This window comes from Pyrus communis, chromosome 9, assembly GCF_963583255.1.
Source record: "Pyrus communis chromosome 9, drPyrComm1.1, whole genome shotgun sequence".
Classification (NCBI taxonomy): Eukaryota; Viridiplantae; Streptophyta; class Magnoliopsida; order Rosales; family Rosaceae; genus Pyrus; species Pyrus communis.
Genome location: NC_084811.1, coordinates 9884278 through 10027531, shown reverse-complemented (window position 1 = coordinate 10027531; position 143254 = coordinate 9884278). Strand labels below are relative to the sequence as shown.

At 38.5% G+C, this 143254-nt stretch overlaps 11 protein-coding genes and 1 pseudogene across 28 annotated transcripts; 3 read left to right on the top strand and 9 right to left on the bottom strand.

Annotated features, from left to right (window-relative positions):
* The first annotated feature begins 31093 nt into the window (after nucleotides 1-31093).
* Nucleotides 31094-33607, top strand: LOC137745808 (L-type lectin-domain containing receptor kinase VIII.1-like). Its single transcript, XM_068485819.1, has one exon. It carries the CDS (start codon nucleotides 31357-31359, stop codon nucleotides 33487-33489), a length of 2133 nt encoding a protein of 710 aa, XP_068341920.1. The 5' UTR covers nucleotides 31094-31356; the 3' UTR covers nucleotides 33490-33607.
* A 5824-nt stretch (nucleotides 33608-39431) lies between these two features.
* LOC137745043 (mitochondrial Rho GTPase 1-like) lies at nucleotides 39432-48430 on the bottom strand. 18 transcript variants are annotated; one of them, XR_011069650.1, is made up of 18 exons: nucleotides 48199-48430; nucleotides 48011-48077; nucleotides 47629-47808; nucleotides 47414-47499; nucleotides 47155-47344; nucleotides 46959-47040; nucleotides 46579-46787; nucleotides 46142-46211; nucleotides 45527-45622; nucleotides 45344-45411; nucleotides 44651-44731; nucleotides 44441-44550; nucleotides 43552-43631; nucleotides 42772-42937; nucleotides 42447-42497; nucleotides 41100-41786; nucleotides 40576-40640; nucleotides 39432-39881 (listed from the first exon to the last, which is right to left on the bottom strand). XR_011069650.1 is itself a non-coding variant. In XM_068484900.1 (15 exons), exons 5-15 carry the CDS (start codon nucleotides 47202-47204, stop codon nucleotides 39860-39862), a joined length of 933 nt encoding a protein of 310 aa, XP_068341001.1. In that variant the 5' UTR covers nucleotides 47205-47344; nucleotides 47414-47499; nucleotides 47629-47808; nucleotides 48011-48077; nucleotides 48199-48430; the 3' UTR covers nucleotides 39432-39859. The 18 variants fall into 18 exon arrangements, 2 of the variants coding, with proteins under 2 accessions (XP_068341001.1, XP_068341002.1); XR_011069644.1 differs by lacking the exon at nucleotides 41100-41786 and having other exon boundaries at nucleotides 47618-47808; XR_011069652.1 differs by lacking the exon at nucleotides 41100-41786 and having other exon boundaries at nucleotides 47155-47293; nucleotides 47618-47808.
* A 384-nt stretch (nucleotides 48431-48814) lies between these two features.
* On the top strand, nucleotides 48815-51577 carry LOC137745041 (DNA-binding protein S1FA-like). The gene is made up of 2 exons (XM_068484897.1): nucleotides 48815-48982; nucleotides 51069-51577. The coding sequence occupies exons 1-2, from the start codon at nucleotides 48947-48949 to the stop codon at nucleotides 51261-51263; spliced, it is 231 nt and encodes a 76-aa protein (XP_068340998.1). The 5' UTR covers nucleotides 48815-48946; the 3' UTR covers nucleotides 51264-51577.
* A 1096-nt stretch (nucleotides 51578-52673) lies between these two features.
* Nucleotides 52674-55105, bottom strand: LOC137745000 (cell number regulator 8-like). Its single transcript, XM_068484843.1, has 3 exons — nucleotides 54653-55105; nucleotides 53479-53681; nucleotides 52674-53194 (listed from the first exon to the last, which is right to left on the bottom strand). Exons 1-3 carry the CDS (start codon nucleotides 54963-54965, stop codon nucleotides 52955-52957), a joined length of 756 nt encoding a protein of 251 aa, XP_068340944.1. The 5' UTR covers nucleotides 54966-55105; the 3' UTR covers nucleotides 52674-52954.
* A 32244-nt stretch (nucleotides 55106-87349) lies between these two features.
* LOC137744364 (leucine-rich repeat receptor-like protein kinase TDR) lies at nucleotides 87350-92725 on the bottom strand. Its single transcript, XM_068484194.1, has 3 exons — nucleotides 92504-92725; nucleotides 90950-92195; nucleotides 87350-87408 (listed from the first exon to the last, which is right to left on the bottom strand). The coding sequence occupies exons 1-3, from the start codon at nucleotides 92723-92725 to the stop codon at nucleotides 87350-87352; spliced, it is 1527 nt and encodes a 508-aa protein (XP_068340295.1).
* Nucleotides 92726-95320: 2595 nt separating this feature from the next.
* Nucleotides 95321-100518, bottom strand: LOC137744363 (L-type lectin-domain containing receptor kinase S.1-like; annotated as a pseudogene).
* Nucleotides 100519-101784: 1266 nt separating this feature from the next.
* LOC137746127 (uncharacterized) lies at nucleotides 101785-103525 on the bottom strand. The gene has a single exon (XM_068486199.1). It carries the CDS (start codon nucleotides 102856-102858, stop codon nucleotides 101887-101889), a length of 972 nt encoding a protein of 323 aa, XP_068342300.1. The 5' UTR covers nucleotides 102859-103525; the 3' UTR covers nucleotides 101785-101886.
* A 2038-nt stretch (nucleotides 103526-105563) lies between these two features.
* On the bottom strand, nucleotides 105564-108190 carry LOC137744362 (protein POLAR-like 1). Its single transcript, XM_068484193.1, has 4 exons — nucleotides 108016-108190; nucleotides 107239-107298; nucleotides 106405-106868; nucleotides 105564-105842 (listed from the first exon to the last, which is right to left on the bottom strand). The coding sequence occupies exons 1-4, from the start codon at nucleotides 108188-108190 to the stop codon at nucleotides 105564-105566; spliced, it is 978 nt and encodes a 325-aa protein (XP_068340294.1).
* A 10807-nt stretch (nucleotides 108191-118997) lies between these two features.
* LOC137744359 (anamorsin homolog 2-like) lies at nucleotides 118998-120503 on the bottom strand. Its single transcript, XM_068484192.1, has 7 exons — nucleotides 120477-120503; nucleotides 119785-119875; nucleotides 119577-119662; nucleotides 119439-119513; nucleotides 119307-119360; nucleotides 119122-119196; nucleotides 118998-119036 (listed from the first exon to the last, which is right to left on the bottom strand). Exons 1-7 carry the CDS (start codon nucleotides 120501-120503, stop codon nucleotides 118998-119000), a joined length of 447 nt encoding a protein of 148 aa, XP_068340293.1.
* A 2830-nt stretch (nucleotides 120504-123333) lies between these two features.
* LOC137745021 (NADPH-dependent diflavin oxidoreductase 1-like) lies at nucleotides 123334-125808 on the bottom strand. Its single transcript, XM_068484873.1, has one exon. It carries the CDS (start codon nucleotides 125266-125268, stop codon nucleotides 123334-123336), a length of 1935 nt encoding a protein of 644 aa, XP_068340974.1. The 5' UTR covers nucleotides 125269-125808.
* A 120-nt stretch (nucleotides 125809-125928) lies between these two features.
* LOC137745022 (lipid phosphate phosphatase gamma-like) lies at nucleotides 125929-127968 on the bottom strand. Its single transcript, XM_068484874.1, has 2 exons — nucleotides 126978-127968; nucleotides 125929-126196 (listed from the first exon to the last, which is right to left on the bottom strand). Exon 1 carries the CDS (start codon nucleotides 127663-127665, stop codon nucleotides 126997-126999), a length of 669 nt encoding a protein of 222 aa, XP_068340975.1. The 5' UTR covers nucleotides 127666-127968; the 3' UTR covers nucleotides 125929-126196; nucleotides 126978-126996.
* A 1038-nt stretch (nucleotides 127969-129006) lies between these two features.
* LOC137744358 (uncharacterized) lies at nucleotides 129007-130100 on the top strand. Its single transcript, XM_068484191.1, has 3 exons — nucleotides 129007-129226; nucleotides 129303-129445; nucleotides 129828-130100. The coding sequence occupies exons 1-3, from the start codon at nucleotides 129007-129009 to the stop codon at nucleotides 130098-130100; spliced, it is 636 nt and encodes a 211-aa protein (XP_068340292.1).
* Nucleotides 130101-143254: the final 13154 nt, after the last annotated feature.

Below are 143254 nucleotides of genomic sequence, written 5' to 3'. Positions count from 1 at the left end.
ATAGTATTGATGTTCAATATTTTATGAATCTCTTCTCCAGGAAACGACAGGTTTGTTTTGAGGATATACTTCCTTCTGTGCCATGTAAGGTAGGAGAGATAGATAATTGTTTGAGTTAAGTACAAAAAATTACCTCAACTATGAGTCAAATGACACTTTTATACCTCATCTTTTAAAATTGACAATGTCATACCTCATCTTACGAATTTGTGTCAATGTTATACCTTCCGTTAGCTTGGCCGTTTATTTCTCAGTTAAATGCTGACGTGGCTTGATCCGGGACCATTTTTATTAAAAAATTATTAAAAACAAAAAAAATCATTTAATATTATTTAAATATTAAAATAATAATAAAAAAGTACATAAAAAAATAAAAAACATTAGCCATCATCTTCCCTTTCCTTTCGTGCATCTCCCCCCTCTCTCTTCCCCATCATCTTCCTGCAACCCAGAAAAGAAGAAGGAGAAAGAAGAAGAAGAAGAGAAAAAACAAAAAAAAAAAAAAAAAAAAAAACCCAAACCAAACCAAACCTAGTTCATCCCCCCTCCCCCCACCACAAACCCAACCCCCTGCAACCTAGAAAAGAGGAGGAAGAAGAAGGAAACAAAAAAAAAAAAAAAAAAAAAAAAAAAAACAACAGCAAACCCGTCCCCTCCCACCCAACCCCACCCCCCCCCCCCCCCACCTAACCCGCAGAAGAAGAAGAAGAAGAAGAGAGAAGGAAAAAAAAAAAAAAAAAAAAACAGCAGCAAACCCATCCCCTTCACCCACCCAACCTGCAGAAGAAGAAGAAGAAGAGGGAAGCAGAAGAAGAGGGAAGCAGAAGAAGAGAGAAGAAAAAAAAAAAAAAAAAACAACGGGAAACCCTTCACCCACCCACCCAACCTGCAGAAGAAGAAGAAGAGAGAAGAAAAAAAAAATACCCAGTTCGTCCGCCCCCCTCGCACCCACCTTCTCCCCTCCACACCCATTCCCCCACCCCACCCCCCTGGCGCCCCCGCCGCCCATTTTCTCCTCGCCCAGGAGAATGGGTTTTTTTTTTGGGTTTTTTTTTTTTTTTTTGGGGTTGTAGGTAGTGGGTGCGAGGTTGGGTGCAGAGGGTGAGGTGCGAAGGTGGGGAGGTTGGGTGCGTGGGTGTGGGGAGAAGAGGGGGTGAGGAGCAGGGAAAACAAATTGGTTTTTTTTTTTTTTTTTTTCTCTTCTGTTTTTCTGGGTTGTAGTTGCAGAAAGGGGAAGAAGATGAAGATGGGGAGAAGGGAGAGAGGGGGGGGGGGAAGGGAGGAATTGACGTTAGTTTTTTTTTTTTTTTTTTAAATAACTTTTCTTTATTATTTTAATATTTAAATAATATTAAATGATTTTTTTTGTTTTTAATAATTTTTTAATAAAAATGGGTCCCGGATCAAGCCACGTCAGCATTTAACTGAGAAATAAACGGCCAAGCTAACGGAAGGTATAACATTGACACAAATTCGTAAGATGAGGTATGACATTGTCAATTTTAAAAGATGAGGTATGAAAGTGTCATTTGACCTATAGTTGAGGTAGTTTTTTGTACTTATTGATTGCACCGGTGCATGATGTTGAAATTAAGCAAGCTTTTTATCAAATGCATCCCACAAAATCACGTGGTCTGGATGGTTTTACTGCGAGATTCTTTCAGCACCATTGGGAAACGGTTGATGAAGTGGTGATGGGTAAGGTTAAAAAAAAATTCCAATCGAAACGAATGCTTAAGGAATTGAACCATACCAATATAGCTCTAATTCCTAAGGTGGATACCCCTACGAAGATGTCCCAATATCGACCTATTGCATTATGTAATGTAGTGTATAAGGTGATATCAAAGGTCTTAACGAATCGGTTGAAGAAAGTTCTTCCAAAGGTGATTAGTCCCAATCAGTCAATTTTTGTGGTAGGGCGATAGATATCGGACAATATTTTGGTGGTTTATGAGTTGGCTTCATTCTATGAATCAAGGGAGTGATGAAGGTATAAACTATATGGTTCTAAAGTTGGATATGGCGAAAGCCTATGATCGTGTTGAATGGTCTTTTCTTAATGCTATGTTGCATAAATTGGGATTTGATGACTTATTTTGCCAATGGGTGATGGAATGTGTGCAAACTGTCTCTTATACTGTGGTAGTTAATGGGGAGACCACGGGTTCTATTACACCACGTAGGGGCCTTCGACAAGGTGACCCGCTATCGCCCTTCTTATTCCTACTTTATGCTGAGGGGTTCTCATCGCTGATACATAATGAGGAGAGACTAAGACGGTTTCAGGGGATAAAGGTGAAGCCACATGCAGATTCTCTATCCCATGTTTTCTTTGCGGATGATTTGATCCTATTTTGCCAAGCTACAGAGTTTGAGGCGGAATGTATTAATAATATGCTTCAATAGTATGCGGAGGGTTTGGGGTAGTTTATCAATTTGGAGAAGAGTTCAGTCCACTTTAGTTCGGGTTGTCTGCAATCTTTAAAAACCCAAATATCGAAGCTTTTGGGGGTCAAGCATGTGGAGGGGTTTGGGAGATATCTGGGCATTCAAGCAGATTTGGAGGGTCTAAAAAGAAATTTTTTGAGGTGGTCAGGAATAAATTGGATGAACAAATTAATGGGTGGGTGGAGCAGTTCTTATCGATGGCTGAGAATGAGGTATTAATTAAAAGTATGGCTTCGGCTCTCCTTAATTACACAATGTCATTTTTTCAATTGCCTATTCAGTTAGCAAAAGAGAATGAACAGGTGATTGCGAGGTTTTGGTGGCGAGACCAAAAGACAAAGAAAGGGGTGCATTGGTTAGCCTGGAACAAAGTGTCGAAAAGGAAGTCAGTTGGTGGTCTTGGTTTTAAGGAAATCATTTTCTTTAACTTAGCTATGTTGGCAAAGGTTGGTTGGCGTCTTATTTGTAATCCGGACTCCCTCCTTGCTTGAGTCCTACGTGCTAAGTATATTCCTACTTCGTCGTTCATCGACGCTCCGGTGGGGCGAGGTACTTCATGGGGATGGAAAATAATCATGTAGGGGAGGAAAGTGTTGAAAGCGGGCATTAGGTGGAGGATGGGGGATGAGCGGAGTATTAGAGTTATGAATGATCCTTGGCTTACAACTCCTCATACTTTTCTCCCTATATCTCGGCATGAGGAGATGCCAGGAAGGGTAGAGGATCTAATTGCGCCTAGAGGTAAGTGGAAAAAAATGTTATTGAAAGGTGCTTTGATGTGGAGGAATCTGGTATTATATTGGGTATGCCATTTAGTAAATTTGGAAGTGGTGATAAGCTTATTTGGCATTACACGAGGAATGGGCTATATACAGTCAAATCGGGATACTTAGTGGCTCAGGAGATGAATCGAAATGGTGAGCTTGGTTGTAAGGGAGTGGGGCAATCTAGTAGTGATCAGATGAAGGATCCGGTGTGGTCCGCTATTTGGCAATTAAAGGTTCCCTCAAAGTTGCAACATTTCATATGGAAGGGGTGCAAAAAATATTCTGGCAGTTCGTATGAATTTACAGCGGTGTGGTGTTCGGTTAGAGACAAAATGCCCACATTGTGATGATGCTTTCGAAACCCAGGTACATTTATTTTTTCAATGTCCTTTTGCTCATATGTTTTGGTTTGGATCACCCATTCAGCTAGATATTGCTCGTGTAAAGGGGAGGGATTTTTTGGATTGTTGGAAATGGCTTTGTAAAAAATCTAGTGATTTTATGGAGCAGGAAAGATTTTTAAGATGGGTGGTGTGTGGCCTTTGGCCAATTTAGAAGTGTCGAAATAGGGTGGTTTTTGATAAGATTGCAGTGGATCCGAGGGAGGCGGTGGAACTTTTAAGACAACATTGGAGTGATATTGAATTGGTTGCGGGGGAGGGAGGACAAAAGGCATGTCTTCAGGATCTGCAAGTTAGAGGCGTTGGGGTAGCTGGTCTAAACCACCATTTAAGATGATCAAAGTTAATTGTGATGGTGCCTGGTGTTCTCGAACAGGAAATGGGGGTTTTGGATGGGTAGCAAGAGATTTTGCTGGGATTTTTAAAGTTGCTGGAGGGGTGGGTAGTGTACCGTGCCAGTCAAGTGTAGTGGCAGAGGCTGAGGCAATGAGGGAGGTGTTGTTGGCATGTGTGGAGAGGGGGTTTGAAATGGTCCAAGTGGAATCTGATTCAAAAAACTTGGTGGATATATTGAATGGTGCATTACAAAATGAGGCCATCATTGACGGTATTGTGTGGGATATTCTATAGTTAAAGCTACAACTACGGTCGATTGAATTTCTTTTCACTTCTCGTGTCTGTAATGGGGCTGCACATCAGGTGGCAGCTTTTGTCACGCGTGTAGGGTGTGTACATGTATGAGATTGTTATGAGCCATAATGGTTGTTTAATGTTCTGACATCTTATGTAAACATTTCAATTCAAATTTAATGATACCTACTCTTTGACAAAATATATATATATATATAGCAAAAAATTAACCCTTAATTTCAAAAATGTCACTTTTTATAAAATACTTCAAATATATCCAAAATTGCACCTAAATAGATACAAAAATCCTCAAATTTAACAATCAAATAAATTAAAGGCTTTTTAGCCAAAATGATTCGTGACATTGACATAACTCCTTAATCTGGTCCTTAACAATTAATGATAATCAATAGTAGTGTCCTTGAATTTGTCTATCGCAAATCATTTTAGTCTTTCTTTGAATTTGTCCATTGTGATCATTTTAGTTTTTTTGTGAAAAATCTGTCAATTGCTCTGTTAGTGTGATGATGTGGCACCACGTAGGTCTCACAAATACAATCATATAACGACATGTGGATTAACTTCAAAAACTATTTTTATATTTAAAACTAAAAATGATATTAGTAAGAAAAAAGACGTTGAAGCATGATTAAAATTCTGCTGCTCCCACTTACGATAACTGCGGCAGCGCTCAATGTCAATGATGAGGGGGGCAAAGGGGATAGGGTTGTGGTGGTGGAGTGTAGAAGGGAATGTGAGCTTGAGGCGACAAAAGCTAAAAAAATTTTAATTTATTTAATTGTTAAATTTGAGGGTATTTATGTCTATTTAAGTGAAATTTTGAATATATTTGAAAGTTTTTATAAAAAATAATATTTTTTAAATTAAAAGTTAATTTTTGACTATATTTGATAAATACTTCATGTCATATACGTTACCTATGTTCCCAGCTGTTTGTATCTTGTAATACAACTTGGGTGTTTAATTTTGTCATATCTGCAGTTTGACATATTATATTCATCACACCTATCAATCAGATATTTAAAATCACTTGATCCTTCGATAACACACACACACACACACACATATATATATATATATATATATATATATTATCCATATTTGAGAGGTGGCTTAAGTAAATATAAATATTTATTAGTCGACATTTCTCGGATCTATCCATGATCATTCTTATTATATAAAGTACTTGGTGTGACTGGTGTCCGGGTTCATGAAACTTACAATTCTTTATATTAGTAACAAAGCCAGACTAGCGATGTATGACATCGTAATTTGGAGTATATAACTTCTTTTTAAAAGGGGATTAGCTGCTTCGTCATGCCATTCCATATTTTTGAAGATCGGGAAGATTCATAAAAGCATTTCAGTTCTTTTTTGGCTATCATCGTGTAATTTATCAGCGCCCAATATTAATCTTGGAGAGATTTTTCAGTGTGCCCAGAACACTGGCATATACACCATACGTCATTATACAAGTGAAGAAACACTTTAAAAAAAAATTCCTTATACTTATAACATAACATATAACGCATTGTCCCATATTTTAAGCACATTAAAAAATCTCTTTCTATTTCTGAATGTGATCTTTCTTATTGCTATATAATCTTATATAAACAATAACAAACACTTTCATGTATTGAGCATCTAAAGTTATTTTAACAAAATTTTATGAGCATGCAAGAATGATTATCTGTTTGACTTAATTATTAGAAATGAAGGAAAAATATGATGTTGCGTAAATGCCATTAATTAAGACTGAGTGAGTAGCAACCAATAACATAATTGCTACATGTCATAATGCGATATTATGAAGATTAATGTCAATAGTTAGAATCGACAGTATGATATAATTAATGTGGTAATTATACTTCTACAGATGATACAAATTAGCTTACTTTGAGAGAGGTATAATTGCTCCCGGAAATTTCTTGAGTTATGCATGCACATGCACATGAGCACGTGTGTGAACTCGGGAACTAGAGCAATCGTTAAAAAAGGGAGAAATTAAGAGAACAAGTTGTATAACACAAGTATACTGCTACAATGATATCTCATGTTAATGATATAAGAAAATACAGAGAAAAACAAGCACATTTTTAAAGTGTTTCGGAACGTCAATCGGTCGATAAATTCGTATTATACAATTACTAAAAAAACTAGGGTTAAAATGTAAAAGGCACTCAAAATCTCTGAAACTGAAGCTGCCAAAGCATCAATGGTCTCCTCCACTGTTTATTATCACGTAGAAGTCTTAGACGATCGACCTAGCTTTCCTTTCCAATGTAGCTACCCAGATCAGTCCATAGACTCTTAAGTTTCTTTTAATAATAATTTTCGGCAGTCAACAATTTATCCATCATTATTTATTTGAGAATTTCTATAGGAAGAATGTTTGGTGAAAAATGATTTCTCTGTTTCATCTCAATGCTAGTATTACATCTTTATACACGATAGGGATCCTAGATTATCTCCTATAATTACGTCTGCTATACATACAGAAAAGGAAGGAAACTGATGTCAATCAATTTACAATATTCCTCACCTTATTTCTTGGAATTATCTTCAACACTCCCCTTCAAGTCGAAGTGTATATTGATGACACCCATCTTGGCAAGTGAAGCTCCAAACTGTGGTGAATTCGGTGCTTTCGTGAACAAATATGTAGTTTGATTTGTGGTTCGAATATGAGTTGTTCATATCAGGCCTTCATGGATTTTTTCTCATACCAAATGGCAGTCAATCTCAATGTGCTTCATACGTTCATGAAAGACTGGGTTTTCTTGCCCTTGCAAAGAGTTGTTTCTCGTTGTTCTTCTTCTCTGTGCCACAACAAGGTAAGAAAATTTTGATTTTTCTTCTTCTTGAATTTTTGGAAGTCTTGGGACTTAAAAAATTGGCTCGACGGGGGCAGAGGTGGTATGAGTGAGACATGACATAGAAGTCGTGGGCTGCTGTGTGTGAATGGGTAGCACAGTGGTGCGGCATAGGGGTTAGTTCGCACATGCCAAGTGGCACGGTGCGCTGGGGCGCAGGGAGACCAGCCTAGGCCGGGTCTTCATGGCTACAGGGTTGGAGCTTGGGCTAGTGGGAAAAAAAAAAAAAAAAAAACAAGAGGATAGGAAAGTGGCGTGGGCCTCTCCCCGTATTGGGTCGAAAAGGCTTGGGCCGTGGGGTGCCAAGCGCGAGAGAGAGTGAGGGCCGTGAGGCCTGGCGCGTGGGCGTTTGGCTTACGGTCCTATTTCTTTTTTTTTTTTTTTTTTTTAATTCTCTTTTCGCAAGCTGCCCTCTAAATATTTTTCTTCGTACTTTTTGCAGACATTTTGAGATGTCTTCCTCTAACCTCAAAAGTGACGAGTATCCTCCACCTTTGTACAGTCAAGATGGTTCTTCCGACAAGGTGGGTTACTTCAAAGCTGCACATGTCAAGATCAACTTCGACAAACTGTTTCGGGATTTTCTTAAGGCGTACAAGCACGCGATTCCGTCAGGGATTCGCGTCAAGCGGGTGAAAGATGATAACGGCCATGAACCATGCAATGAGTGTGCATCTGCTAGGAAGAGAGCTATCAAATTCCACTTGTACTATTTTGTGTTGGGATTCACTTTTCCCATGCCTCGTCTTTTCCAGGAAGTGTTCTGCTCCATGAAGTGTGCGCCTGCTCATTGCTCCCCAAATGCAGTTCGTGCGATGGTAGGGTTCTCGAACTTGAGCAGGTTATTTGATCTTGGATTGACCATAAATGAGTTCTAGTACTTCTTTGAGATTGGGCACAAGGAATGTGTAAGGCAGCTGAGGTCTTGCCATAGGCTGGTCGATGCTATTAGCAAAGGTGATCATGAGTGGGTGAGAAACTCCTTGGAGGTGAGTAGAGAGTGAGAGTCTGACTCTTCTCCTGAGCTGCGTGTCCCGACTACCTTTATCAGTGGTAAGTGAACTGCTTCATTCTTGTCCTGCTTGATTTTTTGTTGAGCTACTCCATGACTTCAATTTATTGATTGTCTTTCTTGCTTTGCGTAGATTCAGAGTTTGGCTCAACTCCCAGGACTTCGACAGATATGCAAAAAGTACATGTCACATTGGGCATTCCTGCTAAGTACCATAAGTGGCGCTGGCTGCTCAGTCTTCTTCGTCGGGAGAAAGGCGGGCTACCTCCGAAGGAAGAGATAAAGCGGATAAAGGATGAGGCATTGACTCGTCCAATCGTTGCTGTAGAGCCTGCTGCCAATTAGGGTGGAAAAAAAATATCTTTCTCACCTACCTGTGAGTCTTTGGTCGAGAAGAAATTGATGACTCCTTCTGCTGCTCGTGGGAACTCGTCTGCTGCCGAAAAGTTCATCATTGATCTAACTTTCCCCAATAGGACGAAGATGATCCTTGAGCCTGAGCCTTTGAAACCTACTACTCTAAAGGTAACCGCATCCATTGCTGAGAGACTTACCCAGCAGAAAAGTTCGGTAGTGTCTCCAATGTCCAGGTTTGTATTGAGGCATCAGTCAGGAGCTAAGTCTGGCTTCGCTTCTAAGAGGCTCGCCGCTATGAAGAGCGGGAAAGTGGATTATGCTGCTAAGGTGGTGTCTAGGCCTGCTCCTTCTTCTGCTGTGACTGACTCGTCTGCTGAAAAGGGGAAATCTGCTCGCATGGGCAGTTGTGAGAAATCCACTAAGTCTGAGGTTGGAGAGTTTCCCGAAGTTTGTGCGCTGCTGAAAGTTGACCTGCTTGAAGACGTTAATGCATGCGCCAAGTTTGTTGACAGTGTTGGGAAAGTTGTTGTCCGTTCAGACTCTTTTGCGAAGCGTCCTGCCTCAAAGAGGTTGCCAGTAAGCTTGAGTCCAAGGAGATGGCAAAGTGTGTTGTCTGCTAGCGAGAACCTGAGAAAAGAATTAGATAAGTTACAGGGTGCTCACATTAGGCTTGTTGATGAGAATGTGCAGCTAAAGAATGAGAAAGTTAGTCATGAAGTAGCGCTTGCTTCTTATCAGGCCAATTTCTGCAAGCTTGGCTATGTACACCATCTTTAGGGCAGGCCGTCGGATTATAAGTTTTCCGAGAAAGACTTCGAGACTTTTTCCATTTCTCCAGTTGATCTGCTTAATTTCTCATTTGAGGCTGCCTTTGGTGGAGCAGCTGAGGGTTAGGTAGTCCAAGCAGAGGCGGCTGAGGATGAGCTAATGGAAGCTTTAGTTGCTGAGAATGGCACAGCTGCTGAAGGCGTAGCAGTTGAGGAACCAATGGTTGAGCAAGCAACTAAAGAGTGATCATTTTGCTTAGACTTAGGAGTTTTTTCTTTTTCCTTTTCGTTCCACCTTGCTTAAACTTTGTTGGCCTTCGAGCGGGTTTATCAATTTGCTAGAAATTTAATAAACAGCTTTCCTTGTTTTTGCTTCATCCTTGTATTTTGCCATGTCTTTTGTGAAACTTTACCGTAGGATGGGCAGCTGGGTGAGCTGCTTCAAAGAAGCAGTTGATCCCATGTCGTCACTTAGGTATTAGTTTTGTCTTTGGGGCTTCAAGAGCCTTACCTGCTAGAGGCGACTTGCAAAACTGCGTAGTAGAACGGGCAGTTGAGTTGGCTACTTCGATAGGGCAGTTGACTTAGTTGAGCAGCTAAGGGTCAGGCAGTCCAAGCAGAGACAGCTGAGGATAAACTGATATAAGCTTTAGTTTCTAGGAATGGCACAGTTATTGAAGGCGTGGCAGTCAAACAGCTAAGGAGTGGTCTTTTTGCTTAGACTTAGGAGTTTTTTCTTTTTCCTTTTTGTTCCACCTTGCTTGAACTTTGTTGGCCTTCGAGTGGATTTATCAATTTGCCAGAAATTTAATAAACAAGTTTCCTTGTTTTTGCTTCATCCTTCTATTTTGCCATGTCTTTTGCAAAACTTTACCATAAGACGGGCAGCTGGTGAGCTGCTTCAAAGAAGCAGTTGATCCCACGTCGTCACTTAGGTATTAGTTTCAGCTTCGGGGCTTCAAGAGCCTTGCCTGCTGAAGGCGACTTGCAAAACTTCGTCGTAGGACGGGCAATTGAGTTGGCTACTTCGATAGGGCAGTTGACTTGCGTGGTCACTTTAGGCTTCTATTTTGGCTTTGATGCTCATAGAGCTTTTCTTGCAAGAGGAAAAATGCGAGATTTCTAACTATAGAGCCGGCGGCCGAACTCATGCTCCCGTAGGGAGCAGATGAGTTCGCGTAGCTACTATAGTTGTGAATCTCAGCTTCGAATGGCTTCATGAACCTTTAGCCCTCATGGGGCGTATTTGCAAAATGTTTAACCTATAGGGCAGGTGGCTGGACACGTGCTTCTTGTGGGAAACAGAGGAGTTCGCGTAGCCTATATGGTTGTATTTCAGCTTTCAAGTGGCTTCTAGAACCTTGGCCCTCCTGGGGCATGTTGCAAAGTGTTTAACTTATAGAGTTTTCGGCCGAACTCATACTTCTCGTAGGAAGTAGAGGAGGTCCGTGTATCCACTATAGTCGCACCTCAGCTTTAGAGTGGCTTCTTGAGCCTTAGCCTTCCAGGGGTGTGTTGCGAAGTGTTTAGCTTATAGAGTCGTCAATGAAACTCATGCTTCTCGTAGAATGCAGAGGAGGTCTACATATCCACTATAGTCGTACCTCCGCTTTGGAGTGGCTTCTTAAACCCTGGCCCTCCCGGGGCATGTTGCGAAGTGTTTAACTTATAGAGTCATCGGCCAGACTCATGCGTCCCGTAGGAAGCAGAAGAGGTCCGCGTATCCACTATAATCGTACATCGACTTTGTTCCAACAAAACTTTAATCATAGATCGTCGACCGAAAACGCTGCTTGTAAGTAAAAAGGTGAGTCCATGTAGTTATAGCAGGTGTAAGTCTCGACTTACAGATTGCATTAGGCTTTTAGCCATTGGGTCATCGACCAGGCGCCTTACTTACAGAAGCAAACGACCCACGTAACCACTTTAGGCATTATCCCTAGCATTTCGAAGGCGTTTTAGGCACTTCATGAAGATTAACGTCTCTTCCGATTAAAGACGCTAATCTTCTAGATTAGCGTTTTAGGCACTTCATGAAGATTAGCATCTCTTCCGGTTAAAGACCCGGGATCCCGCAGAATTGAATCCTTCAATTGGCTAAATCTATCATTAGGGAAAGATTATCGTGGCCAATTCTGGGAGTCGTCCGGCCCAGGTAGTAGTTGCATTCAGGGGGAATTGAGCAGTCGTATAACCCATCCACGTCTGGATATTTTGGAGTAGTTTACCCTCTCGCATTGGAAAGTAAACCCTAGATGGGTGTCAGGGAATTAGTTTACCCTCTCGCGTTGGAGTACTTACACTATGTCTACGTGGTAGTAGGCATCTTCTGCTTGTCACAAGGTTGGTCAGTTTGTCTATGCATTTGGCCTAGGCTTGTGAATAATTTCTTCAATCTTCATTGAAAATATAGGCTTTTATTAACTTTGCTCGTAGGCAGTAATGGCATAGCAACTGATAATTCTCGGCATGCGAGGTTTTGTTCGTCGAGCTGCTTGAGTCTTCAAACTTTTTGTCTTGAATAGGGTCCAAGAAATGATAGGAGGTCACACATAGTACTTCCTTAGGTTGTAGGCATTCCACTGTTTGTTGATTTCTTTGTCGCTCATAGTGGTGAGGGTGTAGCTGCCCCTTCCGCTTACTTAGCTAATTTTGTACGAACCTTCCCAAATGGGAGCCATCTTTTTGTAGCCTTCTCGTTGGACGGTGATGAAGGATTTTCTGAGGACTAAGTTTCCTGGCTGGAACTGCCGAATTTTTTCCCTCTTGTTATAGCTGGAGATGAGCTACTGCTGATATGCCGCAATACGGGTGATAACTTTCTCGCGCTCTTCCTTTGCCAGGTCTAAGTTGGTGGCCATCTCCTTTTCGTTCTACTCGAGGTTCGACAGTACAGTGCTGATGCTTAGCATTACGACATTAGGAGGAATGATCGCCTCAAAACCATATGCTAGGGAGAATGGAGTTTCACCGATTCCTCGTCTTTTGGTGGTGTGATATACCCATAGAACACTAGGGAGCTCGTTTGGCCACTTACCCTTATTGTCAAAGAGGGTCTTCTTAAGACAGTCAATGATGGTCTTGTTGGACACATCAGTCTACCCGTTGCCTTACGAATACCAGGGCATGAACATGTGCTGCTTAATGCCATATTTTTCGAATAACTTCGTCAAATCTTTGCCCATGAAGTACGGACCATTGTCAGTGACGATGGAGTGTGGGATGCCGAAGCAGCAAATGATGTTCTTCCATATGAAGCGTTCTATGTTCATCTGGGTAGTTGTAGTGATGGGTTCAGCTTCGACCCATTTTGTGAAGTAGTCCATTGCTACGATCATCATGCATCTACCCCCAGTGGCAGAAGGCATTGATCTTACCAATTCAATCGCCCACTACATGAATGGCCAATGCCTTATTTGCGGGTAGAGTTCATTGGTAGGTAATGCGGGCACGGGCTTAAAACGCTGACAATTATCACATCTTTGTACATACACTTTAGCATCTTGATGCATGTTTGGCCAATAATAGCCAGCATTGAGAACTTTTTTCGCCAAGGAGCGGCCTCCAGAATGGTTTCCACATACGCCTTCGTGGATTGAGCTAAGAATCTTTAGGTCGTCAAGAAACGATAGGCAATGAAGATAAGGTCATGAAAAGGATCTTTAAACGAGGATGTATTTCCACATGTAGTGGCACGCTGCCTTCATCTGGAGCTTTCTGGACTCCAGTCAATCTGCAGGGAGTGTTTCATTGACTATGTAGTTGATAATGGGACCTTGCCAACTCAAGGTTATGTTGATCTGCGCCACCTCGACTGCTGGTTCTTCATCTATGCTTGGTTTTTCCAAGCACTCGACTAGGATGGAGTGCCTGAGCTAATGGTCTAGCACGAAGCCTAGGCTTGCTAGTGTGTCTGCATGGGCATTTTCTGCTCGTGGAACTTGAGTGAGTGTGTATGCTTAGAATGTCGCTAGCTATTCTCGTACCTTATCGAGGTATCGGGTCATCCTTGGATGCTTTGCTGCATACTTCCCTGAGGTTTAGTTGGTGATCAGCTGGGAATCAAAATAAATCGCGAGCTTCTTCACCGCTAGGTCTTTTGCCAATCAGAGACTTGCTAGTAGGGCTTCATACTCCGCTTCATTGTTTGATGTTTTGAAGCTTAGAGTGATCCGTCTACTTGAGCATCGAACCATCCGAAGTAGTAAGAACTAGACCTGCCCCTAATCCTTAGTAGTTGAATGATATGTTGACGTGCAAGCGTCAGAAATCTCCTGTAGGTGGGGCTAATGTGGCTACAGTGTGCTCAGCTGCCTCTGGAGTGTTTCTAGGCTAAGTTGCTGTTTTCATCTGAATGTTAGTCATTTTTCGAGCCTTTAATGTCATGCATTTGAATTGTGCGGAATATCACGTCATGATGATGATTGTGTATGTTTGAAGGTACATCTTGGGGTTGCAACAACTGGCGCCAAAACCAAAGTTTTGATTTTCAAGTATCTGGTTTCTGCATCGAGGAGAGTTTTTGAACTATGAAATACAGGTGGTCGGGCCCCCAACTCTTCTCGTATGAGGGTAGAGCTCATTGCTGCTCAAATACCACCACATAGATGCATAGATCCTCAGCTGCTTCCGGCTCAGGTTGCTCGGTAGGTCGTAAGAAGAATCGGCTGAGTGCAGCTGCTCGTCAGGTCTGACCTTGGATCTCCTTTAGAGTAGTAGGGGACTTCATATCCGGGATCGCTCAAATCTTCTTTGGATGTGTGTTCAGCATAGTTTGATCATTGCATAAGGTCAAGAAAGATGTGTTCGGCGTCTTCTCTGAGTTTCCATCCTGATTCATCTGCCAGGGCATTGTTGACCTTAACACCATCTTCTTAACTTGCCTACTATGATTGTTATTGGGTGGAGGTAAAGTCGTCTTTTTGCACTTCAGGTGCTACTTCTGAGGCGAAAGACTTATTCGTCGACTCCTTGAGAACTTGGTGTATGTCTTAGGCGCTGTGCCTCCTTTTGTTGGGGACCGGTCTCTGCGTCTGTCCCCTGGCTTGCTTTTGATGTTTAGCGGTTTATCGCTTGCTTTCTTCTAAGTCGGTTCCTCTACTCTGCATGGCTGCCCAGGAAGCTTCTGGGAGCACTTTTCTTCATCCCAGAAGGAGTGCTTTTCTGCCAAAGCATAAGAGTTTGCCAATGACAAGTTCTCGCCCATAATCAATTCTTTGAAAAACGAGTGATCTGTTGGGAACCTCTTTCGGAAAGCTGAGCATGCGATGTTATCATCGCATCCGACAATCTTGGCTTTCTCCACCTTGAATCTCTTGACGTAAATGCGGAATGATTCCTTTGGGTCCTTCTTCATGCTGAAAAGGTGGTCAGACTTTTTCTTAATCGAGCGGTATGACGAATATTCCTTAGTGAAAACCAAGGAAAGTTCGCTGAAGTTCCGGATTAAACGTGGAGGCAGGGTGTGGAACTAGTCTTGCGCCTTGCCTTAGAGCGTCATGATAAAGATCTTGCACATGAGAGTGTCATTGTTGGCTGATAGGAGCATATTCATGCGACTTAAATGGCTTGTTCTCGTGCATTTACGTGATGTTTCTTTAGTTATTTTAGTACTTTAAGCTATTTTTGTGTGTTTGTAGGTCCAAAGGGCTAAAGGAGCAAAAAGATGCATTTTGGAGACTTTTGGAGCACTTTTGGGCTAAGGATGGATAGCTTATGCTTGGAGCCAAAGTGTTGGACGAAATTGAAGACCTAATTGAAGACCAAAGTGTTGGAACCTTGTTCCCTTTAGTTTTAGGACATTTAAACCTTTCCTAATCCCAATCATGCCATGCATTCACACCATTCTCTCCTAAAACTGTGCATCTCCACAATCCCATTCATCAACACATGCATCCACATGCATTCACCCTTTAAACCATTAAATCCACATGCTTTCCTATTCAATTAAATCAGCCACATGCATTCATCATCATAACCTAGCTGTCATTCCACTTCATTGCACATGCATCTTCAAATAAATCAGATTTCCATCATATTCACATGCATTCCATCCTTTAAAACATTGCACATGCACTCCCTTTAATTAATTAAGCCACATGCACTCCCATCCATTTCATCATTGCAGCCAACACATGCTTTCACATGCATTTTCAGATTGTCTCCTTGCACATGCAGCCACATATTCATTGCACATGCAATTCCAACCCACATGCATCCTTTAATAATTCAAACATGCAGCCACATTCCCTCCTAGCTGTCATGTTCCCCCCATTTCACCTATAAATAAGCATCCATTGCATTCACACTCATTCATACACATTTCAGTCACAACACTCTTCCATTTTCAGAATGTAGACATCAAACCACAACACCTTGCCGTGCTCTCCCATACAATCCAAACACCATCCTTCCATTTCCACCACTCCTCTTCCATTCATCCACCACTCCCCAAACCATTCACACCATCAAACTATCCTTAGACCTTGTGCTACAACGAAGAGGAAGATAAGAGGGCCTAAACGTTCATACAATTCAAGTTTGAGTTGTTGGAATGTTTAGGTGTTTCTTTGATTTCAATGTTTAATTTCAATACTCTTTGTTTTGTACGAATGAGGAATGGAAAAGAAGAGTGCCTAAACGTTCATACAATTCAAGTTTGAGTTGTTGGAATGTTTAGGTGTTTCTTTAATTCTCTTTATTTTGTACCATGAGGAACTAAAACCCCCCTTGGCAAGGGGGGGATTCGAAATAAATGTTTATGCATGCATTTTGATTTGATTACTTCTAATTGCGTTTCATAAGTTGTGGATTCAATTTGTTTAACCGTTTGATTGATAACTTATTTATGTATGTTTATTGAGAGTGCACGCTTAATTTTCATGCATGAATATGACGCTAGAATATAAGTGAGTTTCACCTAATCGTTATGAACTTATATTCACAAGTAGTGGAGGTTGCTTATAAACAATCGCGTTAAATGAATTCTTGGCATGAGTTTCATGCTCATCATAGTAACGAATGCCTCGTCAACACTTATAGTTTTCATAATGCTTAATGATCTTTGATTGTATCTTTATTGTGCTGTTCATGTAAAGGACTTTTGGAGAATGTAGTGAATTGCGTTGCGCTAACCCATCCAATTCATTAACTTAAGGAAAACTTGACGGTTAATTTAAGCGGACCTAATTGACCCGGGGTGATGAGTTTCATAATTTATTGAAATGCAATTGGAAATCGTTTTATTATGCAAGTGTAACATATGTGGAGATGAACCCCTTAGCTAGCCTTCATTCCATTCAATTCTATCACACATTCACATTTACATTTTGCTTTAATTTACAATCTGTACATTTAGTTTAAATTCGTCAAAACCTAAATCCCCCTTTACTTTATTGTCCAATTTAGTTAGAAAGTGTCTTAGTTTGTGTTTCTAAGTGTTTTGAATCAATTTATTTCCCAATTTCGTCCAAAGTAGTCAAAGTGCTCAAAACTGCCCAGATTGTGTTTTTAAGGCAGTTTTGAGTGTTTTGGTGCAGTTTTGAGTGTTTTGGTGCTGTTTTGAATCTTTTAGTTTGTTTGAGTGTTTTAAAGTTTAGTTTTGCATTCTTTGAGTCTAGTATAGTGTTTTATATTGTGTTTTTACGTTTTTGAGTCAAATCCAAGTGATTAACAATCCCTCCTAATCCCCGGTCCAGAACGATCCCTACTTATACTTATACTACAATTGTCAAAAAGAGGGTTTAATTTGTGTGCGTATAAATCCCGCATCAAATTTTGGCGCCGTTGCCGGGGATTAGAAAATTTGCTAATCCCTTGGATTGTTTTATTTTCGTTTGTTTTTATTTTATTCCAGATTCTTATGTTATTTTGTTTCTTGTTCTAGGTACCAGTTTATGACTCGGAGTTCTCATCCGATTCGTGAACATATCCTGGAGTGATTGGGTTTTTCGTCCGGCTGCAAGACGTAATAGAAAGCGCTACTTGGGAGGCAACCCAATGCATGTTCATAAAAAAAGAAATAAAAAAATAAAAAAATCATATATTAAATAAAATAAAAAAAGAAGATACTAAACATGGAGAAAGATGGAGCCTTCACAGAGGTTGTTTGCGTGAAGCCACACTACGAGGCATCGGAGCAAAAGGCATAGAAGCGGAAGGCATCGGAGCGGAAGGCATCGGAGCGGAAGACATCGGAGCTAGAGCATTCCAGGCCTCAATACTTGGCCAAGCGCTGGATGACCCAAGAAAAAGGTGCCTCTGGAGATAAGCAGCAAGCTTTTGACGGTCACTTTGAATCCGACCTTCAGATTCTTGCAGCTCATCAAGCTTCCTCTTCATGCCCGCCGAATAGTTATTTGCAAGCACATGCAAACTTCTATTCTCGTACTTAAGCTGTTTGATCTCCTGCTTAAGACTTTCCACCTCTCCCATCAACGATTCCACTTGGCGGGACCGAGCAAGCAAACGTTGGCCCATGTTGGACACAGAGCTCGCACACTGAACACTAAGTGCGAGGGACTCTTGAACGGCCAACTCATCGGACCGTCCTGACAGCAGCCTACTATCTTTTGGAGTGAGGAGGTTCCTAGCTACTATTGTAGCTGTTGTGGCGTCCTGCATCACAGAGTCTTCACCTGAAAGAGGACCGTTAGAAGATAAGAAAGAAGGGCGCCATACGTTACCTTGACGCGGCGCGCCCGTATCACTGCTGAGACTCAATTCTAAGCTAAGGTTCGATGGGTTTGCCATTTTTCAAAAGTGTTCAAAGAGATGGGGTGGATGGAGTTAATTCTCAAAGGGCCGGAGTCGATTTTCAAGAATGGGAAATCTTCAGTGTGTGTTTGTTGTGGTGATCGATAGCTCTATAAAAAGCCAAGGCGACGCGTCCACCGATTCAAAAAGCCGGAATTTCCGGCGTAATTTAGGCGACGCTTTCTCAGCTTTTCAGAAGACGTGTTCAACTTTGTCAAAAGATTTCTTCTTTTCAGAAAACACGTGGAGGCCATCATCGCAACTACACATCTTTAGCCGACAAGCGCAAAGTCCGGCGACGCTTTCTCTGCTTTTCAGAAAACGCGTGCAGCTTTGTCAAAAGGAGCCGCATCCGCACTACTACGTGTCGTTCAGAAAGCAAAGGGGCGCCTGCTCAGAAATCAAAGGGGCGTCGTTCAGAAATCGAAGAGGCGCCACTATTTCAAAAAGCCGAATTTGCGGGATCAAAACGTTTGTTGACAAGGGTAAAAGAACAATACCACCACTTGATATTATCTCTATATATGTCGACCTTCGTCTTTTATGGCAAGGCAAACCTGAAGAAAATGCCCAACTCTTCCTCACCTCTGAGGGCGCACTCCCAGCAAAGCCTCTTGAAATACTCAATTTTTTCTCCCCCAAAGATGATACCAGATGCCTGGAGTACAGATGACCCAGGAGGAAACGGCACAACAAATACATGTGCTGATTCATTCACCGCTTCTTCAAAGGCAAAGGTATCTCATATCATCAAGGTCAAAAGCAAAAGTATCTCATATCATGTTCTTTCCCTGTCTTTTTCTTTGTCCTTGTTCTTACTTGCATGGCAAAGTAAAAGAAGCAATCAGCCGGCACTTGGAGTCAGTCTTCCGATCTGGAGCCGACTGCCTGGAATCTATTCCTGATTGCTTACCTTGCGTTGCTCTCGAGTAGTCATCTTCAACGGTTGATACACTTCCAGAGAAGGGACCACTTCTGCAAAGATTGAACAAAGAAACAGAGAGAAAAGGAGGAAGCTCAGACCTTCGGGGGAGACCAAAAGAAATCCTGCTGCTCAGTTCAAGGGTAGCACAAAGGAAAATCAACGATGGGAGGAAACCAGTTCAAGAGTAAGCCTATGGAATCACAAAGATCAAAGCCTCAATGCAATCACCAAGGAGAAGAGGGAATTTACACTCCATAACCAGATTTGCGTCCCTAAACTCTTCTCTTTGTTAATTACATTCTACCATGTTTAGTATGTTTAAGTGCTTTTTGTGTGTTTACTTATGTTTTGTGTGAATCTATGCTTAAAACATTGAGGACAATGTTTGATTTAAGTGTGGGGGGGTAACTAAGTATATTTAATGCAAATTCGTTGGATTTTATCACCCATTACTTCAAATGTTGTTCCTTGCTGTTTTAAGGTGTTTTTAAGATGTTTTAGAGTGTTTTTAGTGTGTTTTGTTTTATAACTCCGAAAATCACATAAAAATTTGAAAAAAATGTTTTGAAAAGCCTAAAAAGAGTGTTTTGAGTCATTTTTGTGTGTTTGTGTCTTAGGGTACCTTCCAACACAATGATAAGGATTTGGTTTGTAATTGCATGACGGTTAAAAAGAGTTATAAACATAGAGAAAAGTTTGATTTACTCTTGGTATATGCTTGGTTATGGTTATAATGTATGACTTCACATGCAATCATAAAAGAAAAATTCATTTTTGTAACATGCTTGAAGGAAGGAACTCAAACAAACGCTACAACCTTGTGAGACTCGAGCCATTACCTTCGTTGGAGAGTTATTTTCTGTGATTCTTTGTTTTCTAAAGTTGTTGCATGATCTCATTATTCCTTGCTTGGTTGCTACATAGAATGCAATTGTTTCATGATAGAACTAAATGCTAGAACTTATATCCGTTTCATTCAAAGCATGACATTGAATTGCATAACATATATCAAGATGAAGTTGTGTAGTTGCCACCATAACCAAATAGCCTTACTTCCCATATTTCGTATTTGTTATTAGTTTTAACCCCGTTGAGCCTTGTTTAGCCTATTTTCTTTGCTAACCACATCACCCCTTACCTAGCCTAGATTAGGACCATCCGTACCCTTGTTCTTAAAGCATAGTAAGCATGACGGATAATGAATTCCTTTTGATTAATATGTTGCAGAAAATAAGTGTGGGGGAAGGGATTTTTGTGTGTATGTATGTGCCTAAGTCTTAAAGGAGGCACGGGAAAAAGAAAAAAAAATGTGAGAAAAAGAAGAAGAAAAGAAAGAAAAAAAAAAAGTGAAAATAAGTGAGAATGGACTCACAAGTGTGATTGTTGAAGAAAGGGCCCAAAAAGTTTGAACATGGCCCTAAGTTTTGTGACTTCCCCTTGGGTGTTCAAAGTTGACTTCTGCGTTCTAAAGGGAATTCTAAGTGCCTAATTCAATACTTTGCTCACTATTGCTTTAAGAATGTTTGTTTATCCTTCACCTTTCATTGTTAGCCAATACCCTAGCCCTATTACAACCATTTGACTTCTAACTTGATTGTTATGTGTTTCAATTTGTGGAGTTTGAACTTGGTATGAGCTTATGGTGTCACTGGTTCTCGATTCTAATTAGTAGCATTCCATTCATGAGATCATACCTAAAGATGCTTATTAACTCCAGAAATTGCTCTCTTTATGATACATATATGTGAGTGTTCATTTTCATGTTTACATCAATCTTCTCACATATAACTAAGTTAGGGTGTGGAGTTAGAAAATCTGTGTGAAAATTGAGTGCATATCTTGTAAGGATTTGAGGGAATTCTCTAAGGCCTGTTACTACATTCAAATCATGGTTTTAAATGCTTAATTGTGAACTGGTGACTATGAGTAAGAATGTACTTAAGTGTAAAGATGGCTAAAATCTGTGGGAATAATGATTTTTAACTTGTCATGTGCATTGGAAATCCCTGAGACGATTGTTGGAAGGTGTAGGTTGTGTTTTGTTCGTTTTGTCTAGTTTCGTGTTCTTTTGTTGTTTTTGTTTTGCTCGAGGACTAGCAAAAGATAAGTGTGGGGGTATTTGATAGGAGCATATTCATGCGACTTAAATGGCTTGTTCTCGTGCATTTACGTTATGTTTCTTTAGTTATTTTAGTACTTTAAGCTATTTTCGTGTGTTTGTAGGTCCAAAGGGCTAAAGGAGCAAAAAGATGCATTTTGGAGACTTTTGGAGCACTTTTGGGCTAAGGATGGATAGCTTATGCTTGGAGCCAAAGTGTTGGACGAAATTGAAGACCTAATTGAAGACCAAAGTGTTGGAACCTTGTTCCCTTTAGTTTTAGGACATTTAAACCTTTCCTAATCCCAATCATGCCATGCATTCACACCATTCTCTCCCAAAACCGTGCATCTCCACAATCCCATTCATCAACACATGCATTCACCCTTTAAACCATTAAATCCACATGCTTTCCTATTCAATTAAATCAGCCACATGCATTCATCATCATAACCTAGCTGTCATTCCACTTCATTGCACATGCATCTTCAAATAAATCAGATTTCCATCATATTCACATGCATTCCATCCTTTAAAACATTGCACATGCACTCCCTTTAATTAATTAAGCCACATGCACTCCCATCCATTTCATCATTGCAGCCAACACATGCTTTCACATGCATTTTCAGATTGTCCCCTTGCACATGCAGCCACATATTCATTGCACATGCAATTCCAACCCACATGCATCCTTTAATCATTCAAACATGCAGCCACATTCCCTCCTAGCTGTCCTGTTCCCCCCATTTCACCTATAAATAAGCATCCATTGCATTCACACTCATTCATACACATTTCAGTCACAACACTCTTCCATTTTCAGAATGTAGACATCAAACCACAACACCTTGCCGTGCTCTCCCATACAATCCAAACACCATCCTTCCATTTCCACCACTCCTCTTCCATTCATCCACCACTCCCCAAACCATTCACACCATCAAACTATCCTTAGACCATGTGCTACAACGAAGAGGAAGATAAGAGGGCCTAAACGTTCATACAATTCAAGTTTGAGTTGTTGGAATGTTTAGGTGTTTCTTTGATTTCAATGTTTAATTTCAATACTCTTTGTTTTGTACGAATGAGGAATGGAAGAGAAGAGTGCCTAAACGTTCATACAATTCAAGTTTGAGTTGTTGGAATGTTTAGGTGTTTCTTTGATTCTCTTTATTTTGTACCATGAGGAACTAAAACCCCCCTTGGCTAGGGGGGATTCGAAATAAATGTTTATGCTTGCATTTTGATTTGATTACTTCTAATTGCGTTTCATAAGTTGTGGATTCAATTTGTTTACCCGTTTGATTGATAACTTATTTATGTATGTTTATTGAGAGTGCACGCTTAATTTTCATGCATGAATATGCCGCTAGAATATAAGTGAGTTTCACCTAATCGTTATGAACTTATATTCACAAGTAGTGGAGGTTGCTTATAAACAATCGCGTTAAATGAATTCTTGGCATGAGTTTCATGCTCATCATAGTAACGAATGCCTCGTCAACACTTATAGTTTTCATAATGCTTAATGATCTTTGATTGTATCTTTATTGTGCTGTTCACGTAAAGGACTTTTGGAGAATGTAGTGAATTGCGTTGCGCTAACCCATCCAATTCATTAACTTAAGGAAAACTTGACGGTTAATTTAAGCGGACCTAATTGACCCGGGGTGATGAGTTTCATAATTTATTGAAATGCAATTGGAAATCGTTTTATTATGCAAGTGTAACATATGTGGAGATGAACCCCTTAGCTAGCCTTCATTCCATTCAATTCTATCACACATTCACATTTACATTTTGCTTTAATTTACAATCTGTACATTTAGTTTAAATTCGTCAAAACCTAAATCCCCCTTTACTTTATTGTCCAATTTAGTTAGAAAGTGTCTTAATTTGTGTTTCTAAGTGTTTTGAATCAATTTATTTCCCAATTTCGTCCAAAGTAGTCAAAGTGCTCAAAACTGCCCAGATTGTGTTTTTAAGGCAGTTTTGAGTGTTTTGGTGCTGTTTTGAATCTTTTAGTTTGTTTGAGTGTTTTAAAGTTTAGTTTTGCATTCTTTGAGTCTAGTATAGTGTTTTATATTGTGTTTTTACGTTTTTGAGTCAAATCCAAGTGATTAACAATCCCTCCTAATCCCCGGTCCAGAACGATCCCTACTTATACTTATACTACAATTGTCAAAAAGAGGGTTTAATTTGTGTGCGTATAAATCCCGCATCATTGGCATAAAATGTCATGGCAGTTCGGTAGTGCATCAAGTGCCTGTCCGAATCTTCATCTCCTTTGGATAATGTGAAATGTGGCAGGCTGAACTTCCGCAGTGGCTATGACTGCTCGATTTCGTTTGTAAAGGGTGACCTGCTGAAATTGGCCACATCTTTACGAATGGCATCGTCGGTAGTGTTAATGTGCTGGAATCTGTGCAGCTGCTCTACTACGAGTCTTTGTGCTTCCTTCTGGATTTGCTCCTGGTGAGGTAGTAGAACCTCCAACTACCCCCGGTGTTGATTTACTGATCTATGTTGCTCTTTGGCATATCCTGCTCATCTGTGTCACAGTTACTGTGCACGTGGTTCATGTTGTACTGCTTGCCGTCGCTCTTGACGGGGGCTGCTAGTGGAACTTGAGCTGGACTACTCACGTGCTCTTCTCTAGGCGTCAGGTGGTTGCCTACTCTGTTGCCTCGTAGGAGGATCTCCTTGTAGGCCTAGCCTCTAGTGGACACTTCGCCTAGAATGTCCTAAGTGCTCGTCAGAGTGTGGACCCAACCTCGAATGTACACTGACTCATGAGTCAAGTCAGAAATGAACGTTTCTCTGCGTATTTAGGTGGGAGAAAATGTTTCCCCGAGGGCCAAAACAAGAGTGCACACTACCCGAACACACAGTTTATGGCGGGCTGAGCGGCTCTTTGCCCGGATGTCGTTGAAATGAGTCACATTCTTCCACCCTTGTCCTGCTTCAGGACACCTCGTCTGAGCCACGTTGCATCTCGATGAGCTCGAGAAGTTAGTTCACCAGGATGGTCTGCTGCGCGAGGGCGTTCGTCAAATTGGCGACCTGTTGGGGCAAGTAGTGCTCGCCATTTGGATTAGAAGAGCTTGGATGATGGGCATCTCCATGTGTGGTGGAAGTATAGTGGACTGTAGGTATAAAGCTTGAGCCCAAAGCAGGCATTCCTGCAAAAAAAATAGGGTGAAAGTAACCCTGAATCGATCGTGGGACCTGTGGTCAGAGAGGTGGCTCGGAATGGATTAGGCCATGGGTCAGGTCGTCGGAGCAGGTCGCAGGACACGTTGGACCAGCACCTGCTCTCATTGAGCCTACATGGCCATGAACTCTCCTGACCGTTGGGCTGCCACATCATGGCCTGCTGGTTTAGTGGCTTAAGCCTGGGCCTGTTGAGCTGCCTGGCTGGCAGCAGCTGCCGCATTCTGGGCTCGAGTTTGAGCCTGACGGGGAACAAAGCCTGCTACTACAGTGGGCTGGGCCTCCTGCCCAAGGCTTGCTGTGGCAGCTACCAAGGTTTGGGCCTCTTGCTCATGGGCTTGGAAATGGACCTAGGCCTCCTGCCTAAGGTTTGGTACCCTAGGGTTTGGTAGGGTGCAGCACTGCAAAGGTGGAAATGATGCCATGGCCTGGTGGGTCACGGTGATGGCGGTAGCGGTGGGGCTTCTCCTACCGTCGTGTAAAGCCTTGAGGACCTTCGACGTGGGGCTATGTCCTCGTCTCCACTTTCCGGTCCAAATCCTTGAACATACGGGGTTCCGTTCGTTGTAGTTTCTGAATTTCCTACCATTGTATCCTTTCTCCAGGGATTGATCAAGAAACTTTTCTAGGAAAAATTAATTGATACGACGTGTGAGAAATTCAACGTAATAGAAAATTCAAGAAACAAATGCGAGAAGCTTCTTTGAGTGTTTTGAATCAGCTCTCAATGAAAGCACCATTTTGTCGATGCAAATTTCCGCCGTCTTCAGTCTTGATGAAAATGCACCTGCAAAACAATCAACATCTTTGATCAAAGAGAGGGGGTTAGGTCAACGGATCTCTAAAGCCTAACTTAGTTTCTCTGAGAAAGTAAAGTGTATAGGGCTTTTTTAGGGTTGCAAAAGCTCTCAAAATTTGGTAGAATGTGGGGTATTTATAGGGCTAGGACCGGCCATATAGTGTTTAATGGAGAGATATTCTCTAAATATTCCCAAGATATTTAATAGGAGATAATATCTTGAGATAATAGGGTAATTATCCCTAATTAATTTAAATTAGGATTACTTACTTTATTGGAGTCAATCTTCAATTAGGAATATATTAAAGACAGGATTTGGGTAATTAATCCTTATCATTAATTCCTTGCCAAGGTCAGGTGAGTTGTTGGCAGTTGTCTTCAGGTGCTGAGACCTCCAGGGGTGTCAGCTGGTCGTGGGAGCATCTGAGAAGCCTGCCCATTTATTAAGGGCAATCTTGTCTTTCTTGAATAAAAGTCCATGTGTCGCCTCTATAATTTTTGGGATTATTTTAAGCTCCACAGGTGCGACAGTAGAAGGCAGAGAAGGTCGGAGGGGATTGAAATGCAATCGCCATTGATGGAGGGTCAGCCTTTCGGGAATCAAAAAATGGTGGTGTGTGGTGGTTTTGTTGGGAGAAATCAATGGGCGAAGGAGAGAGAGTGACGGAAATTGCATTTGCGGTGCGATGGGGTGGAATTTGATCGTGAAGACGTAGGGGGAGGTGGGGGTGGGTTTTTTGGATGGGGGGAGAGGTGAAGATAGTGGAGGAGATGGAGAAGGTGTCGGGGAAGATGGGTTTCGGGGTTTCAAGGTTTTTTTTTTTTTTTTTTTTTGTATTTTTTTTAAAGGTAAATTATTATAATATTTTTAGTGCATAAAAAATTATTTTTTTGCCTCGTGGCACAAATGTGGCAACCATGTCAGCTCTTAACGGATCAATGGATGGAAAATGTAACGAATGTATTATATTGAAATATAATAGTACGTGAGGTATGAAAGTGAAATGTTTTGAAGATGTTGTATAAGGTTGCAATAAACCTTAAACCTAAGGTGGTAATGTGTAATTTACCCAAAATGAAAACAATTTAAAATAGATTTGGTTTGTCACTTAATACATAGGCTCTACACACACACACACACACACACACACACACACACACACACACACACACACACACACATATATATATATATATATATATATATATATATATATATATCCCACAATCATTCCTTCACTTCATCATTCTTCTTAACATCATATACTTTACTTTCACAATGAAATTGGTATCAGGCAAAATATCCTATAATTTAAAATTCAATATAGACTTGACTGACTAGTCAACATCTCTAGTCAACTAAGATCAAATTTGTTAGTTTACCAAAATAAAAAATAAACAATTATAACTGGTTTACTAATGTAACCCTAGTTAACAAAGGTCCAATTCAGTGCACATTTAAATTCTATGAAATTTAGTTGAAAGCACATATCTATTTACAAACCTTAGAGTCAATGAGTTACATGCAAATTAACAAGATATGTGAATAACAATAACAATAATCAACACAAAGAATTTTTGGCCGAAAAACCCCACCTTTGGGTTAAAAAACTGAAGACTCACCACTGAGTCTAATCCACTAGTGTAAAAAGTTTCATACAAGGTATCCACACAAGCTCAATTCCTAGATTGTAATCTACGGAGCAACTTATAGCTTTGTAAAACCTTGACTTACATGAGATGGACTCCTTCGGTCTTCACAAAGTGGTAACTCCTCCTAAGCCCATCATCTTGTGGCACCGAGAACCAACACAACCGATGCAAATGATATGACAATGATGGTTATGTGAAATTTGGATTCAATAATTAATCAGTTTCTCCAGACAAATACTTAAAGGAAGACACTGACGAGAATCCAAAAACAAGGTCTAAATAATGATTTGAAACGTAATGCTAGACCATGGAAACAATGCAAACCTACTTCCTAATAATTGGTGTTTAATGCTTGAAGAAGATTTGACCGTTAGAGTTTCATAAATGGAGAAGAGGCAAGCTCAAAGCTTTTAAGACAACTCTCTTACTCTAAAATAAATTATGAACCCCTTAGAGAATAAACTGAAACCCTAAAACATAGATATACCAGAGGAAACCTGATTTCCATCAGCTAACTTGTGCAAATGACGCTTGTCAACTGCAAAAAAAAATATAGGCAGATTAATGGCCAGAAATTGACCACCAGCAAAAAGGTGTCAGTCAGCCCATATAGGTTGTCTTAATTTGTGTGCCCAAACAACTGGTAGTCAACGCTCAAAACTGACTAGACAATCAAACTAGTTAAAATGCAACATGAATACAAACATGAAATCCACATGCATGAACAAACTTTTTGAAGTGAAATGTGCCACAACTTGAACGTTTACTCCAGCAGCAACATCCCATGATCAGAATATAGCCTAAAACTAGATTGAGCGTGTGTGGTTCAATTACAATATTTGACAATAAAAGCTAAACCTAAAAAGACTTGAATTCACACACTATATTTCAATAACAAAAACAAAAACAAAATGAAATGATTATGAAACAATACCTTTAAATAATTTTGGTTGTTATTTTTTACTTTTGTATTTATTTATCTTTCCTTGTACAAAATGTTTTACAATCATTCCATCGTTCTTCATCCACTCTTTTATATTTCCTTCTTTTTAATTGTAGTTTCCTTCTATATCTAACAATAGTAAAACAAAAAACAAGCAAAAAAATTAATTATTAAACAATCCTTTTTTTTTTTTTTTTCCTACAACGAGTAATGCTAAGGAGATTATATCTTTGTACCACATTGGTGTGTCATATTATATGTGGCAAATCAAAATCCAATGAATATAAATTCATCAATTAACATGACAGATGATACACATTACTTACCACATTAAATGATACATAAATGTAATCTCCTAACATTTACTTTATCAAGCATATGAAGTAATTTATAGTCGATTCAACAATCAATGGCACAAAAACACACCTACCATGGGATGACACAATGGTTGGAAATAAATTACAAACCCATATAATTTCACACGGCACATGTCTTGGGTTCAATAACTGGTGCTAATGTATCACACGTTGATAATCATGAGAACTAAAATGTTTTTGTGAGTTTTTTCAGCTTTCAAAAATGTCAAGACTACAGCGGTAAATTCTACTAATTTTTTTTTTAAAATAAAATGGCACAAAAACACAGTAACTCCTTTATAACTCGAACATTCCACATGCCATCTCCCGGGAGTTGGAATGAAATTATGAAACTAGTACACAGCCGTAAAACCCACGCAAATGCCCTAAGCGGTGTGCAGGCTCATCATGTTGCCTCGTGCTTAATGAGGAAGCAAAAGGAAGATGATTGGCCAGTATTCCATACTTGGCGCCTATAGGCCCTATACTCTACATTGTCAATGTCTACTCTACATAAAACGTTGATGTGATGATTTCCACTATATGTAGGTCATTTAGGCAAACTCAAAAGTTAGTTAATTATGTAAATTACATGAGCGTTTTCACGTAAACGTTAATTGTGTTTCTCACATCACGTCATATGATCTATAAAACATCTAATTTATGCAACAAAAAAAAAAAAAAAAAAAAAAATTGAGTAAAACTTAAATTTTAGATTCTAAATTTACTCTAACTTACTTCAACTCTTGGAATAAATATGAGTTAAAACCTAAAATTCATTTCTGGGCCAAATTTAGTCAATGATTCCTCCCTGAGTTAGTGGGGTTTGTCCACCATATATGTGTATTTTTTTTAATTTTATATTTATAAATTCATTGAATCCAACAGCTAAGATATAATTTGATCAAATTCAACAGTAAAAAAAAAAAAATCTAACTGTCCAAATTTAAATCTAACGACTAAAGTAATTAAAAAAAATTATTTTATGTGTTTCATATTCTTTCATAGTATTCCACGAGTTTCATGATGCCGGTTTAGTGATTTTTCAATATATATCGGAATCTAAATATTTTTAGGCTAAGATGTTTATAAAATTAAATTAGGATAATCTACATAATTTTTTTTAATTTACTTTAAGAAAAAAATTATCCTAAATTCATTTTTTAATAATCTCAGGCTAAAAATTTAACCCATAAAGGTTGGAGGTTAAAAACTGTTTCTGGATAAAAACATAAATTTTCTTGGTTAAAAATTTTAAGTTTTAACTCAAATATTGGAGATGGTCTTAGAGATTGAGATAGGGTGTGGGATTTAGGAGATGGTTTGGAGGTATACAAATTCACTTAAGAGCACCATAATCATGGCGTCCATCACGTTACCATGATAAAACATGCATCTTATAATAGCATCTTCATTGTCAATGCTATTAAATAATGATCTATATATCTTCACTTTCAACACTCTTTGTTATTGTTGTACTTTTAAGGCTTTTTAGCCAAAATGGTTTCTAAGATTTACATAACTTCTCATTTTGATCCCTGAGATTTGAAATAGATAGAATTGGTCCCTGAGTTTGTCCACTGTCAATCATTTTGGTCATTCTTTGGAAAATCTCCATAAAATAAGAATAAAATGACAAAAATACCCTCAATTTTGGTCAAGTCATTTTGGCTTATTGTTTATTAAGTTAAGGGTAATTTTGTCATTTTGATCCTTATTTAACATAATTTTTCACTCAATGACCAAAATGATTGATGGTGGACAATCTCAGGGATCACTTCTATTGATATCAAATCTCAGGGACCAAAGTAAGGAGTTATGCAAATCTCAGGGACCAGTTTGGCTAAAAAGCCTACTTTTAATAATGAAGGATAAAGTGAGTATAACTACAACATTATCTTGATTTTGCTAAACAATGTGGAGAAAGATACGGAAACCCCCTATTTAGCTTCGCATTGGAGGAAATAAAAAGACTTTTTAGCTATGACTCACCACTTTGGTCCTTCACATTTGAAATCAATAGAAGTAGTCCATGAGCTTGTCCACCATCAATCATTTTGGTCATTCCGTGAAAATTTCTATTAAATAAAGATCAAAATGACAAAAATATCATCAATTTAATTGACAATGGGCCAAAATGATTTGACAAAAATTGAGGGTATTTACGTCATTTTATCTTTATTTAATGGAGATTTTCATGGACGACCAAAGTGATTGATGATACAAACTCATGGACTACTTTTATCGATTTCAAATCTTAGGGACCGAAACGTGGAGTTCTGCCAATCTTAAAGACCATTTTGACTAAAAAGCCAAAAAAAATATTTGTAACCCCATTTTTTTAGAGATTGTCTCTTATAACTAATTTACTGTGCAATTGATAAGAGTTGAAGAGTATGATATTTTTTAAAGGATAATGCTAGGGAAACCAAAATTTCAAAACTAAATTTATAAACCCAACAATGTGGTTGTTGATAATTGTATTGTTATTTAAACGTTAATTAACATGTTTATTTTCTATTGGTGATACACTATTTAATTTGTAAAATTAATTTAAAATTTTAATCTTCTTTGTATTACTTTTTTTGAATACATGATAAATATTTATTGAATATTACGAAAGAATCTATCTGGATTTTCGTCCCGTTAAATCTCAAAGTTCCATGTCATTAACATTGATAATTGACAATTTGGTGACATCATTGACTCACAACTAGTAAAGCAAAATAATTGGTAAGAAAACAAAACAAAAGTAGCGTGACAACGAATGCTCGTTACACCGAACGTGCCACCAGAAATTTTCCGTAAAAGCCAGAAAGCCAATATTCGAAAGATTTTATTTAATGCGACGAGAATACGGAATAATATCTTACGTATCATTATATAAATAATAAAATATGTATAATAATAAAATTAATAATTTAAAAAATTAAATTTTTCATTATTTATATAATAACACATAACGTATCATAATCACATTTAAATATTTATCCAGAACGCCCTTTATCTATTACTCTTTACTCTTATCACCACCGAAAAAATAACCGTTGCAAAAGGACACGTGGCGCACTGTTGTTCCACTTGTCACCTCTGGATACTGTCCTGTATCCTCTCCTTCATATTCCTTGTTTGCTTCCTCCACTTTGTTCTGTTTTAAGGCAAAGAATACGACTCCCCATCACCCACTCTCTCTCCCCTCTTTCCTCTCTCTCTTTCTCTGTCTAGAAACCCAAACCCGTGATTCATTCATTCCATTTCAATCTTCTTCTTCTTCTTCATCTCAACACACACCACAGAAAATTTTCTGATGGGTTTCCTTCGTCGCCATTGACAATGTTGGATTGTCACTGCTTCCTTTACTTTCTGGTTCTTTGCATTCCGAACGCAGCCGTATTCGCCTTCGCGGCCACCACTGAATTTGACTTCGGCACCTTGACATTGAGCAGCTTGAAGCTCATCGGCGATGCTCACCTGAACAATGGGAGTGTGCGGCTCACCCGCGACCTCACCGTTCCCAACTCCGGCGCCGGCCGCGTTTTATACGCCAAACCCATCCGCTTCCGCCAGCCCTCTTCCCCGTTGCCGGCGAGCTTCTTCACATTCTTCTCATTCTCCGTCACCAATCTTAACCCCTCCTCCATCGGCGGCGGACTCGCTTTCCTCATTTCTTCCGACGACTCCGCCCTTGGAGAAGCGGGCGGGTCCCTCGGCCTACAGTCGGGTCCCGATACCAGGTCGGATTTCGTCGCCGTCGAGTTCGACACACTCATGGACGTCGAGTTCGAAGACATCAACGGGAACCACGTCGGATTGGATCTGAACTCCATGGTTTCGACACGTGTCAGCGATCTGAGTTCCGTCGACATCGATCTCAAGAGCGGCGATCTGGTGAACTCGTGGATCGAGTACGACGGCTCTAGTGGGGTCATCAACGTCTCGGTTTCGTACTCGAATCTGAAACCCACAGACCCGGTTCTATCATTCTCTCTCGATCTGGGCCAGTACGTAAGCGATTTTATGTACGTTGGGTTTTCCGGGTCGACCCAGGGAAGCACGGAGATTCACAGCGTCGAGTGGTGGAGCTTCAGCTCGTCGTTCGATTCCCCTGTTTCGCCATCCGGGTCTCCGCCGCCGCCGACCACCACTCTGATGAATCCAACTGCCAGTTCAGTCAAATCTCCACCGCCGTCAATTCCGCCAAGTGGGTCTTCTTCTAGTAATGCTACCAGTACTAATCAGAAGAACAGCAAGTCGTCTTCTTCCTGCCATAACCATCTCTGCAGAGAAGGTCCGGGAGCCGTCGCCGGAGTTGTCACCGCTTCCGCTTTCGTTTTGGCTCTGTTCGCCGGGGTTTTGATCTGGGTGTACTCCAAGAAAGTCAAACTAGTCAAGAAATCGGATTCGAATATCGCTTCGGATATCATTAAAATGCCGAAGGAGTTCACTTACAGGGAGCTCAAGGCAGCTACCAAGTGCTTCAATGCCAACAGAATCATCGGGCACGGCGCTTTCGGAACAGTCTATAAGGGCATATTATCCGACACGGGCGACATTGTTGCGGTGAAGAGGTGCAGCCACAACAGTCAGGGGAAGAACGAGTTCTTGTCGGAATTGTCGACAATTGGAACTCTCAGGCACCGGAATTTGGTGAGGCTCCAAGGTTGGTGCCACGAGAAGGGCGAAATTTTGTTAGTGTATGAATTGATGCCGAATGGCAGTCTGGACAAAGCACTGTTCGAGGCAAGAACGCCGCTGCCATGGCCTCACAGGCGTAAAATTCTACTGGGAGTTGCCTCTGCTTTGTCCTATATGCACCAAGAGTGCGAAAACCAGGTGATCCATAGAGATATTAAGACCAGCAATATAATGCTGGATGAAGGGTTCAATGCCCGTTTGGGGGATTTCGGTTTGGCGAGGCAAATCGAGCACAATAAGTCCCCGGATGCCACGGTGGCGGCCGGGACAATGGGTTATCTGGCGCCGGATTATTTGTTGACAGGCAGGGCAACTGAGAAGACTGATGTATTTAGCTTTGGGGCGGTGGTGCTGGAGGTGGGGAGTGGGAGGAGGCCAATTGAGAGGGAGGTGAGTGGGGTTGGGAAAGTTGGTGTGTGTAATAACTTGGTGGAGTGGGTGTGGGGATTGCACCGAGATGGGCGGCTGTTGACGGCGGCGGACCCGAGACTGGAGGGGCAATTTGATGAGGGGGAGATGAGGAATGTGTTGTTGGTAGGGCTGGCTTGCTCACATCCTGACCCAAATTGTAGACCGGCAATGAGAGGTGTGGTCCAAATGCTGGTGGGTGAAGCTGAAGTCCCAATCGTGCCAAGAACAAAGCCTTCAACAAGTTTCAGCACCTCACATCTTTTGATGAGTTTGCAGGACACAGTTTCTGAATGCAATGGCATGGTCACGATCTCAACCTCCTCCTCCGAACACAGCTTCGGCGGCGTTCACATCGTCTGATTAATTATAATATTTAACGGTGTAGATTTAATGTGATATTTCATTTGTTTTTTGTATTTAATTAGCAGCAAAATTTTGGTGTTGAATTATTTGTATAAAAAAAACATAATTTATACTCTCCCAATTTCCTTTTGAAATGCAGAATGACTTGTAACTCAAACAATTTTGCATCTGAGTTCTCGAGTTTGGATGTCAGTGATTAAGAGTACTTCTTGCAACATCCGAAATGACTTGTAACTCAAACGACCAAGAATATTTGCTAGTAATTAAGACTAATCCCTCGTGCATCGAAGGTCCCGAGTTTAGTTCCTCCTCCTCTTGCATCAAAGTTTCCGAGTTGGTTTCTCCTCAAACAAAACATGAAGGTGGGTGACATTGGTAGGAGAGGTTGAAGAATGAGTGGGAGTCATTGTCTAAATTTGACTGGTGAATGTTGATGAAAGATTAGCATTATGGAGTGGAGAGGGAGGTGGGGTTGGGATATAATGCTTTGTTTCACAAGCAATGTCAAGTCCTATTGTCAAAAGTGGACATTCGAGTTTGAGTAGGGGCTTGGTAAAGTATAGCTTGGGAAAATGAAAACATATTTATCAGTAGCTTTTTAGAAACTTCTTTTCATCAAGACTGCTGCTGCTGCTGGTGGCTGGGTGTGATTGAATCTTCAAAGGCACTCTTTTTTTCTTTTTCTTTTTTTTTTCTTTTGTTTTGTGTTCCCAACTTTGAGCTTTGCGTTTCCTTTTTAATGTTTCTAAAATTAGTTGTGTTTTTTTTTTTTTTTGGGTTCTTCAATTCAAGGGGCTTATCTTTGAAATGTATCATGATTGCTCTTTATAAGATATTAAACTGGTTTACATGCTTTACCTCTTTCCTTTAAGCTTCTTTACTTTCCTTTAAGCTTTTGGTTAATTTGATCAACTAAATGTTAATTGCAAGTGGTAATGCTGGTTATTTTTGGGCGCACAAAATGGTGCAGGCTAAAAAGAGAGGCTACGAAAACCTCAAAGTGAGATCAAGGACCAAACAAGCTTAAGAAGCCAAAGGTCCAAGGGGTTTAGAGGAAAATGTTCCTGAGCGCCAAACCTGATCGCCTGAATAAAGTATTTTCTAACCGTTAGGAGTACGTGGGCAGACTGACAACTTTATGGCACAAGGTTTCAAGACAAGGCCTACTCAGACGTCAATTAAGAACATGGCGACTAGCAATTGAATGCAGAGGCCTAGGATGAGACATAAAGGTACCGACTGGGGAGGCGGGGTTATTAACCAAGGCCGAGCAAGGTTCTCGACGTGCCTCATCCAGAAAAGGTGTGCGATTACGACTAGGCAAATGTCACTTCACTGCAGAAGGTTCAGCTAGTGGGTAAAAAGTTGTCAGTATGCCAAGGCGCATTAAGTGCTAGGAAGGTGAGAGAAAGGTTGCGTAGGTTCATTGGGTGCCTATATCTTAGCCAATCACAATTTGTAGTATTGAAATCAATCATTTGACACAGTAGATATAGTATAATTTTGAGGGTTAAACCACTTAAATCTTGAGTCCTTCTCATTTTAATCTACATCCCAAGCCCACCAATGGTTATTGTTTTAATTTGTTAACTTGCAAGTTTTGAGCATTATTAGCAAGAACATTTTGGGATGATGATAAAATCAGCAAAAATTAATCTTACAAATTTATAGGATGATTTGAAATTTAATAAAAAAAAATAGAGGTGTGTGGTTGTTTAGAATAAAATGTTAGATACTCTTCCTAGGTACGAAGGGAAAGCTTTAGCAAATGTCTCCTGAATATTAAACCTTATGCTATTTTGTTTTCTGAATTTCTATTGATTTTTGAGCCTTTAAACTTTCAGTTAGCGCCAATATCTCTCAACCGTGAATTCTGTCTCAATTTTTTCTTATTTCAAAATAAATTCCATACTGACAATTATAATTAGTAAATACTTGAAATTCTTATAGGAGGAATTGAAATTCAAACACACATGCAACAAACTCAAATGCTGCTACAAAATAAACGTAAGAACGTTCAATTTGAAGAAACAATTGACAAAATTAACAACGTGACGCAATTTACATTGAAATTTAGTGGCTTATAGTCCAAAAGGCGTCGCTAAACTTTGTCTTCGTATACGTAATGCATTGTTGGACCTTTTACGAACCTCGCTGTCCTAAGCCATGACGTGCAAATTGCATGGCAATTGTCCAATCCAATCCAACCCATATCCAACTCAACCTTATCGGAATTATATACAAATTTTCAAAGTAATTCAAGGAATACTCTTTTTATTTATTTATTTATTATTTTATTTTCTATTTTTAAACTCCCTCAATTGTTCATGAATATACCAAATACCAAGTGCCTTTAGATGCAGAAAACGCAGATACCTAAGATTTGTAGCTCAAAGTGATGGATTTTATTTTATTATTACTATTATTATTTTGGTTGTTGTGAATTTACAGAACGGAGGACAATGCCAAACCCTATTTGCTGAAGTGGCATTCACAAATTGGATAAAAATACAAATAGTTTTTTTTTCTTTTTGGTAAAAAATGATAGATTTTATTAGATTAGATGTTAGATTAATTACCGAAGGAATTCGAACTCTTATGTTATGTAAGAACTCAGCTCATTTTCATCATTGAAGTAAAAAACCATTTGTATTAAAAAACCCCTTGCAAATACAAATGGTTACTAACTCTTATTTTTTCGGAAAGCCCAAAATCTGAGATAAAGTGAAGTGTGCCTTGTACGGTTGTACCGACCATTCATATATATGACCATTTTCTTTCTGGACGGGGACTCTACGTAAGGTTCATTGACATGCGTAATTTAGAATCTTGTCTGCACTAAATAATGGAACTAAAATACTTGAAAAGTGCGCAATTAGGTACATTGATTTAAGAGAAAAGGGGTGTTAGCAACTCTCACATTCAAATCTTTTTATTTTATTTTCTTGGTTTCCATTTTCATCATGTAATGTTGTTTGATGATTAGAGTTATCTAATTTCTAAGTCACCTTTTAAGGATCAAATCTGAAAAAAATAATCAAGTATAAAATCGTTTAACAGTTCAATTAGCATTTTTAAGATTTAAGTGTTTAAATGAAAAATATGATTCGTCTATTTATTAAATAAATGTTATACAATCGATTTTAGATTCAATTTATTTAAAAAGAAAAAAAATAAAAATAAAAGGATGATCTTTTAATGATGACCTAGAAAATAAATGGATCGAATTATCGTGTAATATTGTATGATGAGAAGAATAGTCGAAAAAGCAGAATAAATGTCTAAATGAGAAGATTGCAAAATCAAAATGCCAGGTAGGTTTGTGGGCCTGTGGCAGCTAACTGAAATGGGCCTAACACAGAGGACAGACTTACCAGAAAGATAAGTCATTATGACGCCTTGAGGACATAGCATTCTTAGCCACTTTGATACTTGATTTGATTTGAAATTTCAGTGGGGTAGTAGGAGTGATTGTAAATATGATGGGAAGGATTCGGGCCCGTTAATTCCCTACTATGTTTGTCATCCTTAAGGTTTAAGAATATATTGAGTTTGGTAAGTGATTTGTATATGAGGGGAAAGATTTGGATAATACAACCTATGAATCACGTGCCATCATGCCTAATTTTTGGTGAGATTTTTTTGCAATCGGTGACACTACGTGACAACTATATAACGAACAGATTGTGCACTATCTAAATCCATAACACTTATCTCATCATACAAGGTGCAACTGAGACATTATATTAATTACAAGAGTTTAAGGTATGTTAAGAATTCATGGATAAAACATGGTCCTTACAAAACTTGCTTTGTAAAAGAGGGGTTCTAAAGAGCTTTTAGGTATGTTGACTTTAGGCCTTCTCCAATCCTGGGCTAAAACTTCGATTTCCACTTTTAAATCTAACAGGTAGAATAATTAAAAAAAATAAATCTTTCATTTGTTTCATATTTTTTTTATAGTGTTTAACGAGTTTCATGGTGTCGGTTTGTCAGAATCTAAATATTTTTAGGTTAAAATATTCATAAAATTAAATTAGGATAGTCTACATAATTTTTTATTTTAAAAAAGTTACTTTAAGAAAAAAAAAATTAATTTAAATTCATTCTTTAATAATCTGGGGCTAAAATTTTAGGCCAGAAAGATGAAGATGGTTAAAAATTTTAGGTTTTAGACCAAAAGTTGAAGATGGTCTTAATATGACATATTGAATCCCAACAAGGTGCCCAAGTTACAAATTAAACCCTAGCCAAACCCTAAGCGGTCGTTTGGTGGGCTGACTAGGGCAAGTTATCTTTTTTCATATTGAACTTGGAACTTAGCCCATGTTTGATGAGCTAAATTGTATCACTTACTGGATTTAGAGTTCGGTATTTGAGACAATAACACAACCTTGGGTTATGAAGCTGATCCCCTCAGCCTTCGTGAGCGTCGTCTCTTCTTTCTCTATTATGGCAGCAAATTCCAATGTTCTTTCTCAATTTCGGTGCCAACTCGGGCGAGCTCACCTATTCGTTTCACGCAATTCTCTCATCTCCTTTCTTCTGGTGAATTAGAGGTCTGATTTTTAAGATGTGGGTCACGGGTCGTTGATGGTGTTGTTGCAGAGAGAAGACCTGCGTTGTGCCTCTGTTTTCAATCTTTTTATTTTTTTTAGGAAGACCAGCCTTGTGCCTCTTTGTTGTTTTTAATCTTTTATTTTTTATTTTTAGTTTTGTTTCCTTAATTTTTTTTTTTTTCTGATTAAATTTATTAAAAGTTTTTGTTTTATATTGAAAACATTGAAAGTTTAATATTTAACAAAATAATAATAACCAGAGCCAGTCGAGTCCTGCTGGCTAGTGAGTACCAATCAATGGACATGAATCCAGTCAAGCCTCATCCAATTAATCCAGTCCAATACCAATCCATGCTAACCCACCAACCTAAATGGTAATCCTTTACCTTACATGGTTTCAGTTGTCGAAGCAAATTCAATGGGTTAGAGTCTGCAAGGTTTTGGAGTGGAAGTCGGATTTTGTATTAACCCCATATTTTGTTTGTTAGAAATTATAGTGATTCTCGACTTTTTGGCATCTACTAAGGCCTGATTTGGTAATGAGGTGATTCTAAAAAAAGTTTGGTATCAAAAAAAGCTGGGCTGTTTTTGTGCTTGGTAAACATTCAGCTTCAGCTTTTTTTTCACAGTTTTGGGTGAAAAAAAAAAACCAAAAACAAGAAGTTGCAAAATCTAGCTTTGAAAAACCGGTTTTTTTTCACATCTGTTTTACATAGAGTTTACCAAACAGTATAATACTGCTTTTTTTTTTTTTTTTTTTCCCCAATAGCATTTTTACAAAAAAGTTTACCAAACACTCTGCTGCTTTATTTCACAGCTGCTTATTCTCACAGCACAACAGAAACAGTTTTTTTTTCAAAACACAGCAATACCAAACTAGCTCTAAAACCTAAGGAACTAGAAGTAAGTGTCCTGAATTTAAGATCACTATTCAAATACTCTATAGACAAGTAATGTGAGTTTCACTAAGGGTAGTTGATCTGAGTCTTATTTCTTATTTATCTTATCCTTGTTTACCAAATATATAATAAACCATCATGCTATAGAAGTTTCATGTAATGAGACTTACGACCGAACTAGACATTGGGAATACGAAACGAGGTTGATTATCGATGGCTCTAGTGAAAGAGAGACTTAGGTTTACTAAAATGACAGAGTTAGTATTTGGCATATGGCCAACACACTTTGACATTTTTATGAATGGAGTAAAAGAAATTGAGTGATGTCACTCATGTGACACATATTTATAGTTTTAGAGTGTTACTAGAAAATGTGCCCGCGCGTTGCTGCGGGACTTGAATGCATCACCCTGAACTGCATGAATAAGAAACATTTTACCTGAATAAATTCAACGCAATCATAAATGAAGAAAGGGATAGATGAGTGAATGAGGTCCGTAAGATATGCAGCTTCGTTTTTATATACATTCAACTGAGCTAACATGAAAAGACATTGTACAATGAACAGGATGAAACTGAACATTTTGGTTCCCTAATAAACAGAAGTAACATACAGTACACACAAATCTTGCCGTTGTAGTCAATGTGGCAAAATATACATCCTCTAGGTTAGGCAACATAAAAACTGTTTCGTTCTTATTCTAGCATCTAAGTTTTCAAGCACAAACGTGCAAAGCAAAAACACATGCAGGACACCTGTTTCCGTAAGAAACAGAAGTAACATGCAGTCCACACATATTTTGCCTTGCAGTTAAGATGGTGTTTCGTTCTTGTTCAAGCAGCTAAGTCTTGAAGCAAAAATGTTTAAAGCCAAAAACATGTAGAACGCCCTGCAGCAGTCGTTCTTGTTCAAGCAGCCAAGTCTTCCGCACTATAGCAAAGAAAATAAATCATAGTTTAAAAGAATATCTCACGATGGTCCTGTTTAGAATCACAATTTACTCCCTCCCAATTTCCACCTAACTCCGAACAAACAATATTGATAAATCTTTATCATCACCTTTAACAAAACAGATCACAGCGAAAAGAAAAAGAAAAAAAGTTCTTATGCAAACAAATTCTTTTGGATGTCCAACTTAACCCATCTATGGGAAGGCAAGCAATCGGACGTAAATTGTGACCAAGGAAAATAAATTATACAATTAAAAACATCAACCGATTCTCCTGAAGAGAACACACACACATGCCAACATATTATTCACCAGATACTAAGCTTTCATTTTCATTCTATCCCCTTCGTTATCTAAACTTATACTTATCAAAACAGTAATAGAATCATAGAGCAACCTTCAATCATTTATCAACACTGAATTAATTAAACTTCTGCTCAGCACTCCGTTAATTTTAATTGCAACTCTCGTTCTAAAAATTAAAAATTTTGCATTTGAATAATCAAACGCACTTACACATTACATTCCTTTTATTGGTTCTTGACACAATACATTTTAGGATTTGATGTTACAATACTATCACTGCAAACATGAATCGCGATAGATATAGAAACCAAACTTGCACACAAATGTTCGACTGAATTCAGAACCACTTAATTCAACATAAAAAATTACCTCACATGCTTGCTCCCCTTCTGCTCTCGAATCGTTGGCTGCGCTTCCAAACGGTTAATGAAGTCCTAAAAGTAGAACAAAAATGTTTACCTATCCAACATTTCAACATATGGTTTTGGTAGGTATAACATTTCAACGTAAGCATGATATAGAAATCCACTTTGTTTTCTCAGAACCAACAAAAAGGGCAACTATAAGAGAATGTAACCAATTTTAAACAGTAAATCAGTCTCCCAATAAAGGAGAACATAAGCATGACATACAAAGATCGAAAGGCAGATTTAATTTGGTTTCCTTAAAAGCAACGAAAAGGAGGCTAAATTAGATCAAATTAAACAAAGTGAAAACCGGATAGACAAAGATTAGAAATTTGCTTGCATCTCTATCATATCCCGCATTTCCTTTACAAAATAAACAATCATGAATACAAAGCACATGAAAATCAGCAAACCCAAAAAAACAAAGATAAACGCACAAATTTCCAAAGAAAGCAAAGAAATTGAAATTGTGTCATGAAAACTAACTAACGAATCATATTGAGACATCTTTGCTTGGTGCTTGGGTACAATGATGGGGATGCACTGCCAGCTGATGACCAGTCATTTATACTTGATAATGTTCTCAATTACCACCTGGATAAAGCTGTTAAAATGCATTCTGGAATCGGTCATCTCACAATATGCTTATCTACCCTGTTTTTGCTTAACTGCGTTTTATTTAGAATTATGTTTCAGCGCACTTTTGATGCATTATGCTTGGAATCTGTGACTGATTTTATTGTTATATTGGTTATTGTAATGTTCATTTCATTGTAGGGCAGACAGGAAACATTAAAATAGTAATGAAGCTCAGAATATTCGCTAAACACCAAAACCCACAGCACATGCCCTCTACCCAACAAAGATAAATTAAAAACTACAATACAATGCTGAAAAACTAAAGTAGCCAGAAACCAAAAGATTTTAGTGACAACTTGCACAGACGTTACAAAAATGCAGGACTCAAAACACATCAAAACATCTAGAAACTCGAAGTTATCGCTATTTGGTTATGAAGATAGATATATATCACCAGGGAAACCAAAAAAATGGCCAGGACCTGCCAAAATTTGTAAATCAAACACAGATGCATCAACTCCTTTTCCTCTATTAGTCTGTTATCATCTCACATGCCACACTATTCGAGACAGGATCAATTCGATCACAGCCAAACTGCCAGTATTAAACTAAAGTAAGTACTGATCAAATGATCTAAACATTGTGTATTACAGATCCAAATCAATAGTGGTAATAAATAAGATAATTTCAGCTGCCATTTGCAATTAAATTTGAACAATGCTTACTCCCAAGGAATATCTGACATTGATTGCATCAATCAAATGTGCGTTTAATTGAATTAGCTATGCATTTGAGGATTTGGGAAAGGTTTTTTGAGAGTAAACAGACATTAATTATTAGCTATGTATTTGCTTAACAAACAGTAGCTGAAATTGCTATGTATTTTTCAATGGGGAATTTAAAAACCAATCCCAATTTGTCATTGCTCAAACAAATTGGAGTTTCAGAACCAATCTCAATGATCAAATTAACGAAATATTTCTTAAGCTAATTTAGAAAGGCAAATTGCAAGATTTAGAAGGAATTTGAACAATGAGGGAGAAAAAACCAAATTAGAAGGTCGTGCCTTATCTCCCTCACAAAATCAATCGCACAAAAACCCTTGCTTTTGATGGGATTTCAAAACCAAACAAATCTCAAAGATGAAGTTGTCATGTAAACATGTCTAACACAGATTTCTCAATTATTAACACTACTCTTTCTCAATTATTAAAAACATAAAGATCAAAGTCACTTGGGTGTATAATTATATACCTCATCATGTCAAGCAAAGCAACCAACTTCTGCCTCCAACAACCCAAAATTCTGAAAATTCCAAAAAAATTAATTTAAAAAAAAAAAAACAACATAAGAAAGATAAAACCCGGCATAAGAGAATTCTACAAACTGGATGCCAGATCATCAAAAGATTAAAAACCACTCATAATTTATTAGCATTTGAGTCTAAATATGAGAAATTGTGAATTTGTTCCATAGGATAGTTAACAGGATACTATCATGTCAAAACCAACGCTGAATAAAATCGAGCAATGAGATTGCGATGATATAACGTCATTTCTTTAAAGCTGCATATACTAACCTAAAAAAGAAAATATGGGAAGAATAGACTGCCTCCATTGGCCCTCCAAGTCTCCTAACCACCAAACCACCCGTCTAGATGCATTTGCCCGTTCTTTCCCACAATTCTTAGAAATCAAATAGAACCCTCGGGTTGACTGGGGACAATATGGAAATCCTTTTTGAAACTGTAATACAGGAAGAAATGAATAATTTTGACAGAAAGACACACAAATTGTTGAGGGAGGATGTAAAGCTTCTGCACGGAAGGCTTCTACTCTTGTACATCTAAAAAAATTAAATGAAGCAAGAGAAATTCAACAAAAAAAAACTTGTTAACCCTTGCCCAAAAGAACTCACTAAATTCAAAGGATAGCATCTACACTGAGTCACTAACATACATTGCTCAGTTAGGACTCTGTTATACTCATCATCCTTGATCAATGTAATCATATATTTCATAGCTACACTCCCCATTGACATACACTAACATAGCATCTACTTTTTTGCTGACTTTATTTGCTCAGTTAAGCAATAGCCAACATACACAATCTGACAATCATAGCAGCTACAGCAATCATCCATAAATGGGCAGAAATACAAATACTATTATATTGGGGTTTGGAACAAATAAACCAATCATCTAATTCGAATGTCGTTTGGAACAAATACACCAACCATTCAATTGAAATGGCATTTGGTACAAATACATTTTTCTATTAATTGGATATTCAATTAACTGGGATTAAAAAAAGATTACCAAACAAAAGCCAATTTTCTAAAGAAAATTAGTGTTTTATACCTGCCAATTCCAAAGGCCTGTATGAGGCCAAAATTGAGGGATGGTGACATCTCCAATTTGGAGTTGGGGATCTGCATTTCCTGCAATTCCATAGTGTACAACAGCTTTCACCTTGAATAGGGTTTGTAGTAATTGAGTTGAGATGCTTGCATTGAGCTTTTCACAGGTTTCTACATCAATTTTTTTTTCTAGCAGGTTTCTAGAGAAAGTACTTCAATAATATTGAATGATACGGGAAATAAATGGTTAAAATTTACACTAAAAGATTTAATAATTGTCGAATCTAACGGATAATACACTTGTAGTATTGAAGCCAGACACTGTTTCCACATCATTTATTAAATACATTATCGATGATATGCACTGACCAACGAAATTAATCAAAGTAAAACAGATGGTCATCTGCATAATTAAAGATACCATGCTCAATCCTGTCATAACAATTATAACCATTTTGTCTTCCAATAGTCCGATTCGAAACCTTCTTTCTGTCAAATTGAGTATGTAGAATTCGGTCCAAAGTTATTTTTCTTTCAATTACAATATTCTATGTATTTATAAATTTCAGAGCAGAACATGCAAAGGCAAGAAAAGCAACAACAACAAAACTCATATATACCATGAGCTATAAAGATAAACATTTTAGCAAATGATACTGATTTCCGCATACTCATTATTCTCCATATACACTCGTGTTTATTTTGGTCATTTGAATTGAATAAATAAATAAATAAAAGGACAAAAATTCAACAAAGGTGCAGAATAAGAAAATAGTGTGAGAAATCAGTTTCTTTTAGGAAATATGTACATAGCACTCAAAGAACACCCATGTAATTATACAAACTTAATGAATATATATATATATATATATATATAATTTTATGCTTACCAGCAAAATCCAAATACGGTAGCTTCTGATTAGCCACAAAGCTTGTAGATTGAAGTTCTAACCAGAGAAATCTTTGAAAAAGGCAGATCAGATTCATGAGGAAATAAAAACTGTATGTTCAAATGCGAAAAGCAAATCAAGAAACGCAAAAACTTGAGAACTAATCGAAACCCAATAGAGAAAAACGAAAATCCAGAGAAACCCACTAACCTGTTCGAAGAGTGACAACCATGCAAACCTTCCCCATTGTGACAAGAAGAATAGCAGGGTGTGACATAACCATTCTGAAAACTATAGTAGCAGGTTTCCAAATCATTGAAGATAATAAATGAATAGCTAGACATTGAGAATCGTTTTCTTCATTAATTAAACAGTAGAATGTGTACAGGGCATAAGTGAGGTTTGCTAATATAAATATCCTCATTATAAATATCACTAAAGCGTGCATATACATTGTGAGGTTTGCCAATATTTCCAGCTATTTTCAAGTGTGTGCTGGTGTGTTTTTTTCCTTTCAAATATGCAGTTCTTTTCATTTGAGTCTAGATGTTAATATTTCTACGATTCAAGTGCCATTTTATTTCTTCACTTGGAAAAAGAACTAAGTCTTTTAAAGTGGCCGTGGTGGAAAGTAGTTGGACACCATTGTATAATTTCTTGACTCACTGCCCATTTTGTACCTAAAATTTCCACTTGATTATGTTTTAGCCTCTACCTATTCTCTTCCTTAATTTGGCTTTGCCTAACCAAAGTCTTTTCCTGTTTAAGGACGCGCGCCCTATGTTATTTCCTTCTCCACTGCATTCTCATCTTGCTAAAATTTATAACATCAAACCATCAGAATCGCAACCCATAATCAGTTTTACCCGCCCACAATAAATCAGAATCCTCAAGCCAACTTACATTTGATTCGGGAAGTAAAGTGACTTGTGAAAATACTTCATCAGTGTCTGGTTCAGCCTATAATTCAGCTGAAAGAAACATATTATTCCCTCGCAAAGCCCAATAACTTGAGTACAAAAGAAGCAGCTAAACAATTAAATCCAAAATTCTTAGTTTTCTTTATAAGAGCAGTCACCATACTACCTTCAATGATACATTGATAACCCGACAAAGAATCTTCGATGCAAGATTATACACTGGCATCTGCTGATCAGCCAGCTGATTAGTCGATGCCTCCACCTATTTTTGAAACCAGAAAATCCAATTGACAATTAGTGATAAAACCCAGAAACACAAAACCTAATATGCATCAGCTACAAAAACCCAAATAAATGAATAAACCACTCAAATTTCTATGTAAAAGCGAACATATTTTGACCCCAAAACAAAGATGCCATAGATGGAGGAAGAGAGAAGCGACAAAAAGGGAGAGATACTAACTCAACCCCACCATCTCTCTGCAGCTAACACACTCATTCCCTCAACCCTACCCTCAAATCTTGTACCCAATCAACTCTCTTTCTGTCCCCCTAATCGTGCACCCGCCGTCACATTCTCTCTGCAACCAACCCCCTCTCCTATCTCCCCCAAATCACACCCCCACTCTCTGCAACCAGCCCCCTCCCCTCTCTCCCCCATATCACACCTGCACCCCGTGAAGGCACTGACACCAGACCACCTCCCTAAAAACCCATACCCATACCTCCCTTACCCGTTACCTTTCTCAAAGCAAAAAGTGTTATATATGATAGTACTCACCCCAATCTGGTTAATGACATTCACTGCATAACGCTCACCAGTAGGTATAGTCTCGCTCTTTGAGAAAGGCCTGAGGTCAAAATTGGCAACAACAAATTAACAAAGCCAAATGAAAGAATAAATCTACAGTCACCACAAATATTTTCTAAAATGGACGATAGACCAGAGTCAAACAGGAAAGGGATAGCAGACACGGTGAGCTTTGTCTCAGTTTGAAAAGAAAAAAGAAAAGAAAATTGGGTAGTTTCAGGAGCAAAATAGTTCATTTGTGTAGAACTATAACAGCGTCCGAGAGCTAGGAAGTTATCACCCAATAAATTTTGTTATACCAAATATTCAGAAAATGGGATTAGGTATGGTAGTACCCTTTCTCTTCACATTTATAATATACGGAACTAATTAACTATGTTGAGTATAGTGAAGGGGGAAAGCCATACCTTCCTATGAATGAATTTAAAAGAGGGGATTTTCCTGCATTTTTAGGACCAAAAACGAAGCAGCTAACATTTCTTTCTGTTTTTTGCGTTTTACGATCTACTGATCTTCTTCTAGTAACATGGATAGCTGAAGCAGGACTGCCATTGTATCCAACATATATCAAATTCGCCAAACTTCGGTTTGGATTTAACAGTGTCATGAGGGCCCACTGGAATCACAAAAAAACAAAGATATAATTACAATTTACAATTGGCTAAGGAGATTCTTTACACAAAGAAAAAATGGAAACATGTATATCATCCAAAATAAATGGAAAAAAAAATTCATGAAGAGCATATGTAAGCTAATTTAAACAGGGTAGCAATGAAAACGAAGATACCTCAGACAAAAATGCATTAAGAGGTAAATTCCCAGATGCCGTTCTCCCTGCAGCATCCTTATAAGGAGCTTCACTCCAAGGACTGAAATTTCAGTAAACAGCGTATTAAAAATCTATTTTTGGAGAATAAAAAGAAACCATGATAGGAACATACATTATTTTATCCACAAATAACAAAAGGGTAAAAGGAACATACATTATTTTACCCTCACCAGCCATTTCCAACTCAATCCATACCAGGGGCATTTTATACTCTTCTGGAGGTATCTCCGTAATTTGCTTACTCTGCTTCTCATTTACCAGCTACGACTCATTTCCACATAAAGATACAAAATCTGGATAACAGCAACTAACGCCAAATCCGAATAATGCACAAACCCTAAACCCTAGATTAACATAAATTACATAAATCATGTGAAAATACAGAAATTACAACTTGAATACCAGAGACAGACCTGAAGAGGGGAAGACTGACTTGAAGCTGCTTGACAACTTGTGACCTGGTGACGTACCTAGCGGCATTTCCTTCCTTCTTCTTTCCCTGCAAATTCAACGGACAATCAACGGGAAGTGTGAGAAAATGGTGAAATTAAATATTGGAAATTGTTCTTTTAATATTGATGTATATAGGAAAGCTTATAGGAGAAGGAGGAGGTGACCTAGAACTCACCGCAGGCCTGTAATGCTTATGCTTCACTGGGGCCTCGATTTGCAGATAGAAGCTTGGCCCGATCGTAACGAAGCACAGCCTCTCTCCCGCTTGAAATCTGAAATCCCCACCCAAAAAACCACGCACGGGCCTTCCTGATGCGAAAGACGACATAAGCGAGAGAAGGGATCACCGAGGGATCTGAGGGAAATTACAGTGTGAGAGAATTTTTCTTGGGATTTTTATTGTGTAATTTGAGTAGCTAAAAGAGGACTACAACAGTCAAATATAGTGAAAGAATAATTGAGGGCAAGCTGATTGTATGATTAAAGAAATCTCAAACCTTGCATAAAAAAATCAAAGCGAAAACCAGAGAAGCGTGAGGATAGGAAGAGATTGATACCTTACCGGACGATGGGGGTAGCCCAAGTTGACTGAAATCAACGAAACCTTGCTCGACCTCTCTCTCTCTGTCCACATGAGAAAGCAACATCACCCAAAAGGTCAGAGATTTCCAAAACCAAAAGGAAATTAAGAGAGAGAAACGGAGGAGAGAGAGAGAGAGAGAGAAAGAGAGAGAGATCGGAGTACCGTTAGTTAAAGCGTGGACGGCGTTGGTTCTCCGACCACTGTAATCCCTGAAGATCTATTCCGCCCGCCGACTCGAGCCCATCTCTCTGCTCTTCTCCTTCATCTCATCGAAGCTGTCGAGTTACAGAAATGAAGCTGAGTTTGTGTGGTTTTGGTTTTAGGAAGCAGGTGCCGATGCTATTCCAGAGATGGTGTTGTGGCTGCTAGGGTTTGAGAAAGTGGAAACGAAGCCAGAAAGTTGGTTAAAAGCGCCTGAGTGGTAATCTTGTAAATAAACTGAAATGTGGTTCAAAACACTGTTCATTTCTACAGTGCAATTTTGCCAGCTTCTTTAGACTAAAGTAATGTGAGAGAATATGACTTACAGAGAAAAACCAAGATTCAGATTAATGTTTGGGACGAATTTATAGGCCTTTTAAAACAAATCCGTAGAAGCCCAATTAACCATTTTTTTATTTATTGGATTGATATCTTCAATTCCAAGCCCATTCAACCCCAAAATTGAACATAAACCGAACCCATTTATGGCGGTTTGGCAATGGTAGTGACAATTAGTCAATCCAATTGTCCGTAGCTGATAGGTCCAAACACCTCATATTTTTCCAATTTACACACAGATCCGGTTTCCATATGTTACCAGATCTCACCCTTCGTATTTACTTCTTCTGGATTCCTCTCTCTGGTCCACATTTAGATACAGTGAGCCGGATCTCTCAAAGTTTATCAGGCTCGGAGCTGCAGGACGGCCATGGCTGACCAGTTCGAGGACAAGGTCCCTCCTCCGGTATGATTTCTCAGAAACCCCAATATCCCCTGCAATTTATTCAGATATTTTGATTTTTCATTTGTGGAATTTGGATTTAGATTTCTCAAATTTTCAGCTGTTTTCAGGTCCTGCTAATCGAAAATTAGGTATGCATGCCTAGATTTTGTGGAATATTAAATGTCTGGGACTTGTGTTTTGTTCGATTTGGACAGAGATATACATTTCTTGATGAAAGATTTTCGTGATCTGAGAATTGGTATTCTAAAACTTGGATGAAATCCAGATTTTGGGTTTTTTTTCATGATTGATTTTGAAATTTCATTTTCTTACCGTTCTGAAACAAGCCTGTTTTTATTGGATTTGTTGCGTTAGGTGTAAATTAAGAACCGCCAAATCAAATGCCACCTTAATTTTGTAGGAATTTTGTTAATTTATTGCTTGATTTGTTGCTGATAAAAAACAAGCCTGTCTTCAGTTATATTTCGATTGAGTTGCTGATAAAATGTTGGTCTTTTTAAGGGAATGATGGTAATCGTTTTTGCTTCAAATGCATGTAATTATGTGGAACCAATGTGCATGATATTTCGACTCATATAGAATGGGTTTTTGGTCCATTAATGTAAATGTAATAGCCTAATAGGTCTATCGTCGATCCATCATATTCATATTTGGCGAACTACCCAGTGGATGGGTTTGGTGGTATTGTATTGATCTTCTCCATCGATGAGTTCCAGTCTCACAGCTCTCACCAGTCCATTCGACTATTGGGTTTCTACCATGACCTATTGTTTCATGGCCTTTATGAGTCACTTTCTATTTCACTATGAAGTTTGTAGGTGGGTGGGTGGCTTTTTAGTCAAAATGGTCCCTGAAATTGTCCATCATCCATTATTTTGGTCCTTCCATTAAAAAACTCCGTTAAGTTGAGGGTATAACACATAACTTTGGTCCATGAGATTTGCATAACAAATAATTTTGGTCCCTGAGATTTGCATAACACATAACTTTGGTCCCTGAGATTGTCCACCATCCATCATTTTGGTCCTTCCATTAAAAAGCTTAGGGACCACTTAATAGAGTTTTTTTAACGGAATGACGAAAATAATGGATGGTGGACAAGGGACCACTTCTATTGATTTTAAATCTCAGGGACCAAAGTTATGTGTCATGAAAATCTCAGGGACCATTTTGGCTAAAAAGCCTGTGTGGGTTCATATATGCGGGTTCATATATGCATGCTTGTCAATAATTCTTCCAATTGATTTACACATATTTAAGACCCCTATTGCGATTGAATCTCATTCTGTCCTTTAAACAAGCTCTGTTCTAGTTTGGATTTTGTTTATTAGCGAAGAAACAGTGAAATAAGCTTCACACTTGTAATTTTCCCCTGCAAATCACTTATAATTTGTTTGTAGGCATAATATATTTATGCATTTAATGTGGATTTGTAAGGAAGAGAGAGTAACTTACAAAAATATGGGTTCCTAGCAGGCAGAGATTATGGTCATTACTCATTAGCCTCTGTCTTAAAATTGTTATATTTCATTGAGCTATTTTATTACACACCGCTTTGTTTTTTAATTTTTTTAAGGAATACCAGGACTAAGCCAGTGGGATCTTCACTAGTTTTCTATGTAGACATAAAATAAACCATTTTTGTACCCTGAGTATTCGGTTTGATAACCTGCTACTAATTCATCTTCTGCTTCTGGTTAATAAAAATGTAATCTCTCACGTTCTATTAGGGAATAAATGATAAAAATGATAAAACCCTATAGGCCGGTTCCATAAGTTCAATTCCCAAAATCATATTTTGATATGTCCTGCAAAATCACACAATTCAATTCAAGTGAACCTAATTCTGGAACTTGGATGCTATTGCATCTTCTATAGGCATTATCATATGGGAAGCGATTATAAATATCCGGTTGAATGAGAGAATGAATATTAATTACAGTGGTAGCTAGGGACTGTTGATTACTTGAGGCAAATGTTGAGCGGTGGATTCCAGTACTATACATTTTCCCTCTATTTTGTTTTATCTTTTCTGTTTGTGCGTGAGTGTCTGTGACGAAATATAATTGCAGTGGTGATTTTGCAGGATGCGAAAGGGTTTAACCCTGGATTGATAGTGTTGATTGTTGTTGTTGGGCTGCTGCTGCTTTTCTTGGTTGGAAACTACGCGCTGTACGTGTATGCTCAGAGAACTCTTCCCCCGAAGAAGAAGAAGCCAGTGTCTAAGAAGAAGCTGAAAAAGGAGAGGCTGAAGCAAGGCGTCTCTGCTCCAGGAGAGTAAATAAGAAAGACTTGGTTTTTTATTGCAGCTCTCCATCATGTCTTCAAGTGTTGTGTTGAGAAGTTTCTCCAAGCGCCTTATGTGTTTGGGATTCAGAAGTATTTTTCTTTATTTACGTTAATACTCGAGGATTGAACTTTAGTTGGAACGTTGGAAGTTACGTTAACCCTGTATCATCGTAGAGACCAGGGAGTGAGATGCTGTTACTGAAAAGCAGTTTTACTCTTCAATTTCCCATTTGTACTGAAGCCTTTCCTTTGTTGAAGGAATAGTTAGAACTTGGAAAGATATCTGTTACCAAATGTTTGGAAGGATTAGAGTAAATTGTCGATTTTTCCCTTGGACTTTCACTTAGCTTTCAATTTCCCTCGTAAACATTTTCATTGGAAAATTGAGGACACAAAACTAATTTGTTCGTGACCAAGTGAGATTTTGCTTGTGATGTAGAAGCAACAAACATCATGAGTTGTAACTTGAAATTGAGATTGACTTTTGAGATTGAGCTTGGAAGCATATTCCAAACTGTTTCTCTTAACCATACCCAATTACCCATCCTAAGCATCAAGTATGAGTAGATGCTTTGTAGCAAACTCCGAATGGGCTTATCTTTTGCTTCCAAGATAGCAGCATTTAACTTGTTACTATATCACATTTGGTATGAGTATTGAAATGCGATTTACTCCAATGAGGAGTCGACTTATACTCAAACCAATCAAATGCTGACTTGGTTTCTGTGATGTCTATACCACTTTGTTTCTTCACAAGTTTCATCAAATCACCAACACTCACACTCACATGGCCAGCCCTGACATTTAGGGGTTCTTAACCACTTGCGCTGGAACTGTGATTATCATGTACATTTAAATATATATTACATGCATATATGCACATGTAATAAAAATTTGGGGGCCTGCGCGGTGGCACCTTTTGCACACCCTGAGAGCCGGCTCTGAACACTCATATTTGGTTGATTTATGAGCTCCTCATTAAATCTTTCAGCTAGCCAAGAAGAAAGGGCAGACTTTATCTTTTGTGAATTGTTGTCGTCATCACCCTACTGAGTCCCAAGCTCCTCGTCAATGCTACTAATCTCTCGGGCAACGACGACAACAATTCAGCTCACCATCAACTTACTCCCCGTCACCCATTCCACAACCCCCAGTAGCTCTCCCAAAGATTTCCATTTTTTTTTTTCCCATCATCCAAACACACGGTAAAAGAAATTACAGTTGTCTAAAAGGGTTAAAAACCTTTTTAATCTTGTAGTCATTTGGATTCTACGGATACCCATTTGAGTTTTTGCCATGAATTCGCGAGCAAGAAATGCATTCAGACAGTAGCTACGGAGGATCATGGACGGGCGACTCAAGTTTTCGTTTACTAATTATCACAACACACAAGGTAGGTATAAAAAAAAATAGCTTCCTTTAGAAACCAAACAGTAAAAAGGAGTTCCAATCAAAGTCTGCATCCAACGAACAAGCACGTCCACAGATATCACACGTTACATATACACAAGAGTCTATACTTTCATCTTTATCTTATTTAAACTTGATTACGAAAACCAAAGTAAAAGATGTGGTTCGGTTCTCATAACTCGATGCAGTTTAACAACAGTTCCAGATATCAAAACACGCTTACGTATACAAAGTACGAACATCCAATGTCCCGGAAGGACAAGCTTTCAATTCTCAAGCTCCACGGCCCATGCCCTGCTCCTCAGGAGGAATCATAACCAGAACTGGCTGCGCATTGAAACCAGGATGAGGCAGCCTGCGACGGATCTCACGACCTTCCTGGCATAGAGCACATGGATGGCAGAACACATGAGTTGCAAAATCACAGGCAGTCTCACACTGTTCCTGTTGTTGCTCATCATCCACAAAGCTTCCGCAGCAGCCACATGACCTATGAAGTGCCTCACAACTTCCCTGCTCATCACCAAAATATCATAAAAACCACACATTTAATAACTCCTGAATTCTCTGGTAAGATTATAAAAAACGATATATTTGTTCTCTATGTAATGCTTTGAGATGGACAACTAAAGTACTTTGTGTTATGATTATCAGATTCGTTGTGAAGCCATAAACAAAACAAAGGTAATAGAGTATAACTGGATCAAAAAAACCCATACGCATTGCAAAAGTTTATATTATAAGCAAAAGTTAACCTACAATTACGTACACATTTTGCAGGGGAAAATATAACTTGCCTCTAGGTTGAACTTGCGGCGGATGGCAGTACGGCTAGGATATGAAAACCACGGTGCAAGGAAGTTCCAACCGAAAAAGGTGTTTCCAATCAGATATAGACCAGAGTAAGGCAAACAGTGATTTGCAAACGTCCCAGGAGTAGATCCAAGTCTCTCAGCATTACTTCCATACAACACACAAGGAGCCACACTTCCAAGAAGACCTACCAAAATGACATCAATGTTAGCATGCAAATTGTCCATAGCACGTAGGAGGTCACTGAAAAGTTTATTTATGAATACTATGATCTTATGGCCCCAAACCCTTCTTATCAAGTATTAGCAAACCCTTTATCCAACTTTTTCATGTGAGCACACAATTTTTATATTTTCCGATGAGAAAATAAGTTGGAGATTTCTTGACTAACAGGTTTCTTCACATTACCGCTTCAATTAAATGTCTCGGCCCAAACAAAAGATATTGAACAAACACTTTCCTTTAATTAACCACTCATGTTTTCTGAAATTTAGGGACTAGATTAATTTCAGTTTTTGATATAATGCTAAGCAACAAACCTTAAGCTATAAGAATTGAAGAGTATCCATTACAGAAAAAGAAAAAACAAGGTAACGACATATGATTGATGAAAAATCATCAAGGACAATAAACAAAAAAAAAGCTATTTCCTAGTGTAATCCATCAAGAACAAATACCAAATTGCAGAATGGTACATCCAAGAACACATTCTGGCCATTCGGGTTCATGCTACCCCTGGGGGTCCGTATAGTAATCAAGAGGATGCATAACTATTCCACAAAGTTTGCAAAACCCCCTCTTCTTTATTAAGCAAGAAAGGCGTGGCTTAAACCGTTCAACACAAGGAACCTAGCCACTGAATTCTAAAATTTTCATTAATTATAGAATATATCTAATCCAATAAACAGAAATACCAATGCAGAATTAATCGAAAAGATGTCATGGGATAATTATTGAGCTAATTTAGCATAATTTCGTATACACAACGGCAATTAAACCAATCTGACATCGAAAATTGAAGAAATCAAAGCTAATTAAACCAATATGTCATTGAAAATCGAAGAAATCAAAGCTACTGAGGTTACAATACAACACAGACAGCCAAACATCGCACAATTCCAAACCGTTAATTCAAGAAAACTAAAAGAAAAAACTTACAAACTTCAAGATCGCTGCTACAGAATTCATCATTGCGGCCAAGACAGGCAAGGAGGCTGGAGTCCCACTGGGCCCGGCCCATGGGCTCACCCATCACGCTCCCGTGCCCCAACGGCAGCCCATCGGCGGTCCACGCGCACCCATTACCACCGCCATTCACATGCCCCATCTCCGTGGGAGATTTCTCCGGCGACTGAGTCTCCGGCGAGGCCTTGGCGGGCTTCTCAGTATCATTCTGGGTCTCCTCGAATTGCTTGCCCAGAAGCGGGTTCGATTCCTCCTGGACATTATTCTCCCTGTTGTTGCTCGCCATGATTGATCACAGAGAGAATCAGAAACCCTAGAAATCGAATCGCAGAGAAAGAGAGAGATAGATTGAATTTTGAACCCTAAAATTGGATCGACGGAATGAAAGGGGGACAAAACGTGTTGTCTCAATACGTCTCAAACCCGTTGGCAGCCATTGACCAAACCGCGTTAACAGCGTAATTGGTAATTTACGTTCGTCCACGTCACACCACAGTCTACGCCGTTACGTGGTTTTGATCTGCTGTGGCTGCTTCTAGAGTCATAAACCTTATGCCGCTTTAAATTCTTGCCACGTACACCATCTCCAACTACTATCCTATTGCATGGCAAAGAACTAGCGGACGGCGTGTGTAATGATGCTATCGCAAATGTTTCTTTCGTCAGTTTGGTCAAGTTTTAACGAATACGTTAAGAATTTTGGGTACCTTAAGGAAGAAGAAATCATCCAAATAGATGTTTTGTTTTAGTGAAATCCAGATTAAAGAATCAGTTTGACATCTTTTAAATTCATTTAAGAAAGAATTTTCTACATTGGAAGATCATAATTACTAGTATTAGTTTTTTTTTTTTCTTTTAGTACCAATATATGTATATTTGGTGTTGAGCTTTTCATCTACGAAAATTGAATCTACAAAAACACAATAGTTTGGTTGACGATAATAATTTGGCGACCAACTCATCATCTATGAAAACTGAATCTAACACCCCCCCCCCCCCCAACTTATAAGTAGAATGAAATAACAGTAGACTATAATACTAAATGACAAATACTTAATTTGAGTTTGATTGGTTTTTTTTTTTAGATAATCCAAAATTTGCAAAGTTAAAGTTTAACAAGAGGTGGGTTTCATATTCCTAATCTCTCTTCTTCTTTTATTTTTATTTTTTATTTTTTTATTTAAGGTCAACTAGTGGCAAGCCATAGTTATTCACTCCTTCTGTGCCTAGAGAGGCTATGGGAAATTTCACTGTGCCCGTAGCCACATTTTACCAATTAAGTTAAATTATAGTTGGATTAAGATGGAAAATAGTAAATTGTATAAAAAAAAAATAGAAGGCTACAAACATACAATAACTGTTCTCTAGGTTGGAAGCCCATCTCCACAAGTTGATGCATTACCTTAATTTGTTGATTCAACAACTCTCCAAGTCTATCGCCACTTGCAACAGAATATCGACCGAAGTTTAAGGAGTAATCCCAGATCCTCTTATCTTGTACAATCCTCTGGAAGTGGTATGATGAATGTTTATAAACAAAGGAATCATTCCTTCAGACAACTCATTCAACATGAAATTTTCTTTGGTATTGTTATTTCTCCCGCATAGTAATGAATAATCTAACGACATTAGAGAGTTCGATAAAGTGATTTCCTTTAATATTTGAGCTTGATACATCACCATCATATAGTTTTCATGTTATTTAGTACAATTGATATATATCTGCATATTAGCTAGGTTTGTTTTGTCAACTGACCCTCTTGTTAGAACCAAAAACTTGCAAAGAATTTTTGTAATGCAAAGTTCAAAAGCTTACAAAAAAACCAGGGAGAATTCTTATTAGATGGAAAGCAATTATCATGGCTAGTAAATAACCTTACACTTGAATGGAAATGAAAGCAAATGTCCATGATTTTACAGGTCCTATAATCATGGTAAAGACTACGTCAAAATAGGAAAATGCAACTTGTCCCTCAAGTATAGGGATTATTGGACTCCTATGTGATTAACAACCCTAAAAACTAGGAACCCTAGCAATAAACCTTATCAATTAACGGCTAGAAAACTCAACAACTTCAACATCCTCCCTTAAACTGAACCACAGATATTCAATTTACTCCTGGAAACTTGCAAACACCCAGCAAATCTCGCATCTTCAGAAACATTTCGACCTTTAGCGGTTTTGTTAAGACATCTGCAACTTGTTCTTGAGATGAACATTGCACCAGCTCTAAAACTCCATTCTTGACCAAATCTAGAAGGAAATGAAAGCTTACATCAATATGTTTGCTTCTACGATGCATCACAGGATTCCTTGAAAGTTTGATAGTTGAAACATTATTGCAATACACCAAGGTTTAACTATATTGCTCCTGATTAATACTCTTCATGATCCTTCTTAACCAAACAACTTGGCGTACACTCGATGCTGCTGCTATGAACTCTGCTTCAGTAGTGGATAAAGTAACTACTGGCTGCTTCTTTGAGGACCAAAAAAAGCACCCGAACTCATCATAAATACATAACCTAAGGTGCTCTTCCTATCATCTTGATCACCTGCATAGTCACTATCGGTGCACCCAATAAGTTCCTCATTTCCTCCCTTCTTGTAGAGTATCCCTAAATCAACAGTCCCTTTAACGTACATTAGCTCTTTTTGCTTCCTGCAAGTGAGCCTCAGTTGGACGCTCCATGTATCGACTGATCAAACTCACAATGAACATTTAATCGGGACGTGTGGCTGTTAGATACATGAGGCTTCCCACCATCTATTTGTAAATAGTGTTATCCATTTCTATTCCTCTTCATTCTTTGTGAGTTTGAAACCAGGAACCACAGGATATAGTACTGGGTTGCACTGATCCATGTTGAACCTCTCCAAGACCTCTTGAGCATACTTTCTTTGTTCGATAAAGATCCCATCAAAACCTTGTATTACTTCAATACTAAGGAAATATCTCATTTTCCAAGGTCAGTCATGTCGAACTCAAACATCATAGACTTCTTAAATTGTTCAAACATTATTTCATCATTACCATTGAAAATAAGATCATCGACATAAAGGCACACTATCAAGATCTTACCTCCCCCCGTTGTCTTGATGAACAAAGTATGCCCATAAGGGCATTTGTTGAATCCTTCCTTGATCAAATATGACTCTATACGACTATACTAGGCTTGGGGGGCCTGCTTAAGTCCATATAAAGCCTTTTTGAGTCGATACACCTTTGACTCCTGCCCCTTTTGTTCATATTTGGGTGGCTGATCAACAAACACTTCTTCATCTATCTCCCCTTGCAGAAATGCAGACTTGACATTAAGTTGATAGATTACCTAGTTCTTTTGGGCAGCAAGAGAAATTACCATTTGAATGGTGTCTAGACGAGTAATTGTGCGAATACCTCTGCATAGTCGATCCCATATTGTTGACAGTAACCTTTAGCAACTAGTCGAGCTTTATACTTATCCATTTCTCCATTCTCATTAAGCTTTGTCTTGAACACCCACTTTACTCCAATAGTTTTTCCTCCTGGTGGCAGCTTCATTAATTCCCATATATTGTTCTTCTCGATGGCTTGAATCTCCTGATCCATAGCTTGTCTCCATTTCTCAGACTTCACCGCATCTTTGAAGGTTGTAGGATCTTGATCAATGAATAATGCCAAGTGAGCCATGCCATCATTTTCTTCATTAGATAAGCCCTGACCTGTTTCATAATCCCTCATCCACATTGGTGGTCTTTGAGTTCGTCCTATGCGAGGTGAGATTTCGTTAATTTGACTGTCCTCTTCAACCATCAAGCCACCGTGATCAGACTCAGTTTCAGTTTATTCCATAACTTCATTAATTTCTGACTCGGGATCACTTACCACCCTTAGAGTGCTAATTTCTTCATCAGTATCCCATTCGAGATCTGCCACTATAACTTCCTTGTGACTATCATCCCAACTCCATTGTTGATCATCTTCAAACACAACATCTCGGCTTATAATTATTTTCTATAAGATCGGATCAAACAATCGATAAGCCTTAGATTCTTCACTTACCCCAAGCAATATGCATTTACAGCTCTTGGTGTCGAGCTTCACCCTTTTGTTATCAAGTACGTGAGCATGAGCAATGCAACCAAAAATTCTAAAATGATCCACAGATGGTTTGTGTCTGTTCCATGCCTCATCAGGTGTTTTGTTCTTCACGGCAAGAGTAAGGCATCAGTTTAACACATGTATAGCCCAATTTATTGCTTCAGGCCAAAAGGTTTTGGGGATTTGCTTGGCTGACAACATGTTTCTCACCATGTTCATGATGGTGCGATTCTTCCTTTCTGCCACACCATTTTGTTGAGGGGTATAGGCTGTAGTTAATTGCCTAAGAATCCCATTCTCTTGACAGAAATTTGCAAACTCATGCGAGGTGAATTGTCCTCCTCGATCTGTCCTCAGGCTTTTTATAAATGCCCCAGTTTCTTTCTCTACCCGTGCTTTGTAGGATTTGAACGTACCTAATGCTTCTAACTTCTCCACCAAGAAGTAAACCCATGTTTTTCTACTGAAATCGTCTATAAAGTGATAAGATACCTTTTATTACTATTCGAGATAGGGTTAATTGGTCCGCATATGTCAGCATACACCAATTGAAGTACCTTGGAGGCTCTCCATAGACTTTCGTTGGGAAATGGATCTCGGTGTTATCTGCCTACCAAACAATCTTCACACACCCTTTGAGAGGCTGCGAACAAAGGTAATCCCTCCACCATTTGCTTCTATTGAAGTACTTTAAGCCCATTCCAACTAAGAGGCCCATAGCGACAATGCCAAAGTCGTGCTTAATTAGTGGTTTGAGACGAAAGACATTTTTGTTCCTTTGGTAGACATCGAGCCAACACTGCAAACATTATTTTATAACTCATTTTAGTCTCCATGATTAAACCTCTCTCAAAGTGAAAGATCTTGCACCTTCCATGTTGGATAAGTACTATAAGTCCCTTCTCTTGCAATTGACCAATACTTAACAAATTATTCTTCAAATCTGGCACGTAGAACACACATGTGATCACATGTATAATGCCATTCACCTCCATTCGCACGTTTCCCGTGCCTTGCACAGCCAAACTTGAATCATTTCCAAGCTTCATCGATTCTCTGAAACTGATGTCAAACTTACTAAACAGGTCTTTCTTGCCACACATGTGATTGCTGCACCCAGAGTTAAGAAACCATATGTGCTCCATTGTTGCCTCCTTGAACTCCACAAGTAACATCAGCATCATCTCTTCCTTTGTCTCCGCATAATTCACATTCTTTTCCTTAGGTTTCTTAGGGCACTCCTACTGAAAGTGCCCTAGTTCATGACAGTTATAGCATTCTAGGGTTGACTTGTCGAACAGGAAAATGCAACTTGTCCCTCAAGTATAGGGATTATTGGACTCCTACGTGATTAATAACCCAACCCTAGCAGTAAACCCTATCAGTTAACGGCTAGAAAACTCAACAACTTCAACACCTCTTGAATCTTGATACATATTAAAAGACAGTCTTGTATGTATTTAGTAAGAGGTAATGCTATTTACTGGTCTCCCTTGTCAAAGCTTTCTTACTCATGGCTCTTGTTGACGTGCATGGTAAAACTTAATGAAACCGATGCCACGAAAGAGAAAACTTACATATGATTACAATACATTACTAGATCGAGGCTCATCCTGGCCCAGTGCGAACAACGTCTCTGTTTAGAGCCCGAATTTGATTGGAGTAGCAGATATATAGGTCTATAAAAAAGTACGTAATTTTCCTTTACAGCTGAGACAAAGAGAGAAGATACAGAGCCTTTGAGTCTTCTTCGCGACACCACCACGTGGCCACCATCGCTTGTCGACCTACCCAATGGTCCCAAGCCTAATTCAAGGATACCCACCGACCAAATGGTCCAAATCTGAGAGTCCCGACTCCCAATCCCTCCGACCAAACGGCAAAACCCCTCTCCTCCAACTGCAAAACCACCCCTTCTCATCTGAGTTCGAGGCTCCGACTGGCAACTGCAAAACTCCTCTATGTGAACCAAAACCCCTCTCTTCTAAGGCTTCACAGTCCGACTACAAAATCCCTCTCTTCTAAATCTCATATTGGCCATTGGTTTCATGGTTTGCTAACTTGGTTTGTTATCAAGTAAATTTCCGTTTCTACAATTGAAATGCGTGATAAATTGATAATTGATATGTTGGTCTGGTAATATGAAAAGAAAAGGATAAATAAATTGCCGACAATTTAAAAGAATCTCTTAATAATCTTTTTTCTATAAAGAATGAGTCGGTTGAAAATTTGATAGAAAGTGATATTGGTGAAGAGTTACAAAATGTTGGTGATGAGTCTGATGATCATGAAAATGATGGTAATGTAGAGAAAAATGCAGGTGTGACCATTTTGAATATAGAGGAAAAGATTAAATCTTCAAAACATGTATTCCCTTTAAACATTCATGATCTAAGAGTTTGGGATCATCTTAATGCATAAATGAGAGAAATACTTGTAGAAAACAGGCCAATTAGAGAAAGTAATCTCACTTATCCTAAAGATAACCTCTCTAGATAATTTTCTTAAAGGTTGACATTTCAAGGAGTTTGGAGCCACTGTATATGATTTTGCTTTTGATCATCGGGCTTTAGGTATTATGCCACCCTGTTGTATGTTTTTTTTATTCAAGTAATATAATATGTGTGAAAGGGCTTAACCACACCCCCCCCCCAAAAAAAAAAAAAAAACCTTCGACTGGGTTCCTCTCTTCAAATATATATTTTTAATAGATATTCGTGTTTTGAAAAAGAAAAAAAAAACATTTTAAGCATTCACTCCGAAGACCAAAAAACTCAGGGACTGGCCTAATTAAATCAATATGCCATATAATGATGAGCTTGTTCTATTTAATTCATTCTCCAAAAACCATCTCTTACTCACTTTCTTTCTCAACAATTGCATGCAATGCTTGCTTACTAAAAAGATGGATCAAAAGGTGGTGAAGGGCCAAAGGATTCACCATTTTAATTCTTTTAATATATAAACATATTTTTTTTGTACAATTATAATTATTGGATATAATGTGGACTAGTTTTATAAGAGCATTTTCAAATGAGATGTCAAAAAGTTCATATTAGTAATAGCACTAAAGAAGACAATATTAGTGTTTTTTAAACTAAAATTCCAATTTTTATGTAGTATGGCGTGTATTGACAGCAACTTCAAATTCATTTTTAATTTATTAATAAATGTTTTTTTAATCATTTTTATTTATTTTTTGTTTTAAAAATATTTATTACAGGTATAAAAGATATATAATGCAATAAATAATAGTTTATTGATATATCCGTTGGAGAACAAAACTTTAAAATGATAAAAGTGCCACATATGCTTTCAAATTTAAATTTTCTATTTTAAATTTGACATCTTTGGGAGAAATTATTCAGTATGCCAAGTATACAGCCCGGTACACTAAATGACATAACACAAGTGATTGAATTTTGTTTTCTTTCAAATATTCAACTATTTGTATTATGTCACTTAGTGTGTTGGCCTATTTTGCCAACACATTGAAAAACTCACCTTCTTTGAAGATGCTCTAAATAGCTTTTTTTTTTTTTTTTTTTTTGGAAAACTAGACATTTTATTCCAGAACCAAAGGCCAAACAAAGATACAACGAAGTTCACTAACTACATAAGTACAAAACAAAAGATTGGACCTCAAAAGCACACACCAAAGAGCCCAAAACAAGAACAAGTGGGGCCCAGTACAAACACAGACACATCCAGAACACCCTAGAACCGTGCAGTCCCCGCCGTCGTCAGAAATCTCCAAAGCCACCATCGCCAGTCGCCTAGCGAACCAACCAACCAAAACCCTTGGAAGGAAGGAAGCCATTGCTCCAGCGCCCTGCAAACAAAACCACAAAAGCCACTCCCACAAAACCAAGGAATCCAATGGGAAAACACAACCCACCGGAGACAGAGCCAATAAAGGCAAAGACGAGGAAGGAGGTGGTGCGAACACCCGAGCCAGAGCTCTACTCACTTTCCAATAAACCTGTGACACACCCTGGTAAAGAGATGGAAGTGCACAACGTGGTTTCGTGAGGGAAGGGAGCGAAGTGGTTTGAGAAGGATGGAAGGAAACAAAGTGAGAAGAGAGAAGATGGAAGGATTGAAAGGGAATCGGAGTTTGGAGCTCAGATTGGTAAAATTGACAGGACTAGGGGATGGAGGACAAGAGACCGGGAATGAAAGTAGGGAAAAACACAAAAAGAAGAAAAGAAAAAGAAAAAACAAGGGGTTGCCACCAACCCTAGCCATAGCTAGGGCCGACGACAAGGGGGTGACAGGAAACGGAAGTGAGACTCGCATAGACGGCGGAAAAAACTCTCGAAGAGAGAGAAGTGCTCTCGAAAATGTTCGGATCCTAACGCTGCTTAGATGCTCTAAATAGCTAGGTTGAGAAAATTGGGAAGCATTAAATTTGGAGGAACTAGCTGCAAGTCCTGTGGTTCCCCAAGCGGCATCCAACTGCTCAATCGTAGTAATTAATTATGTGTTACTATCATGCAGATGCAATGCAGTCATGCTACCAAATTACATGTGTCTCACAACATGCATTATGCATCTATTGCTCTACAAGTATATGCACCAAACCGTAACGCAAATTAATGTTCATCCAACCCAGGAAATAAGAGAAATCTAATAATATATGTCGATCCCACTGGCATTCTCAAACCATAACCCTAAACTGTCATCTTAAACTTAGCAAGGTCCACTAAATATAAACTATGTCACGCTAGCCTCACATGAGTTGCCAAATTCAACTATCGTAATGTTGTGCTTTACAGTCCATCAACCGGACCAAGCAGCGGGGGTTGTTTCAGAAATTAGTAATAGTTCATGACCTTTAATCTATCTATGATGGTGTAACGATCACAATAAAAAGTTTCTCAGAACCACCTGCTAAATTTGTGAAGGAATTCTATTCCAGTACATGTGATTGATAAACTATAGATTGACTTCTTTAATTCCTAGGCGTGATAAATGATAATCACAAGGATAATATATATTCATTGTTCTGAACATATATAAGATCTTGAAGCCCTTCATTTACACAAGGCAATAAAAACATGTAATAAATTAAAGATTGCTATATATATTTATCTATATATTAATACATATTTAGAATTGATATCTATACTAAAAGGGACCAAATTGAGAACCAAAACTATCACTACTCCCACTGTCCAGATCAGTATCTTCATCCATGTACTTTCTTCACCTGCAAAGCAAATTACAACATAAGAGTCCAGAACAAACAAAAAAAATTATATAAAAACATAGAATATCATACAAATTAAGTTATCAAAAGTTTTAGGGTAAAGTACAAAAAACTACATCAACTATTGGTGTCACGACACTTTTATACCTCATTTTTAAAATTGACAATGTCATACCTCATCTTTAGAATTTGGTCCAATGTTCTACCTTCCGTTACTTGGTCGTTTACTTTTCAGTTAAATGTTGACGTGGTTTGATCCGGATCCCACTTTCTATTAAAAAATTAATAAATATTATTAAAAACTAAAAAAAAATCATTTAATAATTTTTAAATATTAAAATAATAAAGAAAAGTTAAAAAAAAAAAAAAACTTATGTTCGTACCCCTTCCCCCCCCCCTCGCCCCTCTTCTCTCTCTTCTCCCCATCTTCATCTTCTTCTCTCTTCTAGTCCCCTTCCTGTAACCCAGAAAAAAAAAAGAAAAGAAGAAGGAAGAAGAAGAAGGAAAAAAAAAAAAATTCGAATCTGCAACCCAGAAGAAAGAAAAAGAAGAAGAAGAAGGAAGAAGGAGGAGGAGGAAGAATAAGAAAGAAGAAGAAGAAAAAAAAAACCCAAATCTGCAAAAGAAGGAGGAAGAAGGAGGAGGAAGAAGAAGAAGAAAATTAAAGAAAAAAAAAAAGCTCAGATCCCATTGAGGTGGAATTAAGAAACCTTCATGACCTTCTTCTTTCCGCCGGGGGGGGGGGGGGGGTTACTGAGGGTTTATTTTAATTTTTTTTAATACTTTTCTTTTAATATTTAAAGAATATTAAATAATTTTTTTTTAGTTTTTAATAATATTTTATTAATTTTTTAATAGAAAGTGGGTCCCGAATCAAGCCACGTCAGCATTTAACTGAAAAGTAAATGATCAAGTAACGGAAGGTATAACATTGGACCAAATTCTAAAGATGAGGTATGACATTGTCAATTTTAAAAGATGAGGTATGAAAGTGTCGTGGCATCAATAGTTGAGGTAGTTTTTTGTACTTTATCCTTAAAAGTATATAAGGAGCTTGTGAAATCAAAGTGATCCAATATTTATGTTTTCCCATAAAACTAATTCCTAAAACCTCCTAAATTAAAAAGTGCTGCAAGACAGGTATCAATCAAGTTGGCTAAAGCAGTGCTCTGAATTTTCACCCAAATTTGAATTCTCCTCTCTATAATTTATCTTAGATTAATTAAAATATCACTCGCCCCAAAAAGAACTTGATATAAAAATTAATAGAGCTAATCCAACTAATCCATGTAAGTGCATGAGCTCTTACCTTTCTTCCCATGTTAGCACCTTCAATGCTCTTAGGTTTTGGGGTTGCCATGGCATTTTCTTTGTGGATCAAAGGCAAAGGCTTCTTCCCATGAGAGTGACCAGGTGGTGGAACTGATGAGTGAGTCTCCGGACCTCTATAATCGATTTCATAAACCTCAGTATCCATCAAATCCGATTCACCTACTAGAACACAAACCACCAAAAAAAATTTGCAAATTAGTAGACTTAATTACATATGAGCATTTTACCGCACAATTCAAATTAATTTAGGAGAGTGATTCCACTCACCATTTTCTCCGTTTATACATCTTGTTGATTTCTGACATTTAGATTGAACAAATCAAAAGACAGAAATAAACAAGAATGTACGGAGAAAAAACACATGCGGAAACTATTTTCTTTTGATTCAAACCTTTGGAAAAGCAAGGTGTGGCAAGGAGGAAGAGAAAAAGGCAGGTGGTGAAGATTGTAGAGTTCTTGAGCTTCTCCATTTTTCATGCAAATATATGGCTGTCAGAACATAAAATGAGTACTTATATAAAGGGAAGAATGAGTTCACGAAAGAAGCAACGCATGATATATGATTTAGTTTTTTTTTATTTTTATTATTATTATAAACCGTCACCATCCCAATTCCCACACAGCAATAAGTTGCGAGGTACCGATATCGGTGTGTTGGGTTGGACATTAATGTTAGTGTGGCTCGAGTACTACTACATATGCATAACTTTTTCCAAGATAAAACAGTTCCCGTTTTATTAGAACGTTAGAAAAATACAAATTAAAAAAAAAAAAAAAAAAAAAGGTACACTAGATTGAATCGGAAAAGTCTCAGTATAATTTAGAAAACAAGACTAGCTTAGCAACTTCGATAGTGATTATATTGACCAATTTGTGGACGTGATATGTACGAGATAGTGCCGACTTTGAGGGAGAGCAATAGGAGCCATTGCAGAGGCCCCCAGTTGAACAGGGGTCCCCGATATTTTTGCACCCCATAGATATATTATACAATAAATAATTTCTTCAATAATAAATAAACAGAAAATCGCCTAAGAGGGAAAATAATATGGAATATTTGTCTCTCATAAGTCCATAACTCATAATAGTGATCTTAAGTGAATCCTCAAATAAATGAGATCGTTCAATTACTTGGACTGAAGTGCTAACAATTCGGTTCATGTAAAGCATTTAACAAATATTATAACACGATTGTTGATTGAGTTGACATAGTAAATTTAGGTGTTTTATGTTTTTACTGTTATTATTAATTTGACTTGAGTGTTTCTTAATTGATCATGAGTTTTTGTTTTAAAGGATGTGTTAGTTTTCATAATAGATTTGTTTATTGGCAGTTGATTTTCACACAAATTTTTAGCTTCTCAAACATGATTAAAAGAGTGTGTGTTTTTCATTTCTCTTGTTTAATGTCTAAAACAAAAATTTATCAGTACTTTTTAAAAGATTATATTAAGAAGTGTTGAAATGTCGCACATCAACCGTATCAATAAGAAAAGAAGAGTTTAAATATCATAACCCCATTCTAACTAACACTGAGGTCTTTTGTGATAAAACCCCATACTTGACAGATTATGCAAGTGGTAATTACCAAGTTAGGGACAATATTGGTGTTGTTGGAAGTGGGCCTTTGGATCGTCTCTCTGATAATTCTATATGGTATCAGAGCCAGGGAGCAGGCCCGTACTGTACTGCCACGTGATGGGTGGGTCCCCTTGGCCCCATCACAATGATGGTGGGTTTCTTGGCCCTGCGTATAGGGTGAGTCCCCTTGACCCCATATGGTTGTCGATGTGTGAATCTTCCAGGTGTGGCCCACTAATTGGGTCTCATGTGAGGGGGCGTGTTGATATGTCTCACATTAACCATATCAATAAGAAAAAAGAGTTTAAATATCCCAACCCCACTCCAACTAACACCGAGACTTTTTGTGATAAAACTCCACAACTGACGGATTATGCAGGTGGTAATTACCAAGTTGAGGACAGTATCAGTGTTGTTGGAAGTGAACCTTTAATCCGTCTCTCTAATAATTCTACAAGAAGGACCCCATTTAACAGGACCCCCTAATCCTTAGAGACGACTCTGATACAAGAAGCAACAAACGAATGCAATCAAATTTTAGTATCATCAACCACCAAATGAAGTATTTCTTTTTTCAGTGACTTTCGTATTAATTTGGTTCTTTTTCTCTTTTAATTTTATAAATTTGTAGAATTGAATTTTGTGATGGGACAATTACATGTGTGTATAATTCAAAGGGTTTAACTTCGCTACTGAAAGAATCAGCAGCCCCTCCTGCTGAGAGCCTATTACGGCACGACACGTGTTCAAGTTGTGATTAAAAAAATTACAATTTGGACACATATCCAACCGGGATTAGCTCTCAGCAGGAGGGGCTGCTGATTCTTCACCATCCAAGTCTTATTCTAATTCAAACGTCCATTTGGGGGACACCCCATTTAGATTTAGTCCTGGCTGGACTTCACATTGCTCGTAATTTCTCAAGTATAAAATTCGTATGGGAATGTGAAGTAAATTAAAGAAACCCTTTTGCACATAATTTCTTGTATAATTTGTGTATCTTTTTACATGGCATGCAAGCAGAGCCAATCTTTTGGCTTTTCACATTGACACAATGGTCCTAGATTTGTTGCCTTTTTTTGCCCCCATAAAATGAATCAAAGGAAAATAATTTTGCCAACGAAAGCTCAAGTCACTTTCATGCATAATCAATAATTAGTTGGCATAATACGTTAAAAATATATATATAAACGAATGGACAAGTTTACTTACAAAAACAAAAACAAAAAAACAAAAAAAAAAAAAAAAAAAAAGCCCCCAATCATATTGACAATAGAAAACTGAAATAATAAGTGGTGGATTGTTTGTGGTTACGGTCTTCTTATTTAATCCGATACTGGGATTTGAATTATCTTCCTCTTATAACCTACATGTAATAAAATTCTTTTTGTCAATCAAAAGATGATGAAAGAACAATTTAGTCTTTTATTTTAAAATAAAATCATTACCAGTAATGGAAATATTATGTATCAAAAGTCAGGGTAAAATTGGAACAATAAGTATAAAAAGAGAGTAAAATAGGAAAAATATGGATATGATTGTCATTTTGTCAAAAGGTACTCGGAATGTGAAGTAAATTAAAGAAACCCTTTTGCACATAATTTCTTGTATAATTTGTGTATCTTTTTGCATGGCATGCAAGCAGAGCCAATCTATCGGCTTTTCACATTGACACAATGGTCCTAGATTTGTTGCCTTTTTTTGCCCCCATAAAATGAATCAAAGGAAAATAATTTGGCCAACGAAAGCTCAAGTCACTCTCATGCATGATCAATAATTAGTTGGCATAATACGTTAATATATATATATATATATATATATATATATATATATATATATATATAAACGAATGGACAAGTTTACAAAAAAAAAAAAAAAAAAAAAAACCCAATCATATTGACAACAGAAAACTGAAATAATAAGTGGTGGATTGTTTGTGGTTACCGTCTTCTTATTCAATTCAGTATCTGGGATTTGAATTATCTTCCTCTTATAACCTACATATAACAAAACTCTCTTTGTCAATCAAAAGATGATGAAACAACAATTTGGTCTTTTATTTTAAAATAAAATCATGATCAATAATGTAAATATTGTGTATCAAGGGTAAAATTGAAAAAATAAGTATTAAAAAAAAAGGTAAAATAGGAAAAATAAGGATATGATTGTCATTTTGTCAAAAGGTACAAAATTACTATTTTGCCCTCCTTTTTTGTCAATAATGTGTATAAAAAGTGAGGGCAAAATAGGAAAAAAAAGAGGGAAAAAGTTGACAATGAGGATTTTTTTAATAATAGTATATATATATATATATATTAAATATTTTATATTTATACCACAATGTGTGGACTTTGTTTTTTGTTGTATTTAAAAAATAGAATATTGTATTTGGGGTTAATGATATGAAGACCACGTCCACATGGCAATGTAAAGTTGGGTTTTGTATGATCTGGGTGTTTTGTTGGGTCCAATATTTCAACAACAGCTAGGCTTATATGCATGGCTGAAAGGGACTGGGTCCTGTGGCTATCAATTGTAATTCATTAAAATTTTCGAATTTAAAAATTTAGGGCACGTAGGAATATTTGTGCAACCAATATGTACGAACTGACAGTATGTAAATGCAATGTAATTTACTTTTACTTTTTCTTTTTTAACAATATATTTTTTTTCCAATAAAATTACGGTTCAAAAGATATCACACCTAAATTTGGAAAGAAATTGAGGATGCAACATCATTTATTTTACTAATTTTTTTAGTTATTAATTTGGAGTAGAGGTTAATTCATTTAAGAGTTTTATTTGGCTTACCTCTATTCAAGAACCCTAATTGATTAAGAATATAAAATAGGAAGTAATATTTGATTATCTTAGATTATTTAACGGTTAAGTTAATCAATAATTAACGAGATATCTATCTTATTAGGTCATGGATTCTGACGGTGCTAAAAATATGTATTATGACTTTCCCTATGAGCAAGAAACCTAATACTTTGACCAATAAAATAAGGCTTAGGCCCCACTCTTATACACATTATTCTACCACAAAACCCTACCCCATAAAGAGGAGTGCATGAGGCATGTACAGAGAGAGAAGATATTTGCTTGTTGCTGCAGTTTGTGGTTCATCTTTGCTCTCTATCAATGGCTATTCAATGTTAGTACTTTCAATGTGCATATCACAAATTGATTGTTTTCGTTTAAAAAATTGAATATAATGAGGTTTCTCCCAAAACACCAAACACAAAACGTCGTGCAAACATAATTTATTTAATCTAGTATTTTAATTTGAACCTATTTATATATCATCGTCTTCCATGTATCTTCGTTCTTTGATCATCTAGCTAGCATGGAGACTATGTGCATGCGTGTACCCTTTTTAAGTCAAGAGATCTGCACTTCAATTTGTGGCGTCCGTCTTACTTTGCATGTTTGTGTCAAAGTCTATCATTTCACTTCACTTCACTTCACTCCACCAAATGATTGTTTTCGGATTAATGGTCAATGGGGACGAGGTTTTGCCACGAACGTATGCATATCACCTTCTTTATCCATTGCTCAATGATTAGTAAAGTTTTCCTTGATTTTTAGATAAATAAATTATATACTTTCTCATATTTTATAGACAATGACAAAATCAGATATCATATATCAAATCAAATCAAATATCAATGGCACATCGTTAAAAAAAAAATCGAGTAATAATTAACAAATAAAAAATGGTAACATATCCCTAAAAACAACAATTTGTTGTGGCTTATATTTAATTGACAGGGAAAGGGGGCCGACGGTACAGAGAGAATAAAGAGAAATGTGTTCGTAGGGTTGTGTAGAGGATATATTATTCCCCTACGCAGTACCTTTATTTATAGTAATAAAAGAGAGAAGAAATTCTTCTCCTCTAAGAAATACAAGTCAATATATGAAAGAATAACTAGAATAAAATATAATCTAGAATTTATACAATCATAATTAAGCTACAAGTTTACAACACTCCCCCTTGAGTGTGTAAATACTCAAGTAGATTCGGCATCATGTAGAAGTTGAGGAAGTCGATTTGTCGACACTGATTCTAGGAACACGCTATTCTCAATGAGGTAGGAACTTGCATAAGGAATTAAGTCTCACAAGAAAACCTATGGTTATAGCAAAAACCCGAGTAGGGACAAAATCCATAGTCTAAAGAAAAATGTGTGAGTACTGCAAAGTCAAATGAAACGTCTACGGGACGTCATCCGGGATATGATCAACCCAAGATGGGTGCCTTGTTAAAACCTAGTTAGGTAGCAAAAACCCAGTGGGCAAAAATACTCCTAATCGTAGGGAAAAAGAGTACATTAAGATCAAGCAACTATACTTCAGGATACTCCCCCTGAGTTTGACAAAATTCCAAAGAGAACTAGCAATGTTACAACTCAGAAAGTTTATGCATAACAATTCCTTGAACAGGCTTCAGAAACGTTGCCTTCGGTAGTGACTTGGTGAAGAGGTTGGCTAGATTGTCTTGTGAATGGATTTCCATTACTTCAATCTTCTGATGCTCTTGTTGTTGATGTGAGAAGAAGAACTTCGACTCAATGTGCTTGGTGTTGTCTCTTTTAATGTAACCTTTCTTGACCTGTTCAATGCATGCTGCATTGTCTTTATAGATCGTCGTCGGGATGTCAACGACGGGGTAAAGATCGCATGAGCTTTGAATATGATTCACAGCTGCTCTCAACCAAAATCATTCCCGAGTTGCTTCATGTAATGCGATAATTTCAAAAGGGTTAGACGAAGTGGCAACTAAGATCTGCTTAATTGACCTCCAAGAGATTGTGGTGCCTCTAACGGTAAAGACATAACCTGTTTGAGAGCGTTCTGCAGTACGGATCAGATAACTATCCTGCGTCGGCATAACCAACAAGACGAGAATCGACTCGAGAGAAAATGGGTGCGGCATCACTCGAGGATCCATATGAATAGAACAAGCCCAAATCCGTAGCACCCTTAAGGTAACGGAAAATGTTTTTAACACTAGTCTAGTTTCTGCGTGTAAATGCATTACTGTATCTTGCCAAAAGATTAATATCAAAGGAGATGTCAGGTCTAGTGCATTAAGCTAAGTACAATAAATCGCCTATCGCACTTAGATAAGGAACTTCAGGCTCTAAAATCTCTCCATCATCTTCCTTTGGACGGAAATGATCTCATTTTGCATCTAGCGATCAAACGACCATAGGAGTACTCGATGGCTTCACTTTATCCTCGTTAAAGTGGGGCAACACCTTCTGGGTGTAGGTCGTTTGATGTACTAAGATTCTATCTGAACGGTGCTCTATCTCAAGACCGAGACAATATCGAGTCTTTCCTAGATCTTTCTTCTCAAATTCCGACTTCAGGTGCGCGGAAGTTCTCGCGAGCTATTTAGGAGTTCTGATGAGGTTCATGTCATTGACATATACTGCAACAATCGCAAAACCAAAATGTGATTCCTTAATGAACACACAAGGGCAAAATTCGTTGTTCACATATCCCTGACTAGTCAAATACTCACTCAAACGATTATACAACATTTTTCTAGATTGCTTCAGACCGTAGAGTGAACGCTTCAAACGAATTGAGAGCGTGTTCTGAGGTTTGGAAATATTTGATCCAGTCAATGTAAGTCGTTTGGGAACTTTCATATAAATTTCCGTATCAAGATCCCTATAGAGATACGTTGGTACTATGTCCATCAGTTGAATACTCAGTTTTTCGAAAACTACCAAACTGATAAAGTACCGAAAAGTAATCACATCCATAAGGGGCAAATAAGTTTCATCATAGTCAATCCTAGGACATTGTGAGAAGCCTTGCACAATAAGACGAGTTTTGTAACGCACAATTTTGTTCTTTTCATTACGCTTCTGAACAAAAACCCACTTGTAACCAATGGGCTTCATATGTGGAGGAATAAGAGCTACAAGTCCAAACACCTTATGTTACGCAAGCGAATCGAGCTCAACTTGGATTGCTTCTTTCCAGTTTGACCAATCAGTTCTACGTCGACATTCATCAACATAACGGGGTTCAATGTCATCGCTCAACATGATCTCAGTAGCTACTGCATCATCGACGATCATCTCATTTCTACACCACACATCATCTAAGCTAGCATAATAGACCGAAATCTCACGATTCTCGGGAGGTGGATTCATCTCTTCAAGGACGCTTTCCTAATCTAGAATTTCCTCATGAGTTGGATAGAATGAGTAAGCGACAGTGGGATTCACGGTAGGCTCTTCAGGTGCCTATGTCGTGGATTTCCTCTTCTGGGGGTGTGAATCCTTTGAACCAAGAGGTCTGCCATGCTTTTGTGTAGGGGCAGATGATTGGCTAGCCACTAATTTACATGGATTGCCAAAGTTGGCGTCTCAGGCCTCCAGGAGGGAAGTTCATCGTACATTTGGTACATTGATAGGAGCATATTTAGGCGACTTAGCTAGCTTATTCTTGTGCATTTGTGTTATTATTTCTTAGTTAATGTAGTATTTCAACTCATTTTCGTGTGTTTGTAGGTCCAAAGAGTTAAAGTACCAAAAAAGTGCATTTTGGTGCATTTTGAAGCAGTTTTGGGCACTAAGTGGATAGCTTGTATATGGGCCAACATGGATGGACGAATTTGGAGTTCAAAAGGCTAGAAATCTGATGAGAAGATGAAGGAACTAAACTGAAGACAAAGTGGATAAGGAATGAGCTCAAAAGAGGAAACATTATCCAAAACCTTATCCAACATTATCCAAAACCTTATCTTATTTTATCCTATCCTAACCTTATCATGCCTTAATCCTAGTTGCAAGGGGACCTAAATAGATATTTCTAGAACCTATTTCCAGAAGCATTCTCTTCTAGAAGTCCCAAATCTGCCACAAAGCACATTATTTCTAGAAACCCTAGAAAGGTGGCGCCTAGTCCCTTCTAGAAGGCCTTGCCTTGCCTTGCAAGCCATTCCCTTTTTCCCTCCAATATGTGATGCACCCCTCTAGGCCCTATCCCTTTTGGACTCTGATTTTTAGGGCCTTATTCCTTGTGGATTTGGGTTACACAAATCCTTTTATGAAACTAATTGGGCCAAACCCCCTCCTAGGTGGATTTAATCACTTATTGTCGAACCCTAGGGCCCTAGTCCAATAAATCTGCTATGTGTAACCCTAATCTAATTAACCCTAGGACTATATAAACATATTTTCAGCCACAAATTCGTATGAACCCCTTATGCGATTTAGAAAATCCTTGCCGCAAGCCCTAGCCTCCATTCTCCATCATTCATTCAACCCATACACTTCCATCTACAACCTGCCGCACCCTTTCACCCTAATCAGCCATCATTCATCATCCTAAGCAAGAATACACCATTCAAAACCCCAAAACCACCACCCCATCTTGTGCCGCAGCAAAGAGGATGGAGGAGAGCCCTAGACGGGCATGCCATTCGACTTGGAGTTGCTGGAACGTTTTAGGTGTAATCTTTCTTGTGTTTTCAATTTTTAAATTCAAGAATCTTTGTTGTGTTAGTATGAGGAACTAATCCCCTTTTGGCTATGGGGAATTTCGAAACCATGGCTATATTTGCAATATGATTTGATTACTTCAAGTTGTGATTTCATGAATTGTGGATTCAATTTACTTATCTATTTGAATTAAAAATTGTTTATGTATATGGATTGAGAGTGCACACTTAATTTGCATGCATAAATCTGATGCTAGGATATAAGGAAACTTCACCTAATCGTTGTGAACTTATATTCATAAGTAGTAAAGGTTGTTAGTCACAATCATGTTAAGTAAATTCTTGGCATAAGTATCATGCGCTTTCATAGTTATGAGTGCCTCGTCAACACTTATGATTTTCGTAGAATTTAATGATCTTTGATTGTTTCTCTATTATGCGCTTTCATGTAGAGAACTTTTGAGGAATAATTTGATTGCAATGCGCTAATTCCATTCAATTCAATGACTTAAGGAAAATCTGAGGGTTAATTTAAGCGTACCTAATTAACTTGGGGTGTTGAGGTTTATGGTTCGTTGAAAAAGTAACTGGAGATTGTTTTGTATGCAAGTATGTCATGTGTGGAGAAAGACCTCCTAGCTAGCCCATCATCCATCTAATTTCACCAAATTCGTGCAAATCTGCCTAGTTTAAATTCTTGTTTTGTTTACTTTATTTTCGTCCAAAACCAAATCCCCCTTTATTTTAGAGTGTCTAACTAGTTAAAATCTGTTTTAGATTGTGTTTTCAAGTGTTTTGAGTCAAGCTAGAACCAAATTTAGTCCAAAATTGTGTTTAGAGTCAAATCTGCCCAGTTTGTGTTTTTAGGCAATTTTGAGTGTTTTTAGCTTATTTTGAGTCTTGTGAACTTGTTTTGAGTCTTTTAAGTTGAGTTAAGTGTTTTAAAGGTTAGTTTTATCTAGTTGAGTCAGTTTGAAGTGTTTAGCAATCCCTCTTAATCCCCGGTTTAAGAACGATCCCTACTTACCTATATACTACAATTGTCAAAAGAAGGTTAATTTGTGTGTTAAGTTAAATTTTCGCATCAAATTTTGGCGCCGTTGTCGGGGATTAGCAACTTTGCAAATCCCTTGTTATTTCTTTTTGTTTATTTTCGTGTGTATTTGGTTATAGTTTTTGACCTTGTTTTGTTTCTTGTTTTTAGGCACTAGTTTATGACTCGGAGTTCTCAACCGGTTCATGCGCATATCTTAGACTTTGACGACGATTTTGAGCTAACTTTGAGAAGGAAGAAGAATCAACAAGAGCCTCAACCACCTCAACCTACACCAGATCTTGAAGAAGACGAAATATAAGTGGGAGAGAAGGCCACGACTCAGATTTTTTAGGAAGAACAAGCTATGGCAGCCGACAATTGAACAATCCAGGAGCTTTCCGCTTCGGGATTGGATAATGCCATGCCTCTATGCATTCAATATCCAAGGGCAGCCCCAGACAAGACCGACGAGTTCGAACTCAAGTCTAGCTTATTGCACCATATTCCTAAGTTCCATGGGTTGTCTATGAAAGATCCTAGTAAGCACTTGAAGGAGTTTGAGGTTGTTTGCTCAAGTGTGACCCCAGTGAATGTTGATGGGAGCATTTTGAAGATGAAGGCTTTTCCCTTTTCTCTCGTGGAAAAGGCTAAAGATTAGTTGTATGAACTAGCCCCTGGAACTGTCACATCATGGGAGAGTATAAAACGGGCGTTTTTGGAGAAGTTTTTCCCAACTTCTCGAGTCATTCTTTTATGCAAAAGAATTAGTGGCATTCAGCAAAACCAAGGTGAATCATTTCCAACTTATTATGAATGTTTTAAAACTCTTGTTGCTTCATGTCCACAGCACCAAATGAAGGAGGAGCTTCTTTTTCAATATTTCTACGAAGGACTTCTACCAATTGAATGCCAAATGCTAGACGCCTCAGCGGGAGGAGCTTTAGTGGACAAAACACCCATGGCCGCCAAGACTCTCATTGCCAATCGAGCTTTAAATGCTCAACAATATGAAGGCGTTGGTCAAAGGGACATACCATGGCAGCAACAAGTTAATGCGGTAAGTGCTATTTCTGAACTTCAAAATCAAATGGCTAATCTTACTTCTCTTCTTTCGCAGGTGGTTGAAATACCAAAGGTACAAAGTGTGGCTGTTTGTGGCGTGTGCTCTATGAATGGACATCTCACGGATAAGTGCCCGCAATTGATCGAGAACTGAGGGTGGAAATCTGCCAATGCCGTGGGTTATGGAAGCCAAAACCAACCAAGGAGTGATCCTTTCTCTAACATATACAATCCCGGTTGGAAAGATCATCCAAATTTAAATTGGAGGGAGCCCCAACAACCCCAACAACAAAGCGCATTTAGGCAGCAACCTCCGGGATTCTACCAAAGGCCGTATACACCCACATAACCCCAAGCACAATCTGCCCAATCTAAATCAGGTTCGTCCATAGATAATGATCAAAATTTTCAATTACTAATTTCTATGGCGCAGGGAATGCAAAATAGGGACAAAAGGGTTGACAAATTAGAGAAGCAAGTAGGGCAGATTGCGGAGTTCATGGGCCAATTCAGAGAACAAGGCAAGTTGCCTAGTTTAACCGTTGTCAACCCAAAAGGAGGATTCGAATCTGCCAAAGCAATCATGTTGCGAAGTAGAAAACAAGTTGGAATGGCCTCACAACCATCTAAATCAGCCCCAATTGAGGACGAAAAGTTGCAATTCGAGGAGGAGGAACAAAAGCAAGCCACGACAAGGGTTGCATTACCCATGTCGCAGCCACCCAAACATCCCCATTCGGCTTCCAAGGGTAAAGAGGTTCCAAATTCAATTATTTCTAATGTTATTCCTCCAAATGTACCCTTTCCTTGTAGATTCATGCAAACAAAGAAGGAGAAGGCTGAAAGGACATTTTGGAGACATTTAGAAAAGTACAAGTCAATATACCACTCTTGGATGCAATTAAGCAAGTTTCAAGGTATGCTAAGTTTTTAAAAGAACTTTGCACTACTAGGAAGAGAATTTCGAATAAAGAGGTTGTCAAGGTAAGTGAAAATGTCTCAGCCATCTTGCAATGTAAATTGCCCCCTAAATGCAAAGATCCGGATAGTTTTACAATTCCTTGTGTTATTGGCAATAATCGTTTTGAACATGCCATGCTAGACTTAGGTGTATCTATTAATGTCATGCCTTACTCAATTTATGCATCTATGAACCTAGGTGAGTTAAAAAATGATGGTGTGATTATTCAATTGGCCGATAGATCTAATGCCTATCCAAAGGGTGTTTTGGAAGATGTTTTAGTGCAGGTCAATCATTTAATCTTTCCGGCGGATTTCTACGTGCTTGAAATGGAAGAATCAAACCATTCCTCTTCGTTGCCAATCCTCCTTGGACGCCCATTCATGAAAATTGCCCGCACTAAGATTGATGTGTTTAATGGGACTTTGACAATGGAATTTGATAGGGAAGTTATTAATTTCAATCTTTCTGAATCTATCAAGTACCCTAGTGATGATCATTCATGTTTTGCTATTGATGTAATTAATTCATTGGCGCAGGACCATTTTGAACAATTGAACGAAGATGCACTTGAATTAGTCATTACAAGAGGAATGGAATTCAAAAACAATGAACCAGCCCCATTGGCCACCCACGGCATACATGGAGAACACCATGCCGTGCCCCCTAATGTAGATATGATTGAGATAATGGCTGTCCTTGAGTCATTGCCACTACAATCTGGTAAGTCTTTGGACCCAATTTCAATTCCAATTTCGACTAATAAGCCCATTCCTTTAGTTGTGCAGCCACCTTCCCTTGAACTTAAACCATTGCCAAGCCATTTAAAGTATGTCTTCTTGGGAGACCAAGAGACCTTGCCCGTCATTATCTCCTCCTTACTCACGACACAAGAAGAAGGTAAGTTAGTGAGGGTGTTAAAGGAGTACAAAACAGCAATTGGTTGGACCTTGGCTAACATCAAGGGAATAAGCCCTACCATGTGTATGCATCATAAACTTTTGGAGGAGGGGTCTAAAGCATCTCGAGAGGCCCAACGCCGACTCAACCCTCCAATGATGGAATATGTGAAGAATGAGATAATCAAGCTCTTGGATTGTGGAGTGATCTATCCAATTTCGGATAGTCGTTGGGTGTCTCCGGTTCAATGTGTTCCAAAGAAATCCGAAGTAACTGTGGTAACAAATGCCGAAAATGAGCTTGTTCCCACTCGAATCCAAACAGGTTGGAGGGTTTGTATTGATTATAGGAAGCTCAATGTCACTACAAGGAAGGATCATTTCCCTTTGCCATTCATTGATCAAATGCTTGAAAGGTTAGCGGGTTATGCTTTTTATTGTTTTCTTGATGGATATTCAGGTTATAATCAAATTGTAATAGCTCCGGAAGATCAAGAGAAAACCACTTTCACATGCCCCTTTGGTACATTTGCTTATCGTCGCATGCCATTTGGTTTATGCAATGCACCTGCCACATTTCAAAGATGCATGATGAGCATATTTTTGGATTATGTTGAGAAAATTATTGAGGTTTTCATGGATGATTTCAGCGTTTTTGGTTAGTCATTTGATGGGTGCTTGAATAATCTTAGTTTGATTTTAAAATGATGCATTGAAACTAACCTTGTTCTAAATTGGGAAAAATGTCATTTCATGGTTAAACAAGGCATAGTTTTAGGTCATATCATTTCTGAAAAAGGTATTGAGGTTGATAAATCAAAGATAGATCTTGTGCGCCACTTACCCTCTCTTACTTCGGTTAGAGAGGTTCGTTCTTTCCTTGGACATGCAGGTTTTTATCGAAGGTTCATTAAGGATTTCTCGAAGGTCTCCCAACCTCTATGCCGTCTCCTACAAAAAGATGCAACTTTTGATTTCAACAAGGAGTGCACGGCAGCTTTCCAACACCTCAAGGACTTACTAACCACGTCACTAATCATTGTTCCACCGGATTGGAGCCATCCGTTTGAGCTCATGTGTGATGCATCCAACTATGTGTTAGGGGCTGTTTTAGGCCAAAGGAAGGACAAAAGGCCGTATGTTATCTACTACACATCCCGGACATTGAATGATGCTCAATTAAACTATTCGACCACTGAAAAAAAACTTCTTGCCATTGTCTTTGCTTTAGATAAATTTCGATCATATTTACTTGGTTCTAAGGTTATTATTTTCACTGATCATGCAGCTTTAAAGTATTTGTTCACCAAGAAAGAAGCCAAACCAAGGCTAATTCGATGGATGCTGCTTCTTCAAGAGTTTGACATCGAAATTAAAGACAAAAAAGGGAGTGAAAACGTGGTGGCTGACCACCTAAGCCGCATGGTACATGAGGAGGAGCCCTTACCTATTTCAGAAACATTCCCTGATGAGCAGTTGCTATCTATTAAGGTAAGTGACCCTTGGTATGCGGATTTGGTGAATTATTTGGTGGCTAAACAAGTTCCAAACACTCTAAACAGAAACCAACATGATAAATTGAAAAAAGATACTAGGTTTTATGTTTGGGATGATCCATACTTGTGGAAATATTGCTCGGATCAGATTATACGTAAGTGTGTGCATGACATGGAATTCAATTTTATTTTAACATTCTGTCACACTTATGCATGTGGGGGACACTTTGGGACACAACGCACAGCCCTTAATGTTTTAGAATGTGGATTTTATTGGCCAACTTTATTTAAGGATGCTAGAACCTTTTGTATGTCTTGCGATCGTTGCCAAAGAATGGGTAACATAAGTGCAAGGGATCAAATGCCTCAAAATGTTATACTTCTTCTTGAAATTTTTGATGTGTGGGGCATTGATTTTATGGGTCCTTTTCCTTTCTCACATGGTTTCCTTTATATCTTACTTGCTGTGGATTATGTGTCGAAATGGGTGGAAGCAAAAGCCACCCGAACTAATGATTCTCGAGTGGTTGCAGATTTCATTAGAACTAACCTATTTGCAAGGTTTGGAATGCCACGAGTAATCATAAGTGATGGAGGGTCTCACTTTTGCAATCGAACCATTGAGGCTTTGCTCAAGAAGTACAATGTCACACATAAGGTTTCAACACCTTATCATCCTCAAACCAATGGGCAAGCCGAGGTTTCAAATAAGGAGATCAAGCAAATTCTAGAGAAGACCGTTGGCCCAACAAGGAAGGATTGAAGCGTACGTTTGGAGGATGCATTGTGGGCATATCGCACGGCCTATAAGACACCCCTAGGCATGTCCCGATTTTGGCTCATTTATGGCAAACCATGCCATCTTCCCATAGAATTGGAGCACAAGGCATATTGGGCCGTCAAAACATTCAACATGGACATTGATGCCGCTGGAATTCATAGGAAGCTCCAATTGAATGAACTTGAAAAGATTAGGAATAAGGCGTATGAAAACGCTCGACTTTACAAGGAGAAGACAAAGGCTTTCCATGATAAGATGATTCGAGGCAAATCTTTCTCCATTGGGCAGAAAGTGCTACTCTTTAATTCCTGCCTTTGCTTGTTTCCTGGTAAGTTGCGTTCTAAGTGGGTTGGCCCGTTTGTTATTACTAATGTCTTTCCTTATGGTGCAATCCAAGTTCAAAGCTTGAAAACAGGACAAGAGTTCAAAGTGAATGGGCATCGTTAAAGCCCTACTATGAGAATTTCGAGGAGCATGTTGTGGATGATGTACCCCTCCATGCCGTGGGTATTAGTGAAGCTTAACATGGCATATTCATTCGGCTGGAAGACGTTAAAGCAAGCGCTTCTTGGGAAGCAACCCATGCATTCAACAAGGAAAAGATGGAACTTCCACTCCAAACCCAGATTTGCGTTTCTAAACCCTTCTCTTTGCTGCTTTATTTTATCATGCTTAGTTGTTTGTTATTTGTTTGCTGTTGTGTGAGTCTTTGTGTGAAACATTGAGGACAATGTTTGATTTAAGTGTGGGGGGGTAAACAAGTGTTTTTATGCAAATTCGTGGGATTCTATCACCTATCACTTCTAATGTTGTATTTCACTGTTTTTAAGTGTTTTTAGTGCGTTTTGAGCTGTTTTGGTGTGTTTTGAAGTAAAAATCCGAAAAAAAAAAAAATTGAGAAAGTGTTTTGAAAAAGCCAAAAAGAGTTGTTTTTGTGTGTTTGTTTGTGTCTTAGGGTACCTTCCAACACAATGATGTGGATTTTGTTTTTAATGCATGATTGTTAAAGAGAGTTACAAACATGGATGAAAGTTTGATTTGCTCTTTGGTTTATGCTTGGTTGTAGTTATAGTTTACGAATTCACATGTAATCACAAAGGATAAAATCAGTTTTGTAACATGCTTGAAGGAAGAAACTCAAACAAACGCTACATCCCTGAGAGACTTGAGCCTAAACGTTTATTTGGAGAGTTATTAATCTGTGCATTCTTGTGTTCTAAAGTCGTTGCATGATCTCATTATTCTTTGCTTGGTTGCTATTTAGAATGCGTTTCATTACTATAGTTCCAAATACTAGAACTTATACCCGTTCCATTCAAAGCATGAAATTGATTAGCATAACAAATAACAAGATGAAGTTGTTTAGTAGCCACCACCATAGCCAAATAGCCGAATCCACCCGTGTCATTTGTATCGTAGGTTTAAACCCCGTTGAACCTTGTTTAGCCTATTTTCTTTGTTAACCACATCACCCTTACCTAGCCTAGAATAGGACTTTCCATACCCTTGTTCTTGAAGTATAGTGGAGTATGACTTAGAAGGAATTCCTTTTGAGTGACATTCTTGTAGAAAAAAAGTGTGGGGGAAGGGATTTTGTGTGTATGTGTGTGCCAAAGTCTTAAAAGAGGCAAGGGAAAAGAAAAAAAAAGAAAAAAAAAGAAAAAAGAAATGTGAAAAAGAAGAAGAAAAGAAAGAAAAATAGTTGAAAATAAGTGAGAATGAACTCACAGGTGTTGGTTGTTGAAGAAAGGGTCCAAAAAGTTTGAATATGGCCCTAAGTTTTGTGTGAATCCCCCTTGGGTGTTCAAAGTTGATTTTTGCGTTCTAAAGTGAATTCCAAGTGCCTACTTCATTACTTTGCTCACTATTGCTTTAAGAACGTTTGTTTATCCTTTACCTTTCGTTGTTAGCCAATACCTTTGCCCCATTACAACCTTTTGACTTCGATCTTGATTGTTATGTGTTTCAATATGTGGAGTTTAGAATTGTTTTGAGCATATGGTATCCCTGGTTCTTGTGTCTAAGTAGTGGCATTCCATGCATTAATAATTCCAGAAAGTGCTTCCTTCGTTTAAACCATATGTGAGTGGCTCGTCTACATGTTTACATCAATCTTCTCACATATACCTAGTGTAGGGAGTGTAGTCAGAAAATCTGTGTGAAAATTGAGAGTACATCTAGTAAGGAATTGAGGGAATTCTCTAAGGCATGTTACTACATTCAAAATGTGTTTCCATTGATTAAATGTGAGCTAGTGAATGGTGACTATGATTAAGTATGCTTGAGGGTAAGGATTGCTTAAATCTATGTGAGTGGTGATCTTTGACATGTTATGTTTCATTGGAAATCCCTGAGGCAAACGTTGGAATGTTTAGATTATATGTTTTGTTTCTTTTGTTTGTTTGTTTTGCTCGAGGACTAGCAAAAGCTAAGTGTGGGGGAATTTGATAGGAGCATATTTAGGCGACTTAGCTAGCTTATTCTTGTGCATTTGTGTTATTATTTCTTAGTTAATGTAGTATTTCAACTCATTTTCGTGTGTTTGTAGGTCCAAAGAGTTAAAGTACCAAGAAAGTGCATTTTGGAGTAGTTTTGGGCACTAAGTGGATAGCTTGTATATGGGCCAATATGGATGGATGAATTTGGAGTTCAAAAGGCTAGAAATCTGATGAGAAGATGAAGGAACTAAACTGAAGACAAAGTGGATAAGGAATGAGCTCAAAAGAGGAAACATTATCCAAAACCTTATCCAACATTATCCAAAACCTTATCTTATCTTATCCTATCCTAACCTTATCATGCCTTAATCCTAGTTGCAAGGGGACCTAAATAGATATTTCTAGAACCTATTTCCAGAAGCATTCTCTTCTAGAAGTCTCAAATCTGCCACAAAGCACATTATTTCTAGAAACCCTAGAAAGGTGGCACTTATTCCCTTCTAGAAGGTCTTGCCTTGCCTTGCAAGCTATCCCCTCTTTCCCTCCACTATGTGCCGCACCCCTCTAGGCCCTATCCCTTTTGGATTCTGATTTTTAGGGCCTCATTCCTTGTGGATTTGGGTTACACAAATCCTTTTATGAAACTAATTGGGCCAAACCCCCTCCTAGGTGGATTTAATCACTTATTGCCGAACCCTAGGGCCCTAGTCCAATAAATTTGCTAAGTGTAACCCTAATCTAATTAACCCTAGGACTATATAAACATATTTTTAGCCACAAATTCGTATGAACCCTTTATGCGATTCAAAAAATCCTTGCCGCAAGCCTTAGCCTCCATTCTCCATCATTCATTCAACCCATACACTTCCATCTACAACCTGCCGCACCCTTTCACCCTAATCAGCCATCATTCATCATCCTAAGCAAGAATACACCATTCAAAACCCCTAAAACCACCACCCACATCTTGTGCCACAGCAAGGAGGAAGGAGGAGAGCCCTAGACGTGCATGCCATTCGACTTGGAGTTGCTAGAACGTTTTAGGTGTAATCTTTCTTGTGTTTTCAATGTTTAAATTCAAGAATCTTTGTTGTGTTAGTATGAGGAACTAATCCCCTTTTGGCTATGGGGAATTTCGAAACCATGGCTATATTTGCAATATGATTTGATTACTTCCAGTTGTGATTTCATGAATTGTGGATTCAATTTACTTATCTATTTGAATTAAAACTTGTTTATGTATATGGATTGAGAGTGCACACTTAATTTGCATGCATAAATCTGATGCTAGGATATAAGGAAACTTCACCTAATCATTGTGAACTTATATTCATAAGTAGTAAAGGTTGTTAGTCACAATCATGTTAAGTAAATTCTTGACATAAGTATCATGCGCTTTCATAGTTACGAGTGCCTCGTCAACACTTATGATTTTCGTAGAATTTAATGATCTTTGATTGTTTCTCTATTATGCGCTTTCATGTAAAGAACTTTTGGGGAATAATTTGATTGCAATGCGCTAATTCCATTCAATTCAATGACTTAAGGAAAATATGAGGGTTAATTTAAGCGTAGCTAATTAACTTGGGGTGTTGAGGTTTATGGTTCGTTGAAAAAGCAACTAAAGATTTTTTGTATGCAAGTATGTCATGTGTGGAGAAAGACCTCCTAGCTAGCCCATCATCCATCTAATTTCACCAAATTCGTGCAAATCTGCCTAGTTTAAATTCTTGTTTTGTTTACTTTATTTTCGTCCAAAACCAAATCCCCCTTTATTTTAGAGTGTCTAACTAGTTAAAATCTGTTTTAGATTGTGTTTTCAAGTGTTTTGAGTCAAGCTAGAACCAAATTTCGTCCAAAATTGTGTTTAGAGTCAAATCTGCCCAGTTTGTGTTTTTAGGCAATTTTGAGTGTTTTTAGCTTATTTTGAGTCTTGTGAACTTGTTTTGAGTCTTTTAAGTTGAGTTAAGTGTTTTAAAGGTTAGTTTTATCTAGTTGAGTCAGTTTAAAGTGTTTAGTAATCCCTCATAATCCCCGGTTTAAGAACGATCCCTACTTACCTATATACTACAATTGTCAAAAGAGGGTTAATATTTGTATTAAGTTAAATTTCGCATCAAATTTTGGTACATCCATCTTTGCAGGCACATTCGCAGCTGGAATATGTGATCTTGTCACTCGCGCTAGATCGGTGAAAGCATCTAGCATGCTCTAAACTATACTCTGGAGATCTAATATGTGTTGCATTTCAGTTTCAGACTGAACGGTGTAGGGATCTAAATGACACAAAGTGGGAGTTTTCCACGATAATTTGTGTCGTTCATCAGAAACGTTGACGTTCTTATCTCCCCTTAACGATGGGAAGATTGTTTCATAGAAGTGACAATCCACAAAACGAGCGGTAAACAAATCGCCTATCAAAGGTTCTAAGTAACGAATAATCAAAGGTGAATCATATCTGACATATATTCCCATCCTTCGCTGAGGTCCCATTTTTGTACGTAAGGGCGGCGAAATCGGCACATAGACTGCACAACAAAAAACGAGCATATGTAATATGTCAAGTTCATATCCGGTAACCAAATGAAGGAGGTTATATGGTTGGGTCGCAACAGGCCTCAAGCGGACGAACATGGCTACATCCAATATTGCATAGCCCCAAGCAACAATCGAGAGCTTCGTACGTATGGCCAAAGATCAAGCAATAATTTGTAAGTGCTAAATGAATGCCTCTGCCATGTCATTCTGGGTGTGAACATGGGGTACAAGATGTTTAACTTCAACCCCAACCAACATGCAATAATCATCAAAAGTTTTAGATGTGAATTCTTCAGCATTATCCAATCGAATAGATTTGATCGGATAATCAGGGTGGTGAGCCCTGAGCTTGATAACCTGAACCAACAATTTGGAGAATGTAGCATTCCTTTTGGACAACAAGCACACGTGTGACCAATATGTGGAAGTGTCAACCAAAACCATAAAATATCTAAATGGTTCGCATTGAGGATGAATCAGTCCATAAATGTCCCCCTGAATCCTTTGTAGAACAGTATGAGGATTTGAACGAATCTTGTCATAAGAAGGCTTAATAATAAGCTTTCCTATAGAACAAGTTTGATTGCGATTCCTTGAATAGAACCTAAACTTCAGGTTAGTGGATGCCCGTGTGTTGATTTGAGGATACAGCACATCGGTATTTGTCCAGGGTATCCCAAATGATCACGCCAAAGTGTAATTTCATGCGCGGTCCCAGAGGTAGGGCTGGCCACACAGTGGCTTTCTAGGGGGCGTATGGTCGTAGTATACAAATCACTTGGGATACGCTTCATCTTCTCTATAATACGCTTCTGGCCATATTCGTAAGAAGTTATGCACAGAAATTCAACTTCATTTTCTACATAGGTTTGACTGTGGTAATTATTATCTCAAATGTCCATTTTCTACAACGTTCTTCTGGACCGCGGAGAATAAAGTTCCTCATCAATGGTCAAAATTGTACCATTGGACAACATTGTATATGCCTTACCGTATCCTTCGATCAAGTTGGATAGGCTTAAGAGGGTTGTCAGAGGTGCATTCTTAGGTATGAAGTTAGTGAAATAGATGTGTTTACGCAAAACGATGTGTGTGGTTGCACTATCTGCCAGACAATTAACTTTCCCACTAGTCATACCTAGAATCAAAATTAATTTGAATCGGTCATATGCATAAAAGTTCTAAAAACAAATATCCATTCAAAATAATTTTAAGTATTCAAGGATGGTAATTAATCAAAAACTTAATATCCAAAAATAAATCACCAACAAATAATCCACACATAAAAGGAAAATTGTTCAAAATTTAAACCAAAAACCAAAAGGAGGTTCAACCACTAGGTGGAATTCAGCCCCATTGTCTAAATTTCAACTAGAAAGATAGTTTATGTCTAAGATTCTAATCTTCCATAGAGGTAATAGCCTCTTGAAAGTCAGAAACCTCCATCTTGGTACTTTTGGTTCATCCACTTGCACAAAGTTTGATTCAAACTTCTTACAATGAGATTGATATTCAGCTACAACCTTCTGGGAAGCTCGGCAAGCACGGGATCAATGGTCTTTTGAACCACAACGATAACATATATATGCATCCATGGTCTCAAGTGCTTTACTTTTATTCTTGAAGTTTGGGGCCTTGCGAGAGAGGTTAGGGCGTTTTTGGGCTCTGTTTCCTCTCTTAGAAGGGCCTTGGCACGTTAACCTTGACAAAGTGGCTTCTGGCAGCCCCTACTGTGCCTATTTTGGCGTTTTGGGTGTTTGTTTATGTTATAGTGTGCTTCAGGCACAACAGTCGTCCCAGTAGGTCGAGCTTGATGATTCTTCATCAACAGCTGATTCTGCTTTTCAACGAGAAGTAAAACAGAGATCGAATTTAAAAACTTAGTGAACTTTTAAGCCCTATATTGTTGTTGCAAGATAATATTAGTAGTAGAGAAGGTCAAATAGGTCTTCTCTAGAAGATCCTCTTCGGTTAAAGTCTCGTTACAGAACTTGAGAAGTGATTGGATTCAAAAAACTTCATAATTATATTCATTCATAGACTTAAAGTCTTGGAAGCGCAAATATTGTCAATCATGTCTTGCTTCAGGCAAGAAGATGTCCTTTTGTTGATCAAAATTATCAACCAAAGTGACCTAGAGTGCTCGTGGATCCTCTTCAGCAAGGTACACGGTTTGTAGTGTGTCACGAATATGTCTTCGGATAAAGATCATGGTAGTGGCTTTCTTAGCTTCGTCAACCGGGTTGTTCGTCTCATCTTCAATGGTAGAATGTAAATTCTTTGCAGTGAGGTGGAGCTTCACATCTTGGACCCACTTAAGGTAGTTCCTTCCAAAAACCTCTAAAACAATGAAGTCGAGTTTGTTCAAATTCGACATGTTCCTATCACAAAATAGATGGACAAGATGTGGTTAGTGTAATGGAGAAAAAATCAATCCATTCACATAGGAGTAGAACATTTAAGTTCCAATAGACATGTATTAGTTTAAATTCGCATGAAAAAGCTTCGGGTTTTCATGGGTGATGTTTTTAAGAAAAACTTCAGGTTTTCAAATAAGACATGTTTCTAAAAACTTTAGGTTTCAAAATAATTATGAACTTCATGTTCATATGTTCCTATAGACAAACACAAATATATATATATATATATATATATATATATATATATATATGCGACAAGAAAATATGCAAATAGAATTTCAGGTCTATAGTTATAATTGAATTAATTATTTGGACTTCGGACCAAAGTTAAACTGTGGGTGAAAAAATTATAAAACCCAAATTGTCTAAAAAAAAATTAAACAATTAAGCTCGGGGCCCAAAATAATGGGCTAAGCAAATTGAAATCGTGTGGCCCAGGCCCAAAAATTAGGCTAGGTTGGATTCGGCTAGGTTGCAGGCCCAAAACAGATAAGCATTGATCCACTACTTCACAACGTATGTGTTCTCGAGGGGGCACGATCGAGCGCATCGTAGGCCAGTTGTACTGATACACCAGCTATGGGTTGGGATCTGGTGCGGTTGAGTGCAGGGAACTCGGAGGGCCCTTCAAGGGCTTGGTCCTACTGCAGTGGGACACGAGGACACCTAAGCCATGGGCTAGTGTCGTTTGTTGGGTCATGCATTATGGTGAATGTTCATGCTTTCAGAGTTGCAAAAATATTGAGATAAAAACCGTTGTTTTGGAAGAACTGTACTATGTGATGATATTGGTGAACTGGTTTGATACAGAAAGCTTCCATGTCAGATTCCTAAGCGTAGCGGTAGGAGCGTGCTGATAACGTGTTGTGGCCTATATTTAACTGACAGGGGAGAAGAAATCCTTCTCCTCCAAGGAATACAAGTCCATATAAGAAAGAATAGCTAGAATCAAATCTAATCTAGGATTCACACAATCACACTTAAACTAGAAGTTTACAATACGATTAAGTATTTTTATATGATCATTTTGGTCACCTTCCCTATTTCAAAGTGACATCAAACTAAAATTTCAACACAATTGTATAGTTTCGTTCCCACAACTAAACTATCATGACGATAATATTTTTGTAAGAAAATGGAAGATTAATTTTTCTTCTCAAATTTTCAAATATGATTGGGTTTGAATTGTCAAATTGTCAAATCTTAACCTACCGTTTTTATTAAACATTTGATTAGGATTTAGAATTTTTAAACTTTTGATGTTGGCCCGTATCACCCAAATGAAATGACAAGCTTTTGTTCTTGAGGTCATATTCATGCCACTCATGAACCAGTTGAATGGAATTACATGCAAGAACGTAGGATGCTTCTGATATAATTTCCAGAATTTACAATTCTGCGCTAGGTGTGCTAAATCACAAACTCAAAAAACAAACAAATACAAATATACAAGGCCTCTAAGATACGACCGACAATTGTTTGAGAGTTTTAAAGAGGCGAGCCATCAATTCATTGTCGATTTATTTACTATTTTTGAGTTAGTTTTGTATCTTGTTTTCGTTGGAAAGTATTAGTATTTAGGTTTGTTTTAATATTTGGGATTTGTTTGTTAGTTTAGAATTTGGGTCTAGTCCATCCGAGTAGGGGTGGGCAAACGGGTATATAAACCGCGGGTCGATGCGGGTAATCAAGGTTCGGGGTGGGTCCAAAAATTATAAATAGAAAATGGTGCGGGGCAGGACGGTTCTAAAAATGGAAAAAAAAGGGGCCCCCGGCCTGGACAGTTCATTTCCTACCTTGATTTCCTACCGTTGATTTCACCTTCTTTCTCTATCTCTCTTATTTTTGTCTGGGACTCCCAAGACTCCATTCCATTCTCAAACTTAATTCACTTGACTCTCCCCTCCCTAGATCTCTCCTCCCCTCGATCTATTCTCCTAATTCACTCCTGTCTTCCTCGCTACGTCCGCTGCCATCATCATCAAGCCTCGATCTTTGGCAACACTTTGTTCGGCGCTGATCTTTGGTGATGCTTTGTGGTGCGCCGACGACAGGGTCATTGATGAGTTACTGATGGAGCAGCCAATCCCACCGTACCTATTTGTGTTTGCCATCGGTGAGCTAGGGTACCAGGAGATGGGCCTGAGAACTTAGGTTCATTGAGGCGGTGCTTGAATCCGATGACTATTGATCCATTTCTCTCTCAATTTGTCTGATTTGTTCTGTCTGATCATTTTTCGAAACCCTAATCCCCAATTTTAAGGTTTCCCCTCGCGAATCTCTCTCCATTTGGCTCCAATTTTGCCTTCCGCAATCACTGCAAATGGAAATTCTAGTCCAATGAAATGGGAAATTAGGGTTTGATATTCAGCAGGTGTGTGTATTTAGCGTCGTTGTGCGGGTGGTTTTTGGTGGCCATGGCTACTTTGCAGAAAATGGCGCAGTCCTGCATGAGCACTGCTGCGAATTTGTGCAAATTTTAGGTTTTTTTTTTTTTTTTAACCCAAAAAAAAAAAAAAGGAAAGGACTTGTGGACCCGACCCTTTTCAACCGTGCTAGGTTAGGTCCGATTCCTATATTAGAATATGTTGTCTCCGGCTCGACCTGTCTCCTTTCAACCCGGGTCCGGTCCGGTCCAATCCTTTCAAAATTAGGCCTGGCCCAGCCCGTGCACACCCCTACATCTTAGGGTTTCGTTTCTTTGCCTATTAGGGTTAGATTAGTTTTCTATATATATGGTACTTTGTAACTATATAGAATAAGAAGATAGTTAAAATGTAGTCATTCAGTTATAGCCTTCTCAGCAATCTCATTTAATAAAATAATGTTCATAGTTATATTTTATTTGTTTGTCGTTTATTTTCAACTTGATACTAGAACAAGTTTGATCATTCGAGATTTAATCTGCTTCTATTTTACCCTTAAAAAAATAAAATAAAAATAAAAGAAATAAAAAACCCGAACACCCATTTCCCCATCCCTTCTCCTTCCCCTTCCCTGCAACCCATATCCATTCCCTTTCCCTTTCCCTGCAACCCCCGACCCCTTCCCCACCCACGCCAACATCTCCCCCTAAAACCCACCTCTTCCCACCCTTTGGAATCCCACCACTAAAATTGTTCCTAGATAAATCAACATATGTGATATCAGTGAGACTGCTGAATTTCAATGGAATCTCACCTAAAAACATGTTATCTTCGAGTCGAAGACGAACCAGAGACGAATAGTTTGACAGAGAAGTGGAGAGGCCGCCGATGAAGTTGTTCGAAAACATCATCAGCTTAAAGAACTGGCCATTTGCACAGATATCCGGTGGAACGTCGCCGCTGAGGTTGTTTGTGGAGACATCCACCCACCCGAGCATCGAGTTTCTCCCCAAGCTCCAAGGAAGGTTGCCGAAGAAGTAATTGTTCCACAAAAGCAGCATCTCCAGCGATGGAAGCTCTGCAATTCCATCGGGAACTTCACCGGCCATCTCGTTGTAAAAAAGGTTGAGGAGTTTAAGGTTGTTCAGCTCCGAAAAGTTTTTTGGGGTCGACCCAGAAATCAGATTGTCGGAAAGATCCAAGTTTTGGAGAGCTCTAATGTTGCTAAGCTCTGCCGGAATTAACCCAGAAAGCTGGTTTCTGAAAAAGAATAGGGATTCGAGATTGTTGAGATCCTCGAGGGATTTTGGGATGGCGCCGGAGAGATTTGCATAGGCAATGTTGAGATACTGGAGTTCCTTCATATTCCCTAATTGCCATGGAATGTTTCCGTGGTAATAATTGTAGCAGATTTCCATGTGCGTCACTGTTTTAAGCTTCCCCAATTCCAGCGGAATGCTTTCGGTGATCAAATTCCCAGCGAGATGAATAAACTCGAGGAGGCAGAAAGCGCCGTATTCCGACGAGATTGGTCCCCGGAAGTAGCTTCCGGCTAAATTGAGGATTTTAAGGTTCTGAAGCTCTGAAATTTCAATGGGGAGCGACCCGGAAAAGTTGTTGCCAAATGCGTCGAGAACAATGAGGTTTTGAAGGGCTGAGACTCCGACGAGGAAGTGGCCGGAGAAGCTGTTTCTGCTGATGTCTAATGTTGTGAGGTTGAAAATTTCGACAGGGAGATGATCGGAGAACGAGTTGTAACTGAGGTTGAGTGAGACAAGGTCAATGAAGACGGCGATGGGAAGATGGGTGTTTGGGTTTGTTTTTTTTTTTTTTTTTTCCTTAGGGTAAATTATTATTTTCAATATTTTATTAATTTTTTAATAAAAAGTGGGTCCCGAATCAAGCCACGTCAGCATTTAACTGCGAAATTCACGGCCAAGCTAACGGAAGGTATAACATTGGACCAACTTCTAAAGATGAGTTATGACATTGTCAATTTTAAAAGATGAGGTATAATAGTGTCGTGAGACAAATAATTGAGATAGTTTTTTGTCATTTACCCAAAAAGAATATGTTGCAACTTGGGCCCCATCGCGTCGTCTTGAAGCCCGCATCACTAGCGTGCTCGTTACCATCGGAAAATCACCGCCTGCATCCCGCCGACCCAGATTTTCCGTGCCTGCAACAACGACCCGCCATTGGTTTTGACAAACCCCAGACCTGAGAACCACAAACTTGGATCAAGTTCGTCTCCGCCTAAACCACCTGCATTCAACTTGCACCACTGCACCTGCAGCTTGACCTGCTTCTGCAACCCGTCGTCCTTCGTTGTAGTGCACATAAGGCCAGAAACCTCAGCACCTGCCATCGAGCCACCACGATGCACTGCATCGCCGCCATTTTGACCTACACCTCTATAGCCTCATCGTTGCACCTTTTCCACACTACATCCACACCCTCTGCACCCTGTGCGTTGTGTATTGGGGTTCTTGTTCGCACAGAAAGGTAAAAAAGAGGAAGGAGAAAAGAAGAAAAAGAAAAATTGGAACAAAAATGTTATTCTTACGATCTACTTCATACCATCATTTGTACTATTTCTTTAATAGAGATAAAATCTACATGCGTTGGTAGACCCTACTTCTGTTAAAGAGGTGGTACAAGTGATGATATAAATAGATGGTATATATAGCAGAAAGTTACTGATCCGTGAGGCGTTGAAGTGAAAAAGAAGTTGTTTTTCTATTGTTGGGCCACTTGTTTTTTAGAGGCTCACACGGGCAAGGAAGAAAATTTGCTGTCTGATTTTTATGTTTGGGCCTTTTGAAGCCCACTTGGGCCACTTGTTTTGAGAAGCTCACATGGGCAAGGAAGAAAATTGTTGTTTGATTTTTGTGTTTGAGGCCCACTCGGATAACATGAAAATAACTTGCCGTTGGAGCTGCTTATTGCGAACATAATGATTCCTCGGGTGCTTAGATTTGCGACCACTCGAGTGCCGTTGTGTATGTTGTAAATTGAAGTTTTGTTTGTTCGGAAGCTTGGATTGAAATTGGAATCTTGCACTAAGATTTGAAATCTAGCACTTGCATCGATAGAATTTCGTATTGGAATTGGCATCGAAAATTAGTATAATGAAGCTTGCATCCACATCTGCTTTGGCAAACTCATGTCGTGTACCGCCATGAGTTTGACGAGATGTGCTGGAAAGTATTAATATTTAGGTTTATTTTAATATTTGGGATTTGCTTGTTAGTTTAGGATTTGGACTTAGCCCATCCTAGTTAGGGTTTCGTTTCTTTGCCTATTAGGGTTAGATTAGTTTTCTATATATATGGTACTTCGTAACTCTATAGAATAAGCAGACGGTTAAGAAGGGGTGAATTCAATTGAGATTTTGAGAGATTTTAGTTCTTTTAATGAATTTAGGGTATTCAATTAGAATTTTAAGTGGTTCTCTGAAATTCAACATGTATTCAATCAGGATTTTAAGATAGTTTATTAAATTCCTTAGAAATATGGGTGTATTCAATTAGGATTTTAAAGAAGTTTATAATATTCCACGTGTATTTAATTAGAAACTGATTTTAAAGAATTGAAAAATGTTGAGGAATTAGAGACATTTCATAGTGTATTTTTTAAGCATCCACAAATCTTACATCTCCCATGAGATTTTGAGGGAATTGGATTAAAATTTTATGTGGAATCTCTACAAATCAATTAAACTCCATAAAAATCCATGAATTTATAAATCTATTAAAATCTCTCAAATTTCCAATTGAATACACCCTCCACGATGTAGTTATTCGATTGTAGCTGTCTCGATAATCTGTTTTAATAAAATAATGTTCATAGTTATATTTTATTTGTCCATCAGTTTATTTTCAACAGTTTGTTCTATAAATACTTCGAAACTATAAAGAAAAATCATATAAATTGTATAGCATGGTACTAGAGCATATTTATGTATTTTGTGATCATGCTTGCCATAATTGTATTTACCTTGTATGATGCGTGGTTCATCAATCGCAGACTAGACTATTTGAATGCATGTAGAAGGCCTTGGCTCTTTTGTTTTCAATCTCAACAAGAATCGTTATTTGAATCACCAAACATATATTCTAGGGTTAAAAAATCCCGATCCTGTGGCTTTCTCCGTCTAATGTCTAATTGCTCAATACATGAAGTAACAATATATGATTTGAATTATTTTTTTGGTCCAAGGGATAATTCATTAAGCCACCAAGGAAGAAAACCAGGGTACAAGAGGAAGATGTCTAGCTATAGAACGTCAACCCTAGGTCTACATGGTTCCTATCAAGATAGAGGACAAGGCAACCCATCTCTGGGAATGACATTGACCAAAGAAGACAGTTTTTCACACCCAAATCCAATTCATTCGGGCAGTTATCCATGGTTGTCGGGTTTAATGGTTAGAATTGTCATCCCCACCTGTCATACCAGACTTCACCTCGCATCCTTTGACTTGCCATCGGTGCAAAGCATCTGCTGTTCTTGGAACCCTGCGCCACGACACCGACCGGAAACCATTGCTTACCGCCATAATCCTGGAAAGGGTAGGGAATAACTCCCACTTTGCTCTTTGAAAGCTGTCGAGAAGCAGATTCAATAGAGTTTTTGCACTGAAACTTCTGAGGTTAACTTGCAACCACAAAACAAAGCCTTTGCTTCTGCATGCAGAGCAGAGGATGCTATGTAAATTTCGTCTGCAAACTTTAGCGCGCACCTTCTTTGTGAAACCAAGCCTTCAAACCTTTGTGAAAATAAAAATAAAAAGAGAAAAGAACAGTTCCATCATCCAAAACAAGTAGAAGCATTTTTAAGTGACATGTAAACTAATGTGGAATTCCAAACTTCCAATCTGCATATTTTAATGTCAAATTCTAGAGCTTCAAATTTATGACAACAAGGCTGGTATAATACAACAAGAAAGCATTCTGGAGCTTCAAATTTGTAAACAATATGCTTCTTGCACCAGTGGTGCCACTTCCAACACTGATTTCACTTCCATAGACTGATCATCACTACTGCCGTCTTTGCCGCCAATACTATTATCACCCCTTGCCAATTCAGATAACTATTACGGCGGGTGTGATGGAGGCCGTCGCCTCACCAACCAAAACTGAAACAACTTCATTCATGTTAGGCCTTCTCATAGGATCAGGATGGCAACAAGCTAGCCCAAGCTTCAAAGTGGTCTCCATCTCCTTCGCCTCATACTGCCCTTGTATTCTCGAGTCCGCCGCCTCGCCCACCCTCCCTCTCGCATACAACCCCCTCACCCAATCAAACAACACCACCTCATCTTCCTCGGCCTTCATCATAATCGGCTTCCTTCCACACGCCACCTCCAACAACACCATGCCCAAACTGTAAACATCACTTGCCGCCGTGGGCATCGCCCCAGTTGCAAACTGAGGTGCCAAGTACCCCAACGTCCCAACAACATGTGTCACATTGGGTACTTCCCCGTGCCGGTACAGCTTCACCAACCCAAAATGACACGCTCCGATCCCGGTGTCCGAAGAACAACAGGATGGCCATGTGCTGGCCGACACCCAAGGGGTGAAGCAAGCCATTTAATGAATGCATATACTGAGAACATGTGAAACATGCATATAATTGTGGCACGTAACCTCGCAATATAATATCCAAATACAAACCTTAACAAAATAATAGTAACAAGGTACGGGTCACTGGACCAAAGGAGAATATTCAACTGCCAACAATTTAAAAGTGATAATGCATGAACATGTTCAGAGCATATTACTAATTCGAAATACAAGCGGAAGGAATATTAGAAAGCGCAATTATGAGAGGAATGGGTCCTACACCGAAAGGACTCAAAGATACCAATGCGAGAGTGTCTTGACGTCAGGATTGTATGCCTCGATTCTAAGTCCAGAGGGGGTGCAAAACAAAAAATGAGTGGACCAAGTTTATATATATGTAATACTAAAACAATTATTCTTCAACGTACTAACCCCCAGTTTAGAAAACTCATATAGCATAACAAGTAATAGGTTTTCTGAATACCTTAGCATGCCATAAAACTTTCATAAAACATATATCATACATAATGGTATAACAAAGGCATATATAAATCTTCATTTGTCTGAAGGCCTTTCATCACCCGCCCGTAGACATATATAAATCGTCATTCACCCAAAGGCCCTACATCACCCGACCGAAGCCATATATAAGTATCATTCGCCCGTAGGCCCTTCATCACCCGACCAAAGCCATATATAAGTATCATTCGCCCCCAGGTATATATAAGCACAGCAAATCATAACATAATATTTCCAAAATATATCTCATCGGAGCTCAATAACTCAAACATCATATCATAATTCATAGAAGCGTTCTAGCTCAAATTATCATCATAAACCATGTTCATAGTATAAAATCATAAATCTTTCAAAGAATGTAAATCTGATAAAGCATGATATTTCATACGGCATAAATCCAATTTACTCGTAAACATTTCATAAAACATAATCATAAAATCATGCTTTTCATGTATGCATTTCTAGTAGTAAAATAATGCATTTTGGAAAGGGTCCACTTATAGATACTCCGTCGCCGAAGAGCCGCTCAAACTAGAAAGGACAAGGTCTCCACTAACAAACACACCTAAGCACAAAAGGACCAATTAATAAAACTCTACTAAAACGATTGAATTTAGGAAAACGGAGCATGGATTTGGAATTAGGATGTCGAAATTAGTCTAGGAGGGGTCCTGGCCGAAACCCAAAAAAGTCAACCAAAAGTCAACGTTGATAGGTCAAAGGTCAATGAAAGTCAATCGGCAACGCTGACTAGAAGTCAACGGGTTGGGTCAACTGTCAATGGGTCGGTCATGCCAATCACTGGAAAACTAGGTTTTTGGCTGGAAATCTGGACAATTTTCAAAGCTTCGTAACTTACTCGTTTCTTAACCAAATGCGACACATAATATATCAAAACAAAGCTAGAAAAGTGTAGAATAAGATTATATCTATTTGGAAGACATAATGGTTGCCGGAGATGGCTGGAAAATGGCCTGAAAGGTGACTGGTCCGCGGGAAAATTGGGGAACTCGCCAGATTTCTAGGTAAACTTTAAACGTTCATAACTTTGTCAATACTCAACAAAATTGAGTGATTCAAAAACAAAAATCATACCTCGGGACGAGACAAACAGATTGGTACCCTCCTTGATGGCTAACTGGCTGTGGTTTGGTTGGAAAATGGCTCGAAAGACTCAGAGGTCGCCGGAAACTGGGTAAACTTTAAAAGTTTATAACTTCTTCAATACTCAACGAAATCAAGTGATTCAAAAATGAAAATCATACTTCTAAACGAGACGAAGAGATTGGTACCTTTTCATTGGCCAATTTTCCATGGTTTGGCTAGAAAATAGCTTGAAAGGTTGCTGCCCAACTTGAGTTTTGATCCCGACGATCCGGAAGGAAGTTCAAGGTGAGGTTGGGTGTTCTGGGCTCGTGAGGATGAGACGAAGCTCGTGGTGCTCTTGGTTTGGTTGGTGGTGGGAGTGTTGTCATTGTTGTTTGTGTGTTGCCTTCCCGAAGATGGAAGGTTAGAGAAAGAGAAGAGAAATGAGAGAGAGCTTAGAGAGAGAGGGAGATATTTTTAGAAATAATAGAGGGAAAGGGGACTCATGAGTAGGGGGAAGGAAAAGGGGACAAAAATCCAAAGTGGGTCTCATTGGCTCACAAATTTAGGTCACTAAAAATGAAACATATTCGAAAAACGTTCGACGTTTCGTAACGTAAAATCTTCGTTATAACTCCAAATTCGAATCTGTCTATGCCTACGCGTTCATGGCGATGAGTACGATAAGAATAAACTAAGAAAATTAGTAATATGCATTACGTTGAGGCGGTCAATGAAAGTCAACGTTCATGCCTCAAGAGCAAATTGGTAATTTCATACATTCGATACAATAAAATACAACAAATTTAGGATGGGGTATCACACAAAATCCCCAAGCCTCCCTCTTATCTCCACGTCTAGCAAATTATTGCTCGACTTCATGTCTCTGTGAACAACCATCTGGTTCACCTGTGGTGGAGATAATTCAGCCCTTTCGCCACATCCGCCACCATGCGTTGCCGTTTCTCCCACCCCATAACAGTCTTTGGCTTGTCGAAAATCCACCCATCGAGGCTCCCATTGGGCATATAATTGTACACCAGCATTAACTCGTTTCCATTCCTGCACCAACCCCGCATTTGGACCAAGTTCTTGTGCAAAAGCCGCCCCATGCTTGCGATCTTCGCCATGAACTCCCTCACCCCTTGCGTCGAGTTGTGGTTGACGCACTTGACGGCAATTGCGGCGGCATTTGATAAAGTCCCCTTGTAAACCTTCCCAAATCTGCGGGAACCCAGAAGCTGATTGTTTGAAAACTCGCCAGTGGCCTAGCTCAGCTCCTCGTTCGAGAATCTATGCGGCCAATACTCCAGCTCCCAATCTTCAATCTCATCGATTTCTTCAACTTCCGTCGTGTTCTTCCGCTGATACAAGTAAAATCTTGATGCTAAAATCAACACAAAACCAATACAGCCGATTGCAATCCCAGCAAGCACCCCATTTGACAAGGAAGAATACGACGAATCCAGCTGAAAAACAGGAAGATTCATCGAGGCAATCTCTCTTGCAACGCTGACGTCAGTAAAACTCCAAGCTAAAACCCTCTAGGTTTCAATCGACTCTGCTTTGGAAGCTGAAAAACCGACAAACATCTGGATTGGGACGAAATCCTCCGGTTGAGCTATAGTACCCGGTCGGGGCCATGACAAAGGATTTGATGTCGTTGAGTTGGATTCCGATGTGGTTCGCATTTGGGTCGTTAAATTCTATGTTTTTATCCGTGTCGAACTCGACGGTGAGTAGAGGGCCAATGAAGGGAATGGCAGCATTGGCGAAGAGGCCGAAGAATTGGTTGCCACGATCGTCCCGGGGGGGCCGGATTGGGGGGGGAAGAGAGGGGGTGGGCTGGAGTTAGAGAGGTCGAACTCCGAGTGGACGCGTTCTACGGGAAAATGGAGAAGACGAAGGAGGTGGAGAATGAGGCTACGGATCTGGAGTTAGAAGTGGGTTCATGGGGATTTTGGTTGGGTGGAAGACGCTGCCGAAGGTGTACATATTGGTGTAGTTTGTGAGGAAGATGGCGACGGCGTCCAATTGGGCATCGTTGATGAGGATGAGGTTGGTGCCATTGGTGATGTTGGAGATGAAGTTGAAGAAAAAGTCGAGAGCGGAAATGGGAGAGAAGAAGAAGAAGACGAGGAGGGCTGAGAAGGCTGTCATGATCCGTTCAGACTCCAGTTCTAGTCGACGAGCGGGAAAAATTTTCGAAGTACAAAGTTGAGCTAGCTAGGACCTTATAAATTGGCAACTGTTGACCAGTCAGAAAGAGAATGTCCACTTTGGAAATGAATGTCATAAGTGAGTAGTTGAAACTGGAAAGGGATCCTCTCTGGATCCCTTCCTCCTAATCCACTAAATTAGGGAATTCGTGTCATTGAAATTTGATCCAACAACTACAAATAGAGGCCCACTTTAAAAGTTATAATAACTTCAGCTGTTGGATCAATTTTCAATAGCACGAATTCCCTGATTTGGTGGATTAGGAGGAAGGAATCCGAAGAGGATCCCTTTCAGTTGAAACTTAATACAATACAATGCATGTGAAGAAACAAGAAAGGTGAAAATTCTTTGGTCGCTTATGTCATTTTTTCAACGCCTGGAGGTGATCCTCCGACTAATCTATCATCTCAGTCTAGAGTTGGCAGCGAATGGGTTTAGCGGGTCATTCAAACTCAATCTATTAAGTTTGCGGCTAAAAACAATTAGACCCTAGAATGATGCATTATGTTCATACGCATTATGTTCATAAGGTTTATAGCTAGTGGTAGACTCAATATTATGTCCATACAAATCACAATGGAAATCAACTTACATAAAACAGGTGTATTGTGACGTGGCATCCCACTCCATTTATACAATAGTGAAGCTTAGATTAATCATTAGTGATAAATATATATTATTCCAACCACTTGGTTGTATAAATTTTACAATTGAAGCTTGAAAAAATTGATTTTGTGTGCGCACATACCCTTTCTTGGCATAGCATAGGGCATGCAGTAGATATATATGCATGTTCTTTTAATAACACTCATCACGTGAGTCGAGCAGTTATGAGGTGAAAAAAATGTATTGTATGAGTAAAGCTTATTAAGTTAGATTCTTATTCATAAAGTTCGAAATTCATGTTCAACATGTTTCTTTCTTTACAAGTCAACGCAATGCATTGGGTCGAGAAGATGTACTTTTGTGCGCACCAAGCGCATTGCGTTGGATTCTCACATACAAAGTTTGAATTCATGTTTCACATATACATTTACGAGTCAGAGCTATACATTGGAGCCCTTATTATCTCCTCAATGTGTTTTTGTTTTGAATAAGCAAATTCAACCCATGCATAAAAGATTTTATAGCGCTTCAAAGTATAAGACAATTAGATTTTGATCATTGTACTAAAAATTTAACGGTTAAAATTTCGAGAATATAAAATATCCCCCAAGTATACTATTTTAGTATAGCAAAACACTACCAAGCAAACATGTATTAATTGCAGAAGCAGTCACCGTCTGAAACTAATAATAGTATATGAGCTTAACTCGTCACCAAAAATAAAAAAGTAGGTCAGAGTATCCAATGGGTCCGCATTACAGTAATCAAGCCCCCCACATTACCACAAAAGAAAACAGAGAGAAAAAGAAAACACCGAAAACAGCTCCAAGAGAGCGCTTTTCAGAAATTGGAGAACAGAAACTGAGTTCAATTTTCAATTCAACGGCACCAAAGACGGTATTAAGTAAAGCTGTCCATGACGGCACCAAAGAACGCTAAACAGACAATTAAAGTAACGGAAAATTTTTCAGAAATTAAGCGGATTGGCATTAAATGAACAATAAAGAATTTTAACGAAAAATTTCTGATACTATTTATTTTAACGAAAAATCACATTTTTACATTAAAAAATCAATCATGATATTATTCAGTTTACCCTTTATTTTATCTTTAACGTTAAAACTCAAAGTTTTCAAACTATTTTCATTAGTTTTCCTTAAAAAATTAAGTTGGATACAGAGGTAAGTAAGCTATGTTGCTCTCAGTAAGTCCAATTTGAAATGCACTTTCAACAAGTCTGTTTTGTTTTCCCAACGGAAAACTAGGTGTAACAAACACAGAGCAAAAGCAATTTCACTGTTTCAACCTTCAGCTACCACTCAACGGCGTTTTTTATATTTACTAAAGACTAATTACAGAGGAGAGCGATTGAGATTTTCTATATGTGAACACACACACTTTTAATATTTAATCATCGTAAAATTATGGTATCAGACAACTATCATCAATAAATTTTCATTAATTCAGCTACCAAAAAATTAAAAAACGAATTAAACACTAATTAGACTAATTAACAAATAATAATTAATCACAGAACTCTCGGTGAGCATGAATCAACAATTCCGAACCTTCTCGTTTTCCAGAAACCCAACTCCGGGTCGAGCTTCTCCGCCGCCGATCTCGCCGGCTCCGATTTACACCTCGTCAGTATCAGCGGCCGAGCCGACCCGCCGAAGTCTCCGTCTGTATCTTCGATGCTCGCCGATTTCGCCATTCTTTCTCGAATTTCGCCCTCCAATTCCCTGAAAAATTCCAACTTTTCTTCGCTCTCCGACTCCAATCTCGCTTCCTCATCCGAAATCGACTGCCTTTCCGACGCGGGTTTCTGTTCTTCCTCTGTTTTCTCGGCTCTCACCGGCGAACCCCAAAATCTGCTCACCAGAGACGATGACCTGTAAGGCGCAGATCTGCATCGGGTTAACAGCAAGGCGTTCTTCGGCGGCGTGGACAAAGAAGGAGAAACGACGAAAGCTTTCGCCTTTCTTTCGAATTCTTGCTCTCCTTGTTCTTCGCTAAAATCTTCCCCATCTGAACAACCTTCAATTGGGTCTTCAAATTTCGATTCAATCTTTGGTGGGTCCTTTTTGACTTCTCCCTTTCTGCAAAAACCCAGTTGAAAAAAAGGTACCCATTTGCGCCACACGGGTCGAAAAGACTTGGCCTTGATTTTCCCGGGAAAATGGCGGGAAAACAGGGCGGTTCGGATCCATTTGGATCGCCGTCGGGAAGGAGCTCCGGTAGTTCCTCTAGCTCGCCGGGGCCGCGAACCGCCTTGCTTGGAGGACCTCCGGACTCGGACTTGCCCCATGCACGTGACTTTAGGAGACGACGGCTCTTGTGTTTCAACGGCGGGTGTGTTCTTCTTCCTCAGGAACATTGGGCTCGAACGCAACCGGCCTCTGCTTCTGCTCCCGACGTTGGTCCTCAGAAACCTCACCAACGGCGGCGGGAACTTGTCCGTCCGACACGGACTCGACATGGGTTTTGCAGAGAGCTTCATTTCCGTCCAACCCGAATAACAATCCGAATCAACGATAGATTTGGGTCTGGTTTCCTCAGGCTTTTCAGAAGAACGAAAGCAGCTTTCTGTCTTTCTCTCTTGGAAAATGGGTGACTGTGGAGAGCTCTGTGTTAGCTTTCAATTCCTTTTGTTTTCTTCTTTTGTTTTGGGGAGTGTGAATTTGGTATTTTAATCTTTGCACGGATGGGTGAATGGATTGTAAAGATTTTTGTATGAATCGAGGAGGTTGTAGGCTTCGTTTTGTAGGGTTGTGTTTGGTGTTTTGGACTGGCTCCTGATTGAATGGTGATTGATAATATGCCTACTTTTCAAGGCAGAAATCTTTACAGTTAAAGCTCAACCAATATCAAGTTGAATCCAACTCTCAGTTCAAATTATATGGTGTTTCGAAGTATTCGTACTTCATTTTAGGTGACCATTTATCCATTTCCGTGTTATTAGCGAAGAAAGTGTCATTAGAATCTTTTTATCTGTGTAAATAATGCGCACATTTGTCTGAATTAGAGAGAATTTAGATGTGAAGCTTGAAGTAGATTGAGATTGACAACGAGCTTAACCACAAAGGGTCACCACATGTGTAAGTAATATTGATCTACGACAAAACCATGTGGTGGATTTGTGCAATTTAACCTTTCCACATCCTTTATAGTTTGTACTTTCGTAATTTAGATTAATAACACAAGAAAATTGCTCATTCGAAATGATCTAATTGAAAAGTACCTCTAAATTCCTTCCCTCAAACACTTTTGAAACAAAGAAAAGAAATCCAATTAGGCCAAAATTGTATCTATATCAATCTATACATGCAACTGCGACGCCAACATTTCAAACCAATCCCTCAATGTTATGTGAGTTAGTTAAAACACTTGGCAGACTAGCAACACACGATAAACTTGAAATACCATCATCTTAAGATCCCAATTGCATAAGATTTCTCTTATTCATAGAAAGAATGACTTACATGAAATGAGTTCCCTGCCATGTGGCGTCTCTTGTCCAATGATGTATTGTCATGTGTAAATTTTTCTCCACATGACAATATATTATTGGACAAAGACGTCACATAACAATGAACCTGTTTGATGTAAGTTGTTCTCCTTCATAAACTTATTGTAATTATTGTGTCAAACGCGACCACCCCACACTACTTTTTTAGCGAGAGACTCTGAAACGCACACAAAATAAATCATCCTTGATATGAAAGGGAAAGGCAAAGGCAAGGAAAATTCTCCCAACACGCCACTGAATGGCTCCACTACTTTCCTATCAATTCTCTCTGCAACCACCACCACCACTAGAGTTTTCAATACTCTCACACTACACTTTTTACTTTCCCATCTCTGCCCTACCTAGTTCGTACCAACTTACACAGTTCCCAGGTGCAATATAGTAATTTCACATGTGACTGGGGGCTGCTAGATCAGCAAATTACATGGCCTTGCCCCAACAAGAAAACAAAAAGTCAACCTGGGTTTCAGAAACATGCATGGCAAGAAAGTCAACTGGCAATTTTAGGAATCACTTGGTAAATATATAAGCATATGAAAATTTGATAATACCTGTGCCTGCAGAATGCAAGAAAAGCAACTGCATAGTTTTCAGACTATTAACACAGGAAATGTAGGGTGTCACAAGCTGTACTAATAACTATTGCCATGATATACAGCACAAGAAATGTAGGGTTGCTATGATTTAGATCGCAAGGGCTCACTCGTGATGATAACAATTAGTGAATTACTAAATTCATGCTCTTATGTGTAAGATCCCACATTGTCTAGAGGAGTGATTCTTATATGTATATTCTCATCTCTACCTAGCACAAGACCTTTTGGGAGCTCACTGGCTTCGGGTTCCATGGGAACTCCGAAGTTAAGCGAGTAATGCGAGATCACTCTCATGACGGGTGATCCATTAGGAAGTTCTCGTGTGAGTTCTCAGAAACAAAACCATGAGGGCGTGGTAAGAGCCCAAAATGGACAACATCGTGCTACGGTGATGGAGCGGGCCCGGGATGTGGTGGATCCCGGGCCGGGATGTGACAATTTGGTATCAGAGCTTAACCCTGGCCGTAGTGTGTCGACAAGGACGTCGGGCCCCTAAGAGAGGTAAATTGTAAGATCCCACATCGCCCAGGAGAGTGATCCTTATATGTATATTCTCATCCCTACCTAGCACAAGGCCTTTTGGGAGCTCACTGGCTTTGAGTTCCATAGGTACTTTGAAGTTAAGCGAGTAGCTCGCGAAAGCAATCTAATGATGGGTGACCCACTGAGAAGTTCTCATGTGAGTTCCTAGAAACAAAACCGTGAGGGTGTAGTCGGGGCCCAAAGCGGACAATATCGTGCTACGGTGGTGGAACGGGCCCAGAATGTGGTGGACCCCGGGCCGGGATGTGACACTATGCGACAATATACTTACCTACAACGGGATGTTAAGTCCTATTACGAAACAATTTCATCATGCATGGCAACTTCAAGATTCGGAATCAATAGGTCTTTTCATCCCAACCGTTGGTTTTGTTGACTCACATCCCTCCATGTTGTGATTCCAATTGGTGGTCTGCTCTTGTCCAATGCTTTTTTTCGTTTTCGTCATCTGGGAAACAATGTTGCGTTAGAGTGCTGTGGAACCAAATAGAGCAAGAAAATTTAACTAACGAAAATGAGAGAGGTCTTAAAAGGTGATTATGAAGTCTTGCCTGAGACATTTCCAACCGATAACTCAGTTAAACGTCTAACATAGTCCTTCAATGTTTCCAGTTCAGTTTCTTTGTGTTGGAGTTTTGATCGGGCTGAATGCAGTTTAGATTCCAGCTCCACAATTTGGCTTTCCTGCTGTTCAATGAGCACATGGCATAGTTTCTGATCTAGTTGAGCTGGCAATACACCATGGAACTCCTGAGTAATGAGACACTGTCCCTCTAGGTCATGAAACCCTTGAGCTGTAACCTCAGAGACAATGTCCTGAATGGTATTAGAAGGGAAAAATAGTTAGGCCATCATAACGTGAATTTCATCATTTAGGCATTACAATAGCATTTGCCATTTCATTTGTCGACCAACAAAACGAACAAAATTACAATCCTCATATCTCAAAATAATCTAATCATAATATGGAGAGTTTGAACGTGAAGTTCCCCATTTACGCATTTACAGTGGCATTTGCCTGTTCATTGGTCGACCCAAAAAAAAAAAAAAATTACAATCCGTATATCTCGAAATGATCAAGCCATTTATGGAGTTTGTAACTTGAACTCTGAGCGGCGATTAGTTTTGGAGATAGTGCGATCCAACAGGTATGTAGTTCTTTTGTCCTTGGTAAATAACTAGGACAAAGTTGTTGGTTCAGCATCCATGATATTTAACTAAGAACGCAAAACTGGCTTCCAAACATTTTCAAAACACTACTAAATTGTATATTCTACACTTGATTATCAGCTGTAGATTATAGCACCAGCATAAAGGCACATCTTTGTAAGGTAAATCAACCTATTCAAAGAAAATATAATGACCTTTAAAGACTGACCTGACCCAGATTACTCAATCCCTCATGGCAAGGAGTATCCGTAGCGCACCATGGAAGTTTTTGCAATTCAGACTCGAGTTCTGCTTCTAATTGATCCATGTCCATTACTTCGGAATGTGGGTCCTGCTCCTCCGTAAGGACACTACTAGCACATTCGGCATCCCTAGATACAATTAAACTGGACATTTGCATATGAATGGCGCCTCTGTTTTCTGTACTTGGATTGTTGAGTTCTGGCTGAGAAACCTTGTTACTAGTTATCCGATGGTTCGGATTGGCTTCATTTGCAGAACTTGAAACTTGCAGAGTGTGTGGGGATTTTCTTTTATGAAGCTGAAATTGTAACTCCTGCACAATTCTTGTTGTCTCTTCCATGGCTGTATTCAGCTTATTGATCTCAGCTTTTCCAGTAGACATCACGTACATGATCCCAACATTAAGCCCCCAACTAAATAACGTCGAATCTGAAGAATATAAAACAAGAAGTAAATTGAAATGTTAAACTCATAGAATCTCGAATATTATGTTTGTAGACTGTGACACTGAAAAAACCAAACTAACAAAATCCTCACATGTTCAAGCCCAAGGAAAAGCTTAGAAGCCTACTAAAATAATGCTGATCAAAACTTGGATAGAAATTTTGTTCTTAAAGGATGTGTTGAGTCAAAATTGCAATAAATAAGATTGAATGCTTTGATGATTTTCTACTTAATTAGGATTTCAGGAGCAAATTTCAAGAATCACTCGACAATTATAATCACTTAATCATTTGGATTGAGTCATCTCCTTTTTATCCATTTGGAACCACTAAGCACCATCAGTAAGAATTCGTACAATGCTGCGCGCAGCCAGCCTGCAGAATGTAACCTACTGAAACATGTACAATTAGCTTATCTGAACATGGCAACCAGAATTGCAATAACATACAATCAGCATCAATGTCATTTTGCAGGAAATATGAATACGTAATAAAACCTAACCTCCAAGACCATGGCCTTATACTCAAGTAAAATATCACCACACCAGAGATTTCGATATGTGTAATTACGCTTTGTAGCAAAACAACAACCACGGTCCGCTGAATGCTTTCTCAAAAGCGATTAGATGTCAAATGAAAATTTTAAGGCTCATCAACGACATTCAACACTAATCCGATAACTCAATATAAGTCCAGATTACTCTTCCAATGTTGATTGTTGGGTAACAACTCGTGATGTATGTTACAAAGTATTATCTCAAAAACGATCAAACATAACAAGAAAAACTTTTCGAAAGGAAAGCTTTTCATAAAATCCCAAATTAAAAAAAACCCAGCAAGCAACCTAGGGCCTACATTGTGCACACTGATGTTGAAATATCATAAACAATTGGGAATTGGGACCGAATTCCATCAATAATTTACTTCTTGCATGCCTAATTCGATTTAAATTCCGAAAAGTTGGCGAAATACTCACAATTTTACAGGATTCAGCAATCAGCAGCATTATAATTCATAAAACTTCATAATTTTCTATGATAAACGTCAATTAGTAAAACCCCATTTTTTTTGCCTCGTGATTTTCTTAGCAACCAAACAGAAACTAGTAAGAGAGGGAAAAGCGCAAAACTAACCTTTGGAAGAAGACGATCCACATTTGGCAGCAGCTACACTCTTTCTTGTCTTCCTCTTCTTCAAGCAAACACCAACCCCTCTCCTAGCAGTCCTCCTCTGTTCCACACCATTAGATCTCTCAGCCTCAGCATCAACCCCTTTCTTCTTCTTCGACCCGGTTGAACCGGTTTTCATACTCATCAGAAACTGGGTCCCACTCCTGCCCCGACCCAACGCCGCCTCGCTCGAAAACCTAAAGATGGTCTCTTCTCGCTGCTCCTCGAAGTCGTTAATCTCCCACGGAGGCGGCTGAGACTAAAATGGCGAGGCGGCGGAGGGGTTATTGGGGTCTGGACGAGGAGGCTCCGCATTGTGATCGGGAACGGCGGTGGGTTTGAAGAAGATGTGTTTTCCGGTGAGGAGTCCGGTGGAGGCCGCAACAGCTGCGGCAAATAATTGCCACATTGAAAAAGCACTTCAGTCCTCACTGAAACTGAAGAAATGGCATCTCTCTCTGCAAGTGCAAGACATTATAATCTCTTATTTATCCAGCATCGCACCTACCCACGACGTCGGCCGCGAGGAGCGTTGGGCTTTCAGTCTTGGACATTTTTGGTACTCCACGTGCTTCCTGCTGTCGAGTTTGGCAAAACAAAACAAAAGCCGAAGCAGATTTTTGAGCCCAACAAAGCAACCAAAACAAAGACTAGCAACCTGAACACTGCAAAACTTAGAACACCTTCGGTTTTCAGCTGAATTTGCATATCCACACAATGATGGATTGCTTGTATTTTTATCAGTCAACAGATTACATAAGGGTTTTGAAAAACCCCATTTACACACACAATTTGAATTTCAAATGATACAGAGCTATCAAACTTAGACCTAACAGACTTTTCCTTGGATAACGGTTGAGCTTTAGAATATCCAACTGAAGAGTTTGAACTAGAGTTGGATGCTTGATAAGTCTGACTTGGTCTAACATCCCCCCACAAGCTGACTGGTCGAGCAACCACATGAAGCTTGGACACTAAGAACTTGAAACGTGATGAAGACAGACCCTTTGTGATAGTTAAATATTGTAAAGCACCGACGACGCTTCGATACCCTTCTTCATCCTTGTAGGGTTCACCATCATAGTCACTGAGTTTATATCTTGCAAGAGCTGGAGTCGCAATAGGCTTGGCATTTGTAAAATTTGTGTTCCAATAAATCAAGAGCATACTTTGATTGTGTCAGATGCATGTGATCACCAAAATATGTGACTTCAACACCCAAGAAATAACTTAATGGACCGAAGTCTTTCATGGAAAATAATGTGCAGAGCTTCTTGATTAACTATGACATTTGAGTGTTGTTGTTCCCTGTGAGCAATATGTCATCAACATTTATTAACAAGATCAAATAGACTCCTCTTTGATTAAAAACAAACAGAGAGTAATCACACATGGACTCTTGGAATCCCAATTGAAGTAAAAAAATCAGAAAACCTCTAAAACCAGGCCCTCGGTGCATGTTTTAATCCATATAAACTTCGCTGGAGTTTGCAAACATGATTAGGATACTGTTTATCAATGAAACCCGATGGTTGTCTCACATATACATCCTCATTCAGATACCCATGCAAAAATGCATGTTGGACGTCCAACTGTCGAACATGCCACTTCTTTGAAACTGCAAGACTTAAAACAAGTCTAATGGTGCTATGCTTGACAAGGACTGAAGGTCTCCTTGTAATTGATCCCTGGTTTCTGATGAAAACCATTTTCCACAAGCCTCACCTTATGTCTCTCAATCGAGCCAGCTGCACGTCGTTTAATCTTAAACACCCACTTGTTTGGCAATAGATTCATGCCACTATGATAAGGGACAAGATTCCAAGTGCCACACCGCTGCAAGGCACTGAATTCCTGGGGCATCACAGTCCTCTATTCCTTGTGTTTTATTGTCTGGCTAAAACACATTGGTTCAAAAACTTTCTTGTTAGTAATAACAAGCAAAGCATATTTAGGATTTGGCTTTTTGGCCCCAGCTTTGGACCGAGTTGTCATTGAGTGTACTGGAGGTGAAGGATGATTTAAAGCATCAACTATTGTAGATGGTATGGACTGAGACTGGTTCACATTAATTGAAGGCACTAATTCTTGCTCATTTGAGGGCGACAGCGGTACACTAAAGCTGTAGGATCAGGTTGTATTATAGGTGCAGCGGGACTGTTGTGGTGGAGGACACATGTAATCTAGTGGAAAGCTTATGATTGACTATGGGTGAGGCTAAGGTTTGAGGAGTCGGTGGTGGAGAAGTGTTTGAGTTTGGAAAGGTTACAATAAGGTCAGGTATATGTGAGTTACCTGTATCGTGGACGTTTTCCTTGAAAGATGTAAGCTCCTTGAATGGAAAAGAGTCATCATCGAATAAAACATGTCGAGACAAATAAATTCATCTCGTGGATAAATCCAAACACTTGTATCCTTGATGATTCAACGAGTATCCTAAGAAGACACACGACTTAGATTTGGGTTTAAGTTTAATCCATGAGTATGGTGTCAACCAAGGAAAACATCTAGAGCCAAAAACTTTAAAAGATTCATAATTTGGTTTTTTTTTTTTAAACAACTTTTCATACAGGGAGACATTTGACCAAACTCTAGTTGGTGATCTATTTATTATATAAGTGGCTATCAAACAAGCAACAAACCAATATTTATCATGCTTATGAGCATGAGAAAGCATGACAACACTAGTTTCAACTATGTGACGATGTTTTCTTTCTGCAATTCTATTTTGCTCAGGAAGTTTGGGGCATGAAAAACATTGGGATATTCCCTCAGTTACAAGAAATTGTTTAAAAACATGACATATATACTTAGCGCCCTCATCACATTGAAGAGTTTTGATTGATGCATTAAACACTTTTACACAGATGTTAAACCCTAGTTGGATAAGAGCTACTTTCCAAGGAGACCCACTAAATCATTTCGGCTTAGTTAAGAATTTTATGCTTCGTTCATTTATTAAGAAACTTCTTTATTAATCTTAAATAACAATGACTGATTAGTTATACAATGTGGCTTTCTGTGTGTGTTTTGTTTTTTTCGCCGTGTTATTCACATACTCATTTTACTTCTCACATACTTTTTTTTTAATTTTTTGCCGCCAAATCAAATGAAGATGAATGTGTAATAGGTAAAAATGAATGTGTGAATAACACTATTTTTTTATCGATATGTGGCTTCTTTTCAACATGTGCCTTGAATGTAACAAAAATCCCAAACACTTCAGATTTGTTTTTCATGGGAAAAATCCACGAATAGCAAGAATAATCATCTACAAATAATAAATAGTAACGAAAACCTTCAATTGACATAACTAGTGAACACCACACATCAGAATGTAACAGTTCCAAAGGAAATTTAGACACAGACTTTGTCTTGTAAAAAGGAAGTTTTGTACTCTTGCCCAAAGGACAAGAATCACAAAACGTTACATCTGTAGTACCCAGACTTGGTACTTGATTATTGGAAAATAAAAACTTAATAATTGAGGACGCATGGTGACCAAGATGGGAATGCCATTTATGGGCCAAGACTCTAACTCCTATGAACACTGAAATAGGATACTTGGACAATCCACCGCCACCTGGAAATGGGTATAATCCATTTTCATATCTCCCTCGGAAAAGCGTCTTCCGGGTCTTGAGGTCCTTAGCAAGAAAAAAAATAAGGCATTTGCTAAAGTTAAGTCTTTTTTCATGATCATTTCTCCGAACAGTGGGTGGTCTGCTAGGAGTCCTTTTTGGAAGGCTACACTTACTATTGAGTCATCGCATCCGACGATCTTTGCCTTCTCTGCTTTGAACCTCTTTACGTAGTCGTGGAGCAACTCCTTTGGTTTTTTCTTCATGTTGAAAAAGTGGTCGGACTTTTTCTTGATCGAGCGATAGGATGAGTATTCTTTGGTGAAAACCAAGGAAAGATCATCAAAATTCTAGATGGATCATGATGGTAAGGTGTGAAACCAATCTTGCACCTCACCTTGTAGAGTAGTGGCAAATATTTTGCACATAAGGGCATCGTCGTTCTGATAAAGGACCATAGTGCTTCGATAGTGCTTCAAGTGCCCCTTCGAATCTCCATCTCTTTTGAAAGATCATGTGGCATGCTAAACTTTCATGGAGGCTCTGCCTGCTCGATCTCGTCCGTGAAGGGTGACCTACTCATATGGGTCATATCCCGCCGTAGTGCTTCATCGACCACTTCATTGCGTTGGAAATAACGCAATCGTTCGTTGAGGAGTCTCTCTACTTCTTCTTGGATTTGCCTTTGTTGGAGTAACAGAGCTCTCGGCTACCCCCGGTCTTGACCTGCTAGTCTAGGCTACTCTTCTATGTTCTCGGCTTGTTTATGTCGCGGTGGCGGTGCATGTGTTCCATTCCTAGCAAGCAAGGGAATTCTTTGCAGGCTACAAGTTAAACCTGAGTCGGATTGAGTGGCTGTTTCTCTCTATCCGTCGTGCTGCCTACTCCGTGTGGAAGTTGCTCATTATGAGCCTAGCCGTGAATCAACGCTTTGCCTAGAAGGTTACTCATGTTGATCATCGATGTGTGGTCCCAACCGTGAGTGTATACTTGCTCATGGACCTAGTTAAGAGTGCACGCTTATCCGTTCGCTAATACAGGAGTATACGCTATCTCGGGGGCCCAATCGAGAGTGTACGCTGCCGGAATGCTTGGTTCGTGGCTGGTTGAGTGACTGCTTGTTGGGACACTGCTGGAGAGGTTCCTCGTCTACCTTTGTCCTACTCCGAGACACCTCGTCTGGGGCATGTTGGATCTTGGTGTGTTGCAAGAGCTGATTCACCAAGATTGTTTGCTGTGCAAAGGCGCTCGTTAACTCTATGACTTGTCGGGACAAGTTTTGTTCACCATTCGGATTAGAATAGCTTGGAAGGAATGTGCCTCCTTGAGCAATGGAAGGGTGGTAGACTCCGGGCACGAGATTTGAGTTGGGAAATGTCAAATCCGTTGGGAAATATGGTGAAAATACCCCAGGCTCGATGGTAGGTCCGAATGGTTGAGATAATCTTGGGCCGACTTGGGCTACTTGGAAAGCCACGGAAGCAAGCTGGGCCACGGGAGTGGGCTGCTCAGCATGTGGCGCACGTGGGTGCAAAGCTAGGGCTCGACTTGGCAACGCATTGTGTTCGTGTGGTTTGGGCGACACGGGCCGATTTTCCTTGGGCTTGGAATGACACGGCTTGGGCTGTGGCCTTGGTGCCATAGGCTTTAGATGGCACGACAAGCTTGGATGACACGGTTTGGTCCGTGGTGGTGGTGCCATGGACCTCTCCATGGGTGGCTACCATGGTGGCCACCGCGATGGTTGCCATGGTGGAGCCTTGTGGTGGTGCTTCACTTATTTTCATGTTTAGCCTCGTGGATTGCCGTGGTCCCATCTCTTGAACATTGGAATTTTCGTTCATTGAAGTTTCCAAATTCCTTGCCATTGTACTTTTCTTTTATGTTTTACCAAAGAATTTTTGCAAATAAAAAATTCTAAAAATAAGAATGCACAAAAAATCTACAAATGGACAAAAAAAATAGAAAACCTTGGATGTGAGAGTCTTCTACAAGTGTTGGACTCAACTCTCAATGAAAGCACCAATTTGTAGATGCAAATTTCTTCCTCCTTGTTCTTGGACAAAATTGCACCTACAAAACAAATAACACCTTAGGTCAAGGCCAAAAACCTCACACGCCCACGATGAATTTGGTGGGGGTGGGGGGGGGGGTGCTTTGGCCGAAGACGCTCATCTGCCAAAGTTAGAATTTTGAGGGAAAAGTGTTTTGAGAATTTTTTAGTGTTTAGCAAGAGTGAAAACTTAGCTTTTTAGAGAAAATAAGTTAGAATGTATATAAGGCATGGCCGGTTCCCTTGGGAGATAAGGTGATCGGCCTCTTGTGTGGTTTTTGGGTGTAATTGGTAGTTTAATTGGCCATTAAGGATGCGTTTGTTGCACCGGACTATCTCGAACTGGACTAGCTTTAGGGACTAAGGTGGATTGGCTTAGAATAGACTAAGGTGGACTAATTTAGTAAAGCGTTTGATGTTGTATCGGACTAAAAACAGGACTCATATATTATATTATTAAATTTATATTTACAATATTTTATTATTAATTTAATCTATATATATTAATATTTTATTATTAAATTATCATTTTCCTTTCTAGAACTATCTTCCTTCTTTTTATTTTGATCAAGCTCTGATTCATATTCCTCTCTCATTTTTTTGTCCGCCCACTGCATCCCTCCCCTCTCCCATTTCTCTGCCATTTTATCTGTGGCACTTCAAATCTTTCTCTGCCTCTTTTATTCGAAGATTTTACAAATCTCTCTCTTCCTCTTCACTGCAAATCTCTGTCTGCCTCTTCTATTCCTCTCACAAAATCCCTTGCAAATCTTAAAATCAAACCAAAGAGCAAGAACGAAAATGAAAATTTGGGAGTTGGAGGCGGGATGCATGCGTGAGTGGCTCGAAGGTGGGGAGATGGGGTTGAATCTGCTTTCGGTTTCTCAGTTTTCTGGGTTTTTGGCTTTTTGGATTTTTTGGTTTTCTGGGTTGAAATTTTGGGAGTTGGATTTGGTATTGAAAAGGGAAGGGCTGCAGATCCACGAAATGAATTTACAAAAACTCCATGAAATGGGTTTCTCAAAGAAGAGTTTCTGACCACATATCCATGGTGGCTTCGCTGGAAGAGGAGTCTTACGGGAAAAAAATAGCAGTCGGGAGGGGAAAGGTAGAGAACTGACGAAGAGTGAAGCGGAAAGGGGCGAAGGAGAGCTGGTCTTAGCAATCCACCCAATTTCAGGGGGTCTCGCTAAGACCGCCTAGTGAGGCATTTAGTCTAGGCGAGTCCCCTTTAGTCTCATTAAAGATAATCCCGACTGCTAACAAACATGGTATTTCACTCACTATTAATCCTAGCCAATCCAGTGAAACTTAAGGAGGCCAAACAAACACCCCCTAATAGATTAATTAGGTAATAAATCCATTAATTAGCCAATTAACATAATTTAAAAGGAATGTTTTGGGGTTTACCTTGTGGAGAAGACGGATGAAATAGGTTTTAAATAAATACCTATTTTGGGCACTTTTGACTTGATTGTGGGATATTTGCCCACTGTTTGCGCGTAGGAATTTTGATGTTCCTCAAGGGTAATTTTATCTTTTTTGCCCAAAAATTCACGTGTCGCCTCTTGATTATTTTTGGCTCAACACTCATGATTTTAGAATATATCTTACAAATAATAGTTGGATCATTTGTGAGTTGGAAGAAATGTTTGTGAATTATGAAGGTTAATAAACATGAGTTTATTAACTTTTAACCCAAAAAAACATCACAACTAGTTGTATGGAAAAATTTGATCCTATACATAGTTGGCGAACGCCAACGGATTTAAAGTTAGTTTGTACAGTACATGTATCGATGCTTAACTAGCTCCATGCTTCGACATGGTATTTGCCGGCATCTTGTAAATCTTTAGGATATCTCACTGTTGATTCTTGTGGAAGCCCTCTCTCTTTAGCAATAATTTCCTCAACAAATCATACACTCTTTTGCTATATTCCTACATTGTATGTTGCACATAGACCTTCTTATGGGAGCGGTTGTCTCTTGAGAAGGCAACATAAAACCTTCCACCCTTTGCTTCCCAAAAGAATCCCACCATTTTCGGAATGAGATAACCGAAAGTCTTTGTATAAAAAAATCCTTGTCTTTGTTTCTACAGCCAAAGAAGAACATCATTGGAGCAGTTCTTGAACCATTCAAAATTTGTATGGCTCTTTCTTCCACAAATCCATGAAAAGGTGCACACCCAGTTCCAGGTCCGATGAGAATGAGAGAAAGAGATGGCGGTGACTAGGGCTGAGCTTGAAAGGACTTCTAAAGAATGCGAAGATGATGTGTTGAAGATAGGGCTGGTATACTGATGAGTCAATTTCATATTATATATTTCACCTTACTCTTAGTATGTTTTGATAACTATTTGGTAGAATTTTGATACTTTGCTTTATATTTTCAATATAGGACATTTGACTTCATCTGGAGCAAAATATAATCAAACGAGCGAATTTTAGAGTGATTCAAATTGGAGGACGTTTGTGTGTCTCTTGGCTTGTTCGTATCAAATTTTGGGGTTTTTCTACCAAGCGGTTATTTTCTGGTTATGGAAAGAGCAGTGAGCGGTGCTGGAAAATGACGTTTTTGGGTTTCAATTGCTTTTTTGGAGCTCAAGATGATATGTGATGGATTTGTGGCCATCTGGAGAAGTGTTCAGAATATTTCAAACTTTAAATCCAGCTATTTTGGACTGGTTGTGGAGCAGATATGGGTCCAAAACGTGGCTGTGCAGATTTTAGGCGAATTTTACCATTTAATTTAGGGTTATGTTTCCTATTTTATTTTAGTTTCCTAGTTTGATTGGAAGACCTTTTAGTAGGGGGATTTAATTTTTACTAGGTTAAATAAGCTTGGCCGGCCCTATTATTGGTGGTTCTTCTTTTTGTGTTCTTTGAGAGAGGAAATTGGCCAAACGTAGAGATTTTCATACTTTTACTTTAAGGTGTTTTCATTCTTTTTCTTCATAATGATATTTTTTATGATTTTAATTATGATTTTAATTATGGCAAGGCCTTGAGCCTTAGCATGAATATGTAATTTTTATTTAATTGCTTATAATTGATTGCATGCATGCTTTGAATTGTTGATCACCGTTTTAAACTATCTAATTGTCGTAATGCTTGATCACCATTAGGATCTTTAGAAAAGTAATTTGATGCAATTTTGGTCGGAATGTTCAATGAAATTGACGCTAGCTTCTTGTGGTTGATAATTGTGATTTCACTTAAGATGAACACCACGTCTTAAGGGTTGCATGGTTTTTCAAAGGGTTTTCACAAAATATAATGAGTCTCTCATGTTCATATTTGATCAGAACGTCCGAACGGATTGCATGTTAGATATACATTCTATGTTGGAGGTTTCAAATAGAATATATATTAGAAAAACCTAACCTTCAAAGTGGCAGTGTAGTTCATGAGTAATTGGTAAAAATACATAGGATTGCTAGGTGTTGGAGGAACTCTAGTGCTTTTATAAATTGGTATTTAAAAACTTTTTTTTTTTATTGTATTAATTTTGGGCGAATTTACTATTTGTTTTTAATTAAAATTCGTTTTTAATATTACCCAAATTCAAAATCTCCTTTCTTAATTTTTAGTTTTAAGTAGTTAATTAGGAATTGTTTTTACATAAATTATTTAAATAGTCCTTGTGGAGAACGACCTTGCAATAGCATCTATACTACAACGTCCTTGTACTCTTGCAAGTATTTTGTATGATTTTAACCTTTTCTTTGTAGGTACTAAAAATCCTATCATATACTTCGCCAAGGATGATTGGTCTTAATTTAGTCAATTTCTTCTGACATTACTTAAATTTCTTATTCAGCAAGTAATGTATTATACATTAAGATTCCCTTTTGTTGCATGATAGAAAGATTAAATTGTTAAAATAGGAATGGTTACATTAGCATCGGCCGCCACAGTTCCGCTGCCCTCCTCTTGAGCTAAGCAACCAGCGTCGTACTTGTTCATGGAAAGGAGGTGGACCGGGCAGCAGCCTCTGCAGCTCAGCTTCACGACCCACCCGCTCAGCAGCCTCTACAGTGTTTCTGGTTTGAGTTGCGTAGAGTATGAGCAGTTTCTTCGGTCTATCCTTCTCCATTTCTAATGAGATAGGGCGGGCTTGAATTCGAAGAGTAGGTACGTGAATGAGGGTAGCTGCTGCACAAAAGGGTAATATTTATACGGAAGCTGCTAATTACAAGCTCCCTAGATTTCCCCTTTGTTTTTCTTTAACGTGTTACACAAGGTTTCTTTTAGCCTTGTGGAGAAGCCGGTAAAATAAATGAAAGAAGGCACAACCCTGGATGTCCTTCACCTGGCAATGGAAACAGTTTCCACGACAACCCTCCTCTTCCTCTTCTGTTGGTGCTTGGGAAACTTAGAATATATGAAGGAGATGACTGCATTAAAGGAAAGTTTAGTGTATCTGTTCCGAGTATGATGATGCAGATATGGTGAAAATAGAAGACAAGAAGTCGATCAGTGAGATAAGGGTACACCAGATGATGCCAAATAGTTTAAGTCCTTGATGATAAATAACCCTCCTCCTCCTCTTTGTTGGAGTCATGACATGGTCGTAGATGTGGCGGTCCAAATTATGTTGTTGCTTGGAGTCTTGAACAGTGATCATCTAACGAGTAAGTTAAAAGCGGCGATACCAACTCAGATTTTTACTCCTGCCCAATTCTTAGAGTCTCATCCATGGCTGTTTTAGCAGACATCATGTACATGATTCCGACATTAAGTACCCAATTAAATAGCATTGAATCTGAGGATTATAAAACATTAAGCCCCAATTTATTCTTTGGGAACTACTTGATCCAAGCAAGGGCTTTCGTACTATATACAACCGGTAGCAGCTAAGAATCTTTCTTCTGTATGAGCTCGTGTGCACAAGTAACGCCTACCAGTAAAGTAAATATTTATGCAAACAAAACAGAACACATGCAAATATGACTGGTTATTAGTGAAATAGTGTAGTCAAGCACACAGGATAACTGTGAAGCAATACGATTTTCAGAGAACCTTAAAGCGTTCACAGATTCATGAACCATATACAAAAGCCATTCTAGACAGATGTAACTGGGTAAATCCAACACCACCTGCTCCAGAAAAGCCTGCTTATTTATATACATGCCCACATCTCTATCGCCTGAGTACATGTACGATATGTTTCTACCAATTATCTGCAGTAAAAATTGTTGATTTGGGAAAGTGAATTTACAACATAGTAGTAGTATCTGGGACCCTTCAACATCACATAGTTGACCATTCTGTACCAAAACTTCATTCCGCAGACGGCACCAACAAGTCTAGCTGTCTGGTTCACTGAACTTGGCCGACAAATGTACCTGGAAAAGGGAAACATTAAACATGAAACCGGAGGCAAAGAGAGGGACAGGGGGAGGGAAGGATTGAGTTTGATCCAACAAATACCTCATTGCCTTTTTCCAAACTAGGGAGACCCTTAAAAGGACACGCAGAGCAACGAAAAGCATCCTCTTGTTTACACTGCAGAATGCAGATTATGACTTTCAAGGAAATAAAAAGAGCAAACAGAAGGGAAGGAATAACGGAAGACGTCCTTTAATAGCAGATTTATCAGAAATAACAGTGCATACTCTTTCAAAGTCACAATGCCTCTCGAAATTGGTGAAATCAACAGCACAGCCTGCCTGCAAACGAGAAACATTTACCATGAGAAGCGGCAGAGAGATAGTGGGAGAAAATGATTGATTTGAATCCAACCATACCTTCTCGTCTAGTATGAATGGAGGAATACCCTTAACAGGACATGCAGAGCATCGAAAAGCATCCCCGAATCCACACTGCAGATTGTACAGATTAAACAAAAGAGCAGATATAGTTAAAATGCACTGCCACATTGCGACCTGCAAATGTTCAAATCTACTGGGGTGGGAGACTACCATCTCTACTTTCTTGCAAGGTGGTTTACTTGGGATTGTAACTGCAACAGCTGCAAAAGCACATTACTCAGTACAGAGCGAAAATCGCACTTGACTCCACTTTTTGACAAACTCTGGAAAAAATTCACAAAAACAAAAAGAGAAAAATAATTTGTGAACCACGATTCCTTACGTAGATCCGGTCTCTTCCTATCCTCCTCTGTCAACAAACTATCCTCATCAATCAGACTATCATCTTCCAACTCAATTTTTGGCAAATCCACCTACATAAAAAGAAGAGACCAAATTAAAATGAAATCGACTAATTAGCAGCTACCACGATTGGACATGTTCAACAAATCCATGATCAACGCTAACGCACAAATTAATTCAAGCATTATCTCTAAGAATCAAACTCAAATTCGTGGTTGATGAAATTGCAATCAATCGAACACAGCCGTCGTAGTTCCACGAACTTGCAAGAATCAAAGATCTCAAACAAAGACCTCAAGACCGACGGAAAACATCGGTGATACTAGAGTAATTATATTATAGAATGCAAGATAAGAACAGAGAAGAGCAAAACCCTAACCAAACTTCGAAGATTACCGCAATCAATGCGACACTACAACTCAAAAATAATACAATGCAGCATCATATTTTAGCAACGAAACGCAAATGTCAGCGATGAATCAACAACAGCAGCAGCACACATTTAAAGCAAAGATCAAATTCAGTGACGAATCAATTCAAGATCGAAAGTACAGAAACTCAAATTTCAGCGACAAATCAACTCAAGATCGCAAGAACCGAAACGCAATTTCAGCGGCAAATATCGAAAAGGAAAGATCAAAGAGAAAAGAAAGAAAACGAAGCTGGACTCACAGGTTTGATCGAAGCCGGATTCGCCATGACTTCAAGCTCTCTTCTCCAAGCTACTTTTTATCGTGAATTTATTTTCCGGTTCCGACTCTCTGATTTGTGAATTGCGGTGTGGGCTTCTGCTTTTGTTATTACTTGGCGGCTTGGCGCCCAATTATTTATTTATGCTTTTTTAAAATGTACTGCACGAAAAAAATCAAAAAAATCAAAAAAAATCAAAAAATCAAAAAAAAAATCAAAAAATCAAAAACAAAGAAAAAATAGAAAAGAAATTTCCAAATGTTTTCAATTAACAAAGAATGTGTAAGATTCAGATGACAACTTATTAGTGATTAATTCCTTATACTATTACACACGCTATTTTTAGCCACTTACAAGTTTCTGTTCTTCTCATTAGATTGGTTTGACACCATAGCACTAAGATGGAAAGCCTGGTAGGAAGTCAGAATAAGTTGCCCGAGCCCTAGCCCACCCTTACTAAGAGTTTGAATTGCTCTGTAGGAGGATAGTAGGGCGAATGAATCATATGTTCCTGTACAAATTTTGATTAAGATGCTTTGATCAATTGTTAACTCAGCATTTTTCTATTTATTTAATATATCAAATTCGTCTTTGACCAGAATTGAACATAAGATCTCTTACTTACAAAAAAAAAGGAACACGACTAAACCGTATGACTAAGTAGAATTTTGTGGCTTTATTAAAATTATTAATTTGGCTTTATTAAAAATATTATTAACTAATTCCTCATTATCTCTAAAAAAAATGAGTAATGAAGTCATTAATACTTTCATAAGAAAATTCATTAGTGTGTTAAAATTTTATGTACCACATAAAAAAATCTGTTTAAAACTTGTGGTATAGTTGAAAATAAACGTACCGATCATTTTGTTACGATCAGATTCTAATGTACCAATAAACAAAATATGCTAGAAATCCAAATGTATCGTAAAATCAAATATACGCTTATTAAACGTACAAATATAATTCAACGTACCTCCAATAAAGTTATAGAAGATATAAAATGTTTAATCAAATTTTTAAAAGGAACAGATGTTTAATCAACAAAATGAAAAATGAAGCATCTATATCAAAATGCCTCCATTTTAAAGAAACACGCCCCTAAATGGTAATAAGTGTCAATGAGTAAAAAGATATGCAATATTACAAATAAAATTTTAAGATGAACTAAAATATTTCTCTAAAGTTGTTTGGGACAATACTTTAGATTTTAAAGTTGATGTCACATCTTTGAGTTTGCAGGTACGTATACTTCATCAACATTGACACCTTTTTGTTGAAGCCAAAATGTTTCTAACTTCTCAAGTACGCTTACAACTTCAGGCTTGAAACTTTTGTTATTTCCATATTGTAATCCTCACGAATCTTATTTAAGAATTACAATCTTCAATAAAGATAAAAGAGTCTATAACCAATATTTTTAACTACACCTTTTCTATGAGTTATAAAATTGGTTTGCTCCCAACTTGATTTACTTTAGAAATTTTACTGTAGCTAATTTATAATAATGACGAACAACAATGTTGATATGCCTCACCTTAAGTTACAATAATGATAAAACAAGTGCATGTGTTAGTAAAAGGTAACATTGCCACATAACGTTCCATGTGTATTTGAGAAATTACTCCAGTTTTGCGAGCTGCCCATGTAGGTACGTTATGTATTTTATTTATTTTACAATTTTTTTTCCTTAGTATATAAAATTTTGCACTTCAAATTTTATTCTTTTTAATTATTTTTTATTTTTACAAACCTTTAGAATTTAGTTAAGGGAGAGCATTTTATGGGTTTAAGAAAGCTCACCCAGGAGACAAGTATTAGTGTAAGGTAACAATATATATGTGTGTGGAATTCAATATTTTGTGACAGACTCATTGTATGACCTAACTCAATCTTTTGTCACTTCTATATAGTGGAATACCGTTATAATTTAAAAAAAACAAAAAAACAAAAAAAAACAAAAAAAACAAAAAAAAACAAAAAAACAAAAACAAAAACAAAAACAAAGGACTAAGGTTAGAGTGGGAAGGAGAAAGAAGGGGTAATATTGGAAAAACAAGTACATGAGGAAATAAGAATGAGAGTGTAAATTGGGCCCATCAATTTTTTTCAACTTACAAATATATTCTTGTTTAGAGGAATGTGATTAGATAAATAGGTCATACAATGGTCACTACGCTCAAAAGTATAATGTCTTTGCTATTTATAAGATCTCTCAGTTACGAATAAAAAAAATATCATTAAACTTTAGTACGTACTTTTTAATTACCATTGTATTGATAAAACTAATATTCAGCTTTAATCCATACATTTGATTAACTTTTTTTTTTCTTTAGAGAAAACATTTTCATGTTTATTTAACCATCTAATAAGTTTTAAGATGATTGTAATCTTTTGATTCAACTGGTTCATTCAATCAGTTGTAGCAAGCGATTTATTCATAGTTTACCACTCATATTATAAATCAATTAAAATTAGAGTCATTTAGTTAATCAACAGTAGCAAATAAATATACGACTCATAATAAATCATGTTAATCATAAGGATTAAGTTAACTTTTAACCAAAAAATGAAAATCACAACTTTATTCAATAGTTGTAAGGAAAATGTGATACTATAGTACTCCTGCCAACGGATGACAAATTCAAAGAAAAACTAATGAAAATAACTTGAAAACTTTGAGTTTTAACAATAAGGACAAAATAAAGGGTAAAGTGAATAGTACCATGATTGACTTTTTAGTGTAAAAATATGATTTTTCGTTAAAGTGAACAGTACCTTGTGCTTTTCATTAAAATTCCCCAACTTCAAAGCTAGTGACAGTGGCAGCGATGCTCAACTAACTCCATGCTTCGACATGGTATTTGCCAGCAGCTTGTATATCTTTAAGACATCTCGCTGCTGATTCCTGTGGAAGCCCACTCTCTTCAGCAATAATTTCCTCGAATGTAGATAATACATCTGCCGGCATTTTTGTAGCCGAACCGGCAACGTAGATAGCAGCTCCTCCATGCCTCAACAAATCATACACCCTTTTGCTATGTTCCCGCATCCTATGTTGCACATAGACCTTGTTATGTGACTGGCCGTCCCTTGAGAAGGCAACATAAAACCCTCCACCCTTTGCTTCCGAAAGAATCCCACCATTTTCGGAATGAGATAACCAAAAGTCCTTGTATAAAAAATCCTTGTCTTTGTTTCTGCAGCCAAGGAAGAACATCACTGGAGCAGTTCTTGTACTATTCAAACTTTGTATGGCTCTTTCTTCCACAAATCCACGAAAAGGTGCACACCCGGTTCCAGGCCCGATGAGAATGAGAGGAAGAGATGGCAGTGGGGGAGGAAGGGAACCTTTTCGAAACCACACTGGTACATAAACTTCTTGTTTGGCATCAAGCTTTGCTAGCCAGTTTGAGCAAAGACCTGCTCGATTGCGTCCAAGGGGTGATCTCCATGACGCGACAGTCACTGTTAAGTGAACTTGATTCGGGTGAGCTGAAGGGGATGAAGAGATGGAGAAAGCTCTTGGTTTCAAAGGAGGAACCACCTGTACCAGCCATTCAAAGGGGATTTGAACGGAGGGAAACTTCTTCAATACATCGTTTACTGTCATCCGTTCCTTATGAATGTATTTGTGTAGAACGCTTCTCCCTTCAGGTGACACTAAATGTTCAAGTATTCCCTTTTCATGTTCATCTGTTGCAAACATACGCATTACCTCAAAGAAATAGGGTCGAGGAGAAGCAGATGCAACATCCATTGTCAATTCAACAAAGGCTTTCAATTTGATGGCGGTATTACTACAAGTACCAGGAAGCTGGTTCTCCACGTCCAAAGGATGGACGGTGATGAATGATTCAGGGTCCACATTACAACGAAGTATGAAATCATCTATTGCAGCAGGGTTTTGACAGGGAACAACCTCAAGGAGGTCACCGACATCGTATTCAATAGCAGGCGAAACAAATTCAAATTCCAAGTGATGCACCTCTTTGTCATCTTTACTGCCTGATGATTTAGTCAGTGGTTCATTTTTCACCAATTTGAGAAAGCAGTCGGGCTTATTCTCGTCATGAGATGAGAACTTTCCTGGAGACATTTTGCGAGCCCTTTCAACGTGCAACAACGCGGCCTGATGATTCAAGTCTGAAGTGGCGGAGAATTGTGAATCCAATTTGTCGATTTCATGATACAGAATCCGAATTTTCGGTCGAGCCTCCTTAACCTTGTCATCTGGTATAGAAAATTCTGGGCCATTTGGGAAGTAGTAGTTGGGATGGATTTCATTCAACATATTCCACAAAGATGTCATCCAAGGATCCAAAACAGCTTCGTACCCTGATGCGTGCTGCTCATCTCCTAAACCTCTTTCGACAATAGGGGTTGCCCCAAGCTGCAAAAGTCTTCTGTCAAGCCTTTTTGCAACATAATTAAACTTCTGGTAACTGGAATCACCCAATCCGAAAACAGCATAGTGAAGTCCTTGAAGCCATTGCCCGCTTAGGCTTCGCCGCAGAAGAAAATTCCAAAATCCCTTCATGGTGTCAGGAGTAAACCCCTGGCCTGTGGTTGAAACAACAAAAATTACTACAGTTCTGCTGCCCCCCTCCTTCTCTTGAGCTAAGCAACCAGCGTCGTATTGGTCCATGGAAAGGAGGTGGACCGGGCAGCAGCCTCTGCGCTCGGCTTCACGACCCACCCGCTCAGCGGCCTCTACAGCGTTTCCGGTTTGAGTTGCGTAGAGTATGAGCAGTTTCTTCGGTGTCTCCTCCATGCCTAATGAGATAGGGCCGGCTGGAATTCGATGGGTACGTACGTGGATGAAGATAGCTGCTGCGCAGAAGGGTAATATTTATAGGGAAACCGCTAATTACAAGTTTCTTAGATTACCCCTTTGTTTTTCTTTGACGTGTTACACAAGTTTTCTTTTTTTCGTCTCCTTATATTGGTCGGATTCCAACTTTGACGCAAACCATGTCAAGGTAAATCAACCTATTCCAAGAGAATATAATGACCTCAAGACTGACCTGAGCAAGATTTACTCAAATCCCTCTGAGCAAGGAGTATCCGCGAAGCACCATGGAAGTTTTCGCAGTTCGGATTGGAGTTATGCTTTCAACAGACCCGTGTCCATAACCTCAGAATGTGGCTTCTGCTCCACTTGCAAAACCCGACACTTGCAAACGTTTGTGCCTATTCGACATGATGGTTCATCTAAAACAAATGTCTATGTCGGCATTTGTGCCTATCTGAGCAATTGTGGCAGTAGATCGTGCACAGGGCATGCCTACCAGACTACCGATTATGTAAAGATTTATGCAAAGAAAACAAACCACGCAAATAGGACCGCTGATTAGTGACATATTGTAGTTGAGCCTACAAGTTACCATAAAGCATTCACAAATTCACGAGCCACGCAATTGGAAAAGTGTGCTTAGCAATTTACGCAAAATTATATTGAATATGTTTGCTGAACAAACATGTAAACAATTGTCAATATAAAGTAACTAATAATCTCAAACTTTCCTATTACAGAAGAGCAGTGTAAATACGATCCGTCCAACTGGCTTCTAGTATAATTATTTTTAGAATTGAGCGATACCAAGTATAATTATTTTTCAAATTGAGCGATACCAAGTGAATAATATCTCATCCATACAAGCAAAGTCCAAATAATTGGATGGAAATCTTGAGCAACCTACCTGGAAAACAAGAAAAGAAGAGCATTTAAATACTAAGTTACAAATAATTTTAAGCTCTAAATATGCATTTCATGCCAGCTTTGCGGCTAGGCACCCTCGGAACTAAAGGGCTAAAGGATTAAGCTCATAAACAAAGCAATGCAACAAGACATATCAACCATCATCAGGGGTGTTCTCTGAAGCTAATCTATAAAAAAAACCCAGGTTCGACATGCACTGAGATATGATGTCACGATTTCTATAGGAGATTACATATAATTACTTAGTGTATTGTCATAACTTCCTTTCATAAAGACCGCTTTCCCATATACACTTCTGTTTCCAACTTCCTCAGGACTCTAACAATCTCCCTTGAGACTTATTTCGTCATGAATAACACCAAAACCGACTAAGTTTACAGTTGAAATTTTAACAGCACAACGAAGCCACACAAATCCAAGCTCAGTCCATGACTCCATAGCTACAACCAAATGACAGAAGCCTACAATATCCCTGTTCCCTTTCCTCTATTCAACAATCAACAAGAATATTCCTTCCCTAATGTACTCGATCACTGCTCAATCAACTAATCAATCATAAAAGCAACAGTAAACTACGACAAAGTATTGACATTCCATTCGACAATCAAAAAGCAACACTAAACTACGATAAAGAATTGACATTCCATTCGATCATAGCTCACCGAAACATATACCAAACGAACATGAGTAGCATCTCAAGTATAACTCAACAGCTCAATTCAGGAATAAAAAACAAACAGAAATGTTTGCATTGCACGTACCCGAATGCGCTTTCATCAATCAGATACTCTTGGCAGCCAGTTTGCCCCTCGCCTCTCGCGCATTATCATACTCAAACTTCAACACATTGGGTATATGAGAAGTGTCCTTAATATAAAAATACCTCCCAAACCAGCTCTCTTCGATCATCGGAAAGCTCGGGTAAAGCACAGAATTCACAACCCAGAACCACACCGCCCCCAGAAAAACTCCGAGGGCCGAGCCCGCGAACACCTGAGCTACCGTGTGGTAACCCAAATAAACCCTCGAATACATGGTCAGCAGAGCTAAAACCCATGGCGGAAAAATCACAGCCCACTTGTTCGTCGTGTCCGAGAGCCCAATCCCTTTGTAAGTCAGGAGAGTAAAGTAGGTGGCAAAGAAGAACATGTACTGCGAGTGACTCGAGGGCCATCCGTGTGAGTCGCACATCTCGAGCAGGGCGCAGGTTTCCGGCCGAGCTTGCTGGAAGAAATCCTTGATGAGTTCGTTGATGACCTGGGAGATTAAGAGGCCGACGGCAAAGAACATGCCTTGGAGCTCACGACGGAAGAAGAAGTGGCAGACGAAGCCGCCGAGGCTGATGAATACTGGGATTAGGGAAATCCAAGCGAGGAAGTGACCCAGTGGGTCGCCTCTCTGATACCGGACGTGGGTCAGCGTCACGGCTTTGAGAGACGGCTCAGCCATGGCGGAGACGCCGGGAAAGGCGGAGGATTTCTGGGTTTTGGGTTCCGGATTGAATCCGAGGTTATGGGGGTTGGGGATTGAGAAATGGCGGCTCGCCGGATCTGAATTGGAGTGAATCTGAGCGGGAGATGTGGGGAGTTGAGAAATGGGATCGGAATTGAGTTGGGAAAGTGGGGATTGGAGAATTGTTGACGACTGAAGATAATTGGCTTTTGATTTGGATATGTTGTGCTTGTTTCTCCAGAAAGCTCAAGAAACCGTTGACGCTCAAAGTTCTTTCTTTTATCTATGATTCGATATATAAAGGAGTATCCATTTTGGCGAAGCTTTCGGCATCCCAAAAGATAGATTATATTCACACCCTAAATTATTTTTCTCACATTTTTTTTTAATTTTTTTAATATTTTCTACACACCACTAATCCTTGATAGAAAAAATATTAAAAAATATTAAAAAATTAAATAGTGTGGGGGAAGTAATTTGAGATGTGTGATAGAATTTTAAGTTTGAATCCTATGCCTCTTCACTTGTAAATAAGAGGTCTTAAGTTCGATTTACGCCAAAAACGAGTTTGAAACACATTATTACTAGCCCATTGCGAGCCTAAGTCCACCCCACCCCCTTATACCATCTCCAACCCTTGGCCTAAAACCTAAATTTTTTAGCCTAGAAACAGCTTTTTTGCTCCAATTTTTTAGGTCTAAAATTTTAGTCCCAAATTATTAAATAATGAATTTAGGCTAATTTTTTTTAATTAACTTTAAAAAAAAAATTAAGTAGAGTATCGTAAATTAATTTTATGAACATTTTAATCTAAAAAAATTTAAATTCCAATAAATATTGAAAAATCACTAAATCGATACATGAAACTCATGAAACACTACGGAAAAATATGAAAATCATGATAGAGATATATAAACACAAAATACATGTGAAGCATATACAAAACACATGTGAAGGACATACAAAACACATGATAGAGATGTAGAACACACCAAAAATATGAAACACACGACACACACGAACACACATACCAAATACATACAAAACACATGAAACACATGAAATACAAACCTACACACATGAAACTCAAACCTTCAATCATCCTCTATATAAGCATATGTTGAATATCTAACCCTCACAAAACATATTCACCAATCTTCCAACTTTCAAAGTGTTTTTGTTTCCTAAAAATCATCAATATCTCATTAATGGGTGATAGAAGAAGGTGTAGCTTGGCAATGCAGATGGCACAATACCAAGCAAGCTGTGTAACTGCAGATGCAGAGATGAACAACGAAGAAGCTAAATTTGCAAACTCGCTTATGTTATATGAGTACCATGCCGAATATAGCTATCGTGGTTCTGTCACAGCGTTCATTTGTGCAGCGTGATAGAGAAGAGTGTCATGACCAGATGATGAAATATTATTTCATCGAATGTCTAAGATATTTTTCTCATGATTTTTTGAGGCAATTTCAGATGAGGAGAAAGCTTTTTGAAGACATCTTGAATGCAGTTGTCCATCATGACCACTACTTTTGCAAGGAAGCTAGATGTCGTAAGCTGACAAAGTGTATCACCTCATCAGAAGCTCACATCTGCATTCTGGATGCTAGTTAATGGGTGTTCTGTAGACTCAACTGACGAGTATTGCCGACTTACGGAGAGTACTGTTATTGAGAACCTGAAGCACTTCTGTAAGACAATTGAAGCCATATATGGAACCACATACCTTCGCAAGCCAAATCGTGAAGACTTGATGAGGTTTCTACGGAAGGCAGACAAAAGAGGCTTCCCTAGCATGATAGGAAGTCTCGATTATATGCATTGGGAGTGGAAGAATTGTCTTACTGCACAGGCCGATTTAAGGGTCGTCGCAACAAGCCAACCATCGTGCTCGAGGCTGTGGCGTCTTATGACACATGGATCTGGCATGCATTCTTCGGCACTCCTAGATCAAATAACGATATCAATGTTCTTTGGTCTTCTCCTCTGTTTAATGATGTTGTCAATGGATGGGTACCAGAATAGAGGTACAAAGTAAATGGTAATATGCATGCGCTAGGTTACTACTTAACTAATGTATTTATCCTAGTTGGTCTACCTTTGTGAAAAGTTATTATCATCCCGATAGTGCAAAGATAAAATTATTTTCACAGAGACAAGAGTCTTACAGGAAGGATGTTGAGAGAGCGTTCGGGATCTTACAAGCTCAATGGGCCATTGTTAGAGGGGCTGCACACTTGTGGAATGTGAAAGACCTCCATTCAATCATGATGACGTGTATAATTTTGCACAACATGATTGTGAAAGATGAGTACGTCGAAATTGAGGAAGTTTCTGACGAAGATGTGGATGATGACCAACCAGCATATGCTAGAGCTATGGCAAGAGATGTTGAATATCTCGCTGCAACCACATACGAGACTTGACAAGATAGGGTCACACTAAGTGAGTATATGAGACATTTAAATAGAATTCAAGCTTCTCAAGGTCATGACACATTCCGCAAGGATTTGGTTGAGCATATATGGCACGAGAAGGAGAACGTTGGTGATGGATAATCTTAAGTGTATTAATGTGTTATGTTATGTAATAATTTTGCATGTACTATGTTGGTATTTTCTAGTAATAAATTGAAGTGTGTTCTTGTGACAAGTCTTTTCACTAGTACGTTGTCAAAATTATTGAAGGCCGTTTGAATTATTGAAGGCATTTATTGTACATCAAAGTATGCAACAATAAGTACAATAATTATTGAAGGTATCTATATTAATAGAAAAAATAATTAATAAGTCATAAACTTAATACAAACAACGTTTAATAAACCACATAAACTTAAAACAAAGGACAATTAATAAACCACATAAACTTAAAAAAAAAAAAAAAGATAATTAATAAACCACATAAACTTAATACAATTGAAAATTCATAAACTACATAAACTTAATAATGATATCCACCATCTTGACTTGGTGGTGGACTTGGGATGTAGCCTTGAGGTGAATCATCATCTTGAAATATACTCCTTGTGGCATACCTTCGCAAAATTTCCTTTTGCTTACCACGTAAGAACTTCTTCCTCTCTGGAGTGTATTTGTTGAGGTCTTCCATCATGAAATTAATTTCAAACCTCTCTTGCTCCCTATCCCCTTCGTGCATCATAGCCACATGCATTCGGGCCGCTTCTTCCTCCCGAAAGCTATGGCTTTCAATCAATCTTGCAAATCCGGTAGCAATTTGTTCACTAATGGGATATTGGGACTTCCCTTTTCTTTTTGCTTCCTTTTGCTTATCTTTTCCCGGGGGCCTTGTAAAAGAAGAAGTTGGGGTCATTTGTTCGACATCTTCATTCACACCTTCATTGACATCATTTGTCGATGCGACTTCATGTTGAAATAATCTTCCCTATCGTTGGTCCGCATTGGTTCCCCACCTCGGAGAATCCTTGAGGACGTCCCAAGCATGATACAACTTAAAAGTTTGTCCTTTTGGTGTTACTTTTGTCTTGTAAATTGCCATTACTTTGTCACCCTATACAAAAAATACATAAAAACAATTAGCTGCAAAATAATATTATGTATATGACAAATAAAATATCAACAAAGAAACTCACAATTTTTGCGGCACTTCTTCCACTAGCCATGTCAACCACAACTCTCTCCAAGCTTCCCTTCCATAAAGTGCACACTTTGTTGACGACCTTCCACCGATTGTAAATAGCCCCACCTTCCCTTCGGCCAGCGTTGGAGTTTTCATGGAATTTATCAACAATTGTACCCCACAAAACCTTTTTATTTTGATTCGTGTCAATGGCACCATCTTCGCTAATAGAAATCTATGCCAAACATAAAGCAACATCTTCTTCACAGGTCCAATTACGACCTCTAACATGCTCTTTTGCCATCTTGAAAAATTTGGAAATGGGAAGAAATGGTAGAAAGAAAAAATGGAAGAATTGTAGGAGAAAAGCTTTTGTGTGGATGTTTGAACAAATACATAGGTATTTAGAGAGTTTTTGGGTGAATTTTGAGTTAAATAAATTTTTTTAATTATTTTAGCCGTTGGATTTAAATTTGGGCAGTTAGAACTTTTTTTTTACCAATAGATTTGATTATATTCGATATCAGCCGTTGGATTAAAATATATATATATATATATAACTTTAAAAAAAATGTTTGAATCTAGGTCATTGGATGAACCAACGGCCCATTTAAATCTGGCTGTTGGATCACAAATATAGCCATTAGGGGTTCCGATCGGGCTGACACGTGGAGGACAAGCCCAAGTGGGTAGGGTCCCGCTGGGATTGTCTCTGGCGCGTCTTGCGCGTTGTGCAAGTAGGCACTCGACATGTGGGCTTCACAGCTCACTTACATGCGCACTGGTGGGGCCCACGTCGAATCCTAGGCTAAAAGCTAGGCGGAATTTGGGTTTCTTTTAGGTTTTAGGTCCAAGTTTCAAGTTGGCTTGGGTTGGATTTGGAAAGGGGAATAAAAGCTAAAATTTAGCTTTTAGCCTAGGGTTGGAGATAGCCTTAGTATTGATAATATCGTTTGTTAATAATAATAATAATAATAATAATAATAAAGAATACCAGGTACGCTGCATATGCAGGGCCGGGATCCCTACCTGGTAAAGAGTAGAAACTAGAGAGGGAGAGGCCCAAGCGATTAAGCCAGTATAGACCCTAGGAGGCTTAGACACGACCCAATGAAAATACATAATACTAGGGCTTCATGCTTGTAAAATAAGAGATACGTTTATTATCAAAGGAAAACTAATGAAAAGGGTTAAAAAATTTTAATTTTTAACCAAAAATCATCTAATAACTTTATTTAAAACGCTAGCAAAAAGCTATCTAGGTTTCTTGTAAACCTTAGGAGGGCTACTGGCGATTATCAAAAATTTTAGGGTTTTGTGGTTTTTTTTCTGGTTGCTATTTCACAGTGAGGCGGCATAGGGAGGTGTGCGACTTCTGGCTAATTCATGGTGTGGGGATATCTTGTGCAATTCTTTGTACGGTGTTTCCAATTTTGCATACGCAGTTGGGGCTGGGTCACAAACGGCTTGTTGTCAATGGAGGACATGGTGTCGAAATTTGCAAGCAAGTTTGCTATTATGGAGGAAGAATAGAAGGTGATTGTGATTGATAAAAAAGATGAGGTTTCAGCATTGAAGTCCTCGAGAGTGTTCCTTGTGGGAAGGGTGTTTTCCTCTAAACTGGTGAATAAGGAAGGTTTTAAGCAACAGATGAAGAACCTTTGGCGCCCTAAAATGAATGTGGTTGTGACTGATTTAGAAGAAGACCGATTTGCCTTTAGATTCAATTCCATGCATGAGCGTACCACCATTCTACGAGGAGGACCTTCGTTGTATAATAAGCAGTATCTACTGGTACTTGGTAAGGCAGATAATCTGGCATATCCTGCTAGGATCTCGCTATATTTCTAAGAATTTTGGATACAGTTTAAGGGTTTGCCTCTCTGTTATATGACTCGCCCAACGGGGAAGTTCTTGGGGAACCTGTTGGGAGAGTATGTTCTTACGGACCAAAGTTGCAAAAAGGAGTAGTTTGGCAGCATTCTTAGAGTCCGGGTGTGAATGGATGTGAGGAAGTCGTTACGACGATATGTGAATGTACAACTGGATGCCACAATGATGAATATTGATGCTCGTTATGAGAAACTATCGTTAACTTGCTTTATCTACAGTTTAATGGATCATGTAGAGGACCAATGTGAGCGATATGACAGTAAACAAGTGGACGATAGGGCTAAACCTTATGGTAGATGGTTCCAAAATGATGTGTTTGAGAAAGATTACAGACGCCCTACAGGGAAAAGGTTTGGGCTCGATTCTGATGGTGGTTGGGTGATGAAAGCGCCGCTATCAGAGGATTTGGATGACCCCATGGATGAGATAGCGGTGGAACCCTTGTTGTGTAGGGAAATTGGTCAGGAAGGGAACCAATACCTGATCTTAATGAAATTTATAATGATAACGATGGTTTAGCTAATATTATGGAATTACTACCATATATCCTGAGGGAACATGCTTGGACCCAACCTAAGCATATGGCTTGTATTACTGAGGGTATTGAGACAATTGCACCACAGTCATTACTCTTGTTTAGGGCCGAGATTACACCAAGTGTAGGGGATAATGGAGCAGCTCAGGAAGTGAACGAGGCTTTTTTAGGGAATTTAGCACTTTCTTTGTCATGAGATGGTCTTAGAGATATGGCTCGCATAGATAGTAGTGTTGCAAGGAGTGATTATTCCCTTTCTATAGGGTTTGATCCCTTCAACTTGGCACCGTTCATTTTTGGGCTTGGTGCTGAACATGGTCATCGTCCCACAAGAAGTGTGCTTCGCAGGAAAAAAAGTAGGAAGTCAAAACCACAACCTTTTATCCCTCCGGAGCTTGGGAAACGAGGCATGCATGAGAAAGATAAGCTGGGGAATTTACTGGTAAAGAAATGTGCTACTTCGGTATCGATAAGTTCTACAGTGGCGGTGGCTGATGGAGATCAGCCTGGCTAAGCCCCAATGAGTTATATCAGTTAGAATTGTCGAGGGTTTGGGACCCTTCGGGCAATTCGGGTGCTTAAGAGACTTGATTTCTTTAAAGATCCCATGGTGATTTTTCTGTGCGAAACTAAAAGCTTGAAAGAGCATATGGAGAGATTAAAATCACAGTTAAAGTTTGATTGCGTTTACAGTTCCGAGTTCGGGAAGGTTGGGGGGTTTATGTTCTATGTGGAGAACGGAAGCTAATCTTTCGTTAAGATCTTATTCTCTTAATTATATTGATTTGGAGGTTAGAGAGGTAGGAGATCCAAATCACTGGAGAATCATTTTCTTTTATGGTTTTTCGACGGAGGCGAATAGACCCAAATCTTAGAGTTTGCTTCAAAGGCTGCGGGATAATTCGAACATGCCCTGGTGTTGCATTGAGGACTTTAATGAGGTTTTGCGTGCCAAGAAGCAGGAAGGGGGTGATATTCGAAGTGAACGACAAATGGATGGTTTTCGTAATCCCCTCACAAGTTGCTAACTACAAGATTTGGGGTTTTTCGGTAATAAGTTCACTTGGGTTATAACCAAGTGTGGAGGGATAAAAGTTCGATTAGACAGAGTGTTAGCAACGCAGAGTTGGGTTGATTTGTTTCCATATTTCAAAGTCAACCATTTAAAGCCTACCTTGTCAGATCATATACCAATTATGTTGGATTAGATTCAAAGGAGAAGAGTTAATATTAAAAAGACATTTTGATGTGAAGAAATGTGGTCTATGAAGGATGGTTGTGCGGTTACGATACAACAAAGGTCGGTGTCGAAATTCTAGGGTTCACCTATGTTTTGAGTCACAGAGAAGATTAAGGCAACGCGAATCCAATTGGCTAACTAGGCAAAAACCACGAAACGTTCAATTATTGGGGAGATTTCAGAAACAGAAGACAAGTTGAATTTGTTAATTGGACAACCTTTTACCGAGACAACTATAGCCCAAAGGCATGAGTTATATACATAGTTGCATTCTTTACTTGCACAAGAAGAATCATTTTGGTATCAGCGGTCTAAGGAAAATTGGCTAAAGCTTGGTGATCAAAACACTAAGTTCTTTCATCAAAAGTCAAATCGACGACAAAGGAGAAATGGATAACAGGGGTTGTTTGATGAAGCTGAGATTTGGCATGAAGATAAAATAGGTATGAAGGCTCTTATTGTGGAGTATTTTACGAAATTATTTGACTCTCAGGGCGCGACGGAAATTTTAAGGGTTGTGACTCCTAAGGTTTCAGCAGAAATGAATCAACAACTCCTTTGGCAAGTTTCAAATGATGAAATTAAGTCTGCATTATTCCAAATGCATCCGACTAAGGTTCGAGGACCTGACGGTATGTCACCTAGTTTCTATCAAAAGTATTGGGAGATTGTAGGACATAATGTCTGTGATGGGGTCAGGTATCTTCTTTCTTCTGGCATATGCTTAGAAAAATTAACTATACCCATGTCACTTTAATCCCTACGAAATTTGATCCTACCTCAATGACTCAACTTCGGCCGATTAGTCTTTGTAATGTGATTTACAAGATTTGTTCCAAGGTTCTTACTAATAGGCTGAATGTCATCTTGCCGGTTATTGTTTCACCCTCACAAAGTGCTTTTATTTCTTATAATTGTTTGGTAGCTTCAGAGATTGCACATTATATGCATAGAAAGAACAATGGGTGTAATGGGGGTGATGACATTGAAGTTGGATATAAGTAAAGCTTATGATCGTATTGAATGGAGTTTTCTAGAGCAAATAATGAGGAGGCTGGGATTTGCTGAGGAATGGATACACTGGATAATGATGTGTGTTACTACTGTATCTTATTTGTTCAAACTAAATGGGGAGGCTGTGGGTCTTGTACAGCCTAAACGTGGAATTCGTTAAAACGATCAGTTGCCACTGTTCTTGTTTGTTCTATGTGTCGAGGGTTTATCTGCTTTGTTTGATATGTGGGAAGCACAAGGCTGAATTCATGGGGTCCAGGTTTGTAATGGGGCCCCAAGTGTTCATCATCTTCTTTTTTTTGGATGATAGTTTTATATTTGCCAGGAGTTCTTTCCAGGAGTGTATGGAATTGAAGAAGTTGCTAGGAACTTACAAACGGGCGTCTAGGCAAGCTGTTAATCTTTCAAAAAGTAGTGTGGCTTTTAATAGAAATTTAACTGATATGGATGCACAGCTTCTGGTTGATTGTCTTGGGATGAATCGAGTAGAGTATCATGACCGGTAGTGTTTGTTGGCCGGTCCAAGAAAGATACATTTGCATTTATTAAAGACCGGCTATGGAATAAGTTGAATGGATGGCGTGGTTCCTTGTTGAGTAGTGCGGGGAAAGAAATTTTGATAAAAACAGTGGCTCAAGCAGTTCTGTTGTATACAATGCAAACGTTTTTGTTACCTAAGTCCTTTTGCGAGGAGTTGAACCAAATGGTAGTGCAGTTTAGGTGGGGAAGGGAAGTAGGTAGGCGTCCCATACGTTGGGTGAAATGGCAAAAGTTATGTAAGCCAAAAAGTGAAGGTGACCTAGGATTTAAAGACCTATATGCATTTAACCTTGTGTTGCTTGCCAAGCAAGGGTGGAGACTAATTCAACAACCTCATTCTCTTGTTGCTCAAGTTTTCAAAGCTCGGTACTATCCTACAACAAATTTTCTGCAAGGCTCCAGTTAAACTGTCATGCCCCGGACCCAGGTCAATAATAAAAATTCATACTCGAATTTGGCGCACAAGCTAAAAATAAAATTAAATAAAAGGAAATTGAAACTGGGTGGAAAAATATGTTCCTTTTATAAAAATGACTCATGATTCTTAAACAAATCAAGAATTCTTTACAACCTACAGTAAAATAGATGAATAAACTTTCTATTCTCCAATCTAATTCGATCTTATCTTGTCTACTCTTTTGAATGTCTAGTTCGTAAACCTGCATAACAATGGAGGGATGAGCTTCAACAGCTCAGTAGGGACATAACCTTAGCACAGTAAATTGAAAATATTAAATTAAGTGTCATGAAATCATGTAGCCAAATATCAAATCATTATTGATAATAATGCATGAATGCAATACAACCTCTTCAACTACCCTTGTTAATTTATATAATAAAACATTTGGACCTGCACGTCCCATACCATGCATTTTACCCCTGTAGAGGTGGTTCAAATGTTCTATTATAGAAACTAACCCCCATATGATATTCCAAGTTCAAAAACCCTTTTTGCTAGTCATCTTATCTAATTCATTGATCTCCAGCCCAAATCACCCATATCGAAAATTCCCGTCAATCCTATTCTAATGTGCACACTGGGCTCGTCTTGAACTGGTTTCACAATGAATAGATTCAACTACACAAAAGATCCTTTACAACTACCCTCATTTCCCGAATTCCAATCTCAACACTGAAATTCCAACCACATCTCACAACATGAGTGATGCACAAATAAAGTCATTTCATCTTTCACATATATCACACTATATTCTCAACGAATAGCATTCCAGCAATAATTCCATAACCAATAACAAGTAAACACTTAACTGAAGAAATTAGTCAATTAATATCCAATCACATCAATCAACCAAAAAAAAAATATCAAGAATATTATCACTTCACGAAGTTTAATAAAATCAATTTCCGTAAAGGTTTGCCTTATTTCCCCCACCTGGATTCCAAAGCATTGCTCTGACTCTCTACTACAAGAGTCTACCTTCAGCAACTCCTATCCATAAGTGTAGGCAATTACTAAAAAACATGACATGAACTTTAATCCTAGTCAGCATACTTAAGCTTGCTAATTACACACTACTACTTCAAAAGTCATTTGGTTAATTAATAACAGCATGGTCATCAATGAAGGAACTTTTGAACTAGAATACTTTTGTAAAATAAGTAAATGTATAGTTCAAAATACATAAGTACATTAACATACTTCAGCCAAGCTATATATTAGATAAAAGCACTAATCCGTTAGTATTATGAATGATATGTAAATGTTTGTATATTAAACTCTTTGTATTATGCAATGGAATGCTTCATTTCAAATAGCATAAAAGTATGGTTGTTGTTTTGGGAAAATAGAAATCTCCAACTGAATTCCATCTGTCAAACCAATTTACAAAAGATAGTATCCCAACAACCGGTAAACTGAAATCATATGTTCAACCTTTTGAATATCATCTTTTATAACAAAATATATATGTAGCCAATAGAAAATAATACCCAAATAAGCATACCAGTTCTTACATGCCAAAATAGGGTTTAAGCATATGCATATTTTGGTTCTTCATAAAAAGTTGGTTTTGCATAAATAAACACACCTGTATATGAAGCTTGCATATAAACTAGTTTTGGGTAACAGTAGCTAATCCAAGACAACAATAAGAAAGGAAACAACTATGGAGAGGATAAATGAAGTATGGAAATCGTTTACCTATACACAATGAGATACAGGTTGAGTCGAATAGACTTCACAGCCTTCTCTCACTTCCGGTTTCCGGTTTCTGGTTTATATCTCCATCTCCCTTTCTCTCTCTCTCACTCACCACTTTCTCTGGTCCTTACTCGGTACACATATTGCACTGCTCTACAACCCTGGTTTTTTACTTATAGCTATACAAAATCGGCTAATTCTTCGATAGGAATGATGTAAAAGCCCTTTAATTGGCGATGGTTTTGGTCCAATTAGAATAGAACAAACAACTTAATAAAATAATGTAAAAGAAAAGAAAATGAATAATATGAATATGGTTCAAATACTACCGTAATGGTGTATAGAACTTATTTGGTTCAGAACTCTTGTTGAGATATGGTCGAGAACTCTTGTTGAGCATATTCAAAATCTCTGCGATTATCATCTATCGTTAAGTCCCAATAACGATCCATAAAGACAATGTCGTATGTATCGACCAAATCATGATACATCTAACAAGTCAACACCAAGCATATTGTGTCTATATCAGCATGAGCATCAGAAGATTGAAGTCAAGCAGTCCGATCACAAACAACCTTTCCGACCTTTACACGTCATCACTATCAAAGTCTACCTTCCAGAAGCTTGTTCGAGGAATTGGTATGCGTAACTTTCTCATTTGCAATGCTTGTAGTTTCATTTGGAAGTTCTGTCAAACTCAAGGGGAGTATTCAAAAGTATACTCACTTGACCTTAATGTACTTTTTTTCCCTACGCTTAGGAGCATTTTCCCCATTGGGTTTTTGCTACCTGACTAGGTTTTGACGAGGCACTCATCCTAGGTTGGTCATACCCTTGTGTACGTTCTACTTGTGTCCCGAAGACATATAGTTTTAACTGAATGCAACTTCTCACTTTTCTCCTTTGACTATGGACTTTTGTCCCACCTTGGGTTTTGCCATAACAAGGTTTTATGAGTTTAACTACCCATGCATTCTTCCATTTGTTTTGACACTCACATTCGCTACTTGTGCCTACTAGACGGAGACGATTTCATTAACTGCTTCTACATTTGCCTAAAGATCTGATGCGTCATCTACTTGCGTATTTGCACACTCAAGGAGGAGTGTTGTGACATATGTTCTAATACATATTATGATTGTGTAAATCCTAAGCAGAGATAGATTAGGAATCCTTTGGGATCTAAAAGATCCTTCCTAATAGACTTTGTATTACTTGAAGAGCAAGTTTCTCTTTTCCTTATTACTATAAATAAAGGCACAAAGACTAGAGAATTAACACTATAAATAAAGGCACAAAGACTGGAGAATTAACACACTAATTCCTCAAGTCTATTCTCCACTCTCTTTCTTTCTATGCCACACCTCACAGTTAAATATAGGTTACAACATGCGAGAATTTTTTCCTCGTGAATTTATATCGCAAGAAGGCCGAAGAGGATAACTAAATAAAACAAAAAAGAATTCAATTAAAAGATAATCTCAAGAAGGCTGAAAAATCTAACTTACCCACTCAAGAAGTTTGACTCTAAGCTCAAGAGTTGATGATTAATTTAATATGCTCCTCCAGGTATAACGAGAAAAAAAAAATGGTCACCAAACAATAACACAAATGGGCGGGCATAGCAGAAATGAACTCGAGGCTAGGATGTGTTGTTCTTCATTCATCACGGGTTATGCTGATCACTCACGGTCATGTATGCTATTGTAGAAATTGGCGTTGGCCACCATGGGAGCACAACTAATGATTGTTGTACGGATTGCAAATGTAGCCATCACGTTGATATTGCTCACTATCACAACACAAAACTATGTCATTATAGGTGGCTAGCTCTCATGAGATTAACTTGGATACAAAGTAATTAATTAACTTCAAATGAATCTAGGGATCGATGTGGTGCCTTGTTTGTTGTCCCTGTGATTATAAAGTTCGAGTCTAATTAAGCTATAGTCAAGTATGGATGCTGCAATTACATTTATAAAACCATTAGGTAAAATTATACAAAACAATGTTAGTTGAGTTCGTATGCAAAAACCCCTTTTGTTTGTTTCTACATTCCTATCCAGAAAGAATGAATTGAGTTTGTATAGGCATTTTCTACTACTTTGTTTTGTGTTGTTTTAGATGCTGCTAATGAAATAGCCCATCTAGCTATATTTTCTACTACTTTGTTCATTTCATAAAGTATTCTATCAGGTTTAACAACAACTACCCAATATTTGGGAAATCCTTTCCCTGAACCCATACGTGTTTAGGTCTTACTGTAACATGTTTGTTTGGAAATATGCATACCTATATTTTTCCACCGCGGCATGCATTTCGTGTCATTGCTCACCACCCTACTTCTACTTGTCTAGATGTGATCCAAGCGGGTTCAAGTGCTTGAAGAGCATATCTACCGAAGAAAATACGATTACCTCAATAAGATATTCCTTTCATTCTTCCTCTGTGTTGTTTATCATAATGGTAGAGGAATCATTACTGCAGGGTATAGATGGGGAGGTCATAAGCGTCTATACTGTTAAATCAATTTTCGAGAAATGAAAAAACATATATGGTAGAATCGTAACTATAAATACGACCTGAATCGATATGCATACATTTGTCTCATACATTATGGGGATGGTGAGAAAAGATCTTTACTTAATATCAAGCATGTTGGTATTAGATAAAAAGTTACTCCAATAATTTGTCTGTCTTCAACACCCTTTAATTTGCAGAAATTAGTCACTTCAACAGTCTTCGATGGTTATAGGGGTATCCAAAAAACGAATGAGATGGATGTTTGTTGCCCCAACCATTCTTGTTAGTCCCGATCCTAATAAGGAAAAGGGATAATTTATAACAAAGTTTTCGTGTGTTGATTCATAGGAGTAGTGCTTCTTCCCCTATGCCCTTTATTGGTGGAGACCTAACCCATAAGTGTAACCTCCTGCTCAATACTCTAGAATCGACAATTGAAGCATCTGAGGCTGCATAAATCGAGGATACACAACATAAGGGTTTGCTTTATTTACAAACTTCACCTTCAACAAACGTAGATTTATTTCAATAATTTTTTTTCCTATCCCGAATAATGTTGTCTTTCTCTTAAGAATGTGAGCAGTAAAAATAGAAAAGAAAATAAATAAAAAATAATAATGAAATTGCACCATCTCTGTAATAGCTGAATGCCTCTTTTTTCTCCCGAAGTTGTCTGAATTATTCGTCTTATTGGAAATTTCCAAATGAAAAAAAAAAATCCATTTATAAATCAGTATATTTTTTTATTCTATTGAGTATATTCTATTTAGAAACAGGGAAATTCATAATGAAAATAATACAAAAATAATATAAATAAAATAATTAGTCTATCATAAATAAAATAATTAGTCTATCATAAATAAAATAATACGATCAACTGGATTTTTTTGTTATAACTCAACAAAAAAGGTGCATGATTCCGCAAATTTCTTATGCAAAAAAAAAAATTTGAAGAACCATAGCATTTCACGATTCATAGGTAAATCTACTTTGATTCTCTATCAACTAATAATGTAAACCATTAGCAGGGTTAAAGCTAAACCATTTGAAGTTCAGATGCAGCATGGTAATCTTTCTACGACTATGTTAGTTAGACAGAAATGGTTTTAAAACAAATAGTTGGAATTTTTTTCGATATAAAACACTCATGTCGATAAAATGATTTGAATCTGTTATTTAATTGGAATGACCCAATATATCTAACAAGTTGCACTATATGTTAATCCACAATGCATCTTCCTCTCCAAGACCTTCGAAAAGGTACTCTTGGAACACCAATAGGCATTAAATAAAAGAAAAATTAAGTACTATATCTCACTTTAATGTGAAAGCGTAGTAATGGATTTAGGGTGTGTTTGTTGCACCAGACTATTTTGAATTTGACTAACTTCCGAGCCTAACCTAGACTGGCTTAGACTAGACTAAGCTGGACTGATTTAGTGAAGTGTTTGACATAGTGTTGGACTAAAAAATAGAATAATAATAAATTCTAATATTAGAGTCCGGATCCTCTTTGTGAGGATCCAAGGATCCGTGAATCGTGTCTGTTCATCGTACATCGTGTGGTCAGAAATTATTTTAAATATTTTTATTTAAAAATAAACATAAACAGTACTTAACAAAAATTTACCACACAATGTACGATGAATAGACACGATTCACAGATCCCCAAGATCCTTACCAAAAGGATCCGGAAAGGATCCTGTTGGCTAATATTATATCATTCAATTCATATTTTATTAATATTTTATTCTAATTCTAGAAAACTCTTTGTTTCCTCAATTTTCTCAGTCCCCTTATTCCTTTTTCTCTACCCTCTCCCTCTCTGCCTCCTATCTCAAGTCACAGAAAAGGAAGAAACTTACTCTAATTCTGCTGCACTTGAGCTTCAAGAATGACCTAAAGTCTTGAGCGATTTTTTTTTTCTTTATTTTTTGCTTTTTTGTCAATTCACTGTTATCTTCCCGGGCCCCAGATCTGGCCGACCCAGACTCTTCTTGGAGCTGGAGCCTCGCAATTTGAGACCTGTTAAGGGAGTTGGTGTGTTGAGTAGACGATTCAACGGCAGAAGGTGCTA

Excerpts from the sequence above, each read along its gene's own strand:
- LOC137745808 (XM_068485819.1), top strand. The coding sequence starts at position 31,357 with ATGTTGGATTGTCACTGCTTCCTTTACTTTCTGGTTCTTTGCATTCCG.
- LOC137745043 (XM_068484900.1), bottom strand. The coding sequence starts at position 47,204 with ATGCCCCTGGTATGGATTGAGTTGGAAATGGCTGGTGAGGGTAAAATA. Across the intron at positions 46,212-46,578 it reads TTAAATTCATTCATAGGAAG|GCCTTTCTCAAAGAGCGAGA; the intron begins GTATGGCTTTCC and ends TTTTGACCTCAG. Across the intron at positions 44,551-44,650 it reads GGTTGTCACTCTTCGAACAG|TTTTTATTTCCTCATGAATC; the intron begins GTTAGTGGGTTT and ends TTGAACATACAG.
- LOC137745041 (XM_068484897.1), top strand. The coding sequence starts at position 48,947 with ATGGCTGACCAGTTCGAGGACAAGGTCCCTCCTCCG. Across the intron at positions 48,983-51,068 it reads AGGACAAGGTCCCTCCTCCG|GATGCGAAAGGGTTTAACCC; the intron begins GTATGATTTCTC and ends GTGATTTTGCAG.
- LOC137745000 (XM_068484843.1), bottom strand. The coding sequence starts at position 54,965 with ATGGCGAGCAACAACAGGGAGAATAATGTCCAGGAGGAATCGAACCCG. Across the intron at positions 53,682-54,652 it reads TAGCAGCGATCTTGAAGTTT|GTCTTCTTGGAAGTGTGGCT; the intron begins GTAAGTTTTTTC and ends TCATTTTGGTAG. Across the intron at positions 53,195-53,478 it reads GCCGCAAGTTCAACCTAGAG|GGAAGTTGTGAGGCACTTCA; the intron begins GCAAGTTATATT and ends GGTGATGAGCAG.
- LOC137744364 (XM_068484194.1), bottom strand. The coding sequence starts at position 92,725 with ATGGCAGGTGCTGAGGTTTCTGGCCTTATGTGCACTACAACGAAGGAC. Across the intron at positions 92,196-92,503 it reads GGGTCGGCGGGATGCAGGCG|GAAAAAAAAAAAAAAAAAAC; the intron begins GTGATTTTCCGA and ends ATTTACCCTAAG. Across the intron at positions 87,409-90,949 it reads ATGGGGAAATGGGTGTTCGG|AATCAGCTGTTGATGAAGAA; the intron begins GTTTTTTATTTC and ends GTTGAAAAGCAG.
- LOC137746127 (XM_068486199.1), bottom strand. The coding sequence starts at position 102,858 with ATGAAGCTCTCTGCAAAACCCATGTCGAGTCCGTGTCGGACGGACAAG.
- LOC137744362 (XM_068484193.1), bottom strand. The coding sequence starts at position 108,190 with ATGAAAACCGGTTCAACCGGGTCGAAGAAGAAGAAAGGGGTTGATGCT. Across the intron at positions 106,869-107,238 it reads GGCTGGCTGCGCGCAGCATT|ATTCGACGTTATTTAGTTGG; the intron begins GTACGAATTCTT and ends TATATTCTTCAG. Across the intron at positions 105,843-106,404 it reads GATTGAGTAATCTGGGTCAG|GACATTGTCTCTGAGGTTAC; the intron begins GTCAGTCTTTAA and ends AATACCATTCAG.
- LOC137744359 (XM_068484192.1), bottom strand. The coding sequence starts at position 120,503 with ATGGCGAATCCGGCTTCGATCAAACCT. Across the intron at positions 119,876-120,476 it reads ATCCGGCTTCGATCAAACCT|GTGGATTTGCCAAAAATTGA; the intron begins GTGAGTCCAGCT and ends CTTTTTATGTAG. Across the intron at positions 119,037-119,121 it reads GTTTGGAAAAAGGCAATGAG|GTACATTTGTCGGCCAAGTT; the intron begins GTATTTGTTGGA and ends TCCCTTTTCCAG.
- LOC137745021 (XM_068484873.1), bottom strand. The coding sequence starts at position 125,268 with ATGGAGGAGACACCGAAGAAACTGCTCATACTCTACGCAACTCAAACC.
- LOC137745022 (XM_068484874.1), bottom strand. The coding sequence starts at position 127,665 with ATGGCTGAGCCGTCTCTCAAAGCCGTGACGCTGACCCACGTCCGGTAT.
- LOC137744358 (XM_068484191.1), top strand. The coding sequence starts at position 129,007 with ATGCCGAATATAGCTATCGTGGTTCTGTCACAGCGTTCATTTGTGCAG. Across the intron at positions 129,227-129,302 it reads TTGCAAGGAAGCTAGATGTC|ACTCAACTGACGAGTATTGC; the intron begins GTAAGCTGACAA and ends GGTGTTCTGTAG. Across the intron at positions 129,446-129,827 it reads TGATGAGGTTTCTACGGAAG|AGACAAGAGTCTTACAGGAA; the intron begins GCAGACAAAAGA and ends TTATTTTCACAG.